At 46.8% G+C, this 141,960-nt stretch overlaps 5 protein-coding genes and 2 pseudogenes across 6 annotated transcripts in view; 3 read left to right on the top strand and 4 right to left on the bottom strand.

Moving 5' to 3' along the window:
• Positions 1–8,490, bottom strand: part of Rhcg (Rh family C glycoprotein) — a 24,041-nt gene extending 15,551 nt beyond the window's left edge. The window contains exon 1 of the mRNA XM_032895987.1: positions 8,256–8,490. Coding sequence (XP_032751878.1) covers positions 8,256–8,442 — 187 coding nt within the window. The 5' untranslated portion in view covers positions 8,443–8,490. The remainder of the gene's footprint in view (positions 1–8,255) is intronic.
• A 16,937-nt stretch (positions 8,491–25,427) lies between these two features.
• LOC116893235 lies at positions 25,428–30,138 on the top strand (annotated as a pseudogene).
• Positions 30,139–50,576: 20,438 nt separating this feature from the next.
• Ticrr (TOPBP1 interacting checkpoint and replication regulator) lies at positions 50,577–91,869 on the top strand. Its single transcript, XM_032893381.1, has 22 exons — positions 50,577–51,354; positions 56,160–56,436; positions 58,377–58,615; positions 60,081–60,315; positions 62,642–62,771; positions 68,374–68,513; positions 69,876–70,094; positions 71,628–71,779; positions 73,531–73,631; positions 74,235–74,328; positions 74,416–74,495; positions 74,670–74,897; positions 75,569–75,665; positions 80,358–80,415; positions 81,941–82,102; positions 82,761–82,848; positions 84,487–84,545; positions 85,455–85,586; positions 86,429–86,586; positions 88,112–90,182; positions 90,296–90,421; positions 91,060–91,869. Exons 1-22 carry the CDS (start codon positions 50,692–50,694, stop codon positions 91,167–91,169), a joined length of 5,619 nt encoding a protein of 1,872 aa, XP_032749272.1. The 5' UTR covers positions 50,577–50,691; the 3' UTR covers positions 91,170–91,869.
• Positions 91,870–92,488: 619 nt separating this feature from the next.
• On the bottom strand, positions 92,489–109,057 carry Kif7 (kinesin family member 7). The gene is made up of 19 exons (XM_032893380.1): positions 108,715–109,057; positions 106,036–106,236; positions 105,302–105,695; positions 104,668–105,187; positions 103,817–103,933; positions 103,073–103,291; positions 102,581–102,589; positions 102,216–102,355; positions 101,699–101,814; positions 101,446–101,598; positions 98,848–99,050; positions 97,116–97,313; positions 96,780–96,905; positions 96,432–96,608; positions 95,307–95,522; positions 94,523–94,729; positions 93,788–93,986; positions 93,554–93,700; positions 92,489–93,301 (listed from the first exon to the last, which is right to left on the bottom strand). Exons 1-19 carry the CDS (start codon positions 109,040–109,042, stop codon positions 92,934–92,936), a joined length of 4,038 nt encoding a protein of 1,345 aa, XP_032749271.1. The 5' UTR covers positions 109,043–109,057; the 3' UTR covers positions 92,489–92,933.
• Positions 99,702–100,008, top strand: LOC116891938 (annotated as a pseudogene).
• Positions 109,058–116,770: 7,713 nt separating the features above from the next.
• Plin1 (perilipin 1) lies at positions 116,771–128,001 on the bottom strand. Its single transcript, XM_032893379.1, has 8 exons — positions 127,950–128,001; positions 125,656–125,860; positions 123,816–123,898; positions 122,078–122,342; positions 121,334–121,503; positions 119,178–119,378; positions 118,359–118,604; positions 116,771–117,549 (listed from the first exon to the last, which is right to left on the bottom strand). The coding sequence occupies exons 1-8, from the start codon at positions 127,992–127,994 to the stop codon at positions 117,211–117,213; spliced, it is 1,554 nt and encodes a 517-aa protein (XP_032749270.1). The 5' UTR covers positions 127,995–128,001; the 3' UTR covers positions 116,771–117,210.
• A 3,692-nt stretch (positions 128,002–131,693) lies between these two features.
• On the bottom strand, positions 131,694–138,563 carry Pex11a (peroxisomal biogenesis factor 11 alpha). Of its 2 annotated transcripts, XM_032893377.1 has the most exons (3): positions 138,372–138,563; positions 135,918–136,033; positions 131,694–133,673 (listed from the first exon to the last, which is right to left on the bottom strand). In XM_032893377.1, exons 1-3 carry the CDS (start codon positions 138,425–138,427, stop codon positions 133,105–133,107), a joined length of 741 nt encoding a protein of 246 aa, XP_032749268.1. In that variant the 5' UTR covers positions 138,428–138,563; the 3' UTR covers positions 131,694–133,104. The 2 variants fall into 2 exon arrangements, with proteins under 2 accessions (XP_032749268.1, XP_032749269.1); XM_032893378.1 differs by lacking the exon at positions 135,918–136,033 and having other exon boundaries at positions 138,372–138,513.
• Between the last annotated feature and the right edge of the window lie 3,397 nt (positions 138,564–141,960).

The following is a 141,960-nucleotide window of genomic DNA, read 5'->3' as shown; positions in this document are numbered from 1 at the left end:
CCAGACAAGTGAAACCCTGATAGAACTAACTATAAGACACAAAGGAACTGTGGACAGCATGGGACACAGAGAAACAGACGGCAGGGCTCCCACTGGCCTCATCTGGGCAATTTAAGCAGCAAAATAATGGTTTCTCATAATAAGGTACAATCATTTAGATACAGGGATTCACGGGTCCACACTGGCAATAAATACGTAAACATGACAGAGAGCAAAGAGGACTCTTGCCCACAGTAGCTCGCTGAGGGTCCTGCCTACGATCTGTTAGGATCAGAAAAGCCATCGCCTTCTCACCGGCTCAGTGAGCGATGCTAAACTCGGAGGGAAATTCCAACGAGAGCAGGGCTTTTTGCACCGTCTTTAAAGATCCTGCCAATGAATGACTCATTGGCCTCAAGGGAGGAACAAACAACTGTAATTGCACAGAGGAAAAATTAGGTTACATATTGACTGGGGGAATAAAAATTAACATGTCCTTCTATGGCAGAAGGGCAGTGTATGCCTCCAGATGGGACAGCCTATAAAGGATGTATCACCTAATATCCCCCATAGGGTGCTCTCCCTGAGATGGCAGGGCCAAAGTTAATAATGAAAGAATTGGAGACAAAACCAGGAGCCTGTTGTTAAAGGGGTTGAGGCTGAGGCAGGGCTCAATGGCACTTGCCTGCTAGCCCAGCCCTTGAGAGACTGGGACAGGAACATTGCAGACCTGAGGCCAGCTTGTGCTGCATGAGACCTTGTCTCAAAAGCAAAACAGAGCAATAGTGCTTAAGCTGTACTCTTGAAAATTGTTGAAGGAAAGCTGTTTGTTTGTTTGTTTGTTTGTTTGTTTTTTAATGTTCCAGATCAAAAGCCATGCCAATTGGATAAACCTGCGTCTGCACTGGGTTTGGAGGAGAGTATACAGGGAAGAGCCAAAAGGTTATTGTATCAGCTGAGAGAATTGGGTGCATTACGGTACCTCACCCATATGCACGTATGAAGTTGAATACGATGTTATGGAAGCGAGTACTCCCCTTCTTAGGAAATATGCTGGAGTGTCCAAGGGAGGCAGGCGATGAGGGATGTAACTGACCCTCCAAGTGACTCATGGGGTAAAATGTGTGTGTGTGTGCATGTGTGTGTGTATGCGTGTTTGTGTGTGTGTGCGTGCGCGTATGTGTGTAACTGGAGACAGAAAGAACAATGCTTGCACCGAGTTAACGTGGACACAGCCTACCGTTGTCTCTCTGTGCTCTATTTTTAGCAGCTTTTGTAAATTTGAAATTATTGCCAAAGAAAAAATTAAAAAAGAGAAAGACCAGGCAGCTATGGGCAGCCACAAGGCCACCCCCGTTCTTTACATTGTCTGTGTTTCCACCCTCCCTTCTGTGTGCCCGCTGCACTCACCCCCCCTTTCCTTCTCAGTCCCCCTGCAGGGGCATTGCTATGGTGGTGCTCCCTTTATCTAAAGGTCTCCCTGCAAATCTCAGCCCAATACCTCCCCTCCCCCCACGGAGAAGCCTGCTGACCACATACCTTTTTTTTTTTTTAACAAGGTCTCAGTGGTAGCTCTGGCTGTCATGGAACTCAACACAGAGATCTACCTGCTTCTGCCTCCCGAGGGCTGACCCAACTGTGAGCACCCTCCTACTTTAAGGCCAGGTGTCCCCTCATGGTCCCCTCATGTCCTTCCCAGTTCCGTTACAACTCAAAGTTGTATGCTTACTTGTTTGTCTAACCCACTAGACTATACAGCTCTAGGAACATGGACCATGTGGGCACCAGGGTATTCTTAGCACCTAGGAGAATGCCAAGGTGGGGCCTCCATGATATTTGCAAGAGTATAGCATAGCAAGGCTGTGGTGGCACGTGTAGTCCCAGCACGTGCATGAGGCAGAGGCAGGCGGATCTCGGAGTTTGAGGTTAGCCTGGTCTACAGCGTGAGTTCTGGGACAGCAGGGTTACACATAGAAACCCTGTCTTGAAGCATCCTCATTTCCTCCCCCATCAAATAAACCTTTGGCGATACATGCCTTTGATCCCAGCACGTGGGAGGAAGAGGCAGGGGGATCTCTTGAGATTGAGGCTGGCCTGGTCTACAAAGTTCCAGAACATCCAGGACGACCTGGAGAAACCCTATCTCAATATCCCGCCCCCAAAAAAGAGCGCAGCTCACTGGCTGCTCTTCCAGGGGTCTGCACCCTGGGCCTCTGTAGACATCATGCATGCCACTGACACATAGACATACATGAGTCAACCCCCTGCCTCATTCCCACACATGCAAATTACATTGTGTTTGTATTTAAAAAAAAAAACCAGTATAATCCTCACTACTTTTATCTTGTAGTTAGCTGGGCACAGTCAAAGAGCATCAGGGCGATTTTACAGTGCGGCAGGCCTGAGGTCCCTCTTTTTCTAACACTCACACACAGGGCTGGCAGGCCCTGGAGCCCCGCGGTCTGACGAGGGAATGGTGAACAGCATCTTTGCTGCATCAACCTTGACCTCTCCTTTCTGTCCTAATCTCTCTCTCTCTCCCCCCTACCACCGTGTCCCAGGCTTCCCTGAGGCCCAAGCCTTGGCCACACAGGCCTCTGGGCCAGCAGGAGCTGAACAGAAATAACAGGCCTCCCAGCCTATCAAAGGGCCGGAGCACAAATGGATTCAGGAAAGCTGACAGGATGTGCTCGGCATCCGCTTCAAGGTTTCGGGCTTACTCTTCTGCTGAGTTCAGCAGGGCAAACACCCTGGCTGGGGTTTCTAAATGTACGGATGGGTAGTCCATGCTTTACCATGGGCCACGCCTTCTCAAGTTGCCAGCTGTTGTGGAGAAAATGGAGGGAATGTACGTGATGTGCCCCCAAGATCTTGTGGTTATTCTGGGAAGAATGGATGAATGACAAACTAGAAGAGTTCTGTGAAGGAGAGGCAGCATGGTCAGATGACAGTCTCTTCCAAGCAGAGGGGCTGGAGAGGCAAGCTGTGGAAGGTTACATGCTGGGCGAGCCTAAGACAGCCTTGGCTGGGCGAGCCTAAGACAGCCTTGGCTGGGCGAGCCTAAGACAGCCTTGGCTGGGCGAGCCTAAGACAGTCAACCAACCACGGAGGAGGCGGGGCCGCCCTCAAGCCAGAGTGTGCAAATGAAGAGAGAAACAGACCAAGTATGAGTGTGCCTTTTGCGAGGGGAACTCCAGGAGAAAATGTCCAGTCAGCACCCAGGCCTTTCAAGAAGGGGGTCCAGATCCCAATGTCACAGAGGAGCCATGCAGACAAGGAGGAGGAGGAGAAGGGCACCAGGGCACACTACACACCCTGAGGCTGCCTTTAGTCTCCCTGTGTCCCAGGCATGAGGAATCCTGGCTTTTCCTGTCCTTCTGCCCCATCTGCCCCCTCTCACCTTGAGTGACCTGGCCTCCTCTGTGCTTCTCTAGAGATTTAGTAACTTCCCTTCCATGGGCACATTCCCTTTCTCTTCCTCTTCCAAGTTGGTCCTGAGTTAGCAGTGAAACCAGCCATTCATCAAACCTGTTTCCTAAGGTTCAGTGCTAGCTGAAGGTTCAGGTGGTAATTATGTGGAAATTTGGTCTGTGTGGCATCTCCAAAGGCATGTCCTCTCAGCTCTACAGAGGGCTAGCCCAGGAGATTCTGTGGGCGCTTTTTTTTTTTCCTTTTCTTTTTTTTTCCGGAACTGGTGACCGAACCCAGGGTCTTGTGCTTCCTAGGCAAGCGCTCTACCACTGAGCTAAATCCCCAACCCCCTGTGGGCGCTTTTAATGAGGGAACCCCATCAAAGACCAGGCACAGGCTGTTGCTCATATATGGGCAGGTCTTTTTCTTTTTCTCTGTCAAGAGTGGTCAGGTGCCGGTGACTTGCTACAGGTAAGTGTCAGTTGGCCCTCTGCCCTTCTTCCCAGCTTGGGGCGACTTTTCCCCAAGGTCTAATAAGGCAGCTCTGCACACTGTCGGCTAACCATGTTACCATCCACCAGAGGGCGCTACTACATAGCTGTTTCCATTCTCCTCCCAGACACTTCTGCCCCTCTGTAACTCCTCAGACGAGAACCCCAGTACTCCCCACCCCCATCCCTCCGTCCTTTCTGTGTGGTGCCCCCTCCCCCAGGCAGAAGGTGTTCAACCAAAGTTCATAGTAAAGTTTCCCACTCGGGTGATTCGCTGAAGCCCCTATCCCCACCTCTACTGTATCAGCAGTGGTGCCTGGAAGGACTGGACCTCTCTCTCCTTCCAGTGCCTAGAGGGCAGCAGCCAAGCCTCTCTTGTTTTGTGGGATGATGATGACAATGACAATAACAATGAAGGTGGTGATTGTGTGTAAGTACCGAGGTCAGGACAGCATTTGGAAGTTGGTTCTCTCTTTCCACCGTGGGTTACGGGAATCAAACTCAAGTTCTTGGGCCTGTGCCCCAAATGCTTTTATTTATTGAGCCATCCCACCTACCCCTTGCTTGCTTTCTTAGACATCCATTGGCAGCTGCCTACTTCTCCCTCCACCAGCACTGCAAAGTGTCTTGATGGGGCAACAGTGCCACAGTCAACTCCAGAAAGCAGAAGACTGTGCGGTAGGAGGGCGGGTTTGGCGTCATCCCTGCCAGTTGTGCTAGGGACAGCGACCTGTGCCACAGCACTGGGGCCCCTAATCCACACTTTCTTCCACTGTAAAATGAAAGGGAGACATTTCCTGCCGGACAGCAGGCAGGCAGCACACAGCAGCTAAGAGCACGAAGGAGCATAAACCAATGGTTCTAACTAGTTCCAGGGACGTGCTTCTCGGCCACATCTCTAGCCAGAGGCTGGGCCTCCATGTAAACACCACAGTGCGGGGTTGGGGATTTAGCTCAGTGGTAGAGCGTTTGCCTAGCAAGCGCAAGGCCCTGGGTTCGGTCCCCAGCTCCGGAAAAAAACAAAAAACAAAAACAAAAAAAAAAAAACAAAAAAAAAAAAAAAAACCACCACAGTGCATTGTCTCCCTTCTGGAGCCCCATGACAGTATTTATTAAGAAGCCACATCCTAAAAAACGTTGAATCCTCTTAGACACTCTATACAGCATAGCCCCACTCTACAGAGGGGCAGACTGAGGCTATGGGTTAGAGCATTGAACGATAGATCTGACCCAGATATTTCACTGCAAGGCTCACTACTAAGCTATTCTTGCCACTTGTTCTGGTTAAACCTATCCCGATGGGATGGAGCAGAGTCTGAGGTACGAGCCCGAGGACCAGGTCACGCTGGAGGCTTGGGCCTCAGGAAACAGACCCTTAGTTGTTTGAAATATGAGCATTCTCTGCTCCAGACCCTCTCCTAAAGCATGTCTGTACCCTCTCTTGGTGTCCCCGGGTAGCTTCTAGTGTCAGGACTTGGTGGCCCTCCTTGGGCGAGCTTCTGCAGCCACAGCCCATGGTTGCTGAAGCTGCTACCCCAGCTAGAAGGAGGCTTTGCACCCAGCAGCTGCTCTGGCACTGCAGTTCTCCAAGGGCATCAGGGCACATCCTGAGCTAGCGCTGTGTCTGTTGTCTATGAGGGGCTGTGGTCAGGGATACTGATTTCAGGCCCTCTTCAGTCCTTGTGCTGGCCTGCTCTGGACACCAGCGATGCCCAGCAGGCTCCTCTAGTCCCTTGGATAGGAATGAGGCCCCACAATTCACCCTGCATAGGTGCTCATGGCTGCAAGCCAAGAACTGGAAGTACCACAGGGGCCTGCCCTGTCCCCCACCCTTGGGAATTAACTGATCGTGCAGAAACCAGGGCCTGGAGACCCATCTCACCAGGAAGCTTCATGCTCTTTGCTTAGCTCCTAACTACAGACACCATGATCAAGGGAACTCAAAGAGTAGTACTGGAGAGAGGTGAAGGATGATGGGTAGTGGGGTCAGGGAGTCACCCGGGAGGATGGGCTCAGACCCCAGGATGGCTTCCTGGGCTCCTGGTTTCTTATTGGGTGACCTGTGTGAGACACGTCTGGTGCATGGGTTTAGTTTTCTCATCTGTGAAATGGGCATGGGGAGTAGCAATGCCTCCCCTTAGGGATGGTAGTGATGATCAAGGAGAGACCCATGCTTGGCTGGAGGCACTCTGGCACCATAGTACTTCCTGTCCTTGCCAAGGAACACTGAGGCCCGAGGTTACCTCCCACTCCTTGCTTCCATGCAAACGCTGCCCCGGATCTCTTGGAGTTAGTGACAAGGGCAACTGGAAGGCATCCTTGTTAGTTAGGGCTCTCAGAGAAGAGAGCGTGCTTTTCCTTCTCTCCTAGAACCCTTCTCTTAGGCCGTTCTGAGCCTCTGACCCCACTTCCCAGGCTTCCCTTTCAGAGATCCCTTGGCTGCCCCGCTCCCTCTACAGCAACCAGTGCTTCCCACTGTCAGAGACTGCCTGCCTGTTCAGAGCACCAGCATCAGCACTCCTGGCCTCAATAAATCTGAGGACCAGAGACCCAGGGTGCACAACTTGTTACTTCAGAGTGATCGGAAACCCTAACTCACTGGGACAGTCAGGGTTTATGTCTTGGTCCTGACTCATTGCTGCCAGCATCTCTTGGTCATGTCGATAACTGCTAATGATCGAAGGGAACAAAGACAGGTGGCTGAGGGTGGAGGGACAGTATAGGACTTGGAGAAGGTTATGTCCCTTCCTGAGGGACATGAGGTTCTGTAGCTTTCCATTGTGGGGTCTTGATGACGATCTACCAGGACAAGAGAAAAGACTCTGCAAACACTCACAGAAGCCTTGCCCTCTCCTGCAGGGCTGGCTCTGGTGCCCAGATGTGAGCAAAACAGCTGGAGACATCAGGGACAAATCTAAGCTTGCCTGCTTCTTCGTTTGCTTGCCAATCCCTCACCCAGAAGAGGAAAGTTTGGCAGCATGAAGAGTGGGTTTTCGGTGTGGATTCTGAAGCTACAGATGTCGAGACCTTGTTTGAAGCATACAGCCCTGAATCGCACCCCTTTATCTCCAGAAAAAGAGAATGTCCTGCATACAAGCTACTGGGGGAGCCAAGGTTGACATAGGCAGCTGTCGGAAAGAAAACCTTCAGGGTTCCCTCAAAGCCATTGGCCCATGACCACATGAGTGCCAATGACTAGAGGAATTGTCATTGGCTGCTAGCAGATAGAGCAGAAACTCAGAAAGCACAAGGACATTGGCAGAGTCCTGGGCTGGGAGTCCAAGGTTAGACTACCTCGAGTGACCTTGGGCTACTTGTAAGCCCTCAGAGATGCCCAGTCTTAAGGTGCCTGTGTTTAGTGATCTTGCGATTGACTGCTATGTTTTTTTGTTTGTTTGTTTGTTTGTTTTTCTTTTTTTTTTCAGGGCTGGGGATCGAACCCAGGACCTTGCACTTCCTAGGCAAGCGCTCTACCACTGAGCCAAATCCCCAACCCCGACTGCTATGTTATAAAGCGAGTATTACTCCCTGCACCGTGCCTCACACCCCTCCTGTGGGGTGGATCCCACCATCACTCCGTAGAGAAAGAAGTTAGGGTTCATTTTGGTTGACATCAGCCTGAGACAACACACCCCAAAACAGCAGAACTACGATAGAAAAGAGGTTTGCCATTTCGGTGTCATAATCTTCTTCGTTTCCTTTTAAAAACATGTCTGAGTGTTTGCCTGAATGTGCGACAGTGCACCACATGTGTGTGGCTGGTGCCCAGGGTGGGCAGAAGAGGTCATCAGATTCCCTGGAGCTGGATTTATAGATAGTTGTGAGCAACCACGTAAGTGCTTGGAATCAAGCCCTGGTCTGGAAAAGTAGCCAGTGCTCCTAACTGTTGAGCCATCTCTCCAGCCCCTACAGCCACATTCTTAGTCAAAGCACCATGGATGCAGAAAAATCCCAGGAAAAGGGAGCGTTGTCCAAATCCTGGGACCTTGTGGCCCAACGCCACCTCTGTATGGGACCTATGGTCTCACATACCAGTCACCAGGGACACCAGTCACACACTAGGGACACAAGAGGCATCTGATGGCTGGGAGAGAGAGGGATCAAAGTTTCAAAACAAAACAAAACAAACTCAACTAACCAAACAACAATAACAAAGACAGCCCATTTGTTTCAGATGAGTGCCTCTGCCAGACTTTCAAAGTGTGAGCACCTCTGACCATTTCTCCAGTGACTGGCTGAGGCAGGTGATCCCTGGTGCAGACCCTACCCTGGGACCAGAGACAGACCTAACGTGGAGCCCAGTCAGGGAACCGCCCAACCAGCTAAGGACCATCTGGAGACTCTTCAGGAGAGCCTGCTGGTCATAGGACTTACTAGGGTAGCGATAGTAAAATTCGTTCTCCACATCGCTGGAGATGTTCTTGCGCTTCTTCTCCAACCACCAGTGAGCATCAGCCTGGATGTCGTAGCGCACGAACACGCCGAAGAGAACCACCATGGTCACCTGCAGGATCAGGCAGGTGATGGGCAGCCGTCCCCGGAGGTTGGTGTTCCAGGCCATGCTCTGCACTGCCGGTCGCTCAGTGCCCTGAGCTCCGAGGACAGGGCGACGCTTATAAGACTGGGACATTGGGCGGGGCGGACGCGCAACACTGACCCTGGTGCCGCCCACGCGCCCAGGGCGCTATCCAACCGGCAAGAGTCCCGCGGGGCCGCCCCGAGCCCAGCGCCCCTGGAAGGGAAGCTCCCGGTACTGGGAGCGGGGCAGAAGGAAGAGAGTAGAATGCCCCAATTTCTGCGCATCCCGTCGATGCCTGGCCTTTTCCTCCCTGTTCCGGAGCATTGAGCGAGAGGACGATCTTCACTGCCTATCTAGATCAGAACGAAGAATTCCCAGACTGGAATCACTACCCCCATCGCCACCACTCCCATCCTTTTTAAGACACTCACCCTCTATAATCTAGGCTGGTTTTGAACACTTGGCAATCCTGCCTCAACCTCCCAAAAGGTGAGATTATCGATTTGAACTACCATGCCTTAAGATCTTTTCCTTTTTCAGTTCACGAACTTTAAAGGAGATGCCTGGATGGAAATAGGAGACATTGTCTCAAACCAGAGAAGCTTGAGGGCAGTACAGAAAAACATAAGGAAGGAAAACCGTCAGTTCTCTGCCATCTATACGTATTTATTCTATCAAGCCTGCCAGAGAGGGCCCAGGCGCAGGAAAGACCATTACGTTCTGCCATATTATTCACATATAGCTGTGTTACTCAACATAAACAGACATCCCCTGACTCTTTACATCTTTATTTTATTTTTACATCTTTATTTTATTTATGTATTTTTGTTTTCCTTCCTTCCTTCATTTATTTATTTATTTATTTATTTATTATTTATTTATTTATTTATTTCACAAGACAGTGGTATCGCATGCTGGCATAGTGGAGTGTCCATAGTTCCCAACACACTGACCAGTGCTCAGCCACACGTGCTATCTATCGGCAAGTGGGGTTGTAAATCCGGTGCCGATGGAAGTAAATGGGAAGGAATTCATGGACACATGGAAAGACCTAGGTATCCCCGTGCTTGCGTCACTGATTCCAGCCACACAACAGTAGGAACTGGCTAGATCAAGCATCATCTATCTTGCTTTTAAAAAGGATGTTGGACCTGGCAAGAAGACTGAACGGGTAAAGACGCCTGCCATCAAGTCCGGAGACTTGAGTTCGATCCCTCAGACCCACATGATCGGAAGAGAGAATCAACTCCCACAAGTTGTTCCTCGGAGCCCTGTGTGCACATGAGTGCAAGCACTTGTGGAGGCCAAAGGCATTTGGTCCTGGAGCAGGAGTTACAGGAGCTGTGAAGCACCAGATGTGTGTGCTGGGTCCTCTGTAAAAGCAGTGTATTTTTTTTTTAAGATGTATTTATTTTTTATATGTGAGTATATTTTTGCTGTTTTCAGACACATCAGACGAGGGCATTGGATCCCATTACAGATGGTTGTGGTTGCTGGGAATTGAACTCAGGACCTCTGGAAGAGCAACCAGGGCAGTATATATTTCTAACCACTCAAGGTCCTAATCCTCAACAGAGGATTGTCGTGTTTGGAAACCACCAGACACCAAAGAAGACTTGCCAGCAAGAGGGAACATTTAGTAAGAGCAAAATTCTCCTGTGTACCTTTAAATTTGCAATGATCTACAAGGTAGATACTATAACCAAATGTTGGAAGTGAAAATTGAGTTTTCTGGTAGGCTAAGGGCCTTAACCAGAGAGAGATTCATACCCCAGCCATCTGCTTTCAAAGGCTGAGACCCTACCATGCTGTTAGTCCTCCATGGTCAGAGATAGGAAGAGGCTTGATGTCAGTCAAGCACAATCTTACTGGGGATGACATCTAGGCCCATGACGATGGGAAGTGAGGTGCACAGACACTTGCAGCATGCAGCTGGATCCCCAGGCCTCTTGGTTCCATGTAGGAACAGACACTGACTAGAAAAGAGCCGGTGGGTGGCACTGTGTCTGAGAACAAGGATATGTGTGAGGCCTGCTCAGCAGGACGACCACCTTAAGGTTAGATAAGGAAGCAGAGACTGCACTCGTGCCAAGCGCGCTGTCCTCGTTCGCTGGCTGACCCATACCTCTAACAGAGTTCCCTAGCATCCCTCTAGGGCTGGAACCTGGACTCTCCTAACTCTTAGGACTCAGAATAGTGTGGCACAGGTCCAGGATGCTGACTGAAGAGCCCTAGAGAACCTCTGTGGGACAAACCTGGAGTGGCAGGCCAGCCTGGTTCCTCAGTGCATAAGCAAGCCCTTTGGCATTGACCTTCAGAGAGGGCCTAGATTTGACAGGCTGGGCAACGAGTGTATTCGGAGCACCAGGAACCCAAGGCAGAAGGAAGACACTGTTATCAGATGGCTTTCCTCCAACCCCTGCCTCGGTCACATTTCTGGGCCATTCAACTCATAGGTCACCATGAATAATATTTTTTTAAAAAATTCATGTCACCTTGTGGATAGCGAGCATGGTTCTGCTGCATTAACTCTCTGGATACCAAAAGCATTCATTTGTTTAAGATGTCAATATAGAACAGTGCTCAAGCATGTGTGGGGTTTTTTTTTTTCAATGCTGGAGGTGGATTCAGGACTTTGGACATAGTAGGCAAGCGCTCTATCCCTGAGTCACCCTCTCTGCCTCAGTTTTTTACTCTCAGACCCGTTAGGTTGATCACAGTGGCACACACCTTTAATCTCAGGGCTCAGGAGACAGAGGCAATTGGATTTCTGTGAGGTGGAGGCCAGCACATTCCAGGCCGATTGGTGCTTCATGGTAAAACCCTACTTAAAACTCAAACTTCGGGCTGGAGAGATGGCTCAGCGGTTAAGAGCACTGACTGCTCTTCCAGAGGTCCTGAGTTCAATTCCCAGCAACCACATGGTGGCTCACAACCATCTGTAATGGGATCCAATGCTCTCTTCCGGTGTGTCTGAAGACAGCTACGGTGTACTCATATGAATAAAATAAATCTTAAAAAACAAACAAACAAAAACACACAAACTTCCTCCCTTTCTTTTTTCGGCAGTATTGGGGATTGAATTTGGGGCTTCTTGCGCACAAGGCAAGTGCTCTACCACTAAGCTACAACCCTCACTTCAACTTAAGCACCGTAGTGCCCCCCAAGCAAGGTATTACTCCCTCCCCACCCCACACACAAATCCTACTCATCTGTAAAATGGGAACAATAATGACCTGGTTTTGAAGACTCAAGGCCCATCAGTGTGGAATGGTAGAAAGATGGTTGAACTTGCATTTGGACCTGGTGTCTGCTTGCCCTTTGTGGGTAACCTGGAGAAAATTCTTAATCCCTCTGGGCTTGAGGACTTAACTGTAAAAAGAATATTAGGAATAGGCCTCTCTGAAGACATTTGTTGGAGCAAAGGGTCCCTGGCTCAAGGGAAGCTGTCCCGACCTAAGTCACCCTCAACCATGGGATGACTTCGATGGACTTCATGGGCCACCCCCTAGGTAGTGTTGTCAGCCTCCTGCTTCTGATTTCTTAATCTCTCCTCCAGCATCTCTCTATTATCATGTGAATGCTCCCACCAAAACTCATGTTGACATCTAGTCCCTGCTGAGAACACCAATACTTGGGACCAGGGGTTGCCTCTCAGAGGAACGACTAGGTCAGGAGGACACCGAATTAGCAGCTTCATGTCAATCTGAAGTGTCTGTTCTGAAGGCCACTTTGACTGTCTCTTGGGTATGTTCATTTCTCACTGTGGGACCCCTCGTACTACACAAGGACCCTGTAGATTGCCCACCAGCTAGAAAGTCCTCACTCCATGGGCTTCCTGGACCTTGGACTTCCTAGTTTCCAAAACCACGAACTGAAGAAAACTGAAGTGTTTTTTAAATTAACCCTGGTTGTGGTGTTCAGTGATAGCCTCAGACTGACAGGACCCTGCCTCTTCCCCACACTCTCTCTTTTTGACACAATCTCTTCCCCTTGTCACACCACTGACGGCACCTATGTCTCCTGTTGAGATGCTTCCTCAGGGACACTCCCTCTCTGCCCTGTACAGTACTCAAGGTGAGGCCACAGACATGAGCTACTGACATTCTGAAGACATGAAGGCCCAGTCACTCTGGGCCTGAGGTTGAGAGTGGGGCATGGGACTTTTAGGATGAGGTGTTTCTGGAGTCACGGTCTCCTTCAGATCTAGATGATGGAGCTGGAGAGTTGTCTCATCACTACTTGCTGTTCTTGCTGTAGATTTGAATCCCAGCACCCACGGCAGCTGAGGAGGGCGCATACCCATGGAGGCCACAAGACAACATCAGATCCCCTGAAGCTAGAGTTATGAGCCACCCAACATGGGTGCTGGGAACTGAACTCACATCCCCTGGAAGAACAGGAAGGGCTCTTAACTGCTGAGCCAGCTCTCCAGAGCCCCTCACCTCCAGAAACGATGCCTTCTTTCAAGTCTCTGCAACACAGAATAGTGACACAGTAAGCACGGTGCCTCCGGAGGATGGCGGAGGAAGGGAGCCATAGTCTCTGAGGAAACAGAAGAGGCAGCAAATGAGAGGCCAAAATGCCTGTTCTTGGGGCCAGCACTCCAAGGACACTGGGGGAAGCTGACAAAACATGACCGTGCGGGTCTCCTCTATCTGTTTATCTATCCCTTTCTGTTTATCTGCATCCAGCTGGGACCCAAAATATTTTGTGAGGAGCTGGAGAGATGACTCTGTGGTTAAGAGTATTTGTGGGGTTGGGGATTTAGCTCAGTGGTAGAGCGCTTGCTCTAGGGAAGTGCAAGGCCCTGGGTTCGGGTCCCCAGCTCCGGGGAGAACAAAAAAAAAGTATTTGTTATTCTTCCAGAAGGATCTAAGCTCAATTCCCAGCTCTCGTGGCTTACAACTGCCTAAAAGTCCAGCTCCAGGGGATCTGATCCCTATGGCTTCCAGAGGTACCTCATACTCCTACACACACACACACACACACACACACACACACACACACACACACAGACACTCACACACACACACATTCACTCACACACAGACTCACACACACTCACAACTAAAAACAAATTAAAATAAAAATAAGCCAAAAATATTCAATGAAAACTTTCAGAAGTAAAGAATTCACAGATTTTGAAATAACTTTTATTACAGTGCATTGTTACACTTACTCTGTTTTTTGTTAGTAACTATTGTTCTTACCTACTGTGCCCAACTAATGAATGAAGCTTTACCACAGTATGGATATATGGGGCTCTCACAGATATGGACAGAGGTGGTAGAAATAGGGCTTGGCACCATCTGTGGTTTCAGACACTGGAGAACGATATGGAACATGCAACAGTGAGTACATGGGGGTGGCTTGACAGGGCAGGAAGGGAAGTGGAATAGAAGACTGAGTGCACTGTGAACAGGGTAGCAGGGAAAGGTCACAGAGTCTTTTTTTCTAAGGTGTGACCCACAGCAGGCTTGGCTGCCAGTACCCAATGCCACCTACAGCATTTCTTTTTTTTTTTCTTTTTTTTCTTTTGGAGCTGAGAACCAAACCCAGGGCCTTGCACTTGCTAGGCAAGCGCTCTACCACTGAGCTAAATCCCCAATCCCCACCTACAGTATTTCTAAGCAATCACCCCTCTCCAAATACCCCAACAGTTGTCCCTTTCCTTGTCTGGCCTCTATGTTTTTGTGAGCCAGACTCTCAGTTGGCTCCCTGGTAGAAGAAAGATGGCCACTGTCTCTTAAGTCTAGGAATGTCATCTCTCTCCAGTTAACATAAAGCCAGGCCTTCAAGCTGCCACCTCAGGTGAGCCCAGGTTCTCTAGAGTCTCCGACTTCACGGAGCTGGAGTTGGAGAACACAGGGAGCAGTAAAGCGGACTTCTCACCCTGACACCAGTTCCATTTTCTCCTACCCCGATCTTCAGATAATTCTGTCTGGGCTTATTTTTGTGTGATTTTCTCCCTGGGGATGGGTATCATCTTGTCTTTGTCTGTCTGTCTAGGTGCTGTCCCCAGCTTTAGAATGTCAGGCCTGAGCTGAAAGGAACCTAGAAGAGGGCCTAGCTTCATGCCAGGTCTGGTAGGTCATACCTATGAAGCCAGGAGGACTGGGGATTCAAGGTCAGCTTGGGACACATGAGACCGAAGAAGGAGTGGAGGGTCCTGGGAAGGAGACTCAGTTGATGAAGTGTTTTCTGTGCAAGCATGGAAACCTGAGCTTTGATCCCCAGGGCACACATCAAAAGCCAGGTGGGATGGTGTACACCCGTAATCTCAGTGCAGGGGAGGGGGAGACGGGAGCCCATCTGGGGCTTGCTACCCAGGCTAACCTTTGCCAAAATCAGTGGACTTCAGGTTCAGTGAGAGAGACTGTCTCAAAAAATAAGATGGAGAATAATCGAAGGTCAATTAATATCGACCTCTTAATGAGCACATACATGAACATATATACATGCATATATCACAGGAGAGGAGGAAGAAGGAGGGAGGGAGAGAAGGAGAGAGCCTGAAGGGGAGAGAGAGCCTAATTCTAGGTAGTTGTTTATAAATCATTTCTCTGAATAAATGAGCGAGTGTATGATTTCAGTGTGTTGGCCTGAGCACCCACTGCACACACAGATCAGTACTGGGCCTAAGCATCTTTAACAAGGATGACACCTCCTACCCCAACTCCAAAGAGGAAGCACAGCTTTGTCCCATCGGACGAAGCAGAACAGGCTTTTCTCCTTCAGTTCCAGAGAGCTTCGGTGAGCCCTTGGGTGCTTCATGGGAGAGGTGAACTTAATGTGGTATTTTCAGGATAGCCAACTGACTTGTCTCATCTCATGCACCCTTGGCAGAGGATTCCAGATCTCCTTCTCCACGCTCCTCTCCAGCCTAGGACGTCTACTGACCACCTGGGCTTGTCCTTAGATGGAAAGGTTCAAGACTCTATTGCTCAGGTCTGTCAGGCAGGTAGGGCTTTACTTAAGGAAGTTCCTCTAAAGGTGGGCACTTCTTGTTGAGCAGTGATGAGCTGTGGGAATAGGAGGGTTTTTGGGGCATTAGCTGTTGAGCAGTGATGAGCTGTGGGATTAGGAGGGTTTTTCCCACAGCCAGGGAGGGGCAGGGTGGAGATCCACACTGGCAGACCACAGGGAAGATGTAGTTAGGGAGCAAAGGCGGTTCCATTGTCTTCTTCCAAGGGTGTGGCTGTGCTGGGGGAGTGGTACAGGCAGGACTGGCCATCCCTGTGACCTTGCCCTCTTGGCAGGTCATTATTGCCACTCTTTTGTTTTTGTTTGTTTGTTTGTTTTTGGTCTGGAATCCCGTAGAGCCTGAGGTTGTACAAGATTACTAGGGTAGAGGTCTGACATTCTCAGACTGTTCAACTGTCCCATCAGTCTGCCTTACACAGCTCCAAGGAGGCCGTGCAGCGTGGCACTTGGTCATTCTGACTCAGAGACTCAAAGTGGCCGGGGTGGGAGCTCTGCCATATCCTCAATGGGTGACCTCTGGCTGAACTTCTCTTTACCTGTTTATACAGCGAGAATGGCAGTAGCAGGGGTTACACTGCATACTTGATGAAGCAGAAACTCGTCCTATGTGCAATACTAAAAATAAATGGGAAGCTCCTTTTGCAAATGGAGGCGTTTCTTGGACATAACTAGGGGTGGCTTCTGTGGTGATGGAGAGCAGTGTTCTCCTTTGGAACTCTTGAAGAGTCATCAAAAGTAAGTGGGCCCCGGAGAGCCAGGCTCATGTCCTCGGGACCACAGAGCAGAGGTTGGGGTTGGGAAGCAACTCTGACCCTGTTCCCATCTCCCAAAGTCCCCTGAGGTAGCAGAGAGTGCCCTCTACCCTCTACTTCCTATTGCAGTGTGATTGGCTTGTGCGGTGAGAACGCAGGCCCCCAAAATGCTCTCTTATGTCTACGAGGGCTCAAAAGTAAAGACTCCAACTCCAGGAAGCTGGATGCGATGTGCTTGTTGACCACTGTTCCAAGGAAAACAGCTTGGCTCTGTGCTCATCATGCCAAAGTGTGTGTCCTAAATGCCATCATGTAGAAGTGAATCTCTGTCTGAGGAACACGACAGAACAACTGGCCTGGATTCATATAACTGCAGGGGTGTGGTTCTCTTGGTAGTGAAGTCGCCACCCAGCATGCTGGAAGCCCTGGGTTGGACCTGCAGTACCACATTAACCAAGCATAGGGCCATAGGTCCATAATCCCAGCACTTGGAAGGTGGGGCAAGAGAATCAGAAGTTCAAGGTCTGGCTACATAGCAAGATCACCAAGAGCCTGGGCCAGATGAGACCCTGTCTCAAAAACAAAACAAAACAAAAACCTACCTGAAGACTGATTTCATCCCCCAAATCCATATGATAGGAGGAGAGAGCAAATCCCTGTGAGTTGTCCTCTGACTTCCACAAACAAACAAATGAACATTTAAATTAGCAATTCAAACTCCAGAAGGGAGCAAACATGATAAAATGAACATTAAAGAAACCAGAACACCGTTAGGGGATGGTATCTGGGCTTCTTCAGTGTCTGTGTATTACAAATGCACATCCGCCAAAGAGCCAGCCACCGACCTTTGGGTAAACAGAAAGTCTGGATAAACGAAGTGTGGTATCTGCATATAATGGACTATTACTCTTTAATAGTGAAGGGAATTCCAACATGCTACAGCTTGGATGAACCTTGAAGCCACTGTCCTCAGTGCAGGAAGCACTTACCAAAGGTCAAGCACAGTATGGTGCTACCCTATGAGGGATGTGGAGTCCTCAGATGCTGGGAGCCAGAAAGCCCAGGAGCTGGGGAAGGAGGAAGTGGGGAGTGGTTGTTTTGATAAGGCAGAGCCTTAGCTTTGCAAGATCAAAGAGCTCTGGAGATGGATGGTGGTGAAGCAAAACAATAATGGGTATTAACTCAGTCCTTTGTTACAGCCTGTCCGGCCTCTGGGTAGAGCGGGGCTGGGGAGCAGCTCCAGGAAAGACAACTTGCTTGGTGTGCTCAGGGAGGCCTTGGCTCCCGTCCCCAGCCTTGAAAAAGAAAAGCAGAGTTTATACCTTTTAAATAAAGTTTAAGAAAAATTATCCCAGTTAAAAATAATACCAAGAGTTGAGTGTGAATGTGGTAATGTGCACCTTTAATCCCAGCCCTGGGAAGGCCTAGGCAGGCAGATCTCTTGAGCTTGAGGCCAGTCCGCATAGGGAGTTCCAGGATAGCCAAGGCTACACAGAGAGGTGGTGAGCAAAATGCTTCATTATGACTGGATTATGTGTGGACAGAAAGGGGTACCATTGGGACCTCTTAAAAGTTCTATTGGCCTACTATGGAGACTGTACATAGTGGGAGACTCTGCAAAGGAGAGATGAGGCGCTCTGAGGGGCCCAGAGAGGAAGAGTCTGGATATTCAAAAACCACAGCATTCCCCAGACATCCCCATCCCCACCCCCGCAGAATATGGGGGTTTATGTATAAATAAATAAATAAATAAATAAATAAATAAATAAATAAATCTCAAAATATCAAAAGGAACATACTGAAGGCACCAAGATCAGTACGGGCAGAGGAGGGTAAAGATCAAAGGCCTAGGTATCCAGGGAACAGAGTGGGAGTGAGACCATCTCAGTGTGTTCCTTTAATATTCTTTCAGTGGCTGCATTGCTTAGTCAAACATTAAAAATGTAATTACAAAATTTAAAAATAGTTCTTTTGGTATTTAGAAAAAGAATCTGTCGGACCCCCATATTCTCCGGGGGGATGGGGATGGGATGTCTGGGGAACGCTGTGGTTTTTGAATATCCAGACTCTTCCTCTCTGGGGCCTCAGAGCGCCTCATCTCTCCTTTGCAGAGTCTCCCACTATGTACAGTCTCCATAGTAGGCCATAATAGAACTTTTAAGAGGTCCCAATGGTACCTTTCTGTCCACACATAATCCAGTCACAATGAAGCATTTTGCTCAACCAATCAGTTTGCTCTTCTTAGGCTCCCCTCTTTAAAAGTGCTGCCCAAAAGTAGGCCCTGGGGTCGTATCTATTGCCTGAGCAGCAGTACCCCCCCCAGTATGGAACTGTGCTGGACAGGACAGTTCGTAAGTTTCTTCTTTATGAGGTACCTGCTGCCCAGTCTTCTGGAGCTCCTCAGTTCTGGGCTAGCTTCCACCCTAGCCTTCCAGTCCCTGTTCATCCTGTGAACCCCAAAGTCTCCCACCGTGGTGTCTTCACTTAAAGCTCACCAGCTTTTTTCCTAGTTGTGCACAAGAATGCTGACAGCGAAAGGCCAGGTTTTCAGAAGACTTAAGAGATATGATGAAGATGGCCCCAATAATTCTCAATCCCACATTCTAGCAATGACAGAACTTTGCCACTCTTTCCAAAGAGGAGTACAGTTCAGGTCCACTGACCTCTCTCTCCCTTCAGTGCTAGGGTTTGAATGAAGGCCCTATAAGAAATCCAATCACCTAAAGACAATTCCCTATAGAGGCCCACATAGGGGTCTGTTGACAATTGCAGATGGAGCTTCAGACAATAACTCACTTCGACTGTCAGCCCTATAAGGTGAGTCATGGCGTACACCCAGCCCAGGTAAGCCTTCAGGTGATGACAGCTAAATGCTGTCTGAAGCTGCATGGAGATCTCGGGCAAGAGCTGGGTTCCTTTTCAAGCTTTGGACTGCTGAAATCATGAGCAAAAGCATGACTTCTCGAAACGCCTACGTTTGGGAGGCTTTTTTGTTGTTTTGAGGCAAGGTTTCAGGTCGCCCATGTGACCCTCAAACTCACTGTGACAAAGGACCACACTGAATCCTCTCCCTCCCATCACTTTTGTTTTTTAATTTTTAAACTGTATTTGGGGGCTGGAGAGATGGCTCAGTGGTTAGGAGCACTGACTGCTCTTCCCAGCAGCCACATGGTGGCTCACAACCATCTATAATGAGATCTGATGCCCTTTTCTGTTGTGCAAGAAGACAGCTACAGTGTATATAATAAATAAATAAATCTTTAGGTTGTATGTGATGCATATGTATGTTTTGCCTGCACGTATGTGTATCGTGTGAGTGCTCAGTGTATGGAGGCCAGAAGATGGCATTGGATCCCCGGGAACTAATTACAAGCACTATTTGAGCAGCTATGTGGGTGCTGGGAATCGAACCCAGGTCCTCCTGAAGAGCAGACAGTGCTCTTAACTACTAAACCCATCTGCCTTTAAGACAGGTAGGTTCCACCATGCCTGGTTTATGCAATGCTAGGAACTGGACTCGGGGCGTCAGATACACCAGGGTAACACTCTGTCAACTAAGCCACAGCTTCAGTCACTCGTGCACAAAAACGAAAAACTCCTGCTTGCTTATCTTGCTGCACAGAAAATTCTATCTTCTTAGCAGCTGGGGAGAGAGCCAAGTAAAAGGCAGGGAAGCAGCATTTGTTGACTCCTATCACAGGACCAAGCCGTTCTACCGACCACTTCATAAATCCCTCCAGGTTCTGAGAATCAGAGACAATTACTCTTTGGTCAGAAAGAGAAGACCAGACCAGGCATGGTGGAGCACACATTTAATCTCAGCAGCACTCGTGAGGAAGAGACAAGCAGATCTGTGTGAGTTTCAGGTCAGCGTGGGCTGCAGAGTGAGTTCCCTGCCTCAAAGATTGGGGAAAAAGATGTCTTGGTTCAGAAGGTGCAAGGCTGCATTCAGTTGGATGTCAGCCTGTGGAGCCGATGTTTTCTGATAGTCTGCTCGAGGCAAAACTCCTAAACGCAGGACTGAATGATTGGGAATTGGGCGAGGAAGTTCAAGGCCAATTTAGCAGCTTGGCCTTGCTAGGATAAAGCTCTTCGGAGCAGCTGTGTGATCATTTTAAAGGGTTCAGGGTGTCCATATTGCTTCACTCTGTACATTAGCCCTGGGAATGGTGAAATAAGGAGTCTGAAGCGGAACTGGCACCAAGCTTTCACAGAAACTGCCAGTGACAAAGAGCTAGAGAAAGGAAACTCCCGAGAGCTTCATGTTCTCAAATGACCCTTGGAGGACCTGAGTTGGGCTCTTCAGATAGTTAATAGTAAGATAAAGTAAGCATCATAATGCCTGGGTGAATCTCATCTCGAGCCAGGCGTTTAATGTAACATCCCTAATCTAGCAAGCCTGACGCTGTCACCTTGTATGATATATAGAGAAAATCTCTGGGGATTTAGTTATTTGTCCCAAACCACACCCAGCTATGAAATGCAGGGTATGGCTGGGACAGTGAAGGGGAGGAGAGGTGGATGGACAGGCATCAGGTCCCATTTGGCCTGGAGCCCTAAGACAGACAGAAACTTGGAGACACGAATGAGCTGCAGCACAGAGAGGTGGGGTGGGAGAGAACTGGTCAATGTGGCGGGTTCCTGGAGGACAGTAAGTCATAGGCTCATCGGCCTATGGGTTGTGGACGCCCCCCCAACCCTGGGTAGCCTCTCACATTCGTCCCAGCTAGAACAGGCTATCTGATAACCCCTCGAGTTAGTCATGAAACCACTGCCACCAGAGAGAAAAATGGAATGCTTTAAGTCCCTCAGTTTGTCAGCACCAGGGCAAGAGAGGCATCCCTGACTCCCATGAGAGCTTTTCCAGTTTTCTCGAAGTCTAGGATGAACATGGGCTTTAACTAGGGGACCCCTGACCTGTAACATCTAAACCAGACAGAGAAAGAGTACTATTAATAATTACACTAGGACAGCAGGTGCAAACAGGACTGCCCCAGGCAAACGGAACACACAGCCACCCTAGCATGACAACTGACCACCACCCACCTCTAGGAAAGCCAATTTGGAGCCATATGCCCAAAGGGACCTGAGACCTAGATATCACCTTCTACACTAGATAAGGAGCCAGAGGATGGAGAAGCCTAAAGCTCCCGCCTTCCCAGGGTCTTCTGCAAGCATAGAACTGGCCACTCCATAGCTGGCCTCTGCCCCCCGCCTGTAACTGTGTATACATAAACAAGTGTCCCCATTTATCCTGTTCCTGCCTATTCGAAGGCAAGCGCTCTGCCAAAGCCCGACACAACTCTAGTTCCAGGTGCCTCTCACTAGTAATATGCTGAGACAAAGCCACCATCACCACAGGGTATGACTATCAGGCCCTTTTATGACCCAAAAAACAACAGGGTAGAGGCGTGGGAAAACCTGTCACTCCTGGCTTGGAAGACAGGTCACTGTGAAAACATCTGGAGTAGCCTGTGCCAGCTCTGCTTCTTCCTTTCCCCCACATCCTTGCTCTGAGTCCAAGAGCCTACAGCTGGCCGGGTGGTAGGAAGGTGGAACACAACCTTGCCCAGTAGGAGACTCTCCAAAGAAGTCCAGTGCTTGGGGAGGCTGGGGAGGTAGTGGTGGGTAGTCCCAGCGGGTTGTTCCTTGGGTTATTATGTCTTTCACACTCACATGCTTCTGGCCATACGGTTTTGGGGTCTACCCATGTGATTTGCTTGGGCCAACAGCACATTAACAAATCTGAAAGCCCTGACCCCCACTCCATTACCCACGCATTCCTTTCTGGGAATCCTACAACCAAGAGAAGCAACCCAGGCCAGTCTGCTGGATGCTCCCATAATAGACAATTTCCTTACCCCTAGGGTAAGGGACCTCAGCATCCAGCCCTGCCACACCGTAAAGCTGACAGCTGATGAAGAGGAGTCTAGAAGAACCCGCAAGCAGAGCCCAGTACAAACTGAAGGCCCACACCGCAGTGAGCTCATCGGATACTATTTGAAGTCCTTAAATTTCAGAAATTCTGTTGTAAGAGATAAGGGGAATGCCGGTTTAATAACTCCATTAGGGTGGAGACAAGGTTCGAACGAGACCTTACAGTGTGTACTTTGAATTCATGAATGAACTAACTTGGATCTGGGTGACTCCTGAAGCCTAAGGGTTTCTGCCCCACCACCCTCTTCCCTAACAAGAAGCTCATTCTGGGTCCACTGGACTTAGGACTTAGAACTCTAGGCCGATCTACACTATCTAGTCAATAGTGATGGGTTAGGAATAAGTGTGTGACCTTAGAGAATCCCGCCAGAGATTCTCACTGAGAATGGTGAGCAAGAAACCAGGCTCTTCCCTGGGGCCTCCAGACTGTAGAATAGCCCCACTCAGTGATGTTAGCCCAGTGAGGCTTATTGGGAACTGTGGAAGGAGAAGAGATTGGTTGTTGTGCCACAGAGTTAGCAGCGGCTCATCAAAGGAGCCATGGGAAATGCATAGGCACCATTCTAGTAAGCGGGAAAGTCCCCATGGGACCCAGCATCCAGCCCTCCTGGGAACTCAGGCACTGAAGAGTGGGCAGCACTGCCCTCAAAGGATGGTTCTCAACCTTCCATGCACGGCAGACTCTTCTGAACCCAGGAACACCAAAGTCCACACCCACCAGGTCCACACCCAGAAGTTCTAACTCAGTTGCTCTGCATAGGGCTCAAGAACACCATTTGTAACATTGACTATTGTAGTGTGTAGCATCCTGGGAAACACGAGACTCCTTCCTCATCCCACCGCCCTTGACTTCTCTTTCCCTCCCGCTAGGGGATGGGTGATAGGATTCTTCCAGAGATGCCAGGGCATGGGTTTGTTAGCATTTCTTTCTTTAAAAAAAAAAAGAAAGCATCATTTGCATGTGTATGTCACGTGGCTGCCGGAAGGGACATCGCACCCTGGGAGCTGGAATACAGGTAGTTTTGAGCAGCCTCATGTACTGGGAAGTGAGCGCTGGTTCTTCAGAAGAGCAGTAAATGCTCTTAACTGCTCCGCCCTTTCTTTTTATGTTGGTACTGGTGATTGAATCAGGGCCTCTCAGCAAATGCTCTACTTTTGAGCTATAGGCATCAAAAATATATTTTATATATATTTTTTTTTTGTTGTTCTTCATGTTTTTGAAACAGAGTCTCGCTAGCCTATAACTAACTCTGTAGCCTTAAATTTTCAATCCTTCTGCTGGAAACTCCCAAGTAGATAGGATGACTGACGTGTGCTACCAGGCCTGATTTTGTATTTCTAATCAAAACAAGCAATTGTGTTTAATTCATAAGTAAATGTGCTGGCTGGTTTTGTATTAACTTGATACAAGCTAGAGTCTTGAAAGGAGGAAGCCTCAACTGAGAGAATGTTTCAATAAAGTTGGGCTGTAGGTGAGCCTGCAGGGCGTTTTCTTAATTAGTGACTGATGGGGGAGGGCCAGGTCTGCCGTGGGTGGGATCACCCCTGGGTGGGTGGTCCTGGGTTGTATAAGAAGCCAAGCCGAGCAAGCTATGGTGAGCAAGCCAGTAAGCAGCACCCCTCCATGGCCTCTGCATCAGCTCCTGCTTCCAGGCTCCAGCCCTGCTCGAGTTCCTGTCCTGGCTTTCTTCAGTGAAGGAAGCCAAATAAACTCTTTCCTCCCATACTTGCTTTTGGTCATGGTGTTTCATCATAGCAATAGAGACCCTAAGATTTTATGTGTGTGTGTGTGTGTGTGTGTGTGTGTGTGTGTGTGTGTGTGTGTGTGTATACATATACATATGTATATATGGCTACTCCCTGAGGACTTGGGTTTGACTCCCAGCACCCACATGGATGATGGCTCTAAATTGTCTGTTTAACTCCAGACCCAGGAGATCTGATGCCCTCTTCTGGCCTCCTTGGGTACCAGGAACCTACATGGTTCTCAGATACTCACACAAACAAAATATCCATACACATAAAATAAATCACATTTTTTTTTCTTTTTTCTTTTTTCTTTTTTTCGGAGCTGGGGACCGAACCCAGGGCCTTGCGCTTGCTAGGCAAGCGCTCTACCACTGAGCTAAATCCCCAACCCAATAAATCACATTTTTAAAATAAATAAAATAAAAATTCTAATTGGAGGAAAATAATATAAGATATATAGTTATATATGCGCAGACTATATAATTGTGCATAATTATATAAACAATATGTAATACATACATATTTATAATTTCTATCTAGATATAATCTCTACATATCACTCTTTTTGTTTGTTTTGTTTTTTTTTTTTTTTTTTTTGAGACAGGATTTCTCTGTAGCCCTGGCTATCTTGAACTGCTCTGTAGACCAAACTGGCCTTGAACTTGGGGGATCCTCCTGCCTGCATGCATGCTTCTGTCTCCTGAGTGCTGGGATTAAAAGCGTGGCCAATACCTCCCAGCGTCATTCACTTTTAAAAAGGATCTCAGAAAGCACTGTTCTACCACAGCCTTCACATTTGGGGAAACTAAGGCCCAACGAGAGGAAAGGACACATCTGAGCTCAACTCGGAGCCTCAAGGAAAGCCTTGGTCCTCTAGAATCAGACTCTTCTAAAAGGACTGTGTCTCTTACTCCTGGCTACACTCAGGCTCTGCTTGTGTGGAGGTTCCCAACTAGAGTGCCGCTCTTTAAACGCCCCCACCCTTCTGCCTTCCAGGTAGCTGGCAAGAATCCTTGCTGGAGGTGACCTTGAGTGGGAGCTCAAGTGGCAGGAAAGATTTTGATGGATCACGATAAGGTAAGACATGTGGGCCCCAGAGGCAGCCACCTGAGACTATCGCATCTATAAAGTAGCCTGCGGGCTCTCTCCTGCCCTGAGCAGGAACAGGGCAGAGAGAGGAGAAGGTGGAGAGGTGAGAGGGGAAGGAGGGCTGGGAAGGCATGTACGATGGGGAGGCATGGGGCAGGGTCAGGAAATGCCCAGTTGTGTTTTAACTGGGTGACCTGGAGTAGCAGAGCCTTTGGGTCAACTTCCCTTCTAGGAATCAATCAGTCAGCCATGGGCATTCAGTCCCAGCTCCCCCGCTACCTTACTTACTACTCCTCATTCTGACACAAGGGATTCAACACATTCTTCCTTCTGACCTCCATGGGCACCGCACCCATGCTGTGCACAGCTACATGAGCAAGCAAACATTCGTACACATAAAATAAAAATAAATACATCGTAGTGGGATGGCGGTGGCACACCGATAAATAAATAAATCCTTAAAACTGTACAGCTCTGAGCAGGCCTCTTGGTCACTCTGACAACCAGGTCTAAATGGGCTCACGGGTGTATGACAGGCAAGGTGCTGTGCTGGCTGGTGGCTGTAGGGACCGCTCGCTCTACACCGCCTGCTTGACTTGCCACTTAGAAATACTGATCAAAGATGTAAAGATAAAGTGGGTTCTTTGCCCAGAGGACCGAGGGGAAGAGATGAAAAAGCTGTAGGTGAAGAGAGAGTGTGCCTGTTACCTGAAGCATGTACAAGGCAGACTCCCAGAGCATCGCTGGACCCCACTCAACCTGTTAAGGGTCCCCGAAGGAACAAGGGTGTTAACTTTGAACACGGCACAGAATTTCTTACCTTTAGGGAATAGGCTGCCTGAGGTGGGAGATAGGTACCTGGCCAGTTCTCTGGGCTACATTTGATGTGTGGCCTTGTTTCACTTGAGGTCAAGAGCCAGGGTCAAGAAGGAGATCCACAGTCAGGGCTACCTAATGAGACCCTGCCTAAAAAAGAAAGTTAGAAAGCCTGGAGCTCCTGGATCCACCCACACACTCCTGGCTGTGACTAGCAGGGCAAAGGTTTCCCACACAAGTCCTATCCTCGTCCAGACATGGGGCAGGCTGGATGCTGAGGACTGGGATATGGGGTCATTTGGCTCAAACAGAGGACCTGCTATGTAAAACACATCCATATATGAAGGCTTTAAAACCAGTGAGGAGTAAGGAGGTCGTTAAGGACAAAGCTCTCATCTGACAGAATTGGTGTCTTTATGAGAGGAGATGACGGAGAACTAGCTGCCTCTCTCCATTGTGGGAGACCAACTACTTCAATGGCACCTGTCCGGAAACCAGGAGGAAAGCCCTCACCAAGGAACTGGACAGGCTGACACCAGCTGTAAGGGATACACGGGCGTTGTTTAAGCTACCCAGTCAGCAGTATTTTACTATGGTCGCTAGAGGAGGCTGAGACAAAACCAGCTGCTCAATGGCCAGAGATGCTGACCAAATGAAGGAAGGAATCTCTTTCTGTGGACTGTTGTTCTGCTCAAACTTCCAGGGCTAGAAGATAACCAGAATAACCATCATCATTACCACCAGAGTTGTGATGACTATTCACTCACAGTAGCCACGGCTACTGGCAACAGTCATAAGACAAAAGCATAATAAAAGATACTTAGACTGGTGGAGCCACCCTGGACCTCACACCCTCAGTCTAAACACCTCATAAGAAGACAGTTGCACAACAGGTACTGTCCGCTAACTTGCACGTACTGGCATGGTGAGTCTGTATTCCTGGGAACATATAATGAATCCCTGGCCCCAAAGCTTAGTCAAGCCCCTGGTAGCTGGTGGTCCATGGCAAATAGGACTATGTGAGAGGCTCTTAATAAAAGTTGACCGTTGGGGCTGAAGAAATAGCTAAGTGGTTAGGAGCACTGAATACAATTCCCAGCACCCACATGGCGGCTTACAACAGCCTGTAACTCTAGTTCCATGGGGTCTAAGGCACCAGGTATGGACTTGGAGCACATGTATGTATATATACATGCAGGCAAAATACCCATACACATAAAATAAGTCTTTAAAAAACACAGAAGCTGAGTGTGTAAACCCAGAGCTAGGGAGGCAGAAGCAGGCAGATCTCTGAGTTCAAGGCCAGCTTGGTCTACAAAGCAAGTTCTAGTACAGCCAAGGCTACATAGAAATCCTGTCTTGAAAACAGAGAGAGAGAGAGAGAGAGGGAGAGAGAGAGAGAGAGAGAGAGAGAGAGAGAGAGAGAGAGAGAGAGAGAGAGACACAGACACAGAGAGAGAGAGAGAGAGAGAGAGAGAGAGAGAGAGAGAGAGACAGAGAGAGACAGAGAGACAGAGACAGAGAGAGAAAGAGAGAGAAGGGAAGGAATGAGGGAGGGAGGGAAGGAGAGGGAGGGAGAGAGAGGGAGAAGAAAGAAAATATTAATTCTTTTATGGCTTCAACAAGTAGTACAAATGGCCTGGCTGAGTCCTCTGCCACAGTCTAGTTGTGCTAAGAGCAACCCTGGCTCTGCTAAAAGTCAGTGACCCAGACCTCTAAAGGCAAGCCTCCAACCATGCTGACGACAGAAGGCAGCAACAGAAGAGGCGGGGGAAGCTGTTTAGTACTTCAACTAAGTACAAATCAGAACTCAACCAGGCTGTAGAAAATCTTTGTTCCCACAAGATTTCTGCAAACTTGTATAGGAAGCTGAGACAGATCTGTGAAGATCACAGCAAAGCAGATTTATCAGTTTACAGGGTATTCGTTGGCCAGGGTTCTTTTTCTGAAAACAACGAACAAATGCTGGGGAAAATAATCATCATAGGCAAGCGATTGTGACTGACTGGGAGCATTTTGTGGTTGTTCCTGATAGAATTTATGTTCTTTAGAATTCAGTGCCACTCTCTATTTGGGACTCAAGATTGGAGTTATTTAAGGCTCATACTCTAAGTGATCAAAAAGTCAAGATGAAAATTGATGGCGTCCTTCTCTTGATTCAGAGACCAGAATGTCAGAACGATTGATGAAAGGTTGCTTCCATGCCTTTTCAGCAAGCTGCCTGATTTACAGATTTGCTAAGACTCATCTGGACAATGGTTTTTGGAACAAACTAACTGGATCTAGGCATCTGAAGGTCAGGAGTGAATACAAGAAAGAGTATCCCAAGTGTCTTCGACCTGTTAACACACACCTAGCAGAAGCAGACACAGACTTCTTACTTAGATCAGACCACCCAGAAGTCACTATGAGCTTCTGTTGAAAAGCAACTTCTAGGTGAACATTTAACAGTGAGTCTTTAGAAGGGGTTAAATAACCTTGACAAAGACAAAATTCAAGCTTCATCTCTCCTCTGTCGGCTTTTCAGTAGAGTTTGAGGGGCGTTCAGGTTCTCTTGCAGCAATGAGTTGAGCATATCAAGGCCTTGGAAGTACTATTGTTATTAATCCTGAAAAAAGGGCTGGAGAGATGGCTCAGTGGTTAAGAGCCCCGACTGCTCTTCCAGAGGTCCTGAGTTCAAATTCCAGCAACCACATGGTGGCTCACAACCATCTGTAAAGAGATCTGATGCCCTCTTCTGGTGTGTCTGAAGACAGTTACAGTGTACTTATATATAATAAATGAATAAATCTTTAAAAAAATCCTGAAAAAAAAAAAAAAACCACGGCTCAAAAATGGTTGGACCTTAAAGACAAAGCTGAGCAGACATGTGGTGGTGGTGCACACCTTTAGTCCCAGCACTCCAGAGGCAGAGGCAAGTGGATCTCTGTGAGTTCGAGGTCAACCTGGTCTACAGAGCAAGTTCCAGGACAGCCAAGGCTATACAGCGAGACCCTGTTTTGTAAAAACAAAACAAAACAGAGACAAAATTGATCATATAATTCATACTTGCTTTCTGAATAATGAAAATGTTATCAAGGTTATGAAAGAAGCATTTGAAAGTTTCACTAGGGGCTGGAGAGATGGCTCAGTGGTTAAGAGCACTGACTGCTCTTCCAGAGGTCCTGAGTTCAATCCCCAGCAACCACATGGTGGCTCACAACCATCTGTAATGGGATCTGATGCCCTTTCTGGTGTGTCTGAAGACAGCTACAGTGTACTCATGTATATAAAATAAATAAATCTGAAAAAAGGAGAAACTTTTACTAGTAAAAGACCAAATAAACAAGCTGAACTGATAGCAAAGTGTGTGGAGTCAAAACCTCATGCAGATAACAAAGAAGTTACAGATGAAAAGCTTGAGATAATGTCAGTCGTATTCAGATATGTCTATAGATAAGACGTTTTTGAGGCAATCTATAAGAAAGATTTAGCCAAATGCCTGTTACTAGACAAGACCCCATCTGTTGACACTGAGAAATCACTGCTGCCTAACAAACAGGGTGTGGGGCTTTCACCAGCACACTTGAGGGGATGTTTAAAGACATGGGGCTTTATAAAGACATCATGATTCAGTTCAATCGGTGATGCGGAGAGCCAGAACATGCCTCGCAATATCAGTTAACATGAATATCCTGACATTGGAATACTGGCCAACATATGTGTCCATTTGCTACCAGAGATAGTAACGCTTCCGGAAAATGTGAAGACGTTTGACTTAGGCAAACATGGCGGCCAGAAACCCAATGGCAGTCAACTTTGGAACGCTGTGTGCTAAAAGCCATATTTAAAGAGGGTAAAAAAGAAGTTCAGGTCTCTCTTTTCAAACCCTGGTCCTTTGATGTTGGATGAAGGGAGGAGTCAGTGTAGAAAAGGTCAAGCAGGCTGGCAGCATAGAGAATGGAGGATTAGGGAGAACCCTGCAGTTGCTAGCCTGCAGCAAAGGTAGAGTTCTCGCTAAAAACCCAAAGGGTAAATATATCAAAGATGGTGACAAATTCGTTTGTAATGACGGTTTCAAACACAGCGTATTCAGGATAGAGATCAACCAAATCCACATGAAAGAAATGGCTGAGGAAGAAGCAAGCAGGACAGAAAGAACATTTCAACATAGTGTCAAATTGAGGATGTGACTGTCCCAATTACAGAGAGGAGAAAATCATTCAGTCTCCTTGTTTCAGAAGTCTACAATTGGCTAAAACTTCCAGTAAGACCTGCCGATCTAAAGAGGAGAACAGGATCCCTGACTGACTGAGACTACATGGAAAGAGAGAAAGAAAACACAACCCAGGACAACTGTACTGCAGAGAGCATTGGTCGTGGAGCATCTATTGTCACATGCTACAGCCAGTGGATAAACGTAACTTGAAGTTCATTTTACTTCATTTCAGCTTTCCAAGACCAAATGAAGCAGTGTAAGGGAAAGAGTTGTGTGGATTTTTGATATATTTGTTTCCAGCTTCCCCATGACTTCCTTATAGGAGCTCTTCTGAGAAGGAAATGTGGCCGCCATGTTTATTGGACCATCAGCATCTGCTCTAACCCATCCCTGTTTGTCTCTGGGACGTGGAAACTATTTCACCCCTCACTGGTTGCTCTTAAGAAATCTTTAGGTAGAGTTGTTCCTACTAGGGGGCTCTTGGTACCATCCTCATTATCTTGAAAGAGAATCCCTTTCCTGAGATCCTTAATTCCTTGAAAACTTGATGCTATTTCAGCTGAAAACTTAGCCACATTATGAAGGGAAGCTTGTTAACAAACTGAAAAGTAACAGCAATCTACCCTGAATAGTTCCAAGTGTTGGTTATTGTGTAAGAGTTGAAGCTCTGAGTTCTTTTCCCTGTGTAGGCAGTGGTTCTACTTCTCTCCTATAAAATGTTTATTTATTAAGAGGCTGGGAGAGATAGATCAGTGGTTAAGAGCATTGACTGCTCTTCCAGAGGTCCTGAGTTCAATTCCCAGCAACCACATGGTGGCTCACAACCATCTGTAATGGGATCTGATGCCCTCTTCTGGTGTGTCTGAAGACAGTGACAGTGTTTTCACATAAACTAAAAGAAAGAAAGAAAGAAAGAAAGAAAGAAAGAAAGAGAAAGAAAGAAAGAAAGGAAAGGAAAAAAAAGGAAGGAAGGAAGGAAGAAGGAAGGAAAAAAGTTTATTAAAAGTAAAAGCTAAATTCTGCATTGCTAAATAAAACATTAAGCAAAGTGTGTGTGTGTGTGTGTGTGTGTGTGTGTGTGTGTATGTGTGTGTGTGCGCGCGCACATGTGTGTGTGTCTATGGTTTATTTTTTAATTTCTCATGTGTATGTGTGTGCATGAACACATGCCATATGTATACAGTTGCCTTGGAGGCCAGAAATTGGATCCTCTAAAGCTGAGTTTCAGAGCCCACTGTCAGTGCTAGGAACCAAGCTCAGGTCCTCTGGCACAGCAGGAAGTGCCCTTAACCTCTGACCCATCTCTACCACTCTGAAATGAGCGTGTGTTCTATGTTAATACTTATTCTTATTTATGTGTATGTGTGTGTAAACGCTACATGTGTGTAGATGCTCTGGAGCTACAGATAGTTGTGAGTCGCTAGTTGTGGGTGCTGGGAATGGAACTCCAGGCCTTTGGAATGGCAGGAAGAGCTCCAACTCCCTGTACAAGCCATCTCTCTAGCCTTGTAGCCCTGGCTGTCCTGGAACTCTCTGTGTGGCCCATGATGGCCTTGAACTCACAGAGTTCCTCCTGCCTCTGCCCCCTGAGTGCTATAAGGTGTGTACCACCACATCCAGATGGAAAGTTGTATTTTTAAATGTCTCTCTGAACTGACACAGAAATACATCATCCCCTGATTTCACAGTTCGGGGCCAAGGAGCCCAATCCAGCTAGTCAACTAAGGATTTGACAGAATACCGGAGACCTTAACCTTACATTTTGATGAATGCCTCAGATGAATGGGTCCACCCATGACATGAGGGGAAAATATGTGCCAATGTAACACAGATATAAAGCCATTGGACATTGCAAATAATACTGATAAAATACATGGAAAATTGATTATTGCAAATATACGTCTATTTACTTATTGCCCAACTCTTGTACCTGCAGCCAACCCTTGCTTATTCATCTTCATTCTCACACAAATATTGGTTGACATTTTTATGTTAAGGAGGAAGAGGAAATAAGACAGCTGGACAGGTTGGAGCTTCATTAGCTATAATGGAAGACACACCTATGCTGAGTCAGAGTCATTTTCGATCAGGAAAGCACTTCACCAGGCACGAATGGCTAGTCATGATGTCATGCTTACAGAACAGCACAATTTTAAATTGAATTTGAGTGATTAATATTTTACCATCACCTAACCCAGCCAATGAAGAAACAAAGAAGCCAAGACTTAATTTATAGCATTTGCTATGAATGCTGCCACCGTGGCTGATGACAAGCTTTCGAGAAGACATCATTGAACGTGGAGCCGGAGAAGGAGGTACACCAGCTATGACTCAGTATGTCCATCTCCACATGGAACAAGAGCCACATCACATAAAAGTAGTGGAGATTAAAAATGGAATGAATGACCATGGTGACCAGATGCCTTATGGAGCAGAGATGAGACCTGGTCTCACTGAAACCCGGCTACGTGGAAGATCTATCAGCAAAACCACTCCTCGGCTCTTCTTGGAGCTGATAAACATTGGGGTGTTTTCTTAAGAAGCAATTAGGTAGCTGGAGCATATTCTGAAACACTTTCTTTCCAGATGAGGTGGGGAAGGGAAGGCACCCCAATGTGCCTGTGAAGAGTGGCAGAGGACACCCTAAGAGATCATGCAGTGAGTATTCAGTGGTGGTGACGATCCGTGGCTTCTGGTCAGGCAGCAGTTAGGGATTTACTAGAATATGCTGGCTGGGTGTTACAGAGCACGCCTCAGATTCTTGCACTTGGTTCTTTGAAGGAGAATTCTGAGTTAGCCACCACCTTTGGTTATACAGGTGTTATATATAGCTTGTGTGTGTGTGTGTGTGTGTGTGTGTGTGTGTGTGTGTGTGTGTGTGTGCGTGTGTGTGTGTGTAATATAGGACAGGTTTCACTCAGTACCTGTGACTCCTCCAGCGCTTCTTGCCCCGCCCCTATCCTAACCTCCCTCTCTCCCTCTCCCAGGGGCTGGGCTTCTGCTTCCCTTCCCCTGTTTTGGAGGTGATGGGTCTCTTGGCCCGGGCCACACCTCTCTTAGTCAGCAGCTCCACTCTTGCCATCCCTCCTCCTCTCTCCTCTCATGGTCCAGTTTAGTCTGATGGCCGTATTCAGCCCGGAGCCTTCCCTCTGTCGGTTTTCTCCCTACTACCTACAACAAAAATCCCCACACGTTAGGAGTAGTCACAGCTTCCTCCCTTTATTCCACTTTTCATTCCTCTGATGCCAGAACCATGGGTTCCTTTCCAAGGGATGATGCCTTTCTGAACCAAGCTGCTGATTTGATTCTTCTAAGGTATCTGTAGGTCATTTGTTTCCTTATTTGATTCTAAATTCTAGAGTCTGCTTCTTCAGTGGCTCCCCTCCGTCTGCTCTAACCATCCTGTTCTCTTTGCCTACTCAGTAAGTGTTCTCTGTCTGGCTCCTGGAACCTACGTCATCCTCCAGGGATAGTAGGTCTTTCGCTTGGCCATTTCTCTGTCTCTCAAGCTCCTAGACCCTGCTATGCCTTCCAGGATGCCCAGCACGTGGGCATTTCTCTACTACACCTCCCTATGACAGAGTTCATTTCATAGCCCATCCCCCCTTTCTCCTCCTTCCCACTGTTGCTGTCCTCAGACACATCAGAAGAGGGTGTCGGGTCCTATTACAGATGGTTGTGAGCCACCATGTGGTTGCTGGGAATTGAACTCAGGACCTCTTATAAACTCCTAAGGGTATAAAGGTCTACTCAAATTAACAAAAGCTGCTTAGAGATGTATATCTAATTACTTATGTCTTTGCCAACTGTGTTCAACACCAGGCTTTAAGAAATTTTAGGTAAGAAACAACGTATGTTTGATAAATAATGTATATTTGATTTTTTTTAAAAAAAAAAGGGTTTATAAATTCCTAAAGTCAAAAGTATAAAAAAAGGGTTTATAAATTCAGGTTAACAGTAACTGACTTGAAGATATATGTCGGGTTGGAGAGATGGCTCAGCGGTTAAGAGCACTGACTGCTCTTCCAGAGGTCCTGAGTTCAATTCCCAGCAACCACATGGTGGCTCACAACCATCTGTAATGGGATCTGATGCCCTCTTCTGGTGTGTCTGAAGACAGCTACAGTGTACTCACATACATAAAGTAAATAAATAAAATCTTAAAAAAAAAAAAAAGAAGAAGATACATGTCTAGCCTCTTCGTCTTTGATAACCTTGTAAATGTTTTCAAGGCTAAGCCTAAATAAAGCAAGTAACTAAAAACAAATAAGTGTTGCTTACAACCTTGCATACTTACTAGATAATGGTCCTCAAACTCTTCCGAGATCTGCTGAATATGTCATTTAACGTGTTTAGTAAAAAAGCTTCACAGAGGGTGATGGCCCATACCTTAATCCCAGCACTTGGGAGGAAGAGGCCAGCCTGGTCTACAGCTCAAGTTCTAGGACAGCCAGGGCTACACAGAGAAACCCTGACTTGCAGGGGCAAGTTGGGGGTGATGGTGAAAGCTTCCCATGATAGACAAGTACTAGCTCTAAGCGGCAACTCTAAGGTCTCCAAAGAAAACAGGTGGAGTACTGACTTCACCTGGATTGTTGTGATGCTAACCACGGGACAAAACTGCCCCATGCCTCGCCTGCCACCAGAGCTCTGCTCATCCTGAGGACATTTTTGGGTTGATTATCCCACCTTGCTTGGCCAAGGTAGCTCAATTTTCCCAAGTTCCTTACAGGAAAGATCTCTGAGATCCTCTGGGTCTGGTAGCCAAAGGCCAATGCTATCCTGTGCAGCAGCTGAAGAAAAAATGCTGACTGGCATGATAGCCAAAGACAGTCTTTCCCCTAACAAAGCCACTCAGACCATCCAGGAGCCTAGAGTAACTGTCCAGTAATGCCAGAATGGTAGTAAGTCTGCCATTCTAACTGATACAGGCCATTTGGATGATACTTCCAGCTATAATTTATCCTCAGATCTCTGATGATATTGACGGCTGACGTAGTTTTATGTTAACAGCGGCAAGCAAACCAGCTCCTTCCCACAAGGCCATGGCCACCTCTTCAGGCCATGTGTAAACTCAGGCCTCAGGCTGCTCTATCCTAGAACCACTAGGTCTTCTGCTGAGATCACAGTTAACTTGCTTGACAAACTTCACTCTGAAAGAGATAGACTCGCTAAACAGGTTTAAAATGTTTCAGGCTTATTTTTCTCTGTGTGCTATGGTTATACCAAGATGTTCAGACTTTCAACATTAATCAAGGGAGTGCTGATAAACCCTTGAGTTCTGGTAAAGCACTGCTTCTATTGTGGAAGTCACAAATTTTGAATTTCCTTTGGTTGTCTTCTAAGTACAGACTTAAAATTGCTTCTCATTGTGCTGAAATGAGCGTTCAGGTTTTCAACCCAGAAACAGTTCTTTGGGTCCCCAAGCTTTTACTGTGACTCAAATGTTTGACTCTTGTTGTTTTTTTTTTTTTTTCCTACAAGGTGGATTTCAGTACAGATTAGAAACAGTGGTAATACTAATCAGTATTTTTTATCTCTTTTTATAAACTTTAAAAAAATCATGTAAGTTTCAGGGAGTCAAACTTGGATCTGCCTTTCCCTGTTCAAATGGATTACAGATAAGTACTTTGAAGTCCCCCCTCCCCCACCCAAGGGTAGCATCTTTCCTGAGGATGGCAACTCTTACTCCTCCCCTGCTCTTGAGTCTCTCTTGGACCATGGGACTAAAAGTGTCAAATGTACACCCAAGATAAAAAAAATTTTCCTAAATTGCTTAACTTTACCTTTTCTCCCTAGTCTCTCTGTCCTGGGTGAAACTGCCGACGGTTCCAAGGCTGCTACAACATGCCAGCACCAGGTGTTCCTTCAGACTCTGGATCCTGGTGACTCCACAGCAGCTAGCCACAGGTGGTCCTGCACCCTAGACTGCTCCAAAGTGGCCTGCGCTTCACTAGCCCCAGGAGGCTCTGCAAAATCTGGGCAGCAAGTAAGCAGATACCCCACAGCCCGTATTCCTCTCTCCCTTCCTGTATTACTTCAGGTTTCATTGCTGTGAAGAGACACCATGAACAAGGCAACTCTTATAAATATTGTCTTATAAAGGACAACATTTGGTTGGGGCTGCCTTACAGTGTCAGAGGTTCAGTCCATTATCATCATAGCAGGAAACATGGCATTATGCAGGCAGAGGTGGTGTTGAAGAGCCAAGAGTTCTAGATCTTGATCTGAAGGCAGCCAGAAGGGGACCTCTCTTCTGCAGGCAGCCAGAAGGAGGGTCTCTCTCTTCTGCTCTATGCAGAGCTTGACCAGTAGGAGGCCTCAAAGCCCACCCACACAGTTCCTCCAGCAAAACCACATCTATTCCAACAGGGCCACACCTCCTAACAGTGCCACTTGCCATGGGCCAAGCATATTCACACCACCACAATTCTCATTTTTGAACATCATTCCAGCTTTTCTGGGGCTTTATAACGATGCCCCAATTTCAGCAGGAAATAGTTACAGAAGAGATTACATCAGCCCTCATCGTCAACAAACCTCTGGACAAGTCTCAGTCACTTCCCATGGCTCCTCCCAGCACTTCTTGCCCCGCCCCTTACCCTGACCTCTCCCTCCCAGGGGCTGGGCTTCTGCTTCCCTTCCCCCAGACTGACCCTATACCTCAGCCATTTGGTCTATGCAGGTCCCTTGGCCCAGGCCCCTCTCTTGGTCGTCAGCTTCTCTCTTGCTCTCCTTCCTTCTCGCTCCTCTCACTGTCCAGTCTGCCCGCCATGTTTAACCTTGACTCTTCCCTATGCCAGCTTTCTCTCCTAAATCTACAATAAAAACCTTCTCCACACTTTAGGAGTAGTCACGTCCTCCTCCTTTTCTTTCTTTCTTTCTTTTTTTTTTTTTTATTCAATAGGGAAGTGGAAGGTAACCTGGGGTACACTAGACTGAGACCCCTGTGATGGTTTACATATGTTTGGCCCAGGGAATGGCACTATTAGAAGGTGTGGCCTTGTTGGAGGAAGTGTGTCATTGTGGGGGGTTGACTTGGAGACCCTCCTCCTAGCTGCTTGAGGATGCACAGTCTGTTCCTGGCTTCCTTCAGGTGGAGATGTAGAACTCAGCTCCTCCTGCACCATGTCTGCCTGGATGCTGCCATGCTCCTGCCTTGATGATAATGAACTGAACCTCTGAACCTGTAAGTCAGCCCAATTAAATGTTGTCCTTATAACACTTGCATTGGTCATGGTGTCTGTTCACAGCAATAAAACCCTAACTGAGACACGCCCCTCTCTCTCAAAAAAGAAAGAAAGAAAAACAACAACAACAACAACAACAACAAAAAGGCAAACTGAAAGAGAAACAATGTTTTCCCTGCTGGCAATGCTGAGGACCGAATGCAGGCCTGAAGCAGCTTCCTTCACATTTCTTCTTCAGGGACCCTCACCAGCGCCCCAGCCCCAACTCTGTCAGTCTCTACTTTAAACCCTATGATTTTGTTTGTATATCTTGGATGTTTTCCCTCCCTCTCCCTCACCCTCCTCCCTCCTATTTTCCAAGTTCTGAGAATCATACCCAGGTGCTCTGCGGCTGAGAAAAACCATCAGCACCATAGTTTTGAAATTTCAATAATATGAAGTTTACACTTTTAATCGTTTGTTTTGTTTTGTTTTTTAATTATCTTTATCTTTTAACAATCCAGTTGTTATCGCCGCCCCCGCCTCCCCCCCTCCACCCTACGACAGTTCCTTATCCTACTCCTCCTCCTCCATCTTCAAGATGATATCCCCACCCACCCCACCCCACCCCACCCAGCCAGACGTCCGCACTCCCAGGCCTCAAGTCTCTCAAGAGTTAAGTGGATCTTCTTTCACTGAGGCCAGGCCAGGCATCCTCTGCTGTTTATGTGTCGGGGGCCTTGGACAGCTCCTGTATGCTGCCTGGTTGATGACTCAGTGTCTGAGAGATCTCCCGGGTCCAGGTTAGTTGAGGCTGCTGGTCTTCCTATAGGGTCACCCTCCCCTTCAGCTTCTTCCAGCCTTTTCCTAGTTCAACCACAGGGGTCACCAGCTTCAGTCCATTGGTTGGGTATTAGTAACTGCATCTGTCTCAGTCAGCCGCTTGTTGGGCTTCTCAGAGGACAGCCATGCTAGGCTTCTGTCAGGAAGTACATCAATCCCAGTGTCAGGCCTTGAAACCACCCCTTGATCTGGATCCCAATTTGGACTTATCACTGGACCTCCTTTCCCTCAGACTCTTCCCCATTTTTGGCCCTGCAGTTCTTTTAGACAGGAATAATTCTGGGTCAGAGTTTTGGACTTCGGGACAGCAACCCCATCCCTCCACTTGATGCCCTGCCTTTCTACTGGAGGTGGACTCTACAAGTTCCCTCTCCCCTCTGTTGGGCATTCACCTAAGGTCCCTCCCTTCGGGTCCTGAGAGTCTCTCACCTCCCAGGTCTCTGGTGCATTCCAGAGGGTCCCCCATCTCCCACCTCCCGAGGTTGCCTGTGTCCATTCATTCTGCTGGCCCTCAGGGCTTCACTCCTTTCCTCCCAGCCCCAATACCTAATCATTTTAAGGGTATCCCAGTTCAGTGGCAATAAATAAATTCACACAGTTGTGCAACCACCATCCCCATCCACAGTCAGAACAGCTCCAGCATTCCTTATCACGGTTTATCTGTGTACGAGCTTGGCTCATGTGTGTGTGCGTGTGAGTGTGTGTGTGGTGTGGTGTGTGTGTGTGTGTGTGTGGTGTGTGGTGTGTGTGTGTGTGTGTATGTGTGTAGAGCACATATTTTCTAAGATGAAACTGATATCAAAGGCTGAAGTAGATGAAAGGAGATTGTACAACAATGTGACTATGTATAGTGTTTTGGGGGTTCATGCTGCCCTTGAACTCACTACACAGCTAAGAATGGCCTTTAGCCCCTTTTCAAGTGCTAGGGTCACAGACTAAATGCAGTTTGTGGGGTACCGGGGTGCTGGAGAGTTCATCAGGAGGAGGGCCAAAGCAGCCCGAACCCAGGGCTTTCTTGCAGGCTAGGCAAGCACTCTACAAACTGAGCTATATCCCCAGTTGGCTTTGTCTATGCTTTTGAAGAATGAATTTGAAAGGGATCTTCCAACCCCTGCTTCCAAACCACCTGGCAGCCATGGGATTCAGACTTGGATGACAATTGGGTCTCAGGGCCCTTGGTACTGATTCAGCCCTCACTGGCTGGGCACACACACACACACACACACACACACACACACACACACACACACGTCCACACAGGGATTTACTCTTGAAAGGGGAGATGTGGATTCCTCTGCACCACACTAGGATTTCCGATTTACTCGGCCCTTCCTCAGGCTCTGGCCATGGTTCATTAATGGAGACTGCAATTCTGTCCAGGCTCCAACTATCTGAGGTATCCGCTCCTTTTCGTTCCTGCACTCTGTACCTGACTCATTCCTCTACTGTAAGGTTGTTCTCTACAGGGAAGGACCAAGCGCCGATGAGAACCAGGCTGGGGAACCTTACAGTACGGTCAGCTTTGGAGGGGTCTGGCCTCACAGAGACTTTCAGTTCTGCTCAGGGGTCCCATGTTGCCCATCTGATCTGGCTTCTCTCGTGATGGGCTCCAAAAGGAGATGCCGCCCCCACTCCACTACCTTTAGTCCTTGAATTTCCACATCTGTAAACCGACACTGTGTTCCAGGCCATGGTTATAGCACCTGATATGAGGGGTTTCTGGGCTCTGTGCCATCCTGATAAAGCAGGACTGGGCCATGCCTCACTGCCTTCAGTCACAGCTTGCTCCTCTGGCCAGAGAAGGGAGGGGTAGGCCCACAGAAGTCTGGGGCCACACCAGCCTGTAGACGACAGGTTGTACAGTGAGTACTGCTGGGGTCTGAGGGGGTGGGGTTGAAAGGAGAGCAGGGTCTTTGGCCTCTAGCTTGCAGGAATGTCCCCCAGGCTGCCCTTCACAGCATCTCTAAATCATACACACACACACACACACACACACACACACACACACACACACACACGGAACCCATTCAATCAGCTATGAGACATTCAGCAATTTATTTAACCTTCTTGAGCTGTACAAATGGGGAGTCAAAAGAAATCACTCTGAAAGCTTTTTGGAGAATTAAGTATGAATGTTCTTGCCCTTGATCCCCCAGAAAGTGTTCATTTTAAAACAGTTCCTCAGCTGGGTGTGATGGTGCACACCTTTAACTCTAGCACCCTAAAGGCAGAGGCTGGTAGATCTCTATGAGCTAGGGGCCAGCCTGGTCTACAGAGCAAGTTCCAGGATGGTCAGGACTTCATAATAGAGAGACCTCCCCAAAACAACAACAACTAAACCAAAATGCTGTTTCTCTTTGCTTTCTTCTCAGGTTTGACAAGTAAGAAGTGGGCCGGAGAAGCCATTGTCGTTTCTTCGTGCCCCTAAATATTACCACAAACAATGGCTTCCCTGACACCAGATACTCAGCACCAGATAATCATACAGTGCAGAGCTGCTAGGCTGGGTGGAACCTTGGACAAGTGAAAGTGTTCCCAGAAGACCTCCCTTTTCCAGAATGTACTAGGACTCATTGTCTGCATCTGCCAGTTGAACATCTCACACGGGAGGCCTCCTCAGAACTCCTTGCTCGGCTGCGTCCCCCATGTAGAAATGACCCCTACCTGGGTGGCTTCTTCAGAAGAGGAGGGCATTTTCATTCATGTCTCACTTGTATAGAAACCAAAGGCTCAGAATGAGGGGTAATGTTCTACCGGAGGTAATGTTCCCAAACCTATGGAGTTGGAATCTGTGGGGGTGGGGCAGCTCTAAACACTCATCTAAACTCCTGGAGGATTTCTAACTTGTAAGCAGGGTTAAGCTCAGGCTGGAGAGATGGCTCAGCCATTAGGAGCACTGACTGCTCTTCTGGAGGTCCTGAGTCCAATTTCCAGCAACCACATGGTGGCTCACAACCATCTGTAATGAGATCAATGCCCTCTTCTGTTGTGTCTGAAGACAGCGACAGTCTGAAAAATGAGCTACAGCATACTCATATAAAATAATAAAATGGGGGTTGGGGATTTAGCTCAGTGGTAGAGCGCTTGCCTAGGAAGCGCAAGGCCCTGGGTTCGGTCCCCAGCTCCGAAAAAAAAAAAAAAAAAAAAAATAATAAAATAAAATTAATAAGTGAATCTTAATAAAAGAACTATTGCTCTAATCCTATTTGTTTGTTTATTGTTTTGTTTTGTTTGGTTGTTGTTTGAGACTAGGTTTCTGTGTAGCCCTCGCTGTCCTGGAACTAGCTCTATAGACCAGGCTGTCCTTGAACTAACGGAGATCTCCCTGCCTCTGCCTCCCCAGTGCTGGGATTAAAAGTTGTGCCACCAACCTTTAGTTTTAGCTTTTGTGTATGTATGGATTTGTGCATGTGAGTGCAGTGTGTTAGAAGACCAGCAGAGGGCATCAGATCCCTTGGGGCTGGAGTCACAGGCATTTATAAGTGACTGGTGGGTGGGTGCCGGGAACAGAGCTCAGATGCTGTCTTAGTCAGGGTTTCTATTCCTGCACAAACATCGTGACCAAGAAGCAAGTTGGGGAGGAAAAGGCTTATTCAGCTTACAGTTCCATGTTGCTATTCCGTCACCAAAGGAAGTCAGGACTGGAACTCAAACCGGTCAGGAATCAGGAGTTGATGCAGAGGCCACGGAGGGATGTTTCTTACTGGCTTGCTCACCATAGCTTGCTCAGCTTGCTTTCTTATAGAACCCAAGACCACCAGCCCAAGAATGGCACCACCCACAATGGCCTGGGTCCTCCCCAGTTGATCACTAGTTGAGAAAATGCCTTACAGCTGGGTCTCATGAGGGCATTTCCACAACTTAGGTTCCTTTCTCTGTGATAACTCCAGCTTGTGTCAAGGTGACACACAAAACCAGCCAGTACAGATGCTCTGTCAGAACTGTGCACTCCACTGAATCACCTCTCCAGCCTGAGACCAATATGCTTAGAAGGAACCAGGGCTTAGTTAAACAGTCCAGTGGCTCCACCTTGAAATGCTCAAGCTTTACTGCATTTGTCGTTGTTATTTTGGGGGTTTTCAGACAGCATCTCGCTCTGTATCCTAGGCTGCCATCAGCCTTCCCAGTGCTGGGATGCTAGGTGTGAATCATAATATACGTGAAATACTTGATTTTATTTTGATTAACTAATGAAGCATTTAAAAATTGCTTTTACATGTATTTGTCTTGTGTGTGTGGGTCTGTGCTTGTGTATGTACATATGTGTACCAAGCTTTGTGTATGGCAGAGGATAACTTTTGGGAGTTGGTTTTCTCCTCCCTCCGTGAAGATCCCAGGGATCAAGTCAGGTAGTCATGTGTGGTGGTAGGTAACTTTACCCACGGAGCCATCATCTATCATATCTGTCTGTCTGTCTATCCATCCATCTATCAACTATCTATTTCATTTGTATGTATGTATGTATCTAACTACCTCCCCATGTATCACCTATCCCCATCCATAGGTCTATCTATCCATCCATCAATCTCTATCTTCCATCTGCCTACCCATGTATCATCATCTGTCTGTCTGTCTAGCTCTCTACCCTTGTATCATCTATTACTATCTATCAATCCATCCATCAATCTCTATCTTATCTATCTTTTTATCTATCTATCATCTGTCTGTCTGTCTCTGTCTCTCTCCTCTCTCTCTCTCTCTCTCTCTCTCTCTCTCTCTCTCTCTCTCTCACTATTTCACTGTACCATATTAACCTGCAGCTCACTCTGTACCACAGCCCATAATGATCTGCCTGCCTCAGCTTTCCAGGCTCAACCAGAATTTACAGGTGTAGAACATGATGTCCAACTGAAATTCTTAATTAAAAAAGTTTAGCCTCATTTTATTTTTATGTGTATGAATATTTTGCCTCCAAGTGTGTATGTGTCTGTGGAGGTTGGAAGAAGCCATCAGATCTCTTGGGACTGTAGTTACAAATGGTTTGAGCCACTAGGTGGATGGTGGGAACCAAATCTGGATCCTCTACAAGAAAGCCACCTCTTTCACTCCACTGTAATAAAATATTTATTTTTATGTGCATGGTGTTTCGCCTGCATGGAAGTCTGTGCACCACATGTGAGTCTGATACATAGGAGGCCAGATAGCCCAGGACTAGAGTTACAGACACTTGAGAGATGGGAATGTAGGGGCTGGGATTCGAACCTGGGTCCTCTGAAAGAGCAGCAAGTACTCTTCAATGGTGAGCCATCTTTTCATGCTCCCCTCCCCACTTTCTTAAAGGGGCTTGGCACTTTATTTTGCACAGGTGTGTGCGAGTTACATAGCTAGTCCTGGCCCCTGACTACCCAGCTGTTAGAGTGGCAGAGTGAATAATCCTCCATTAAGGAAAGGCAGAGATATGTGTATGGTGTAGGTTTCCTGGATGTCTAATCAGGAGGGAGGAGGCACAGTCTCCCTGGCTAGTATCCATGGCCAGCCCCTCCAAGCCTCTGGAGCACCAGTGCGGACTGGGTGGTGGTGGGAGCATAGAGACTGGAGGAGAGGCTGTCCGCATGTTTTGAGGGAAGCAGTGAGGACTTTGGCAGAGACTAGACTCAAGCCTGGGTCTCTCCTGCTAGCTATGGGAATTAAACTGAACTTCAGTTTCCTCATTTGTAGAACAAAGAAAATGATGCCTGCCTTGCAGAATAACCATAAGGCATGCCCAGCTTCCTGACTGTCTGGCTAGTGCTAGAAATACTCCATTTCTCTATTTATGGGAGAGAAAAGGAAGTATCCATCTTTCTCCAAAAGAAGGGGACTCACGTGTCCCAAGTGCACCCAATGTCTTTTGAGGCTGTGTGAGAATGGGTTGGAGGACTTAAATCCTCCCCATCCCACCCCCCCACTGTTTCCGTTTTTCCCAGGCAAACTAAGGACAAGCAATTCTTTGGAAAGCAGAAGTCAGAGCCCTTAGTGGAGGGCTGCCACCGCCCCCTGCTGATACTTTATGGTATTGGCCTTCATTTCTAACCGGAGAAATAAATTCTAGAATATGCATTCTGCTGGGTCCTAAGGATACAGAAAGATGTTGCTTCTTACAGTTTGAAAATGAAGTGTTTACCACAGTCTCATGTATGTGAACACTTAGTCCCCTGTTCAGTGGTGGCTGTACTTAATTTATTTTTTGAGTTGTAGAACAAGGTGGGTCACTAGGGCCCATCTCATTTCTTCCTAAGCACACTGCTTCCTGATTCAGTGAGAGGCAAGTTTCACTCCAGCCCCTGCTGCCAGGCATTGAGCTGCCCTAGCCTCCAAGTCCTCTCCACTGTACAGATGTGTGTGCAGTTGTATCAGGTTTTTTTTTTTTTTTTTTTTGGTTTTTTTTTTTTCGGAGCTGGGGACCAACCCAGGGCCTTACTTTCTAGGCAAGCGCTCTACGAGCTAAATCCCCAACCCCATATCGGGTTTGAGAACAACTGTGGGGTTGGCTCTCTCCTTCCACCTTGTTGTGGATGGGTGTCTCTTGTGTCCACCTTGCTGTGTATTCCAAGCTAGCAGTCGTTCAAGCTTCCAGAGAATTCTCCTGCTCTGCCTCCCATTTTGCTGTGGGAGCACCGGGATTGTAGATAGAGTCACGGCTTCCTGCTGGGAAGGGATTGAACTTTGGTCATCAGGTTTCCCATACACTGAGTCATTTCACCAGATCAGAAAAAAAAAATGAGTATTTCTTTTTATTTATTTATTTTAGATTTTATTGTTCTTAATTTTATTTCAAAACTCAAGTTTACCCTAAAGCATTGTTGCAATAATAGTTTGTCATGCACAGCTGTACCCCATTTCTCAGAGCAGCACTGGGAGGCCAGCAGGCCCAGTTCACCCCACAACCAAGAAAAACTCAATGTAAACCCCCACTGCTGATGGGATGTGCTGTAAGACCCCGACCCTAGGTCAGTGGTACTTACTTCAAGACGTCCCCAAGTGAGAAACTGAGACACAGATCAACACAAAAGCAAGAGATTTATTTTCCAGCAAGTTAGGGTCTACCTTCAATTAGTCCCTCAAGGTGAGTGACTAGAAGGCGACTGCAAACAGCTATTACAAGCAGTGTTTATACTTTTTAGGGACACAGGTTAACTCAGCAGGGTTACAGTTCAAACTTATTGGCTAAGCATTTTGACCTTTAAATCTATGGGCTAGGAAGCATCAGTCAGTACATTCTGAGAATTTCTACTCAAGAATGTTCCTGCGGTTTGGAGAATGGAACCTGAGGCGGGTGGGTGTAAGGCTGGCAACAGCTCTTCTGGTCCTTCAATGCCAGTCTACTTTCTAACAACGAGAAATGGATACGTACCTATCTCACCTTGGTGTTCTGAAGTTGGCCAAGGGAGCTCTTCAGCATAGACCCATGTTACCATGATATACCTTGAAAGGAGGCAGACTGAGGATTCATTGTACTGGTCATCAGAGCCAGCAAGTCTGAGTCAGCCATGGTGGTTGTGCAATCAGCCTTCTTATCTGAGTTATGGAGCCTTCCTTAACTCCCACCGTTAGGTGGAAGCTACCCCTACTCCTTAGCCCTGGCTACCCCTACTCCTCAGCCCTGGCTACCCCCACTCCTCAGCCCTGGCTACCCCCACTCCTCAGCCCTGGCTACCCCCACTCCTCAGCCCTGGTGTGATGGTTTGTATATGCTTGGCCTAGGGAGTGGCACTACTGTGATGTGTAGCCTTGTTGAAATAGGTGTGTCCCTGTGGGCGTGGGTTTAAGTCCTTCACCCTAGCTGCCTGGAAGTCAGTCTTCCACGAGCAACCTTCAGATGAAGATGTAGAACTCTCAGTTCTGCCTGCACCATGCCTGCCTAGATGATGCCCTGTTCCCACCTTGATGATGGTGGACTGAACCTCTGAATCTGTAAGCCAGACCCAATACCCAATTAAACGTTGTCTTTTTTTTTTTTTTCTTTTTTTTTGGAGCTGGGGACCGAACCCAGGGCCTTGCACTTGCTAGGCAAGCGCTCTACCACTGAGCTAAATCCCCAACCCCAAATGTTGTCTTTTTTAAAACTTATACTGGTCATGGTGTCTGTTCACAGTAATAAAAACTCTAACTAAGAGTCTGGGCTACGGGGTTGGGGATTTAGCTCAGTGGTTAGAGCGCTTGCCTCACGGCAGGCCAAGGCCCTGGGTTCGTCCCCAGCTCCGAAAAAAAGAACCAAAAAAAAAAAAAAAAAAAGAGTCTGGGCTACCCCCACTCTTTATCCCTGGCTGCTCCTACCCCTTACCATGGGTTACCTCACCCCTCATTCCTGATTAGCACCCAACCCCTGGGTATCCTCACCTCTCACCCTTGGTTAACCTCATCCCTAGGGTCATCCTTCACCTTGAAGCGGGGGACACTTTTTTTTCTCCTGTTGTTTTCCAAGCTTCTTCCTATCACCCGCAGATCTGGTGGGAGCAGCCTCAATCTGGGGTACTCTAAAGGAGTGGATATGTTTGGTTGGTTTTGGTTTGTTTGTCTGTCTGTCCAGCATGACAACTGCAGCCCCTACAAGACTGGAATGATTTTTTTTTCTTGCTATTCTGGAACTCACTATGTGGACCAAGCTGACCCCAGACTCACAGAGATCCATTTGCTTCTGTTTGAATTAAAGGTGTACACCACATTACACCCTGATAGAAAAAGTATTTTTTTAAGGAAAAGGAGCTTGGTCTGGTGGCTGTAATGAACAGAGTAAATGCCTTTAGACAGGTAAACACAGGTTAGTCAGGATCCCCACTACACCCAAGGCTGGGTTCATAACTAGAATTCGGTGACATCACTCACTCAAGACAACCAGACACAGGCCTAGACCATCATGATGCCCACTGGACAGATATAAGCAGAGATCAAGAAAAATACTTTATACATCTGAAAAGACGCTACCTTGATTTGCTCTGTGGCTGAAAAGACTCCCCCAGGACCATGGCCCTTGAATTGGAGACTTCTGTTAGAGACTAGTCCTGACCTTCAGCTAAGATACATCCAGCCTTAGGGAGATAGGCTTAGGACCATGGTTAGGAACTTACAGCATGAATATTATGTGATGACCCCCCAGCATAATAAAATACAACTTTTGCTATACTGACTACATGTATCTACTTTCTTGCTCACAACAGTGGTGCATACCTTTGATCCCAGCACTTGGGAGGCAGAGGCAGGTGGATCTACATGAGTTCAAGCCCAGCCTGAGAGCGTTTCCAAACAGCCAGGGCAGTTACACAGAGAAACTCTGCCTCGAAAAAAATGACAACAAAAAAAATTATTTGGGGTCATATACATAAATAAATAAATAAATCTGAAAAAAAAAACCCCACAGACTTCTATTTTGTATAAGGTAAGTGCATATAGAGGAGCTGGAGAGATGGGTCAGGGGTTAAGAGCCCTTGCAATTCCCAGCACACTATCCCACAGCTCACAGTAGGCCCAGCTCCAGAGGATCTGAAGCCTCTGGACTCTGTGGCTGCACACACCCACATGTAAGCATACACACCTATTTGTGATTAAACATAATAAAATAGATCTTTAAAAAATACATACAGAAAGGTGTTGAACCTGCACCCCCAACAAATGGATATTTCGCCAGCAAATTATTTATACTTTAAAAAAATATTTATGGACTGGAGAGATGGCTCAGAGGCTAAGAGCACTAACTTGTCCTAAGTTCAATTCCCAGCAACCACATGGTGGCTCACAACCATCTGTAATGAGATCTGATGCCCTCTTCTGGTGTGTCTGAAGACAGCTACAGTGTACTTATATATAATAAATAGATAAATCTTTAAAAATATTTATTTTATGTGTACAAGTGTTCTTCATACATGTATGTATATGCGCCACAGGCATGCCGGGTACTGAGGTCGGAAAATGGCATCAGACTTTCTGAAGTTATAGTTGTGGTTGGTTGTGAGCCACCAATGGATACTGGGTAAGAGGAACAACTGATCTTAGCCACTGAATGGCTACCATCCTACCATCCAGCCCTACCATCCACCTTTTTGAGACAGAGTCTCACTATGTATCCCTGAATGGCCTGGAACTTACTGTATAGAGCTAGTTAGCTTTAAAGGTGAAATGTAACATGCCCAGCTCTTCTATTACCACTGCCACATTTAACCAAGTGAAAAACAGAAACTTAGAAACAACGACATAAACAGGTAGTAAGAAGGTTTTGCATGCTTAATTGTTATCTTTTTTAAGGCACAGTTTTATAATGTAGCCCACCTGTCTCAGACTGACTCATAAGAACATGCCAATGTGACCGGCTTTCATATTATCCCTAAAGCTAATATTTCAAACTACAATAAACATTTAGGTTAAGACCTATGGTTCTTTATCCTTATTTAAAAAAAAAAATCTGTTTCAGATAACCTCCCGTGGCCTGGTGGTACATACTGTAATCCCAACACTTTGAAGTTTGAGACAGGAGGGCCTAGGAGAGTTTAAGGCCAATCTGGGCTACATATTAAATCCTTTTATTAAAAATAAAACAATGACGACAGAAATCTAATAATGCTCATTAATTCCGAGATTTATCCAGGCAACTAAAGTGTAAGATTTGATCAAACTATTCTCTTTTAGGGGGCTGGAGAGATGGCTCAGTGGTTAAGAGCACTGATTGCTTTTCCAGAGATCCTGAGTTCAAATCCCAGCAACCACATGGTGGCTCACAACCATCTGTAATGAGATCTGATGTCCTCTTCTGGGGTGTCTGAAGACAGCCACAGTGTACTTATATATAATAAATACATAAATCTTTAAAAAAAAGACTTGTATTTTTTATTTCAAAATATGGCTGACAAGGTATCATTCTGGAAATGGTGTCATCTTCATTATTTCTATGTGTTATGATTACATTATTAACATTAATAATATGTGGCTTTATTACAGAAGTTTTATTAAGGCTATATGCCTTTTTTAAGTCACTTAAGTTAAAACTCAGATAATCCAAAATCTCCCTAATCTGGTATCAATATAAGAAACGCATATGAGGGGCTGAAGGGATGGCTCAGTGGCCTAAAGAACTTGTTCCACTTGCTGAAGATCTGGGTTCAATTCCCATCATTCAGTGCTGACTCACAGCCAGCTGCGACTCCAGTTCCAGGGATCCTATTCCGATCTCTGAGCACAGGTATGAACATATGGGCAAAGCACTCATATACACAAAATTTAAAAAAAAAAAAGCCACTGGCCAGAGATGGGACTCAAAGGAAGCATGCTTGCCAAGAGCATGCCAGGCTGGGAGTTCCATCCCTAGCAACACTCCCATGATCCCACATACAATAAAGTTAAAAGGAAAGTGGTGGGGTGGAGGGGGGGGCACATATGAGTGTTGGAGATGTTGGTTCAGCGCTTGGCTGTCCAGCATTCAGGAAGCCTTGGGTTTGATCCCCAATACCCCATAAACCAGGTTTGGTGGGGGGCATGTTTACAGTCCCAGTACTGGGAAGGTGGAGCAAGGTGATCAGAAGTTCAAGGTACAGTTTGAGGCCAATTTGGAATATAAGAGAAAGTCACAAAAACAAGCACGCAACAAAAACAAGTAAAAAACAACCCAATATGTCACAAAAATACTAATGTCTATTAATGGATGAGATGTAAGAAGGCAGGTGCTGGGAATCGGACGTTCTAGTGTGATTTTTCAGCACCCATTGAACTGGCTTAGGTACTCTCTGGTGTGTTCACTCCTTAGTTTGTAAAACAGCCTTCCAGGTGCTCTGCAGACTCCTGATTTACCTCACTGCTTCTGTTTTAACTCTTTTAGGTATCTTTAATATTGCATTTCCCCACCTGGGACCCACAGTGCTCTTCTTGAAACATGAGATCTGTTACTTCCCTTTCTTCCTTACAACTCCTCCCTGCCTTCCCGTCCTTTACAATAGAATATTCGAGTGCTAAGTAGCCTTGCTAAGTAGCCGCGCCCCGCTCCCCCGCCCCCGCTGGCCTGGAATCCACGAGTCTCACCTCCGCCTCCTGAGTTTGGGGATTTTTGAAATGTTTTTTTCGTCTTTTTACAGAAAAAAAAAATTTAAGCCCTCGGTTAAAAGATTCTGTTCCCTAAATGGCTTAAGAGTAGTTAGTCTAAAGCGAGTTTGACTCATCCCAAACCCCTTCCTGTGCACATCCCAGGCTTCAGGGTTCTAGTAAACACGCCCCGCCTCCGGCAGGCGACTTATACTCTCACACGCGCGCGCGCACACACACACACACACACACACACACACACACACACACACACCCGGACCAACGCGCACTCACACACGCACACACACACAGACACACACCTCTCCCCACCCCTCCATACACATTCACACACTCACACACCTCTGTGCACAGTAGCCCAAACGCGGGCTTCCGCGCCCACCGCCACGCCCCCGAAGTACCGCCTCTTTAAATTTTAAAACGAAGGCTCAAGCCAATGAGAACTAAATTTCTCCCGGAACTCAGCGCCCCGCCCACCGCCACACCCTCCACCAATCAAGCGGAGGTTTTCCACACGCCTTCCAGTTAGGCTTAAAAATGGAAGTGCTTACGTAACTTACGTTCAGCCGGCAGCCAATAGGAGCCGAGCTTGGAAACCAGCTCCTCCAATAGCAGCAGTTGTCGGAGAGCGCGGGAGCCTTCGGAGCAGGGCCTCAGAGGAGCGGGCAATGGCGCTGGTTCTCTGAAGAGAGTGCTTTACCCCAGGAAGGGCAACGCGGGGCCGGGCGGAGGGAGTCCCGTGGCGGCCGAGATGGCCTGCTGTCACAAAGTGATGCTGCTGGTGGACACTGCGGGCGACGCTGCTCGCCATAGCTCCGCCCGGCGCGCCGCCCTCCGTCTCCTCACTTACCTGAGCTGCCGCTTCGGCCTGGCCAGGGTCCACTGGACCTTCAAGTTCTTCGACTCTCAGGGGGCGCGAAACCGGCCCTCCCGCGTGTCGGACTTCCGCGAACTGGGGAGCCGCTCCTGGGAGGATTTCGAGGAGGAGCTGGAGGCCAGGCTCGGGGATCGCCCTCCCGGAGCTCACCTGCCCGGTCCCACGCCCAGGGCCACCCACACACACGGTGCCCTGATGGAGACGCTGCTCGATTACCAGTGGGACCGGCCGGAGATCACGTCGCCCACTAAGCCGATCCTGCGAAGTAGCGGGAGGAGGTTGCTGGACGCCGACAGCGAGGCCAAGGAGGCCGAGACCGCGCTCGGGGGCTTTGGGAACGCTGTCTTCCTCCTGGCGCCCTGTCCGCACTCACAGAGGGAGCTGCTTCAGTTCGTGTCCGGGTGCGAGGCCCAGGCTCAACGCGTGCCGCTCACCCCCAAGCAGCTGATGGAAAAGGTGTTGCCCAAGAGAGTCCAGGAGGTCATGATCGCCCGAAATATAACCTTGTACTGGGTGGACACCACCCAGCGATCTAAGGTAAGGGGAGAGCAGTCTTGATCCAGTACACAGCTCCTCGACAGCTGAAATTGTCAGGCTCTGTAAAGTGCCATAGACCCAGAATGAACCCTGTGTTCTTTCCGAAGGAAACCCTTGCGGGTCACAAAGGACAGATTTTCCTCCACCCAGATCTCCATGGGTAGATTCTGGGTACCTACTAAATATAAGTGGAAGAGCTTCTGCGCTTTGGTACCAGTGTGCTTTTGCGTACTTAGTTTTACACAGCATTTGTATTCCAGCATGTGGAAGCCTGGTTCAGCCAGGCTACAGGGCTTGACCGATTGTTTTATCTTGTACTGCTGTGTCTTCCTTGACCTCTAATCCTCTCACTCTAAGGCAGTAGAAACTTCTCTTAACGTTTGTTATTGGCTCGCCCTGATGGCCACCCAGCCCCCACCTTTAATCCCAGCACTCAGGATGCAGAGAGAGTCAGGTGTATCTACCCCCTAGGTCTATGCAGACAGACCCTGTCTCTAAAACAAAAACAAAACCCCTTTGTTGTTGTGGCATGCGCTCTTTCTCTATTCTGTTCCAGTTGGACACACCTGTCATTTTCCATTCATTCTAAAAATGCTACCTCAATGGTAGTGGCCCATGGAAAGCTGAAGCAGGTTAGCCACAGTTCAAGCCAGGGCTGCAAGATCTTGTCTCAAAAAAAGCAAACAACAAAAATCTCAAAACCAGCTACCAGGTCTTAACTCCGTTTTGTATTTCCCCACAATTGAACATTGTGAGTGTTAAGTAAATATTTGCTGATTAAATTAATCACTGTTCTACAAACTTAGTCTTAAGACAGCTAATTGTGTGTGCGTGTGTGTGTGTGTGTGTGTGTGTGTGTGTGTGTGTGTGCTTGTTAGTTTTGAAACACTGGTGTAGTGTAGTGGCCTGGAACTCTGTGTAATGGAGGATGACTTTAAACTCTTGGTCTTCTGCCTTCGTATGTATATAAATTTTTCTTTCTGTTACATCATTTGGTAAAGATATATGCACTAATGAGCTACTCCATTAGGTACATCCTACCCTGTTTTAAGTGCTAGAGATATGGTGGATAAATAAAGTGTATTTTCTAGTTCAGAAGATATATTAGGCAGATGAGCAAATCAGTGACGATTTCAAAACTTGTTCCAAAGAAAGGCTGGGTGAGGGGAGGGAGCTGGTTCTCGTACTTAGAGGTGTATATAGGGAAAAGGTCTTTCTTGCATGCTTGGATAGTGAATGAGGAAGAATGTGAGGCTGGGAAAGACTATTCCAGACTTAGAGAAGGTGTGTGTAAGGGTATGAGCTAAGAGTGAGCTTCGTATTACATACAGAAAGGCGAGGAGCCCAGAACCCAGAAAAGCAGTGGGGAGAACGGCGAAGTTAGAAAGAAGTGGCCAGTCCTCCAGGCCAGGCTTGAAACGTTGGTTTTGTTCTGATCAATGAGAAGATTTAGAACGTGGTTTAAATGGGTGAGGAGCTTCCAGTTAATAGAACTGCGTAGTCTAAACCAGGAGTTGGTTAAACAGCAAGATTACAGATGAGAAATTAACAGTAGTCATTCAAAATGTTAAGATTTAGGGCAAGAATTGGGGGTAAGAACATTTCCAAGAATTAATTTAAAACTTTAATTTTATTTTGCATGTGTGGGTGTTTTGTCTGCATGTATGTCTGTGAATTACCTGCAAGGCTGGTACCTATGAGGGCCAGAAAAGGGCCAGATTCTAGGGACTGGAGTTATCTGTGGTTTTGAGCTGCCATGTGGGTGCCAAGAATTAAACCTAGTTCCTCTGAAAGAGCAGACAATACTCTTAACTGCGGAGCCATCCCTCCAGCTGTAATAAAAATATGTTAAAGCAGGTTGTTTGAGCCATGCATTTAATCCCAGCACTTAGGCAGAGGCCAATGGATCTGAGTTCAAGGCCAGCCTGGTCTACATCTTGAGTTCCAGGATAGTAAGACCCTAACTTGAAAAAAAACAAACAAATATTAGGTGTATTAGGACTGGAGATGGCTAAGGTTAGGAGCACTGATTGCTCTTCCAGAAGACCTGAATTCAATTCCCAGCACCAATGTAGTGGCTTACAACCTTTTGTAATCCCCCCTCCCCCCACCCCGGGATTTGACACCCCCTTTTGGCCTCCAAGGACATCAGACAGGCAAGTGGTGCACAGACATACATACAAGAGAAACACCTATATACATATAATAAATTTGTACACATAAACTAAAGATTTCCAATATAAATTGGGTATGGTGGAGTGCTTGGGAGAATTGTGTATAAGTAACACAGGTAAGTGAAAAATCCTCTGTTAACTTTGCCTTTTATCAACAGACAGCCCCTACCCTACCCTTCCAAGCTGCTCTTCTGGCTGAATCAGTTTCAGTAGATTTGTTTCTAGTGACATCTGAGCTAGTTTGCTGTTCTTTCACATAACAGTGAACTACATGGATGATAACAGATTAATCAATTGGTTAATTAATTACTATTTACTGTTTCAGCACTTCGAAACTTCCAAGATTGCTGTGCATGACTGAAAGAAAACTTTGAGAACAATACATCCCTGGTTTTTTGTTTTATTTTGTTTTTAAAGACAAGGCCTGTGGTATATATAGCTCAGGTTGTGATTTAGCCTCCCAAATGCAGTGGCATTTAATTGACCTATCAAGGTTCATGAAAGTGTCATTTTTAAAAACATCAAGTCAGTTTCATTCTTGGTGGATGTCTCTGTCATCGTCTTGCTTGTATTTGTGGTCAAGTCCTGCTCTTCTTTGAACTTGGATATAATGGATGGTTGGGGGCTGAGTGGGATGACCTTGAAGACCCTTCCAGCTTGTATCCTCACATGTCTATGGCAATTATAGTTTAGAGTTACTAACTGTGGTGTAGGGTAGTTGATCTGATTTCATATCCCATAATGGTATTGCATGTTACACGATGCTACCAAGTAGTTTATGTTGCTGCTGTTTAATTCCACCAGTCTGCTTTCCTTCTATTTCCTGTGTAGCCCGCCTGCATCTATGTCTGTGCATTACTTGTGTGCTTGGTGCCTTGGAGGTCAGAAAAGGTGGAACTGAGTTACAGACAGCTGTAAGCCGCCACGGAAGAGCAAACAGTGCTTTTTTTTTTTTTTTGGTTCTTTTTTTCGGAGCTGGGGACCGAACCCAGGGCCTTGCGCTTCCTAGGCAAGCGCTCTACCACTGAGCTAAATCCCCAACCCCGCAAACAGTGCTCTTAAGCATTGAGCCATCATCTCTCCACCCCCAAGTTCACCAGTCTTAAAGGAACTAGAAGGCACTGTGTCTCAACCATTCTTTGTCACACAGAGGCACAATAAAAGTTTGTTGGAAAATGTTGCTTGATTATCAGCATTCTCTGAGTGAAGCAGAGAGGCAATGTTTTGACAAAGCAGGAGTTTCCACTGATAGAGAAGTATAATAAGCACCCAGTTGGTAAAGAGGCACAGGAGGTACAACCGGAAAGACATTTCGATGTTACACATTTCCATAACATAAAATGTGACTTGTTTAAGACACAAAGCTTTATGCACCGATGGTTGATGGAGAAGTTGCTGAGTTTGGTTTTAAAGGGCTTTATGGCAGTGCTAGAGTTACTTTTTCCCCAAAGCAGGAAGCGTAAAGGTTATTAGCATGATGAGATCTCTGATCCGGATGGATACACTTTAAGTCATAGAGGCAGGAGTTAAAGGCAGGACACAGTCTTGGTAATCTGTGTAAGACTTCATCAAGGCCAGGTGTTTTCTTAATTCCAACACTTGGGAAACTGAGGCAAGAGGACTTTAAGTTTAAGCCCTTTTGGAGTATACGGAGAGATCCTGACTCAAATTAGCCTAAATAAATTAATATTAATTATTTTAAAAGATTTAGTTGGGCCTAATGGTATAGACCTGTAGTCTATCTAGACTGTTTTCAAGGCAGATGGAAAGTTCAGATCCTTCCTGCTTTATATAGTGAGTTCAAGTCTAGCCTGGGTAACTTGATGAGACCCTGTTTAAAATGGAAAGTAGTTGGGCTAGAGAAGTGGCTCAGAGGTTAAGAATGTTTGCTGCTCTTCCCTGAGTTCAGGTTCTAGCACCCATGTTAGGCAGTTAATAACTGTATGTAATACTAGCTGGCCTCTGAGGATATCCACACATACTGCATACAGGTATTACATATAAATAAAAAATGAAGTCTTTTTAAAACATGAAAAGCAGTAGAAAGAGGGCTAAGTTGTTTTTTTTTTTTTGGTTCTTTTTTTTCGGAGCTGGGGATCGAACCCAGGGCCTTGCACTTCCTAGGCAAGCACTCTACCACTGAGCTAAATCCCCAACCCCAAGGGCTAAGTTTTGAAAAGCCAAGTTTTTTCTTTATGTGTATGTGCATACTCATTAGTGTATCACGTGCGTGGGAAGGCACAAGACAACAGGGTGTCGTTCTTCAAGTGGAGCTCAGCAAGTAGGTTAGCCAGCCAGAGCATATCAAGGACACATCTGTCTCTGTTTCTCAGTGCTTGTGTCCCTGTGCTTGGCTTTTTTACATGGGTTCTAGGGTTTGAATTCAAGTCCTGTGATTAAAAGCAAGCACTTGATTGATATGTCCCTAGTACTCTAGTTTCTTGAAGGTATATTATGTGGTAATTAAGTTCTTGAGCTATGTAGTAATAGATTATAGGTGTTATTTGTACTTAGGTCAACAGACATATTAATTGTGTAATTTGACCCTTTAATAATATTTCTCTATTTCCTCTAGTTTATTCATAAATTTTTTTCTGTACCTTATCTGTTTCTTTGTCACGTTTATTTTAGTTGTGGGCTTCCCCAGACCACATTGGATACTGGACAGTTTGTGAACTGCTCCACCACGGAGGAGGCACCATCTTGCCTGCTGAAACTTGGAACCTGGGTTTTACTAAAGCCAGGGAAACGGTGCTGCCATGTGGTGGCGAGCTGTCACCTGGACCTCACCTCTCCCCATGGATCTCAGCTCTGCCAATAGATGCCACTGTAAACTGTTTGCTGTATAATTCTGAGTATGAAGCCTCATTTCCACGAGTTGAAGGAACATTATTTCTCCCTGTTAAAGGTAAGCATATAAATTCTTTTTTTTAAATCTTTTTTCTTTGAGGCATACTTACCAATTTCTTTAGTATTTCCTATAGCCTGATACTCAATTAATGGTTATAATTGAAAGGACTAAAAGATCTGTAAGCAAAATCAGACACTACAGGAAGCCTAAACTGTGGTGCGACTGCCAGTGCATGCATTAAAAAAAAATGGGGGTGGGGGCTGGAGAGATGGCTCAGTGGTTAAGAGCACTGACTGCTCTTCCAGAGGTCGTGAGTTCAAATCCTAGCAACTACATGGTGGCTCACAACCATCTGTAATGGAATCTGATAACCTCTTCTGGTGTGTCTGAAGACAACTACAGTATATTTATATACATTAAATAAGTCAATCTTAAAAAAAAAATGGGGGTGAGGGTGATTACAGAGGATTTTTCAGTCTTTCCAAAAGAAGGATAATATTGGTCAGATACCCAAACACATGGGTATTAGGATATCATTGCCTTGTAGAAGAAATTGATAAATTAGAGATCATATGGAAAGAGAATGATTACAGAAGAAAGAAATTATAAAGCCCCCAAATGGTACAGGAAAAGCCAGATCTTCACAGATTTGTTTGCCATGATTGCTGCATGGTGAGGCTCATTTCTGAGTATATCATAGATTCACATGGAAATACTGCATAGAGATGTAGTCTTTAAACTACGTTGTAATTATGGGCACCTTGAGGATTTTTAGGTTTGATGTTTTTTGTTTTGTTTTTAAGGTCTCAAGCTGGTTTTAGATTCACTAGCTTTGAACTTCTGGTCAAATTGCCTCCACCTCCCAAGTGGTGGGCTTACAGGTATATGATCTAAGAGTTGGCCAGTTTAAGAGTATTTTGGGGCCTGGTCTTAACTCTTCCAGAGGTCCTGAGTTCAATTCCCAGCAATGACATGGTGGCTCACAATCATCTATAAAGGGATCTGATGCCCTCTTTTGGGTTGTAGGTATACATGCAGACACAGCACTCATACATTAAAAACAAACAAAAAAACAAAAAACCCCTCCAGTTCCAGGAGATCCAATATCCTCTTCAGACCTTCAAGGGCACTAGGCACTCACGTGGTGCATATACATACACATAACATGCATGAACACTCATATACATAAAGGGGAAAAATTGAAGAGTACTTTTGTTTGAGTAATTTTCCATTCATCTTTAGAATATATCCTTTTCTTTCTTTTTTTTTTTTTCTTAAATAAGATTTATTTATTTTATGTATGTGAGTACACAGTAGCTGTCTTCAGACACACCAGAAGAGGGCATCAGATCCCATTACAGATGGTTGTGAGCCACCATGTGGTTGCTGGGATTTGAACTCAGGACCTCTTTTTCGGGAAGAGCAGTCAGTGCTCTTAACCACTGAGCCATCTCTCCAGCCCCAATATATCCTTTTCATAAAATATAATACACTGTCTTTTAAAGGATTATTTTTCTCATGGATCCCTTGGTTCTTAACTCTGAGCCTACATATTAGACAATTACCCACCACTGAACCATCCCTAATCTTGCCAAAGTAGGTATTATTTCAGTTTTGTTTTTGAGTCTTTTCTGAGACAGGACCTCAGTGTGTAGCCCAGATTGGCCTGGGCCACTCTCCTCTTCCCACCCAGGCACCCGAGAGCCACGATTGTGGACATTTACCACCACACCAATCAGAGGCTCTTGTTTTTTGTTAGTACTACTTGAGCACATATTTCCAAATCATAATTGATAAGTTCTGATACCATACCTATTTGTATAGTCCCTAATGAATCTTCTTTGATAGCTTGCAGACAACAGGCTAAGGGTTGATATGAAAACTGAGTGACAGTACCCATTGTCTGAACTAGAAATCTTGTTTCTTTGATTCTTACTCTGACATCTCTTTTAGAAATTTTCATATGTTAGAATTTTAATACTCTTTATTTCTAACAGGCAAAGAAATTCAAGAAACATGGGCAATCTTCCTGGAGCCTTTAGCTATGCATCAGAGACATTTTCAAAAGCCAGTCAGAATTTTCCTAAAAGGCTCAGTGACACAGTGGTCTCTCCCAATGAGCAGTGCTTTAGGCACTGACAACTGGATGCTACAAAGTCCAGAGGAACACAAGTCAACTCAAAGGCTGCTGTTTCAGGAGCTGGTAAGCAGGCTGACTGCTGAAGAATTCCATCTGGTAGGTGTCCACATGTCAGGGATTCTGTCAATTAGCACACTGGTGAGATGAGATGTACTTGTTCACAAAATGCCAAGGATCGCCTACCTAATACAGTCTCGCTAAAACTGGTGGTGATTTTCAGATAATAGTGTTTTCACGGAAGCATATGACATGAAACCATTGTAAAATTGCATATACCATGAATCCAATTGAGTTAAAGACCCCCTGGGTTGGGGATTTAGCTCAGTGGTAGAGCGCTTGCCTAGCAAGCACAAGGCCCTGGGTTCGGTCCCCAGCTCCAAAAAAAGAAAAGGGGAAAAAAAAAAGTTAAAGACCCCGAATTTACATAGGAGAAAAGGTAGTTGGCCACACAGGATGGTTGTATGAGAATGAAATCATGGGTGCTTTCTCACTATTTAATAAATACTTTGATTTTACTGTATTTAAGAAAAAGCTGCTGCTGGGGCTGGAATGATGTCTCAGTGGTTAAGAACACTGACTGCTCTTCCGAGGTCCTGAGTTCAAATCCCAGCAACCACATGGTGACTCACAACCATCTGTAATGAGATCTGATGCCCTCTTCTGGTGTGTCTGAAGACAGCTACAGTGTACTCATATATAATAAATAAATCTTTTTTTAAAAAAAGCTGCTGTAGTGTAAAAATAAAGAATAGTTACTCAAACTTGGAACTGTTCCGAAAAGGAACAAAGTGCACCCAGCTTTGTCTTTAAAATGATGGCTTGTGTGTTTGAGACAGGGTCTCAGCCCTAGCTGGCCTGGAACTTGCTTTGTAGACAAGGCTGGCCCTGAATTCATAGGCCTGCCTTCCTCTGCCCCACTGGGCTGGGATAAATGATATATAGGCACCAACCCCAGTTGTGATGGCTGTTTTTAAAGATGTATCTAGTAACTTCTTCCTACACCAATAGGTGCTCTTGAACACAGAGCTTTTTCCTCAATCTCAGTCCGTCCTCTGAAGTGGAAGTAACAATCATTTTAAACTGAGAGGTTGTTAAGATTGAACAAATGTGTAATGAGTATATACTGTGCTTACTTGAGTTGCCATGTACAAGATGGGAAAAAGGTGGGCGTGGATCTCTTTATTCTTTTTCCCACTGGAATAAATTTTGTTTTCCTGCTTTTCACTTTAAAACAAATACAGTTGGAAATATGCAGAGACAGAAAGCACGTAGTGGATGGCACCAGCAGTGTAAGCTTTTCTTATAGGCTGAGACTTGGGGACTATATAGTTAGTAAATTTTCTTCTGTCTCTGTCAGACAACTGTTATTTAGTCTGCTCGTAGGCCACATTCTTTTAGGCATTTTTTTTTTTTTTTTTTTGGTTCTTTTTTTCGGAGCTGGGGACCGAACCCAGGGCCTTGCGCTTCCTAGGTAAGCGCTCTACCACTGAGCTAAATCCCAGCCCTCTTTTTTTAGGCATTTTGACCGTAATATTTTCAGCTAATTAGTGTTTCTTTGTAGGTGGCCAGTGTGGATCCTGGTGACGGCTGGCCCCCCATCACGGGAATTATCTCCCCATTCTCTGCCAATGCCATGATTCTCACAGTGCTCCGAGCCAAAGAAGCTGAATTTCAAAGACATTTTCTCCAGACAGCTGTGACTGAAGGTTCCCAGGATGTAACTTCCCTGTTCTCAGATGCCGTGGATAGTGTACTGAATCAGGTTCATAATTCATTTGAAGATCCTGCTTCTTCTGGTACGTTTTTCCACCAGTAATTAGCATAGCAGGGGTAGTTTGCAATCTCTTCTTGCCTTTCCCATCATGTGTTTGGTGGAGTGCCAGCATGTTGTAAGTCAAATAAAAGTGAGCTGTAGGCAGTTCAGGTTGCTAGTTTTAGAGATCCTGGGGGTCTTCGGCTGAAGGCACTATGGAACACTGAAACTGGTGTAAGATGAGGCCGGCTCCCAGTACAGCTTATGACTATAAATGCAGATGAATGGATAGGACATAAAAGGTGAAGGGAGATTTAAAAACCAAACAGGAAAAGAGGTTTAAAGAGAAGGGACATGGATAATAACTGTACTAGGAAAGGATTAAAAGATTCCATATTTCTCTCATGTGGGATCTTTTTCTATATACAAGCATACATAGATGCATACATACATACATGCATGCATATGCACATGTGACGTGAAAGCAGAACTGTTTGAAGGTGGGAAGGGACACAGCAAACAGTTTAAGAAGGGAGTGATAAATATGAACAAAGCTCAGTGATACATATATACAAGTGTCATAATGAAAACATTTTAAAAACTGAAAATACAATGAAACCCATATTTTATACACTGAAGAATGAATTTTCTTTTCAAGATAGGGTTTATTTTTGTATCCCTAGCTGTCCTGGAGCTTGCTCTGTAGACCAGGATGGCCTCAAACTCACAGAGATCCACCTGCCTCTGCCTCTTGAGTGCTTGGACTAAAGATGTGCACCACCACTGCTGGGCTTGAAATTTTAATTTTAAAGCTTGGGGTGGAGAAGACTGCATGAAGACTGGAGTGATATGCTAGTACTTGCTTAATAGCTGCCTGTTCTTCTAGAAGATCTGGGTTTAATTCCCAGCACCCATATGGTGGCTCACAAATATATGTGACTCTAGTTCCAGGGGATGCAACACCTTCTTCTGGCTTTTATAGATACTACACAGAAGTGGTACACAGGCACATGCAGGCAAAAACACCCATACACATAAAATTATAGACACACACACACACACACACACACACACACACACACACGAAACTTTAGACAGGGCTATGGACATCTCAGGGGTTAGGATGGTTTCTGCCAAGCCTGAGAATCTGAGTTTGATCACTGGACCATGTACAGATAGAACTGACTTGACAGCATATGCACATTGTCACATGTGCATGCATACATACACACAGTGATAATAATGAACAGCCTTCTAGAAAGGTATATTAAATTGTTAAGTAAACTGCTTTCTTTTGACTGAAAAGAATCACTTTATCATTCTTAAGAAATGAAAGAAGCTGTAATAGAAGGAAGTGAAAGCAAAGGTTGAGATTGGTTATTATAGAGATATGGGTGAATGACAAGAAAAAGAATGTAGTCAAACAGGCAGGAGTATGGGTAGGAAGAGTGTAGTGGATAATGCTGTGTTCTTTTGTATTTACATTAATTTGATTTAAATGTTACTGTTGCTTTTTGGGTAGGATAAAGTATTGGCATATTTAAAGCAATCACATATTAGTTTATTATCTTATTTGTCAATTGTGTATAGGCTATTTATTTGTAGAGTTTTAGAAACAGGTCAGAAAACTTTTGCAGTACTGTAAAACAGCACTGTGAGGTATTTTGCCAGTGTTCCATGCTCTAGTGTGGCTTGGTTTCTTGGAATATGTAAATCAGTTGATGACTTCATCCATACAGATGAGGTCCTACTGAGCTTATTCTGGTGCTGTAAACACTGTCTAACAGGCCTGTTCTAACAGAGCCTACGAGTCTGTAACTTAAGGTCGCAGCTTCCTGGCTCAGATTTACCCACTTGATGCAGATGTGGCTCTACTCTGTTTTAGGCTGCTATTATGTTATTAGCACATTGTTTAGTCTTATAGTAACTTTCCGAGAAGAGAAAAATAGCATAGATTTAGCCAGGTGATGGTGGTGAATGCTCAATCTCACCGTTCAGGAGGCAGAGGTAGGTGGCTCTTTCTGAGTTCCAGAGCAAGTTGTAGGATATCCAGGGCTACACAGAGAATCCCTGTCTTGAAAGAAAAGAAAAAAGAAAAAGAGAAATAGTATAGTTCTAAATACATTTAGAGGAATATTTCAAAAATAAGATGAAGGGTTATGTTAGTGATCAGAGCAAAGAGCTTCAATTATGTTTACATTCCCACCCTCCACTCCTGCCTCAGACGAGAGAGACCTGGAGGAGTTGGAAATGCAGAATGGCAGATGTTGTAACAATGAGCATTTGAAGAGAGAGTCAGTCCAGGGGAAAGCATGAGCTTGGATTCTCTCCTTGGCTCTGATGTCTTCTTCTGTTTTCTGTTCCTTTAGTCTCCCGTGTTCCAGAATGGGTCCAGCAGGAGCTTAGTCGTACCAGTCCCTGGAGTCCAGCTCTTGTCGAAAAGTGGTTTCCTTTCTCCAACGTCTGTGGTGCCACTTCAGACTTGATGGAATCATTTTTGTAAGACTTTATACATCTCTTTGTAGATTGGTCTTTGAAGTCAATAGTCAGATGTCAACAGGCTTGTTCTAAAGGAGTAAGCACATCCTATAACAGCGTCACTACTTACACTGCAGATTTACCAACTTGGCGCAGTATGATGGGACTCTGCGTCTTTAGACGGCTTTAACATTACTGCTTTATTTCTTTTCTTTTCTTTTTTTTTTTCTTTTTGGAGCTGGGGACTGAACTGAGGGCCTTGTGCTTGCTAGGCAAGCGCTCTACCACTGAGCTAAATCCCCAACCTCTGCTTTATTTCTTCTAAAAGGCACTTTTAAAATGAAGGAGATCTCTGAGAATAGAGAAACAACATAATTTAAATGCATTTAGAGGATTATTTCAGTCAAATGTAAATAAACACTTACATAGTATATAAACACACATCTCTCAGTTACTATTCTGTTGCTGTGAAGAGATACCAGGACCAAGTCAACTTATAAAATAAAGCATTTGCTTAGCGGTTTGTAGTTTCAAGAGTTATTAGTCCACGATCACCATAGTTTGGGAGTATGGTGGCAGGCAGGCAGGCAGGCCTAGTTCAAGAGCAGTAGCTAAGAGCTTACATGTGATCACAACTTGGAGGCAGATCGAGAGAGATGAGACCTGGTGCAGGCTTTTAAAGCCTCAAAGTCTACCCTTAGTGACACATCTCCAACAAAGCCACACTCCTAATCCTTCCTTAAAAGTCTGCTGACTGAGTACCAAGCATTCAAATATATGAGCCTAGGGGGGCCATTCTCATTGAAACCACTGTTGTTGTAAAATATAAAAAATAAACAGTCTTTTTTCCCACTCTAGGTCCGGCACTGCAGTGCCCCAAGATATCTGGTAAATATCTTAACTTCAGTCAGCAAATGGTCTCACCCGCTCTACTCCATTCCATATCACTGCCAAAGGCCTCTTTCTGACCTGGCAACAATCTCTCTACCCATCCAGTTCCCAAGGCAGGTTACCATGCCAGAAGCACACATCCCACCCAATCCGCGGCAGCCCAGACTCTAGCCTCACTCTCTCACAATTAAATCGCTACATGAAAGAACACACAACACGATAACCTTTGATCTAATTGATAAGATATAGTTGCCCGCCTAAAAATACAAAGCCTGATACACATCCATCCCTCAAGAACATTCATAACAACCTGTAAATACACAGAGTGGAATCTTAATGTCAGCTTCCATGTTCTCTCCGCTGTGGCTTCTCTGTGTCTCCTCTTCTCTCCTCCTCTTCCCTTAAACTTCTCCCACCCATACCCTCACCTGAATTTTACAAATTAAATGGGGAGAAGGTTCTGGAAGTCACCTGAATCCTGAGTATGTGACTAGGCAGCTGTCCTTGGGGCAATGGAATTAGCATCAAAATACAGATAGCTCCAGGGCAAACCACAACAAACCACACTATTTATCTCTCTATATAAATTATATAAGACTCAGGAAACATTTAGAACTAAGAATCAATTACAGCAGAAATTCAGCAAACTTGGATTGGTGAGATGGCTCAACGGGTAAAGTTATCAGCTGCCAAGCCTGATGATTTGAATTTGATCTTTTGTATCTACATGGTTGAAGAAATGGATAATTTCTACAAGTTATCCTCTGACCTTCATATGTGTGCTTTGGCACATGTACACACACACACACACACACACACACACACACACACACACACACACACAAATAAATGCAAAGAAAATAAATATCAAACTGTAAAATAGGTGTGGTAGTTTGACTAAAAATGGCCCCTGTAGATTCATATATTTGAATCCTGGGTCATCAGGGAAGGGTACTACTTGAGAGGAATGAGGAGGTTGTCCTTGTTGGAGGAATTGTGTCCCTGGAGAGGGTGGGCTTTGGGGTTTCAAAAGCTCAAGCCAGTACCAGTGTCTTTCTCTTCCTATGGATCTGGAGCACTCAGCTGCCATGTCTGCCTGTGTGTGGTCATGTTTCTCACATAATGGAAACCTCTCAGCTGTAAGCAAGCCCCGCCCCGATTAATTGCTGTCTTTTATAAGAGCTGCCATGCTCATAGTGTCTCTTCACAGCAAGAGAACATTGAGTAAGGCAATAGAATAATTTAAGAAATATTTATAAATTCACTGGTTATTTCTCTAGAGAGAAAACTAAGAACTAATTGATAAGAATCAAGTACAAGCAGGGAGAAGAACCAGGTGGTGCTTTCCTGTAATCGCAGCACTTGGTGAGATGGAGCGTTAGAGGCCAGTCTGGGCTGCCTAGCAGGGCTTGTCCAAAAGCAAAGAAAAAGGTTAAAACTACCTCCCACCTCAGATGTAGGAAGAGAATAATAGGGATGAGAACAGGTATGGATTACATAGAGAATAAATGACAACAAAAGGTGGTCAACAGGGGTGGGGGATTTAGCTAAGTGGTAGGGCGCTTGCCAGAGAAGCGAAAGGCCCTGGGTTCGGTCCCCAACCCCAAAAAAAAAAACCAAAAAAAAAAAAAAAAAAAAAGGTGGTCAACAGAGTAAAGTTGGGTTTTTTGTTTGTTTGTTTGTTTTCATTTTTGTTTTTTTTTTCCTTTTTTTGGAGCTGGGGACCGAACCCAGGGCCTTGCACTTCAGAGGCAAGCACTCTACCACTGAGCTAAATCCCCAACCCATAAAGTTGGTTTTTAAAAACGTCAGGCAAGGGCCTGCAAGGTGGAGGTGCTTGCTGCATAGACCTTGTATTTGAGGTCACTTCTTGGAACCTGTGGAAAGGTAGAAAGATGGAACTGACTCCACAAAGCTGTCATCTGTCATCTGACCTACACACATCATGCACCCATGTCTGCATACACACACTCAGAAGTAAACAAAAGAGAAAGAAAAGTCAAAGTAGGCCTTAATAATCTTTAGTAATGTAGAAGATACAGTAGAAATTCAGATTATTATTAAAAGGTAAAGTTGAGGTATTTTTGCTTTTCCATATAGTTATCCATTTGTTCCGAAGTCATTTGCTAGAAGAATTCTCTTCCAATTGAATTCTTTCAGTCAGTTGACCACCATTGTTCAGATACCTTTTTAGATTGAAAGTCGAGAAACTGTTTATACCACATTGTCTAAAACATTGTGCCAAGATACCTACCATATACTGTAGCTTTTTAGCTCCAGTCTCTAAATCAGATAGGTTAGGTAGTCTCAACTTTATTTTATTTTCTACTTACTTTGATTCCAGATTTCTTGATGTCTTTATGAACTTTAGAATCTGTCTATTGGGGCTGGGAAAATGGCTCAGTGGGTAAGAGCACTTGCTATGAGAGTAGGAAGACTAGAGATCAAATCCCCAGCACCACATAAAAGCCACGCATGGCCACACATGACACTGTCTTACATACAGTAAGGTGTAGAGCAATAGATAAAGGCACCAAGCTTTGTCCTCTGGTTCCTGCATGCATGCACACATGTGTATACATTCCATCACACACACTCTCAAATACTCTCAAAATACTAAAAGGCAAAGAATCTGCTTATTAATTTTTCTCAATAAAAAAAAACTGTTGGAATTTTGGTGGAGTATGTATAGACTCATAGCTAAATTTGGGGAAGAACTGGAATGTTTAGTCTTTGATCTATAAACTTAGTACATCTATCTGTTTAGACTTAATTTTCCACGGTATTTTGTATTTTTCAGTGTACAAATTTACTCTGCATTATTTCTGAAAAGTATCTAAGTATTGAATGTACAGGTATTGTCATAGGCTAAAAGATTTTACAGGTATATAATGAAACAAGAGAACACAGCCATGTTGCTGCATACAGAATCAATGTATAAAGTTAATAGTATGCCCATCACAAACAGAAACTATCATTTATGAACTATAGACTTAATCCCTTGAGACTGTAGTCTTAAAGAATGGATACAGAAAATGTGGTACATCTACATGATGGAGTACTACTCAGCTATTAAAAACAATGACTTCATAAAATTCATAGGCAAATGGATGTAACTAGAAAATATCATCCTGAGTGAGGTGACCCAATCACAAAAGAACACACATGGTATGCACTCACTGACAAGTGGATATTAGCCCAAAAGCTCGAATTACCCAAGATACAATCCACAGACCACATGTAGCTCAAGAAGAACGACCAATATGCAGATGTTTTAGTCCTTCTTAAAAGGGGGAATAAAAATATTCATAGGAGGAAATATGGAGACAAAGTTTGGAGCAGAGACTGAAGGAATGGCCATTCAGAGCCTGCCCTACCTGGGGATCCAGTCCATATACATACAGCCACTAAACCCAGACAGTATTGATGATGCCAAGAAGTACATGCTGACAGGAGCCTGATATAGCTGTCTCCTGAGAGGCTCAGCCAGAGCATGACAAATACAGATGCTAGCAGCCAACCGTTGAACTGAGAACAGGGTCTCCATTAGAGGAGTTAGAGAAAGGATTGAAGGAGCTGAAGGGGCTTGCAACTCCATAAGAATAATACCAACCAACCAGAGCTCCCAGGGACTAAACCACTACCTAAAGAGTACACATGGATTCCATGGCTCTAGCTGCATATGTAGCAGAGGATGGCCTTGGGCACCAATGGGAGGAGAAGCCCTTGGTCCGTGGACCTGCAGGTTTTCTGTAAAGCTGCAGTGCATAAGGCAGTGTGGCATAGTGCACAGGTAATCCAAATCAGTGGGAGAATGTAGAGAGCCTACAAAATGACTCCTGCACTTACGGGGATGTGCCATATAATGGACAGGGGGTACCGTGTAAGCCCCCAGGGAAGACAGATTCAGTTTAATAAGTAATGTGATAGTTGGCTATTCAAAAGATAAAAATTTATATTTTAATCTTTCAGAAAACACAATAAGAAATTTCTAGAAGATTAAAAAATTGAGAAAAGCATTTTAAAATTATTAGAAAGATATAACCCAGTGTGTGTGCTTGCATGGCTATGTCACATGAATGCAAATGCCCTAGGCAGTAGGACTTGTCCCCTGAAACTGGAGGTAGAGATGGTTTGAGCTACCTTGTGGGAATCAAACTTGGGTCCTCTGAAAGAACGGTAAGTGCTCTTAACTGAGCCATCTCTCCAACCCTCATATACTTCTGTTAAAACTAGTACAGATGAGTAAAGTAAAGCTATTTACATACAAGTGAAAAATATGCTGAGTGTGAGCAATTGTAAGAGGTAAAATTGTAATATCATTTATATAAAATTTACAACGTGGGACATAGAAATTGTGTTTGTGTTTATACATAAAAGGCAAATGTAAGTCTAGAATACTTGTGAGGGTGGATGGGAAAAGATGGAGCGGGGCTTTAGCTGTGTCTGCAATGTCTGATTTCTAAAAATGTCAAAGCAGCTATAACTGTTAACAAGAATTTAATCTTGATGATTTTCTAGTTGAAAAGTTCATATTTTCAAATTAATAGCAAAACTTTAGAAAGAACAAAAGGGGAGAGGGGACGACAAGCCTTCTCTACCATCCGACTCCCATGGCATAAGGTATCTGCTGAAGTCTAGACTGTGTGACATTGATAGCCCTGCACATGTTCTGACTCTCAGGGTTTGCAGAGTTGGAATTTGGCCTTATACTGTGTATCTTGTCTTACAGGTTGTTGCATGCTGCCTCCCCTGATAATAATGAATCCTCCAGAACTGAAAGTGAGCTAACACGCTGCCTCTCTGAGCTCTACCAGAGAAGATCTCACGAAGAGTCTACTGTAGTTAATCAAGAACGCAGCAGAAAGAAACGTATGCACATAGAAGGCCTGTTTCTTAAGGCAGTCTTCTTTTCCTTTAGAGACTATACATTTTATTTAATTATTTTATCTTGCTTTTGTTTTTCAAGACAGGGTTTCTTGGTAAGAGCTTGATTCATGCTATAGACCAGGCTGGCTTTGGGCTCAAAGAGATCCACCTGCCTCTGCCTCCTGAGTGCCAGGATTAAGACAATGCGTCACCAAACCTGGCCAAGATTGTATATTTTAAAAGACTTATTCTTTCTAAAAAAGAAACAAAAGCTTGAAATGGAAACTAAAGGCAGATTTTTATATTTCATATTTTAAAATAATTGTATTAGTTCAATATTGATTAAATCACTGATGTTCTTCCTTCCTAATGAATTGACATCCTCATTTTAATTATAATATAAATATCAATACAAACTTTTAAAAAAACAATTTAAAAATATTTGCTAATCAGTTTCTTTGCCTCCCTGACCCTTGTGCTGGGAGCTAAACCCAGGGTATCAGACATGTTATGCAATGCTTTACCCTGAACAACATCTGCCTGACTATAATCATCCTGCTTCACTCATGTTGTCCAACATGTAGAGTGTTTTCAATTTCTGTCACTATAATATTGCAGTATGTATCATGAGTAAACTCTGAGAGATTTCCTTCATAGAGGTTTCTAAGAATGAGCTACTGTGTTAAAGAGTGAAAATTGGCTTATAATGTAGATTGCTAAATTGTTTCAGAAAAGGCATGTGCTTGCCTAGTGTGCATGAGCTATGAGCTCTATCGCTAGCTCTGCAAAGGAGAAAAGTCTCCTCAGCACTCTTGACTGTTGGGCAACACAAAATTGAAGTGTGTGTATTGACTTTGTATAAAAATCATTGAGATGGGACTGGAGAGACAGCTCAGCAGTTAAGAACACTTGTTGCTTTTGCAGAGGACCCAGGATTAGTTCCCAGCACCCACATGGCAGCACATAGCCGTCTGTAATTCTAGTTCGAAGGAATCCAGTGCCTTCTTCTCATCTCCCTGGGTATCTTTAAAATAAGAAAATGATTGTTGAGGTAATTTAGTTATAAACTTCAGGAAAAGGAACCTGTTTACTCTGTATTGTAGGTAGAAGTAGATAAAAGAACTACCTGGTTTAGATCATTTCTGAAGGAAGATATTTCTTTTTTTTTTTTTTTTCTATTCTTTTTTTTTCGGAGCTGGGGACCGAACCAGGGCCTCGCTTCCTAGGTAAGCGCTCACCACTGAGCTAAATCCCAGCCCAGGAAGATATTTCTGTTCAGCATTCTTTCATAGTATTTGGAGACTATAGTTCTCAATTCCATAGATGTAAAACTTGACTTTTCTTTTCATGCTGATGTTTTGGTAGGTGGCATCCCTCGAACTCCGGTGAGACAGAAGATGAATACCATGTCCCGCTCCTTGAAGATGCTGAATGTGGCGAGGCTAAATGTAAAGGCTCAGAAGTTACATCCAGATGGGAGTCCAGACATGGCTGTGGAGAAGGGGCTCCCAAAGACTGTCATTGGCAGAACAGCAGACAAATTGGAAGATAGAGGAAGAGTATTAAGAAGTTCTAAACTTAAAGGTATTCATTCATCCTCGAGCATTTGGTGTCTGTGCTATTATATAAGACGGGTGGAGGCTGGGGAATCTAGCCCAGTTGATAGAGTGCTTACCTAGCATTCATGACATCCTTGGGTTGATTCCCCAGAACCGCAGAAAACCTAACGTATAATCTCAACACCAGGAGACAGAGGCAGGAGGATCAGAATTTTTGGTGTCATTGCATCTATGTAATAAGTTTGAGGCCAGCTGGGCTATATAAAGCCTCATGTAAATAAATATACAAATAAATAAAATGGAATGGGGGAGGGGAGAAGAGAAATAGATTGAAATGTTTTGGGGGAATTGAAGACTAGATTACAACCTGAGTTGTTATTATTCTTTAGAAGCCATCCACCTATAAAAAAATTTTACCTAATTAATTTATTTTATTGAAATAAAGTCTGATGTAGTCCAGGCTATAGTCCAGTTCAAACTCTCTATATAGCTGGTCTTCAACTCCTGATCCTCCTGCTTCCACCTCCCCAATGCTAGGATTTCAGGCATGTGCTACTATGCCCAGTAGAATCTTTCCTTGAACTGGAGCTTGCTGAGAGAGTAGGCTGGCTAGCTAGTGAGCCCTAAGGATCCACCCGTCTCCACTCCCCCAGCATTGGGATTATAAGTGTGGTCCACCACATCTGTCTTTTTAAAATGCTGGTACTGGGAGATGAGGTCCCCATAGCTTGCAACTGAGCCATACTATTGAGTTTTAAATAATTTTTTACACTACTTTAATTTTTATTTATATGTGCACGTATGCAGGTATGCGTTATGGCGTACACATGGAGGCTGGAGACAGCTCATGGGAGCTTGTCCTCTCTCCACCTTGTGGGTCCTAGAGCTCAAACTCAGGCTGTCAGGCTTGGCAGCCGGCACACTTAGCTGTGAATCCCCTTACTAGATTGCTACTGAGTTAAGAGGGCTTTGTATGTTTTGGATAATGGGCCTTTATCTGATGTCCATTGTAAATATTTTCTCCAAATCTATGACTTACCTTTTACACTCTTGTCAGTATATTTGTAGAACATTAGTATTTAATTTATTTTTAGTTGGTTAGGTGTTTGGAGTTTTGTTTGTTTATTTTAAATCTCATGTAGCCCAGGCTAATCTCAAGCCTACTGTGTGACTGAGTCTTGTCATGAACATCCTTCCTTTCTCCAGATCACCTAGATTTCTTTGTTATATTGTAGGAGTCCGAGACCTTTTCTTTTCAAATTGTGACTGATTCACTTCGATTAATCTGGAGCATAACAGGTTGTATCTGAACCTAATATTTCCATTTGGATGTTCAATTGTTCCAGCACTGTTTGTTGCTCTTTTATTCAGTGTGTCACCTTTGTTCTTTGTTAAAGGGCAGTGACTGCTAGGCCCTGTGGAATGTTCACATCATCCTGGCATGTTCACACTACATGCCTAGTGTCAGTCATGGCCATCCACACATAATTAGATTTCTCCTTACATAATGCACAGAGTTGCTCTGAATATGATAACCAAATGTTCTTTTTCCCCACAGAATTTAAAACTGAAGAGGAGCTTCTGGCTTACATACATGACAACTACCAAAAGACTGTGGCTACAGGAGAAATTACATTACATTCATGTGCTCAAAATACAGTCTCAACCATTAAAATTTTCCTGAAGTCCAAGGACGTCAAGGAATTAGAAGTAAGAAAGTCTGGATAATAGCACCATAGATCTAGTGTTTGATGGTTGGTTGGTTTAGTGCACATACCTTAAAGAATTTCTGTTTCACTGCACATGATTGAAAAATGATGTATAGACTAGAGAGATGGCTCAGTGGTTAGAAGCACTGCTTTCCAGAGGACCCAGGTTCAACTCCCAGCTACATGGTTCAAAGCCTTTAGTAACTCCAGTTTCAAGCCATCTGATGCCCTCTTCTGCCCTCTTTGGACACTGCATGCATATGGTGCACAGGTGTACATGCAGTCAGAATACCTATATATGTAAAATAAAATAAAGATTTGTGAATATTTAAAAAGAGAAAAGTGCTGAGTAGAGGATTGGGTATAATTCCAGGTTTTAGAATGTGAACCTGATAAACTGGAGGCCAAAAATTAGTGTGGACCTCTGTCCTAATGAGACTGCTATAATCTGTGTTGTATGTTAGCTGTATGAATTAAACTAATGGTTTTAACCCCAGTTGCTCTTCAGAATGACTTTGTTGTTAACTATCTTATGATTTATCTGTTTATTTATTTTTTGCATTTATGAGTATTTTGTCTGCATATCATGTGCACCGAGTCCCCTGGAACTAGAGTTACAGGCGTTTGTTAATTACTATGTGATTGCTGGGAATCAAACCGAGCAGACAGTGCTCTTAATTGCTGAGCCATCTCTCCAGGCCTGTTGGATTTTATTTTATTTATGTAAGTACACTGTAGCTGTCTTCAGACACCAGAAGAGGGCATCAGATCCCATTACAGATGGTTGGGAGTCACCATGTGGTTGCTGGGGATTGAACTCAGGACCTCTAGAAGAACAGTCAGTGCTCTAAACTGCTGAGCCATCTCTCCAGGCCCCTGTTGTTTTGTTTCTAATGTTAATGTCTGGTCCTTCTACAAAGACGGACTAACTAACTCCAAGTCTGTTTGTGTTGGGACTTGGACATATATTTGTTTTTAAAACTTCCTACATAACTCTAACTCTATTGCAAACCGCTGTTTTAGAATAGTCTGTTGCCATTATTCATATGTAATGGCAAAAGCAGGGCTCTTTATAGTGGACAAGAGCTGTTTACGGTTACCACTTCTTTGTGGACCTTCTATTTTAAAAGTAAATGTATATAGCTGGGTGTGGTAGCACACGCCTTTAATTCCTGCACTTGGGAGGCAGAGGTGGGGGTCTTTGTGAGTTCAAGGCCAGCGCCATCTACATGTTAAGTTCCAGGACATCCAGCATGAGAGAGGGACAGAGACAGAGACAGAGAGAGAGAGAATCTTAACTACATGGTTTCAAGCCTGGCTGTGAGCAGTGTAACATTGGTGTTAGCTAGCAATCTGCAAGAGCAATATCTGCACTTAACCCTAACCACTGAGCCATCTGTACAGCCCAAGGAACCTTCCTTTAACAGGTCAAATCTATAGGCTTGCTGTGTCTACTTTTTTTTTTTTTTTTTTAAACTACATTCTCTTTAAGATATCAAAGGAAGGGCTGGAGAGATGGCTCAGCGGTTAAGAGCACCCGACTACTCTTCCAGAGGTCCTGAGTTCAATTCCCAGCAACCACATGGTGGCTCACAACCATCTGTAAAGAGATCTGATGCCCTCTTCTGGTGTATCTGAAGACAGCTACAGTGTACTTATATATAATAAATAAATAAATCTTTTAAAAAAAAAAAAGATATCAAAGGAAAACATAAGTAACAGTTTTCTCCTACATAATTATTTTGTGCGCAGATGACTTGCATGAATCATATGAACAGTAACCTCTTAAAAACCAGCAAGACCCTCCGACAGAACCTAGGGGGAAAGACGGATAAAGAAGACAAAGTCAGAGAGTAAGAAACCACTTTGTACCATTACTCCAGAACAGCTGTGAGTTTGTCATGGTCTTTATGATGTTCTGAGGGGCAGACCGAGTCACCTGATTGCCTAAGGAACACACCAGTAGTTAGAGAAAGCGCTGGATTCTACTGGACATTTCCCTCCATCCCTTCCTTCCTTCTTTTTTTTTTAAAAAAAAAAAATTTTTTTTTAAAAGACTGTATTATGGAGCCCAACTAGCCTCAGATTTGCTATTTAACTGAGGCTGGCCTTGAACTCCTGGTCTTCATCCACCTCGTCAGTATTGAGATTCAGACACGTATCACCATTCCCAGTTTATCTAGTGCTGGGAACCAAATGCATGGCCTCAAGTGCTAGGCAAGCACTTCCCCACATTTCCTCTACCCACGCACTGCTTTGTGTATTTTTTATTTTTTCCCTCTTTTTCAGTCCTGGAGATTGAATCCAGGGCTTTGTATATGGTAGGCATATGCTTTAGCACTGAGTTACCTTCCCATTCCTGGTCATTGTTTCTTATATTAATAGATCTTTGCTCTAAGAAAGAGTTTCACTACACACTAAAGGAATGTGTGTGACCAGAACTCTGTGTCCTCCAGGTGCCAGCTCCAGGTATTTCTTCGTCTGGAGATGTGTCAGCAGTGCCCCTCAGTCCTGGACCATACGGAGGAGGTAGAACACGTAGTGGAGGAGGTGAGCCCACGGCTGCTGCCCTGAGCATGCACTCCTGCTCTCAGCTTCCCAGCAGAGCCTGTGGCAACTTTGTGCCATCTCTTTCAGGTGACAGATTTGCTGCGTGTGGTGTGTCTCACTAAGGACTCAGCATACCTGTCAGAGTTTCTGGAGGAGATTTTGAGATTGTAAGTTCAACGAGTACTGGCTTAGTTTAAAAAAATGTGTGTTGTTTTTTTAACAATGACTGCACATGGTGTTGTGTTAGAATTCTATGTTTACAAGGGTGTTTTTTCATGCTGGGTGCAGGGATAGAGAGATGAGATGGAAACTCAGTTCTGTCTAACTAGTATATTCCACAGGTATATTGACTCCATCCCGGGGACAATTGGACAACTTTACCACAGCCTGGGGTTAAAGATTCCTCAGAAGCTGGCTGGAGTCCTTCCTACAGACTTTTTCAGTGATGATTCTATGACTCAAGAGAGCATGTCACCACCTCCCTCATCAAGCACTCACAGATCAGTGTCGGCCATTACTGAGTCTGAGCAGCTGGAGGAGCTTCGGACCAGATCAGCCAAGAAGAGAAGGTAGGAGGCGAGCAGCAATCACTTGCACTATAGTTAAGTTTAGCGTAGCAAGTCTGAAGACAGTCTTGCCTTTGTCCATCTAATGTACAAGTTGCCCTTGTATCAGAATCAAGACAAAAAACTCTCTGGAGTTCCCTCCAAGTAGCATCATATAATTTATATTTTTTTCCTCAGGGAATATGTGGTATTTACTTTGGTTTACAAAACCCTGTACTATCTACAAGGGTTGTCTAAGAACTAGGAACCTGTTGTGAGATAAGATTAGGGTTTCAGGGGCTGGAGGGATGGCTCAGTGGTTAAGAGCACTGGGTCCTGAGTTCAAGTCCCAGCAACCACGTGGTGGCTCACAACCATCTGTAATGGGATCTGATGCCCTCTTCTGGTGTGTCTGAAGACAGCTATAGTGTACTTATATATAAAGTAAATAAATCTTTTTTTTAAAAAAAGATTAAGGTTTCAGTTACTTAGAACATTTCCTTGCTGCCTTTTATTGCTGTTAACTAGCTCAATCTGTATTAGCCATTTTTTGTAACTCAGGACTTGTTATAAATATAGGCCAAGCTCAAGATAACTAACTGGCACTTATTTAAACAATGTATTTTAGATGCTGTTTTCACTCAAACCTAACTGTATATTTATTTGGTGTATTCTCTATTTTCTATTTTTAAAAGGAAAAATGCACTAATAAGACATAAAAGTATTGCAGAGATTTCCCAGGCTCTTCGACAAATTGAAGTTCCCAAAGTGTCCAAGAGAGCTACAAGGAGTGTAAGTCACTAATAGATCGGGGTTAACTTACTGCTGTTAGCTGGGGTTGACAGTGCAGAGGGACAGTGGTGTTTGTTTCTCCTGTTAGAAAGTCACCTAATGGGGGCTGGAGAGATGGCTCAGCAGTTAAGAGCACTGACTGCTCTTCCAGAGGTCCTGAGTTCAATTCCCAGCAACCACATGGTGGCTTACAACCATCTGTAATGGGATCTCTTGCCCTCTTCTGGTGTGTCTGAAGATAGTGACAGTGTCATATATGTTAAATAAATAAATCTTTTTTTAAAAAAGAAGGGGTTGGGATTTAGCTCAGTGGTAGGCGCTTGCCTAGGAAGCGCAAGGCCCTGGGTTCATCCCCAGCTCCAAAAAAAAAAAAAAAGAAAGTCACCTAATTTGAAATGACATTTCAGAGATTTTTGGATTTTAGAGTGTTTAGAGTATTGACAGTTAAAACAAGAACAACAAAAATCTTTGGGGTTGGAGAGATGGCTCAATGGTTAAGAGCACACTGGCTGCTCTTCCGGAGGTCCTGAGTTCAATTCGCAGCATCCACATGGGGCTCAAGACCATCTATAAAAGGATCTGAGGCCCTTTTTGGCTTGTAGGAATACATGAAGACTGAATACTCCAACATTTTAAAAAAATACATAATTTTTTTTAAAGTGTCCAATGAGACTGTTGAGCTGGCTCCTATCAGCTGCTCTTTCAAAGGATCCAGATGGAATGCTCAACACCTTCACACAGACAAAGCACCAATGCACATAAAAGAAATCATTTTTTAAAAAAAAGCTGGTCTTGATGGTACACACCTTTAATCCCGGCACTTAGGGGACAGAGACAGGAAGATCACTGCATCTGAGGCTAGCCTAGTCTGCAGAATAAGTTCTAGGATAGTAGCCAGGACTATACAGGCTAATCCCTTATCCAAAAAAAAAAAAAAAAAAAAAAAAGCCCAGGGATTGGGGACATGTTTAGTGAAACTGTTTGTTGCCATGCAACATAAAGACCTGAACCCATGCATAAAACACCTAGCGTGGAAGTACATACTTGTAATCTACCACTGGGGAGACAGAGAGTCCTTCCTTCCTGGGTTTGCTGGACAGCTATTTCAGTACAGTAAGAGACCCTATCTCAAAAACAAAATGTCACCAGGTCCTGGTGGTGCACACCTTTAATCCCAGTACTTAGGCAGGCAGATCTCTGTTTGAGGTCAGCCTGGTGTACAGAGCAAGTCCCAGAACAGCCAGGGCTACGGAGAAAACAAAAATGTGGATGGTACCTAAAGGAATGCTACCTTAGGTTATTCTCTGGCTCGCACACATACATGTGGACCTGTCCCTACACAGATCCACACATCTGTGAGCAAACAAACATAAAGACTGTAATATTTATAGTAATAGGAAGAAAACAAGTAAAAGCTAGGACTGGGGGCTGGAGGGATGGCTCAGAGGTAAGAGCACTTGCTTCCCTTTCAGTGGCTCTGGTGTTTGGTGTTCACAACCACACTTTGACACTGGGAAAGCTCACAGCCACCTGTAACTCCAGCACCAGTCCTTGTGTAAGTCCTTGTGTGTGCTATCTCCCCAACAATACTTGTCAAAATATTACACCTCATTTCAACAGCCAGCTGGGGAAGAGGCTGGCCATTGACATGAAGCCTAGTGGTAATTGGTTTTCTGTGGCAGCACGTGATTTTCCCGTGCGGGGAAACAAAACAGTGTACTTAGAGTCTGTTAACTAAGTGTAAGTAACGTCCTGCTAAGGAAAGGACGGGAGACTAGAGATGCAGCGACACTTTGGAACATGGACTGTTTGAGCAGAGGTCAAGTCTGACCTGGAGCTGGCTTCAGAAGCATCCTCACTGTGGCGGTGGCTGCTCCTGTCTAGACTGCACTTAGCATGGGAGGCGGCTTTCTTTTAGAGGTCACAGTATTTACTTTCATACCACACCTTGCCTGTGGATAAGATGCCAGTCTTACAGACCTTGCAGTCATGACTAAAGGGCAGGAAATCCAAAAGCAGAGGAACAGAAGGTAGAAGAACTCTGTTATCACCAGGTTTTATAGTGATTTATACTTTCTAGCTGTCTTTGATATTTATTTATTTATTTATTTATTTATTTATTTATTTATTTATTATTTTAGATTTTCCAAGGCAGCTATGGCTTGGCATAGTGACATATTCATTTAGACCCAGCACTCAGGAGACAGAGGATCTCTGAGTTTGAGGATGGCCTGGCCCACATTGTAAGTTCCAGGCCAGCCAAGGCTACATAGTGTGACCCTGTTTTAGAAATTCAACAACAACAACAACAAAACCAGAGCAGACTTATGGAGATGAGGATTTGATTTTGATTAAAGAATGAATTTCATGCCAGTTGGTAGCATAAATAATGACAGATAATAATAATAATAATAATAAGAAGAAGAAGAAGAAGAAGAAGAAGAAGAAGAAGAAGAAGAAGAAGAAGAAGAAGAAGAAGAGTCAGATTCTAAGTTTGTGTGTATGAAATTTGAGAGTTTTTGTTTTTCAGACAGTTTCTCTTTATAGCACTTGCTGTCCTGTGGCTTTTTAGACCAGTTTTGGTTTTTCAAAGCAAGTTTTCTCTGTATATCCTTGGCTGTCCTCTAACTTGATTTGTAGGACATGTCCTGCCTCTGCCTCCCAAGTGCTATGATTAAAGACAATTGTGACTGCCACTAGGCTGAAATTTTTGAAAGGCCAATATAGTTAAGTAAGGAAGTAAAGAACTTGTAGTGTAAATGTAGCATTTGTTAATTATATAAATCATATTAGTGTATATTAATTTCTTTGCATATATTAATTCCTAAAGATTAGAATGATTGGGGAACAATCATTCTAGTACATTCTAGTACATCCTACATACAATCTCTTAGAGTTTTTTCCTTGTTTCTTTTTCTTTTTTTAAGTTTTTTTTTTCATTTTATTTTATGTATATGGGTGTTATGCCTGTGTGTATGGAAGTGTACCATGTCAATGCCTAGTGCCTATAAAGACCAGAAGAGGATATCAGATACTCTGGCACTAGAGAAAAGTTGATAATATGTGTTGGTACAGAAAAAGCAGGTCATGTTTTATTTCCTTGCCTGTTTGATTGTTACTTAATATGTATGGGTGTTCTGCCTGCATGTCTGTCTGCACAGTCATTCTTGGTGCCCAGAGAGGACATTTGGTCTGCTAGGACTGGAGTTAAAAATAGTTGTAAGTTGCTATGTATCCAGGTGCTGGGAGTCAAACTCAGGACCTCTGGAAGAACAGTCTGTGCTCTTAACCAATGAGCTGTCTCTCAGCCCATTTTGTTTTTTAAACAGGAGTTGGTCCGAATTTTTTTTTGTGTGTTTTAGTTTCCTCATTAGGGACTCTTGTTGAACTCATTTTCATAGTTGTGATCTAGATCATTATAGAAGACATTACTAACCAATATAACTAGCGACTACCATATGTAGTCTTTCCAGAAAGACCCTGACTATGATCCTGAGATCATTTATCACGTTTTTCTCTGATGCAGGCCTCTAATCCCAGGACATGGAGCACCGAGGCAGGTGGAATGCAAATTCAAAGCTTTCAGAACCTGGGCAACCAAGAGAGACTCAGTCTCAAAATAAAACCCAACAGGGCTGGGGTGTAACTCACTAGAGGAGTCCTTGCCTACCATGTTTCAGGACCCTGGGTTCAAGTCCCAGTGCTGCTTATTAAAAAAAAAAAAAAAAAGCTATTATGAGAAATGGCATAACTGTAATGCTGACAGACAGGCGGAGAGACAGCTCAGTAGTTAAAAGAGTACTGACTGTTATGCAGGACCTGGGTTCAATTCCCAGCACCCACATGGTGACTCAGAGCCATTCATAATTCCAGTTCAATGGGCATTCAGTGCCCTCTTCTGACCTCTGTGAGCGTGTACCTGGTACATATACAAACATGCAGGCAAAAGACTCATATACACAAAATAAAATAAATAAATCTTAAGAAAGAGCAAATTGAAAAAAATCTTGAAAAATGATTCCCTTATTTATATGCACCTGGAATTTAGTCTCTTGATTCCTTTACGAGGCTAAACGAGTGGTTTGATACAGAAGCATTAAAAAGGCCAGTATCCTAATCAATCTGTCCCTTTCTATAGGTATAGAATGTATGTGTGATCATCACCAAAAAGTTAACGTGTAACTCGGACAGTATCTCTTCTCTATCCACTCTTCAAAATGTGTAACACCAGTTATATGTACTCTGCTGTTTATAATCCTAGACCCTGTTCTGTATATTCCTAAAATAGACATAGGCAGTTTATGTTTGTTTATACTGTACCCTCCTCCATGTATGTAGCCAGCCTGGACTACATAGAGAGGTTCTTGTTTTTAATGAAACCAAGAAACAAGAAAGAAAACAAAAGACTACTGTGCTTACTTTTCAGAATCTCACACATACACACACACACACACACACACACACACACACACACACACACTACACATCCCCTTTGGTTGGTAAGCTCCCTGTGTCACTCTTTATGTGCATCCCCTGGATTACTAGTGTGTAGAGGAGTCTTTGGAACCTGGCCTTCAGTGCATTTTCCTGTGTGCGTGTGCATCTCTGAATTGGCTCAGAGGGTTTTGGGTAGAACTGTTAGCTTTTATCTTGGATGAATCCCTGTTGATCACCCTTGTTTCTCATCTCCAGGAGAGCGCCCACCCTGCTTCCGTACAGCTATCACTCCCGAGAAAAGACACAGTACAGGGTATGTTTTGTTTTTTCAAAACCTAGTCACTGGATTGACAAATTTATTATGATTGGATGTATTTAATGTAAGTTACAGCTCTGTATCATCATTGGTTAAAAAAAATAACAAATTCCATGTTTTAGGGACAAGATAGTTCATAGAGCCTCAAAATACTACATCTAGTAAATTACTGACCTAAAATATTTCAAAGTGTCATTAGCATGGAATCTACAATTAGAAAAAAAAAGACAAGAAAGAAAAAAAAGAGAGAGGCAGTGAGCTAATTTAGACAAAAGGAGCTTAAGTATGTTGGCCAAAGTATATTTCTTAAGTTAACTTTTTTCTCTCTATTTTACAAATAAAATATAATTTCATCACCTTTCTCCTTCTTTTTCCACCCTCTAGTCCTGCTCATGAGCCCTCCTATCCCTTTGGAAGCCGTGGTCTCTTTGTCTTTGTTATTGTTATATTTGTGTGTGTGCAGCACAAACCTAAACATACAAATACACAGTGTGTTTAGCTTGGCTTGTGTGCATGATTTCAGGACTGGCCACCTGGTGTTAGATAACCAATTAGGGGCTCATACCTGTGGAAGACTATTTCTCTTGAGCTCATAACATATTTTCTGTTTGTGGTTTGTATTGTTTTAAGAAAAGCTCTCACTATTTAGGTCTGGCAGCCTGGCACTCATTATGTAAACCAGGAAGGCCCTGGAGTCACAGAAATCTGTGTACCTCTGCTCTGCTCTGCTCTGCTCTGCTCTGCTCTGCTCTGCTCTGCTCTGCTCTGCTCTGCTCTGCTCTGCTCTGCTCTCTCTGTTCTCTCTGCTCTGCTCTGCTCTGCTCTGCTCTGTTCTCTCTGCTATGCTATGCTCTGCTCTCTCTGCTCTGCTCTATTCTAGGATTAACAAATAGAAACATTTAATAAATTTCTAAGAGAAAATATTAAATTCATTATTAGAGAAAATACTTCCTACAAAGAAGTGTCAAAGATTAGATGATGGCTTCACTGCTGAAGTCTACCCAGCATTTAAGAATAAGCACACCAGCTTGGATTATTTCAGGTGATAACTCTGGACAGTTCACTGAGGAATGAATTACCTTGAACAGTGATGCTGAGATAACTATATGCACGAGGAAAAGAATAATAGTGAGGGGGCTGGAGAGATGGCTCAGCACTGACTGCTCTTGCACAGGTCCCGAATCCAATTCCCTGCAACCACATGGTAGCTCACAACCATCTGTAATGGGACCTGATGCCCTCTTCTGGTGTGTCTGAAGACAGCTGCAGTGTACTAATAGATAAATCTTTAGAAGAATAATATTGGGCCTCTACCTCATTCTAAAGTCTATGTAAAAACTTTTGAAACCTGTAAGATCAGTAGTTTTGAGGTCCCCCAGGAGTGTGCTACCCAAAGGAATCATTTTAATGCATATGGCTACAGAGTGGCTTCCCCAAGCAGCTCTCTCTCTTTGGATCTGGCATGCTCAGTTAATTGATACCAACATAAGATTTTTACCTCCTATCTCTCCTCTGATTTTAGAAGTGACAAAAGTTCGAAGAAACCTCTTCAACCAGGGAATGCTTTCTCCTTCAAAGAGGGGGCTGAAGAAAGGGCTGCCTCGGAGCCGTTCTGTTTCAACTTTGGAATGTCTACAGCATAAGCAGGACAAGTTGAAGAAAACCAAAAGCAGTTCATTCCAGGGTAACTAGGGAAAAGCGTTTATAACAAATCTGTTGGGAGCATTGTCCCCGTTTCTATTCCCAAATTAGTAATTGCATCTTTCTGGTTTAAAGCACTTCTGCTTTTCCAGAGGGCCTGTACCCATGTTGTGTAGCTTACTACCATCTTTTACCCCAGCTCCTGGGAGATCTGATGCTTCTAGACACCAGCAGCAGCAGTACTCACATGCACACAAGCACTTAAAAATTAACAATCAATCTACTGGATAGGTGCTGTGAAACAAAGCCATTGATGTTTAAGAGGGTTGGAACTGATCCAGTGTCTGTAGCCATCCCACAGGGATCTTTAAAATATTTTACGTTGGCTTATGTCTTTTTGAGACAGGGTCTCACTGTAGCCTTGGTCAGCCGGGCCTGGAGCTTGCTTAGCAGACCAGGCCTCAGCTCAGAGATCCTCCTTTGTCTAAGACATTGGTCAGGCAGGCTTGTGTCTTTTAATCAGGCTGATTAACTGCTGCTGTATTCTGTTGAGCCCTGGAGGCTTAGGATCTAGTTTAGAGTTTAGCATCCTCTCTAGCCGGGTAATAAAGCCTCATATAAGTTTAGACAGCACCCTTTCACTTGCTGCTGCTGAAGAAGGTTAAGTGAGATTTATAGTCAATACTGTTTTTGCATCTTAGGTTATAAACTGCTGACTAAGAGTGTGGCCGAGACCCCAGTCCACAAGCAAATCTCCAGGAGGCTGCTCCACAGACAAATCAAGGGCAGGTGAGTAACAGTCCTATCCAGATCCCTGCAGACTCCCAGGCTACCTTCAGCACCATCTCACAGGCATCTCTGTGCCGTCTCTTGAATTTCATGGCTATTTCTTTTTTTTTTTTCCAAAGCTGGGGACCAAACCGAGGGCCTTGTGCTTGCTAGGCAAGCGCTCTACCACTGAACTAAATCCCCAACCCCTCATGGCTAATTCTTAACCCTGTTGCTTATATTTTATTGACAGTCAAACAATATCCACTATTTCACTCTTTCATTAGGCATAATTAAGACTTATGCACGTTGCCTATATCAATCCATTTCTTTTTATTATTGATCAGTATGTCATTAAATCGGTCTTCTGCATTCTCCTGTTGACAGGAAAGGTGAGCCCTTTTTCCTGACAGGGAAAGCTGGAGACCCAGCTTACCTGATAGAGGTACAGCTGTGGTTTATTTTCTGTAGTCACTAGTTGGACTAGGGTGATTTCTGTTCCCTCCCCCAACCCTTACCCCCCCAAAAAAGCCTACCTCTCATGGGAGTAAATTTTGTCTTAACCTTTTGGTATCTGCGGTATCTGCGTCTCCAGCACCCAATCTAAGATATAAGCAGCAAAAATAAAACCCAGGGAGCTCACTGACCCTCCTTCAGGTCCCCAGTTGAACTGCCTTTCTTTCCACATCACAATACAAATGGTGGGGAGGGGGGGGGTGACTCAACTACTATATATTGTCACAAGTCCACTTAGACATGTGCAGATTTTACACACTATGAACGTTACAGGATAATTGTGAGAAGTGAGAGTGACAGTCAGAAGTCCTTGACAGCTGACAGACATCGTAGCTCTTTGGCAGAGGTGTAACCATTGCTGCTAGGACGGTACAATGTTTAGCTGTACTTTTTTTTTAATGCAATAATGGACAAAAATAAACCCTCTTCTATTTTTAAGCTAATACTTTCTACAGTAAAAACATTCTAGGGTGGTTAAGAGCATAGTCTATTACAGAGGACCTGAGCTCAGTTTCCACCATCCAGCACCCATGTAGAGTAATTCACACCAGCCTGTAATTCTAGCTCCAGGGGATCCAATACCTCTGGTTTCTGTGGGCACCTGCACACATGTGTATGTAAGCATACACACACACACACACACACACACACAGATGTGCAAGCACTTTTTTTTTTTAATTTTAACCATCTCACACTCTATAATTCTATATATTTGGAGCATAGCTTGGTGATGGTGTAGATTCTTAGCTTGTGCAAGATTTGTGGTTCAGTCTCCATCTTTCACACACAAAGTCACAGTAATCATGGATGTGAGGGCTTACCAATTGGCATTGGTAAAATATTGTCAAACACAGAGACTTTTAATCTTGTTAGTTCAGATATTTTCTATCTTTAATGTGTTTTGTTGTTGCTTTTTATATTTTAAGAGAGAGGAAGAGAAGGGGGGTTGTGTGTGTGTGTGTGTGTACTTGCACAACAGTGCATGTGGAGGTCGAGGATAGTTTTTAGAATTGGTTCTGTCCTTCTGTCGTTTGGGTTCTGGAGATATAACTCTGGTTGTTGGGCTTGGCACAAACACCTTTACTTCCTGAGCCGGCCTGCCCAGTCATGAGTGCATTGACTCTGTGCTGGTTGCTCTTTAAGGTCTTCTGATCCTGGTCCTGATATTCATGTAGTTGAAGAGTCTCCTGAAAAAGAGGATGGTGAGTGTGTCCTTTTGCTATATTCTATCCAGTTTCTCCAAAAGCGTTTCTGTGTTTGTCACTCAGCATATTCTCAAATGGTTTTCAGAAATTGGCACCCCAATTCTGGATCAAGCTTACACATGGCTAAATGTCGTTGTACAGAAAATGTACTAAGTTTCTGTGGAAGAAACACTTTTACATGATAGAAGTAGAGCTTAGTGTAAGGATTCAACTTCCATGTTATACAAAGTGCTAAGACTTACTTTAAAATGTGTCTCATTAAAGGGCAGTTTTTTAAAAACTGTCTTAAATTGTTTGAGTATCTCATGTTTTTGTCAGAAAAATTAGAATCTAGAAACACATCTTTTTAATGACTTGATAATCTCAGCACTCAAACACGTTTAACATTTTACCATGTATTCTTCCTAGACAAAATATACGTATTGTGCATATAGAAAACCTAGTTGAACTGTTCATGGTGGCACTTGCCTTTATTTAATCACAGCTCCAGCACTTGGAAGGCAGGGGCAGGTGGATCTCTGTGAGTCCAAGGCAAGTCTGGTCTGCACAGAGAGTTTCAGAGCAAGCATAGGTAGAGAGGGGAGAGAACCTGTCTCAAAAAGCAAGCAAACGAACCTAGTGTTTTGTTTTGTTTTGTTGAAAATCACACTATTTGTACTTTTTTGTTCTTTCTGCCATGCTTAGAAATGGCCATTTATGAAACTTGTAAAACAAGCAAGCTCTTGGGTTGGTGGTCTCTAGTGTCCTGGTGGGACTGATGTCTCTTTGATTGTTCAGAAACACTTCAGATGCCTCCTAAAGCCATTGTTGAATCTGGTGGCACAAAATAATGCCTGCTTACACACCATGGAAAGATGCTAAGTCTGAAGGTCCTCCTATTTACCAGCTCTGCTTCCGGTTTTTCAGAGATGATTTTGAGAAGAAGTCCTCGAATCAAGCAGCTGTCATTTAGCAGAACAAATTCTGGCTCCTTCTATTCTGTATCTCAGCCAAAGTCTCGAAGTGTGCAAAGAATCCACTCCTCCCAGCAGAAGTCAGGTAATGAGGCCTGGCTGTCAAGTGTAGGTCTGTTGACTTGGTGGAATGTTTTTGGGGAAAAGAAGTATACAATTTGACAGTTACCCACTAGAAGCCAATAATCCAGGTGATAATAGATAACAGTCCTCGGCCTATAACCTTGGTCTCTGTCATTAACTTTCTGTCATTAGCTTGACTAATATGTGTTTTTACATTTATACTTAAAAAAAACACAGTATACTTACACTAAAATAAGTTACTTCAATTGCCTACATCCCCTAAAATAAGAGTAAAATCCAAGAAGACAGGGCCTAGAAAGACAGCTTAGTAATTAAGAACACTGGCTACTCTTACAGAGGACTGAGATTCAGTTCCCAGCACCTACATATGGCTGACAACACTCTAGCTCCAGCTCTGGAGGGTCTAGTACTCTCTTCCGGCTTCCTCAGGCACTGCATGTATGTGGTGCATACTTGTCAATTATATAGGCAAAGGCCTATGCACATAATAAAAATAAGATCTTTTAAAAAATTTTAATTCATCAGTTGTATATTTTTGCACATTGTCAGTTGGGATTTTCCACCCCAACGGCTCTAAAACATTGTCTTTTCTTGTTTTCATAATGTTGGGACTGCTAGTGCATGCCTTAAATATGCACTGGGATGGCAGAGGCAGGTGGATCTCTGTAAAGTTGAGGCCAGCCTGGTCTACATAATGAATTCCAGGACAGCCAGGGCTATACAAAGAGACCCTGTCTCATCCCCCATCCCTCCATCCTCCATCCCCCATCCCCACCTCCCAAAAAAAAGTATATTGGGAGGGCAAGTCTTGAGGAAGAATTAAATGTTGTTTTTGATTTGCAGACCAAAGAGAAAATTTTCCAGTTCAAAGTATTCGGTCTCCTAAAACGCTTCTTTTTGGGGCATTGTCTGAGACACCTAGCTCCTCCAAGAAAGGTTCACCCGGAATTAAGAGATCCTCAAGAAGCATGTTGGATTCTGAGATCTCTACAGCTTACGAGGTATAAAAGTCTTTAATGTTTAAAATAGCGTAGTCTTGGGGAACATAGAAACATGGCTGAGGAAGCAAGTGTCTAGTAGAAGATGAAAGCCAGGGTCTGCAGAGAATAGAAGACCAGGATACAGTGGCCTGGGGCATGCTTTTAAGCCTAGCACTTGAGGCAGAGGCAGGCAGATCTGAGTGTGAACCCAGCCTGGCCTATAGAGTGAGTTCCACGACAGCCAGGCTACACAGAAATTTTGTCTCGAAACCAAAATAATCTGGGTGGCCACATGAGGGGTTACCGGGAACATGGGAGCGTAAAGCAGCAGGCTTGGCTGAGGTCAAGGTAGCAAGGAAGAGAAAGAGGTGTTCCTGACTTTGGTGGCTGCATCTACCATGTGTGTGATTACTACAGAGGCTTTTCTAGCTTGGACCTTCTTTCATCCAGTCCATTTGACTGCCCATCACTGTTCAAAACCTGGCAGTTACTCTTCATTTCTCTTTCAGGACAGAGCCACTGAGTTAATTCCTGCCTGTCATATTTACAGACTTTTGTGCTCACCAACTCTCCTCCATTCCCATAGTTCTACCTGGAATATTTTATCAGCCATCTTTAATTTCTTTCTGAAAGGTCCATCTGCCATCTGGCCTTGCTAAAGCAAAAAGAACCCTTGTGTTCAGAAATGATCATCTTGGTCTGAAAAGCATTGAAACTGCTTCATTGTTAGAGGATACCACAGAGCTACTTGACCAAAGCCAATCTCCCTAGGGCAGATAGTCTCCCATGTTCTCAGGGGACCACCATGCCCACATACTGGCCTGAGCCTTCCATATTTGATATAATCCTCTCTGTCCCACTCTTCTAGTCTCTTCCTTTACTGCAGATGCCCATTCTTTTTTTTCTATTAGTACTTATTAATTCGTGTGTGTGTGTGTGTGTGTGTGTGTGTGTGTGTGTGTGTGTGTGTGTGTGTGAAACCCCTTTGCCTACTGAGCTATCCTAATGGCCCCAGGCATCCATTCTTTAATACCTGATTCATAAGCCTTTTTTCCTTGTCCCTCAGTTGGGTTCATAGCCTTCTTTGTGCTCCTGTGTGCTGTATCTCACTGAACACAAAACCTGTTAAATTGGGCTTCCCTTGAGACAGTCTAGTAGTGTTATAGAAAGATAGGTGTTTGACTTCCCCACTTTGTTAATAAAAAGGAAGGAAATTTTTGGTTTGGAAGAAGCCTAAGTTGTTGTTGTGGTGGTGGTGGTGGTGGTGGTGGTGATGATGATGGTAATGCCTGTGTATTTGTATATTCTGTTCTTCCCTCCCCACCCCACCCCTTTTTGATCCTAGGAAAAGTGTACCAGTAAAATCTGAGTATGTTTGGGAGAGGGAACAGGTCACTATTCTAGTTTCCAACTTAAGATCATTCTTTCAGCTGACTTTAAATTTCCGGCTTGGTTTTCTAATGGTCTTAGTCTTTACTAAGGCAATCTTTAGAGAATATAAATTATAATATTCAAGTTCTGAAATAGGCATTTTTTTTCCTTTCAGACTCCCAAAAAGAATAACCAAAAATCTCCAAGCTTTTCTAAAACTACACCAAGAAGCTTCCCTCATACAGCACAAACCTTACTGTACACTCCAGAAAGACTACAGAACTCCTCTACAGAAATAACATCAGCTGAGGGGACCATTTCTGAAGTAGCCATAAAAACCCCCTCTTCCCACGGTTACAACTCACCATCTGCATCAAAAGTCACTCCTCAGAAGAGAGCCTCCCCAGCAAAAGAGGAGACTTCTCCCCTCACAGAGCTACCCAGCATACCCAGAGAGTCTGATGTCCAACCACCTCAGTGCTTGTCAGACTCCGTGAACTCCAGTCCAGAAGGTCCCTATTGTCCAGCATCCCCACCTCCTTTGGCTGGCCAGGCCAGGGGTCAGTGTCTAACCCCTGTAAGATACTCCTTCAGAACTCCTCCACGTACAGCCCTTGCTGTCACATCTACGTATCAGGAGCACCAAGAGCTCCCTCTCTGCAGGGCCTCTCAGGCACGAGAACCTCCACAGAGACTGGAGGAGAAAGCTCTGAAAATCCCAAAGAAACCAACAGACACAAGTACTTCACCTCTTTCTCCAAAGGAACATTTTACTTCTCCTGGATGTAATGTCTCCCCACATCAACCTAGCACCTCTTCTTTGTCAGCCTCCCCGTCTGGAGAACTGAGTTGGAAAGAACACCAGACATCACCTAGTATAACTACATCTGTCTCTTGTCCTGTTCCTTCAACTCCTCCCAGAACGCCACAGAGAATGACCTGCCCTATACCCCCTTCTCCACCATCTAAGCTTCGGAGACTACGTAGAAAGAAGTCCTGCCTTCCCCAGGACTTCCCAGAGTGCCAGCCTGGACCCTCTGCTGTTCCAGTGCTTGGCACAGCCACCAGCCCAGGGGCTGTCACAGGCTCTAGAGAGGAGCAGTCTCAACCTTCTGAAGGGCAGAGTTACCTGGGCACTGGCTTCGGGAGTGACACGGAGTGCCTTCCTCTGATTGATGAAGCCCAACTCCATAGGCTTGAAAACCAAGAGGTAAAAAGTGGCGTCTTGCCAGGGGAAGAAGGTGAGGAAGCAGAGACCACCACTGCTGAGCCTCCCTCTGTGTCTGACCTTGGGATTCTTGTACCTGCTCCTTCCTCTGTGTCTAACTCCCCTGAGCTGCTGTCCTACACCCTGTGCTGCATAGCAGACGGAAGGCAGAGTCACGATGCTGCTCAGCAGGAGAGTCCACCAGCCTCCGAGGCCACTGACAGCCCTCAGACCTATGACGTTGAGCTGGAGATGCAAGCTTCTGGCCTTCCCAAGCTCCGAATTAAAAAAATAGACCCCGGAGTTCTTTTGGAAGCTGAGGCCCTAGGAAGGGAAACCCTCCTGGGAGAGGAGGGCACCCTCCCTGCTCTCTCCATGCCCAAGGCCAGTAAGTCCTCTGGTAGAAGTGAGCACACTTACTTGTCACCCCCTTGTCTCCTCCCCTCACACAGCACGCCTGGCAAGAGTGGGGGTCAAACCTTCATCTGCCAATCTTGTACTCCCTCCCGCTGCCCACCCAGTACCCCCTCTCCATTTCAAGCAGATGTTGGGGTTTCTTGGACACCATCCCCTAAGCAAAGTGGGAAGACCACTCCTGAAATCATCAAAGACTGGCCCCGAAGGAAGAGGGCAGTGGACTGCAGTGCTGGACCCTCAGCTGGAAGAGGCGAGGCCAGTATGGACCTTCCTGGGTCCTTGTCACTACTTGAGCCTGAGCCGGAGGGAAAAGAGCAAAGCCTTGAACAAGACCTCTGTAAGGTTCTCATCTTGGAGGATTTTGAACTAGAGGGTGTGTGTCAATTGCCAGACCAGTCACCTCCCAAACACAGTGTGTCTATGGCTGAGGAAACCTCCTGGGAACAATTTGGCTTAGGCAGAAAGAGACTCTTGTCTGCCAAGGAAGAATCTGAATATAACATCAAAAGGGTCTGTGATTCCCTGAGCAAGGATCCCCAAGCTTGTGAGCATAAAGAGTGCTCTCCATGTTGGAGTGCACCACCAGTCCCTTCTGTAGGGGATGATGAGGTGTTTGTTTCTGGTGAGTTTATTTTTCAAACCAACATGGCATGATTTTTGTCAGATGAGGTGTTTGGAGCTCTGGGTGGCTTGGGAGTCTTGTGGGACTACACTTACCTCATGGCATCTTTTTAGGCTCCACTCCACCCTCTGGCTACATGGTTCGGAGCTGCCTCTCTGCGAGTGGTCTGCAGGCCCTGACCCAGTCTCCACTGCTGTTCCAGGGAAGAACGCCCTCCTCTCATAGCAAAGACACCAGAGGTAATCTGCCTGTTACCAGGCTGAGCTCTCCCGTGCATGCCGTGCAGAATTCTCTTTAGAGTACAGAATGTGGGAAGATGTTTTTGACCCTGCAGTGTTGTGTGCTCTTCCCAGAAAGGTTTCATGGTAGAACTTGAAGAGAAAATTCTGCAAAATCTCACCTAAGTAATTCAGATGATGGAACTGGTGTGCATGCCATGAGACTGGCAGCTCGAGTGGATACTCAGAGCCAGTCACCTCCTAACAGCAGGTTTACATCCACATTTATCACAAAGGTTCTGTCATCTCTGCCATCAGACCCTAGGCTTCCCCATCCATCTTCTGGCCTTCCCATAAAAGCCCAGGATCTGGCTGCTCATGACACTGGTTAGAAACATTTAAGGTGAGGGACTTGGGTCACTCTCTTATCACAAAATCATTTCAGCCATGCAGGGTAACAAACCTCATTCATCCGAGACCCAAAAGAAAGGCTGTACAGACACCCATGCAGGTCCTTTGCATTTTCAGTTGCTTGTCACTGCCAGCGCAGGCATAACCCTTATAACAAGTGGAGGTGACATGCCCGAGTCTACTCTTGTGTGACCCTCTGTGGCCATGCTGTCCTTTATTCAGACCTCACTGATTCTGCTTTTTCCTAGATGAGGATGTGGATGTGTTTCCCTCCACTGCTGAAGAATCTCCGTTCAGCCAAACCCTGTCTCGGAAACGGCCTTTCAGAACTTACACAAGGAAGAAGCTTATTAGCTAGCTCTGGTAGAACATCGCCGGAGGACTCAAAACAAGGGACACTGTGAGCCTGGCCAGACTCATCGCATCAATCCAGCAATGCGCCCAGAACAAGAGTAGCCAGGACTTCATGGGACCGAGAAAGTTCACAAGTAAAGGTTGACAGAAGCTCAGTTCCTGTGGACTTAAAGAAACTGGAGACTATGCAGGGTATGGTAGTAAGCCTATAGTCCTAGCACTTGGGAGATGGAGACCGAAGCATCAGAAGATTCTGACTACGTAGCATGTACAGCCTGGGCTATATGAGACCCTGTCTCAAAAACAACAAAAGACATTAAGGGCCTTAAGCCTTTTCCCCATAGCCACTGTTCAGATTACCACTGGAATGTCTCATGGTCTTCAAATCTTTCTTGTGGTCTTCATATGAGGCCAGGCCCTGACCCTTTTGGGGGAAGGTTGGAAATCTGGTGGGCAGCTGATACTATATATAACTCAGACAGCCCAGGAGTCTGATCCCAATCAAAGATCCCATTCCAGGCCTTGGTGGTTCAGACGACCACTGCCACACTGTGAAATGGACAAAAGAAACCCTTGACATAGTCTCTTGAGGTGTTAACCAAAGCTTGAGTTCTTTGACACAAGCGGTCCTTCATAAAGTAAGACCCCTAAATGAAAGACTACAGCAAGAAGCGAGGTAACAATAAAGTCATCCTGGTAACTTAGTATTTGGCATTTTTGCCTGGGAGTAACTGGCCATAGTCCAGAGTGTCATGCTGCAGGGTCTGCCCTGAGAGCCAGCCACCTCATTACAGTCTTACCCGGAATGTGCTCCACACCTGTGCTGCCCTGTAATCAACTAAACCAACTTGCTATGGAGTGTTGGCCGGAGCCTCATTTGCAGTGAGGCTGATTTGGTACCTTCTCAGTCTCCCCAGAAGATTCAACCCTGTTGTGGTCTCAGAGATATTCCTGTTGTCAGATTCCAACTGAAAACTCCCATTTCTCCTCTCAGAGATGTGTTCACTTTGAGGTAAACAACTAAAAAGGAAGAAAAGGCAGCCCTGGAGTGCTTGCATGGGTTCGATTCCCAATACCACTGATGAGTAAAGAAGCAAGGGAAGGGCTTCAAGTTGGCTCTTCTATTGTCTTAAGTGGGAGCCTGTGTGCAGGCAGTGGGACAGCCAGGAAGTAGAGAGGGGCAGAACTCCAATATGCCCTTCAAGGATGCTCTCTAATAAACTAACCTCCACCAGACCCCAACTCTGATAGGCTCCACTGCCTCTCAGCTGAGGACCAGCCTTCAGGAATCCCTGGGGGACACATTTAAGATGTAAGCCATAATGAGATTATTCCTGTTTATTATTAAATGATATTTTTTAAAATCTAAAAATGCTAATAACTTTCCCAGCTCTCCCACCTGTGTAATTGAAGCTGTAACCCCATTGCCACTGACTGTTTTGTGACAAGCATTGGACTATCTCCAGAACTCTGGGCACACAGGCTTAAAGCCAGAAATGTCCCATGAATGAAAAGGTAGCAGTCAGGTAGTACAGCTTAAAGGAAGTGGGTAGAAGGAATTTGCATATATTAAAAAAAAAAAAGACTGCTAAGTACCGTAATAGGAAAAGGCTAATTCTTTTGGGTGTGGCCCATATTTGCTGACTCCAATTGATGTAAAGATGAGACTGTATATACAGTGTGAGGTAAGGACTGTCCTTCATAGAAGCAAAACAGGCAGTCTCTCCTCTCAGCAGGACTGGAATCTGAGGCAAGGTCTGATCAAGGCCTACAAGGGGTTTTTCCTGACGTCGATCATCCCTGGGCTGGTTCTTCGGGGTTCCCACCGAGGCTTAGGCAAGGGTCCAAAGTTCCAGGAGAGGCCCACTTCACCCATGGGTAGCACCCGCCCTACTGGGGGTTCTGTTGTTTCCCGTGCCCTAGGCTCCTCAGAAGAGCCCTGTTCATTGCACAAGCTTGAGCGTTTCCATGTCAGAGGTAGTGGGGCGTGGACCAAGTCCCGGGACTCATCCCACACACGGGGTGCCCCTTCCAGAAGGGAAGATGGCCAGAGAGGTTCCTGAGCTGCTACATGGGGCCCATCTTCATTTCCAAGGCCTTGTCTATTTTCCAGGCAGTGGCTTCTCCTCTCACAACCTGTCACAACAGCATCTTTGTCAGACATAGAGGCAGAGAGAGGTGTTCCCAAACCCAGCTTCCCAAAGCCCCTGAACAGTAAGCAACTTGAAACAAGCTAATAGAAGCACACGCGAGGCACCTGGGTGTGGCAGCACAGGCCTATAAGCCCAGAACCAGGAACTCAAGATCATCTTTGGCTAAGTAGGACTTTGAGGCTATCTTCCTCCGACTTCCCAGTAGTGCAGACCCAAATTGGACACCAGTGTTTACCCCGGCTCTGGCCTGCAGTGTTTCCTGCACTGAGCTTTTGTTTGAGCTCCTGGTTTATCCACATGAGTCGACCTAGTTCCTTCTCCAGAGCTTGAATCCGGGCCTCATATTGCCTCTTGCTGTCTGCTAACCCCTCGCCAAGGTGGTCTGGTACGGAAAGACAGGTTGGTAAGAGTCTGTGAGCAGGGCAGATAGCACCTTGGGCTTGGGGCAACCAGCACCTCCAGCCCTCACCTCGACTCTGCTGAAGGAGCAGCTGCACGTTCTGCTCGTGCTCCTTCTGCTGCAGCGTCAGCTGGCGGTCCATCTCCAGGCGCTGCCGCTCCAGGGCCACCTCCAGCCAATACACCAGCCGCTGCTGCTCCTCCAGCTGCATCTCCAGCTCCGAGAAGGCAATCTGTTGCTGGTGTTGCTCCTCTCTGAGTGTCACCACCTGTCCCAAGATTGCCAGCTGGTAAACATGGTGGCAGGGAAGTCACATCTGGTCTTTCCTGCCTCTGACACAGGGCTAGACAGTGAGTGAGGTCCCAACAACCAGCTGGTTCTCCAGGTGGAACCTACAGTGGAACTGGAATTGCACTCAGACCAGGATTTCTCAACCAAAGAATAAGGTATTTGGCAGTGGGGTGATTCCTGGTTGTGGGACCTGTCTATTGTATGACATCTGGCAACATCCCTGGCCACTACCCCTCTTACCATACCATGGCAAACAAAAATACCTCCAGACATGTCCCAAGGGGCAAAACCATCCCCTCGAGAATTCCCCAATGTAGGTGAGGGCCTTCAGACCATAAGCTGAGGGAGACTGAATCTTAGCTTCCCCTAGATGGCTTCAAAGAGACTGGAGAGTAGAGCTGACCCTGATCCTGTCCCCTCTCTGGGAGAAAGGGACACACTTCTTGGAGATGCCAGCAGACCCTCCAGCCAGCTAAAGGAAGTGAAGGCAAGGAGTTTGTGCTGGTAATCCACCTTGTCAAAATACTTGCACAGCAGGGCTCTGGTCTCTGAGGAGGAAAGGTAGCTGAGCTTGGCCATGAGATTCATCTCACACTGGGACAGCAAGGAGGCCGAGGCCCGCAGCACCCGCTGGCGGCATGTAATAGCCTCATTCTTGTACTCGATGGCAGCATCCAGGGCCTCTATGGCTTCATCCAGCTGGAACAGTGTCCTCTCCTCCTGCAAGAACAGGCTCTCATGGAGAAGGGGTATCAGACTTACTGAACCAGAGTCCTCCAATACACATACATACAACCAAGCCTTCAGTGTCCCCTCAGCCTGAGAATGTCTTGACATATCAAAAGTGCCCTTACGGCAGCAGGAACAGGGATACTCGGTCACAGCCTGACGCGGTATGAAGACAATGCTGTGAGGCTAGGACCTCAGGTGCTTATCCACTTCAGGGTAAGCTTGGGGAGCTCCAGAAAGCCTAGGGTCCCAGGCAACCAGGGGTAAGTTTCTGTAATGCAGGCTTTCTGTTCAGAGGAAGAGCGCTTCATATGCAGCCTGGGTGTCTAGTTCCAGTGGAAAGGAGCTGAGAAGTCCACACAGTCCCACATGCGTCAAGGGGGCCAAAGGAGCAATCTCACTCTACCTTGCAAGGCTTAACACCCATCGGGTATGTACCCTAAAGCAGCAAGGCCAGCACTGATGGAGCCAGGGCAAGGGGCAAAGGGGAGCAGAAGGACAGGTGGATGAGGGGTGGGTCAGAGAGCTGAGGTATAGAGAGACAGCTGGTGGCCCCCAGTGGGCCTACCTCAGGTGACAGCAGGCTTCCCTGCCTCAGCTTGCTATCGATCTCCAGGCGTTGCTTCAGCAGCGAGTCCTTCTCCTGGCGCAGGGTGTCTATCTCCCCTCGGATCTGCTGTTGGTTCAGGGCGCTGCCTTGCCGCAGCTGACCACTCTTCTCAGATAGCTCCTTCTCCAGGTGTTCTAGACGGCTGGACACGCGCACGATGTCTTCATTTAGGGCCTGAGGCAGACAGCCAAGGTGTCAGAGAAGGAGCAGGTACTGTCCTCAAGAGAGGACACAAAAAGGGCCTATACTGCTCACTGCATGCTAAGGAGAATGTGGGTCTTTCTCTTGCCTACATGTAACTCTGATGTTTGTTCAGGGATCAGGAAGTGTAGACCCAAATTGGACACCCTTTAAGGGACCAAAATATCTATGGAGGAGACAGCCAAGAGGAGGATCATGCAAGCAGAAAGGCTCTAATGTTAAGGGATGATGACAAGACAGCTGGTGTGTGGCACGCTATCAGTACAGATACTTAGCTGGAGAGTAATTGAACTATGTATGGGGATGTCTGGCCCTTCCTGCAAGCCAATGTGGAAGGAAGCAAGAGTTCCCGTGTCCAAGGGATATTATACAACTAGTGACTCAGAGCCCTTGTGCTCCAGGATGGCAGTGACAGGGATCCTGGTCTGCGTGTTCACAACCCATCAGGAATCTGGCTCAAGCACCTGGATTAGAGCAGTCCTGGGTGTGGGTGTGGGCACATTCTAATCCCATCTGGAGAAGAATGAAGTGGTTCAGTAGCTGGCCTTCCTATGAAAGAGGGGGTGCCATACCAGGTGCAGATGGATCCACAGCCTACCTCTCCAGAGGGAATCTAGTTGGCCAGACCACTTACACATATGTCCCTCAATTTGCTTATGTAAGCTCCAAAGAAGTGTTGACAAGTGTGAAGTGGACTATGGGATGAGTGCCCATGCCCCCGACATTAGTTCTTGTGTCATAAACAGCCTTAGAGTTCTTGGAAATCCAGAGGACAAAGTTTCCTGTCTTACCCGGCAAGAACATCACTTCAGAGAACCTCAGCTATCTATACCCTGCCGTGCAGGGCCTCACTTGGCCAGGAATCTTCTGTTGGGTGCTCACCTGGCTAGACCTCAGGCGCTTGCTCTCTAGTCCGGTCTTCTCCTGCATCAGGGCCTCCTTCTTAGCTAGAATGACCTCCCGCTTGCGGAGCTCCTCTCCCAACTCCTCCAGTGCCCGCCGCTGCTGTAGCACCTTTTCCATCTCCTGGTCCAGCCACTTCTTCTGCTCCTCAATCTTCTAAGGGACAGTGGAAGCGGCAGGAACCTCAGTACCTGCCTCTAGTGGGAACCACTACCCGAGGGCCCAGGGAGAGCAGCAGATCCCCCCGGACATCCTCAGTAGACCTTGGCAATGAACAGGTCACCCAGCTGCCAATAACACTGGGACATAGGCTCAGCCTAGCCGCACCTGCTGCTGCTCCAGGCTCACCACAGAGCCATTGCTGCCACTGCGCCTCTTCCTCTGGAAGGCTGCAATCTCTTCTGTCTTGATTTTCAGGATCTTCTGCTGTTGCTCATGCTTCAGCTCCAGCTCCTGGGGGAAGAGGCCCAGTGAGGAGGGAAGGAAGCAGAGTAGGGACAAGGCCACGGCATTCATCCACAGCCTCAAGCTTCCTATAAGTTCTTGATAGTAAGAAGATAAACCACTCTCAGAGAACCTACAGGAACCTGGTTCCAAGATCATGTAGTTTATATGAGCAGTGGGAACAGGACAGACCCTTCACCAGGCCAGCCAGAGCCTGACCTTGACACGATGCTGCCTCTTGTTCATCTCCGTCTCTAGACGCCGCTTCTGCTCTGTCTCCTCTCGGAGCCGCCTCTGCAGCTGCCCCTGCTGTCGCCGCATGAGCTGCACATTCCTCTCCAGCTCCTGTAGCCGAGTCTCACTTTGAGCCGACAGTGACACCAGCCGCTCTGTTGCCTGCTTCTTCTCCCTCAGTACCTGGGGTGCACACAGCAGCCACAGGGTAATGCACAGGGGTTATGGAGCCTGGCACAGTGCTTGGCACTTATCAAGGGTGGGTAGGGCCAACAGACGGGTGAATGGAGGGACACAGGAGAGGGGAGTGGGTAGGTGGGTATAGGCTAATAACAGAACATCAACAGTAGCTACGCAACTCTTATATTCACGAGGGAATTATGCTACATGCTTTCTCTATAGTAAATGATCCAACAAGCCCATGTGTAAAGGTGCTTGCTGACTGACTTGAGTTTGATCCCTGGGACCCACATGGTAGAAGGAGAGAACCAAAAGGTATCCTCTGACCGACACACACACAGGCACACACACGTACGCACGCACGCACGCACGAACGCACACTGGCACCTTACACATAGGACACACACAAAATAAGGAAAGTGTAAAGAAAACAATTAAGGTGGCTGCTATTATTCGCACGTTACAGATTAGGAAATTAGGCTAGGCAGGTTGGCTAAGAACCCACAGCTAGAGGCTGGAGAGATGGCCCCATGGCTAAGAGCACTTGCTGTCCTTGCAGAGGACTTGGGTTGAGTTCCTAGCATCTTCCTGGGTTCACAATTGTCAGTAACTTCAGTTCCAGAGGATCCAATGCCCTCTTCTGGCTTCCACAGGCACAAGCACACATGTGTCCAAGCAAAACACTCATACACATAAAAATAAATGTCTTAAGAAAAAACTGGGTTTTCCAATCAGACTGCACAGCTTCTCTTAACCATTCTGCCAGCTCATCTCAGACTAGAACTGAGGAAGGAAGGAAGGAAGGAAAGAGGAACATGGCTGGAAGGACAGATAGGCAGGTGCAGAGGCGGCTGGGGTCATCTGAGGTAAAAGCCAGGCTACGGGCAGAACTGTCTCTCCCCACACTCCTAACCCTGCACCCGAATGTGACTTCGTTTAGAGATGGAGCGGCCTTTGAGCTGCTGTGAGGTCCTTGATGGTGACCCTGACCTAGGATAAAGGCATCCTGTAAACACCAAGAACGCAGGTGCACAGGAAAGGCGGACATGGAGGCGCTGCTGTGCCGCCGCCCCTCCCACCTGCCGAGTCCTGCTCCAGCAGCACTAGCAGACTAATGAGAGCTACTCAAGGGGATGGAAGGTGGGCACACACAGGCACACGAACACTCATGTCAGAAAGCTAAACCAGGCCTTGGGGACCGCGCTCAGTGTTTCTTCCAGAACCAAAAAGAAAGCAAGCTAAATGAATGAGGGTCAGGTGGACAGCTACACTGTCAAATAGAGAAGGGTGGGATGGAAAGTGAGGGAAGAGCAGCTGGGACTGTGGGTGTGTGCGTGGAGTGGAGGTGCTGTAGGCTGAAGGAGTTTCTTTAGCTGTCCACCCTCCCTTGGTTGGTGGGCAGCAACCACCTCTATTCCTGCCGTGTTGAAAGCTAAGCTGATTCTAACATCCCTATGAAGCCGGCCTAGATAGAGGTTAGGAGGAGTGACCCATAATCCTGTTCCCAGGGACCCCAGCTGGGAACCCCAACACTGACCTGCACCTGGCTTTGGGCTGCAGCCACTCTCTTACGGAATTCCTGAAGCCTGGACCTCTCGCTGGCATCCTGAGGCTCCCTGCCCTCCAGCTCACGAAGCTGCCTCTGCCCTTCACACAGCTCCGCCCGCACTCGCTCGGCCTCCTGCTCCAGCTCCCGGATGCGTTGGCTGTGCTGGCGGTTCAGGGCCTGGGCCGCCTTCCCTGGAAGAAAGTGGAGCCACAGTGTCACAGGCAGATCTCCTCCCAGATGAAGGCCACTGTCCCTCCCCTCGGAATTCTGTTTCCCAGGCCCTATCAGTCTGGGACACTACACGGGTTGGTCAAGCTCACACCATCATCTTAAGTCCACTCTATCACCCCCACCCCATCTTGCTTCTGGTCCTGGCTAGCCAGAACTCAGAGTAGACCAGGCTGGCTTTGAACTCAGAGATCTCCCTGCCTCTGCCTCCTGAGTGCTGGGATTAAATGCCTGCACCACAACTCCCAGCCCCCTACCTGTTTTACCCACAGGAGTGACCTGAGTTATCAAATTTTATCTTTACCTTGCACATGACATGACAAAAATCTGTACACTGAGCCTGCATATATTACTAGCTTCAATCTGCAAGAACACACAAAGGGGAAGAGTTCAACCGTAAGCTTAAGAGATGCTACTGAGGGGTTGGGGATTTAGCTCAGTGGTAGAGCACTTGCCTAGGAAGTGCAAGGCCCTGGGTTCGGTCCCCAGCTCCGAAAAAAAACCAAAAAAAAAAAAAAAAGAGAGATGCTACTGAAGAGGAAAAGTGGTTCTGGAAAGGGAGGGAAAGGAGGTGCAGCTTCTGGGAGTGACCGTGCTGACAAGAAGTCTCAGGGTCCTAAAGGTGGTGGCAATTCAGTAAAGGTCAGACACATTCTATGTGGAAAAACATGGGACAATCATGGAAGGCATGGAAAAGTTAAAGTCTGGGATGAGACGCAGTGAAGTGGCCACACAATCTAGTGAAGAAAAAGCAAGACAAGGGGGTGACTTGGGTTGGATGACCAGAGGATCCATGGTGGGGCCATTTTAAGAAGCAGCATTTGCTTGCCTGTAAGTGGGATGGGTAAGCCTGTGTTTACAGACCCACCAGGTAAGACAACATTTGGATGTCATATTATTATGGTTGAAGGGAGAAAATAAAATCACATGGAAAAAAATACAAAGGGCAGAGGGAGTAAACAGACAATCCTGGCAGAAGGACTCAAGAGCTGAGAGACGAGAGATCTCTCAGAGGCCTATGGAACCAACTGAGTGCCCAGGGCCCAGGTACGAAGGCTGGCTCAAGCCTAAGAGGCTAAACAGGATCGCAGATCTGGAATCACGGGCGGCAGTCATTCCCAGCTTCTCTCGAGGCCGGGGTCATGGGTCTCCTGGAACCAGCTTAGCTTTCAACCACACAGGAATAGAGAGGTGGCTGCCTGGCTGCTGACCAAGGGAGAACGGGTCATCCAGGGACAGTGCCTGGGCTCTGGGTACTCAGAGCACAGGAGGAGAGTCTGCAGTTTCACCCCCAGCACTGATGAATAGAACAAGCCAGTACGTGTGCCTGCAATCCCAGTACTTGGACAGTGGAGGCAGGAGGATCAGGAGTTCGAGGCCAGAGTTGCCTACACAGCACCTTTAAGGCCAGCCTGGGCTACATGAAACCATCTCAAATGAACACGTTGAGAACACACCCAGGGTAAGGCATGGTGGATAGCCGGAAAGGGTCCAAGTTGTGTGTTTGCTTTTTGAGAAGTTATTACAAGGGAAAGGATACGGTAGCTGGAATTTGCTTCAAAATATAGCAGTGAAGAAAAATGGGCACAGAGATCAAGGTGGGACTCTCAGTGATTGCGAAGTCTGGTTAATGACCTCTGTACTAGTCTTTCCCTTTAGCCAACTACTTCAAAGTCTGAAAAATGAACTGGTAATAAATTCACAACTGTTAAAGACATGCAAACAGGCAAGCAATATGGCTTAGTGGGTAAAGACACCTGCGGCCAAGACTAATGACCTAAGTTCAATCCCCAGGCCCCATGGAAGAGAAAACTGACTCCTCTAAGTTACTTTCTGATCTCTACATATGCACTGTGTCATGCGTGTCATGTACAAACACACAACACACACACACACACACACACACACGAAGGAGGGGGGAATGTATTTTAAAAATGTTTTTGAAAAACCATCGAATGGCCACCACTTACAGTTGTCCCCAGCTCCCCTGCTAATCACCAGTATCAGATGTGACACAATCTGGGAAAACTGCTTTCTCATTTACACTGTGACAAGGACTGGGTGTTACCGGTCCCCAACACGATACCTCCAATGTAACAGAGTTGGTAGATAAGCTCTGTTTACTGAGGAATATTCAAAGCATGCCACCAGAATTGACTCATTTTCCCTTCCCAGCCATCCTATGGAGTAGGTGCAAGTCCCTTCAGACAAGAGGAAACAAACAGGCAGAAGAGGCCGGAGCTGGGGCTCAGCCCTCAGCCCTGAGGCCTGTGCCACTACGCAGTACACTGCTGAGCCCTCTGCAAAGCCACACAGGAAGAAGGCTGAGCGGGAGACCCACCTGATGCCCCTACTGACCTGTACGGACCAGCTCACCAATGAGCTCCTCCTTCATGCGGATGTTGATGGCCAGTTCCCGGATCTTCTGCTGGGCCTGGGCCAGTCGCCACTCGGAGGCCATGGCAGCTGGGGCCTGGCGGGTCTGACCCGGGGCCTTGCTACCACCGACTGCTACGACATGCAGATTGTCAGGATCAGCACCCCGACTGAGCATGAAGGAGGCAGAGGAGTGGGGTAGAGAGGTTCCCTCAGTGCTCCCCACCCAGCCTACCTTGTGGTGCTGGGATGGCAGCAGCTGGCTCTTCTGGGCAGACCTCTGGGCCCTTCCTGTCAGGTGGGCTCCCAGGACACACCCCTGCCCTCTGACTCCAGTTGCTGATTCCATTCCTAGGAAGCAGCAGCAAGAGCTAATACTATTCCCCACCCCTGACCTAGCCCAGTCACCTCTTAGCCTGGAGGGAAGAAGAGAGGCTGTGGGACCCTCCAACCCGCCCGATCAACGTTACCCAAGATAGAGATGGGGCAGAGCTTAGATGACTGGAAGCGCAGGTACCAAGGGTCATCTTGGAAACTGAGCATCAGGAAGGAAGTCTGGGCATTTCCTATCACAACCACCCACTGAAATCTTCCCACCCAGAGCCTCCCAGGGATGGTGAGCATGAGACAGGCAAGAGCATCTCGAGCTGAGAGAGGCCTCCATACGACCGCTGAGAGAATGACCAGGTCTCTGACAGCCTGGAGCAACCCAGAGCTGACCCTGCAAGTCCAACACATTGGTTCTTCCTCACCTGCGCAGGTGTAAGGTCCTCCTGGGTGGCTCTTCCTCCTCTTCCTCCTCTTCCTCCTCTGATGTAGTGAAGGAGGCACTGCCCAGCTTGTCCACCTGAGCCAACAACTCCGCCTTGGCTTCCTTGCCATTCGTCACCTGCTAAGGGAGCATCGGGGCTCACGATGAGAACATGAATGCCCACAGGGCATCCTCTGAGCCATTTCCCACGGCTGTTGCTGAACTGTGCCTTGGCCAGCATACTGTCCTCTCCTCAACTTCCTCCACCCCATCTTCACCCTCAAGCTCTGTCAAGGGACACACTGGGAAGGGACTCACCCTCATCCCTCGGGGAAGGATGGGATCTGGTTCTCCTCAGGTGACAACCTGCCCGTTCTAGTAGGCAGCTCGTGTGCACCCAAGCCCTTTTTTCCCTGCCAGAATGACCCAACCCAAGCCCTCAGCAACTGCACAGCTGAGATGACCCAGGGTCCTGAAGCAGCACAGCACGCAACTTTGTCCAAGCTGCAGAACCTGTAGGCAGGGGAGCAAGGCTTGGGGAGATGGAGCAGAGCTCGTGGAAGAGTGAGTCTGCAGAGAGCCACCCCCAGAACCTGTGTAAGGGGCTCCATCCTTCGGTGTGCCAGTGTCACCTCGCCATCACTGATATCCTTATTCCAAGCAGTCTCCAGCTGCCTCAAGATGCTCACTGGTCCTGATCACTTCTGAGAGGCCCCACAGTCCCTCATACTTGGTCCCTTTCTCTAGGGACACCTGAAATAGGAATCTTCTATCTCGCAGTTGGTGCCACAGAGACACGAACAAGCGACATGTACCCCAGTGCCGCCCTGACCTACCAAGCCTCGCTAACCTCCTCACCTGCTCAGAACTAACTTCTTCTCCAGGGAGACATGTCCGGGGCATCATGCCCATCATGTGAGTGTGGGCACCCCCTAGGGGGGCTGTGTGAGGCCGGGGTACGAAGGATCCAGGTGACAGGCCCTGCAGGAGCCCCGGTGCTCCCCAGCCAGGCTGTGCCAGCTCTAGGCGTAGCCGAAGTTCCACCATCTCTTCCTGCTGCTCCCGCAGGCGGTCGCTCTGCAAGACAGCCCAGGAGCTGATGGCGACAGGGATGCCAAGGGTGGCACTGTCTGCTGAGCAGCGTGAGCGTAAGAGACTGAAGAAGAAACCTGAGGGCATCCCACCTGGGATGAAACTGAAAGGTTTGAGTACCCCCGACCCCTTTCTGTCTGAATAACACACACCAGCTGGTTCCCACCCAAGCGCTCACCCTGTCCTGCCCAACGTTCACCGCATTCCCACACGCCTGCATGCCACCCCCTACCCCCGACACCAGCCGGGCAGAGTGCTCAACTTGTCAGCTGGCTCCCACGTGCATCCTGCTGCCCCCAGATGCCAGCTCCAGTCAAAAGTGCCAGGCATGGCTGTCAGAGCACTTCCTTCACTGTTCTGTCCCTCGCCACGGTGAGGCACCGCACATCTCTGCAGAGCCCTCCACCATCTGCCCTTGGCCCAATTCTCCATTCACACTCTTCCTTCCATTCTGGGGAAAGCCTCCCTCCTCCAGAAAGCCTTCCTGGGTCTGCAGAAGGGGAATCCTACCTGCAGTTTGTACTGCTCCATGGCGTCCTCCAAAGCCGCCAGGAAGTCTCGGTTCTCCTCCTCTAGCCGGGCCACTTGGCTCTGCAGGATCAACAGCTGCTGGGCCCCCTCATCTCCCTATGGGACAAGGAGAAAGGGTTTAGGGGTGGTGCCTGGCAAGGTGCTGTGATACCCTAACTTTCTCTGTCTTGACCCCGGCTCACCCAGTCTTACACTTTCTTCTAAGATCTGCTCTGCAACCTTGGTGCTCCTGCCCCCGACTAGTCTTCGGTTCCTTCTGCAAGGAACCATCTGGGTCATCTCCCGCCACCATGATACCTTTTAATACAGCTTATCACTAATATTACTTTTGTTTTGAGTTAGGGTATTGCCATGTAGCCCAGGCTAGCTTAGAACTGATGATCCTCATGCTTCCACCTCACCGAGTTGGAATTATGGATGTGGCCACAATTCCCACAGATCACGGTTGTGTCCTTGCTGATTTAGGTTCTTCAAGACAGGGCTTCCATGTAGCCCTGGCTGTCCTGGAACTCTCCCTCTTTAGACCCTGACCTTAAACTCAAAGATCCACCTACTTCTGCCTCCCTAGTGCTGGGATTAAAGGCGTGCCCTACCATGCCTGACATGTTTTTATTAATGTTACTATTATCAAGAACGCCTCCGTCTTTGCCAGTGTGCTTGACATCCATTACTGCTTCTGATCTAACAAAATCCTTATTTAACAGACCCAGAGGCTAAGCAAAGTTAAGTTAGTGACATTAGTCACTAGAAGTGACAATGAACCCCAGCATGACTGCCTGGATTAAAACCCTCTTCCCTTGATCCCTACCGGGAGCCCGCCCCAGGGCCACCTTTCTCCCGCTGGTCCCCTGTGCCGCCTGGTCATCAGCTGGAGCGCTTTCGATGCCGCTGTCGGGCCCAGAGGCAGAGCTCAGGGCGCTGCGCTCACCCTCCACCGCGCACAGCCAGTCCCGCACTTTGCGGGCAGCAGCGCCCGGTAGCCCAGGCTCGGCCTGCAGCTCTCGCAGGAGGCTGTAGGCGGCGCTGGTGCGGGCCCGGCAGCGCGCGCATTCAGCGCCCAGTCCCGGAGCGACTGCCGCGGAGCCCACCCCTGGGCAGAGCACGCGCCGGCCACGGTGGATGATGCGCGTCTCCGAGCGGTGTCGCGGCGGCCCGCGCGCACCCGCCGCCTGTTCCTCAGGGACACGCTCGGCTTCTGGACGCCAGTTGACTGTGGCACGATTGCGGATGTTCTGGGCACGGCTGGCGTAGTTTAGGGTGTTAAGGGTTTCATCGAAGTCGGAGGAGGAGGGGCTGACGCAGGCGATCATCACCGTCTTGGCATTCCCTCCCAGAGAGTCTTTGAGGATCCTGCGAGCGCGAGGATTATACTCTTTTGAGTACTGACCTAGGTTCAAAGCTACCTTTCCTGGGGGTGGGGGAGTCCATGATCCCACCCAAGCCCAGAGAGATGGACCATCTCACCGGGTGATCTTGGAGTCACGGTAAGGGATGTGGCTGCCTCTGCGCTGGGGGTCTCCCAGAGCGCTAATGACATTTCCCAGGGCCAGCAGGGTACTGTTAATCTGGATGCTCTCTTTGAGCCGTTCGCCGGTGCTGCCGGTCTTCAGAACCCTCTCAGAGCCTGCCAGGTCCACGAAGTGGAATTTAGAGACCAGCAGGTGGCCAGCGGCAGGTCGAGGCAAGCGGCTAGGAGCCCGTCCTCTCTGCTCCAGGGTCACAGTGAAGACTGTGTGCGACCGGCTGGAGAGGCGGTTGAAGTGTGTGGCTCCTGTGTGCCGCGCAGCGTTGCCCATCTCCAGGAGGCTCAGCACCTCGTCCAGGCCTTCCACGTCCACTTCTTTCACCCCACAGAGCACTGTGGAAACAGAAGACTGTGAGTAGCTCCCTACAGACAGCCAGAAGACAAGCAAAAACAGTCTAGGATTCCTACCTGTCCTTCCTGGCCCAGAGCACTGACTCATGCCCGGAGTCCCCAGATCTCCCGCAATTACCTTAATGTTTCACTCTGGACACAGATGAATATACTGAACTCACTGGAGATGGCAAACAAACCCATCATCCAGGGCCTGCATTTCCCTTGAGGAAGTGTCTTTTCCAGACAGGTTAAGCCAGCCCACCCTCAGAGCAGAAAGACAGGCTTTCCTGGCCAAAAAGGCCTCACTTCCAGTCCTTGGAGGATTCCCAAGACTTCTCACCAACATTTCCCCGATCATCTTCCCGAAGCTGGATGTCCCGGCTGGCAGTGCCCACTTCAAGCAGATCTCGGAACTCTTCCTTGTACAGTTCCAGGTAGGATACGTGTACCAGGCAGTCCAGCAGGTCATTCTCATCGATGAGCTTGAAGGCCTCAGCCATGGCCCTTGGGATGATACCTTGCTCATCTTCATGCAGGGAGGCTGGGGAGATACCATGGAGTCTCCTGCAGCCATAACCCTCACCCCTCCACCACCACCCCTGCGCCCTGCTGGCTCAAGTATCCAACACCAGCAGCAGCAGCAGCAGCAGCAGCAACAGCTAGAGAGTGGGGCTGTAGTGTAGAGAAGAGAATGGCAGAGGCCAAGGAGAGACAGCCTCTGCTAGGCCGTGCTTCAGGCTAGTGAAGCAGAATTAGAGGATCCAAGCAACCTCTCATGGTTTAATCAACTGCTTTCAGGGTGCACCCTCCTTACACCTTTCCCAACAGATTATCAGATACCCTAGACTTGATTACTCCCTGGGACAGGGAAGTCACTACCACGGCCCATACACAGCTATCTAATGGGCCCCTTAATTTGCTTCAAGGAAGTAGAGTGTCCATCCTAAGATCCCGTAGGAAGTTTGCTTAAAATATATTTGCAACAGAATGCCAGGAACTTATCAAATAAAAAGAAGACTGAAAGACTAGGGGTGTAACTTTATGGCAGAGCACTTGCCTAACATATGAGCCCTGAGTTCAGTACACAGCAACACACACACACACACACACACACACACACACACACACACATACACACACGACTGAAGAATACTTAATGATAACTGTCCCTCGTACATATACATGGTCTTTATCACCCAATTCAAAATAGATGACGCCACATATTAGGTCAAGAATTAAAATAACATTTCATGGCCAGTAAATTCAGATGCTGCCAGGTGTGGTGGCACATAGACCATGAACATTTATAATTAAATACCGTTCATTTGTGTCTGTGTGTGCATGTGTGTTGGGGGGGGTTTGTTGAGGATCAAACTCATGGCCTTAAGTGAGATGGCAACTCTACCTGTGAGCTATGCACAACCTCCTGTTGCCCCTTGTCATATTATTGAAAAAACAAAGCAGGATGGAAAAGAGTGGATATCAAATAATGCCACGTCTAACCAGGCATGGTGGCACACGCACACCTCTGGTCCCAGAAGACAGAAGGCACAGGCAGGCAGATCAGACACCAGCCTGGTCTACAGAGTGAGTTGCAGGACAGCCGGGGCTATACCGGGAAATTATGTCTCAAAAGATGAAGGCAAAAAAAAAAAAAAAAGTCGGGTTGGGGATTTAGCTCAGTGGTAGAGCACTTGCCTAGCAAGCTCAAGGCCCTGGGTTCGGCCCCCAGCTCCGGAAAAAAAAAAAAAAAAAAAAAAAAAAAAAAAAAGGAAAAAGTCATGCTTGAAGTATAAAGTATAATCATTTTCACAGCAAAACTGGACTGCTCACGAAGGTGATCACCAAGCCTGCTGTTCTATGCGTGTATTCTCCTGCATTTTCTTAATTTTCTACAACAATTATGCCTCTGTAATTGCTATGGTCTGCGAATGTCTCCCCAAAACTCATGCATTAAAATCCTCACCCACCCATACTGTGATGATAATATTAGGAAACAGGGTGACTAACTCATGACTCGGAGCCCTCATGAATGAAATGAGTGTACGGGAGGAGACAAAAAAAACCAAAGCACCTCTGTGAAGTTGGAAAGGTTGCTGAGGGGTTAAGGCCACTTACTTCCAAATTAAAGGCTTGAGTCGGGTATGGAAGTGCATGTCGATAACCCTAGCACTCAGGAAAACTGAAAGAGACAAAGTTTGAGGTCCCCCTGGACTACACAGTGGATTTCAGGCCAGCCTCAGGCAAGACCTAGCCACAAAAGACAAGAGGCTACCTTGTAAGGTTATATGGAAACTATTGTCCTTAGTTGTTGACAAAACAAAACTAAGGCCATGTTTCAGGCTAGTGAAGCAGAATTAGAGGTTCCAAGCAACCTCTCACGGTTTAATCAACTGCTTTCATGATGCACCCTCCTTACACTTTTCCCAACAGATTATCAGATACCCTAGACTTGATTACTCCCTGGGACAGGGAAATCACTACCACGGCCCATGCACAGCGGTGAGGGTTATGGTTGTAGGAGACTCCATGGACACTTAGTTTTCTTGGCCTTGTCTTTGGAAGCCCCCAGAACCAATTTCTGTTTACAATCCACCAGCATAGCGTTGTTAGATGCATTAAAACAGTAGCTAAGAGAAAATAGTTAATGTTGCTTAAAAGAGGACAATTCCTGCCATTGAACTGGCCAAAAGAGTCTTCCCCAGATGCAGAAGCTCCGATCTCAACTGCTCCAATTGGAACACAGATTCCGAGCCCTTGGTGACATCCTAAGACACACTTGGTCTTCCTCGGCTATGATTCCAAAAGCCATCTTGAAAAAGCCTTTCACCCCCAGACCCTACTTCCTGAACTTCCCAGCCAGCTGACATGGCTGGGCCCATCATAGAGTCTGGTCTCTGCCTAGGAAATCCCAGCTCCCTCCTCGGCATCTTTGCTTTGGAGTGGGGGATGGGTTGCAGAAATTCAGGAAGGCCTTGAGGCCTCTTAAAGTGGTCAAAGGAACATAAGGATCACTCACCCACGCTGGCCTCCCCCATGGTATACGTCTTCCCAGAGCCTGTTTGACCATAGGCAAAGACGGTGGCATTGAAGCCCTCAAAAAAAGCCTCGAGGAGGGGCTGCACGCAAGCCTGGTACACAGCCTCTTGCCCGGCGTCCTCTCCCAGTACCACATGGAATCCAAAATGGCGGTCACGACCCAGGGTGATTCGACCACGCTCAGGCTCCACCTGCAGGCAACTCTGGTGACCATGAAGCAGCTCCTTGGGCAGCAAGGGGCGAACTCGAAGGGCCACCCTCACTGGGGCCTCCTCAGCCCCCGACAGCTTCTGGGCCTCCAGCCCCATGTTTACGGAGAGCGGCTCCGGGATCTGCAGAGAAATGGGAAGGCCCTTGCCATTGACCTGCACTACGTGTGTGTGGTGGTGGTGGTGGGGTACCACATAGCTCTAGACTTTGGGGGAGACTAAGGGAGGGATAGTCAAAGTTTAGAGCATTTGCCCAAACAGGTACCTAACTGACAAACCATAAAACCATAAAACCACAGTAACTTCTCTTGACTTCCTCCCCTACCCCCGCCCCAAAGCGCCCCAGCACTTGATATCCCAGGTTTTGTGTTCCAGCTGGCCCCTTTCCTGTGACCTCATCGAAAACAACACACAGGAGCTCTTTCCCCTCATAGCCCCTAGGCTTCTCAGTCGCTACCATTGCCTATCCCTGAAACTGCTTAACACCTGCCCATCTTCTTCAAAGAAACCAACAGCAACCAAGTTCCCATCGCTAAACTCTGCCAGTTCTAGTTCCTAAATAGCTCTCAAGACTATCAGCTACACTCCTCATCCTGTTGCCAAAATCAGTCTTGCTCCTGACATCCTGAAGGGATAACTTCTGCCAGCCGCCATTCCGAGTCACAATCTCCCTGCCCTCTCCAACCCCGCAGTCTGGAAGTTTTCTTTCAAACACTGTGACATTCTCCTTTTTTCACCCCAACAAGAAGAAAGGGAACTTAGAAAAGACACCCCTCCTTCCCCATCGCCGTGCCTTTCCTCCCCTCTCAGGTCATCAACTGTGGTGTTACCATCTTCCTCCACCCACGCTTGGGCTGGTCCCACCTTCCCCACAGGGAAGCTGCTCTGCTCTGTCCCATCACCACTACAGGCAGCCCTTTGTGCTGCCCACATCAGACACTGACCACACAGATGCCACAGCCAGATTCTCTCACCCGATGTCTATTTCGAACTCTCTCATCAGCACCCAGCACAGGGTACAACACTATCTAGTAATCCATGATGACCCCATCCCCACCACGTCCCCAATCTCCTACCTCACCACATTCCTTAACCCCAGTATCCCACGCCACACTTCAGTGTTTTAGTATTTACTGTTTAGCATCTCTGCAAGTATAACTGCTCATTCATTCGGTTCTGGTTAGGTGCCGGGGCCTGGGTACATAGAGGTAACAGTGCCTGGCAGCACTCCAATCCCCAGGTAGACTCTGGAGCTGTGTGTGGTCCCGGCTTCTCTTTCCCCACAATCAATGCTCCGAGCCTCAAAGGCGCCCTGACAACTCCACCCGCGCGATCGGACGCTGGGAACGGGCCCTCCCGGAAAGTTTGCAGAAGTGATTACAAACGTGGACCCTCGCAGGCTGCTGCTCCTGGCCTAGCGCGTGCAGTGAGGGAGCTCCGGGTAGGCTGAGGGGTACCGATGTGGGGCTACTCAGACGCCTCCCGGGTGAGCCCCGACTCGCCCTCCATCCCCTCCTGACCCACACCCACCTGCCAGGGTGCGAGCGCAGTCCCGGGACGCGTAGACCAGGTCCGCGCCCCGACGCGGCGCGCTCCGATGCCGTCATCGGGACCCCCGCCCCCCAAACATCCCTCCCTTCACCCGCAACTCCGCCTGCCCCGGCGCTCGGGGGCGGAGGCGCAGTCAGGGCGCCTCCAAGTCGGTCCGCAGAGGGGCGGGGCGGGACGGGCCCTCCTATGGGGGGGCGGGCCTCTGCGGGGGGAGGGGGCGGGGGACGGGGGAGGGCGTGGAGGAGCAGGCCTGGAGAAGCAGCCAGGGGCGTCTCTTCAGGTCTTATAAGTCTGCAAACTCCACACCAGACATCTGTCCTCTCATAGACCCACTTCTTTCTTTCTGCCCCCAGGGTTAAGCCATAATCCTCATTAAAAACAAAACATAACAACAAAACCACCTTCCCTCAATTCAAAAACTATCACATTTTAGAATTTCTGAGATTAAATTGCATTTTAGAGTCACTGTCAAGAGACTGTCACTGTCAGAGAGGCGATGCGGACAGTCCATCTCTTTGATCTCAAAGGGCTTGTTCCCTCTGGAAACACCACGCACTGTTGAATTTTTATTTCAAATCTGGAACCCAAACTGGGATGAGTGGTCCATGCCGGTAATCCCAGAGCTCAGTAGAATCCTTGCGCAGAGGGACAATGAGGAGTTCAGCATCATCTTGAGACCAGATGAAAAGTAGACACAGGCAGGTTTATTAGGAGGCAGCTCTTGGGTGGGTTCATCCATCTCATAGGTGGAGGTCAGTGACGTCACACATCCAGGCTAAAAGCAAGGGGATTGTATATAGAGTTTAGGCGAGAAGTGATGGCATGCCAGCTAGGAGCTGGGATGGGGTCCACACATGGTCAAAAACTGAGCCCCCAGATGGACACTCTTGTGTGGGTTGCTGGAAACGGGAAGCCAAGGAGAGATAGCATGTTAGCCTGGGATTTTCTCTGAGGGCAGGGCTGGGGGAAGGAGGGAGGACAGCTTCCCAGCTTGTTGCAGGGCATGAGCAGGAGTTCCAGCCTAACAGTCCCCAGCAGGTTGAGGCAGGGGCGACAGTAACTGCTCTTCCACATGTATGATCTGTCATCTACAGACACTAAGCACCCAGAGGAATAAAGGAGCATCAGGTGGTGTGGAGTGCTCTTGGGATCTGTGTTCTTTCCTTCACTTCCTGTATGCCACACAGTTAGGTCTGTTCATCCCTGAGCTAAGCACTGGCAAGGAGATAGCCCTACAGGGCCTCAAGGAGATGACACGTAGACTGAGAAGCCATCCAGGAGCATAGCCTAGACTTTTCAAATAGGAGCGGGTGGCCAGCTGACTCCCATATGAGGAAGTGGCACCAGGAGAACACCAGGCAACTCTCCCTTAGATGCCCAGGAGCTAATGCATGGGAGCTGCCAGAAGCAGTGGCACTCCTATAAAGCACATTGCAGTGAAGGAGACAAAGCTGTGGAATTGCACTGTGGGTCCCAAATACTTTCAGCCAGTTGGAGGACTGAGCAGGGATAACGCAAAATGCAAAGCAGCCAGCCACAGAGACAAGCAAAGAGGTTCATTTAGGCTGTGAATGTGAAGAAGCCAGCCACTGGAGCTGCATACACATCACAGAAGGCGATGGATGGAGCAGCACGTTTTCCAGAGGACCTATAATTATAATAGCAATTACAGTAATTAAGCTACCGAGAAGGTAACACTAAAGTTACAGTAAAATCATGGAGTTCTGCGGCGTTAGACGTCATTGGAACTGTCTGTACAAATCCATGACTTTACAAAGAAGTAACCTTTTCCTAACCCTTACCAGTGGGCAGGAGATGGTGTCCACCAACACCCACGTGGAACAATTCAACACTCCCATCCCAGGGCTCAAACTGTGGTCTTTATCACCATCCCCAGTTCAAAACAGATAGTTCCACGTATTAGGTCAAGAACTGGAGTGTGTGTGTGTGTGTGTGTGTGTGTGTGTGTGTGTGTGTGTGTTCAGAACACTGAGGTGTTGTTAGGTGTGGTAACGTGCATGTAATTCTAGAACTGGGAAGATGAAGGCAAAAGAAGAATCAGGAATAGGTGCTTCAGCTGCCCAGCAGGTTAGAGGTCAGCCTAAGCTACATGAGAACCAAGAAAGAAGGGGATGGGGAAGAAGGAGTGATGAGGGGGAAGGGAAGGGAAGGGAGGGTAAAGAGGATGGTGTGGAGGGAGGTTAGGGGGAGGAAAAAAACATCCAGATGCTTTGAAAGTGGTAGACCTAAAAGTCCAAAGGAGTCTGGCAAGCTGGTTTCATCACTGTGGTGGTTTGAATATACTTGGCCCAGGGAGTGGCACTATTTGGAGGTATGGCATTGTTGGAGTAAACATGACCTTGCCATAGGAAATGTCACTGTGGGCATGGGCCTTAAGACCCTCATCCTAGCTGTCTGGAAACCAGTCTTCTCCTGTTTGCCTTCGGAACAAGGGGTAGAACTCTCAGCTCTTCTGCACCATGCCTGCCTGGACACTGCTATGCTCCTGCCTTGATGATAATGGACTGAACCTCTGGACCTATGAGCGGGCCCCAGTTAAATGTTGTCCTTCTAAGAGTTGCCTTAGGGGGCTGAAGAGGTGGCTCAGCAGTTAAGAGCACTGACTGCTCTTCCAGAGGTCCTGAGTTTAATTTCCAGCAACCACATGGTGGCTCACAACCATCTGTAATGGGATCTGATGCCCTCTTCTGGTGTGTGTGAAGACAGCTACAGTGTACTCACATATAATAAATAAATAAATCTAAAAAAAAAAAAAAAAGAGTCACCTTGGTCATGATGTCTGTTCACAGCAACAAAACCCTAACTAAGACAATTACTTACATGAAAAAGCAAAGTGCAGGGTGTAGCAAGGACACTCTTGCCAATGGGCAGTGTGTGGATGCCTACGCAGGTGTAAAAGCTGAACCATTGTGAGCCAGATACTCTGTCAGTCCTACAGAAATAAAATCCACTAGAAGCTAGACTTGTATAACAGGACACTGATCAATGGCTGCCCAAGACATCAAACAGACCTCAGTCTATTGATTCCAACCAGGCGCCAGACAGCAGTAGGTCAGACATTTCCAGATGACCTCCAAGAAACTGAGAAGCAGTTGAGAAGCATGTAGCTCTCCAGTCGGTTCTGCACATGGATGGAAAAACTGAATCTCCACTTAAAAGAGTATTTTAAAAAACAATCAAATGGGGTTGGGTATTTAGCTCAGTGGTAGAGCGCAAGCGCAAGGTCCTGGGTTTGGTCCTCAGCTCCGGGAAAAAAAAAAAAAACAATCAAATGTAGAAAACAACATTGTGAAAATATTTGGAGAAATACATGTGACACTCCTGTGAGATCTCCACCAGTGAAGACGCAGGTTTAAGTCCATAGACAGTCTTTATTAGGAACCTGCTGACTACACAGGGTGTTCCGGACCTGGGTGAAGTCCTGAGCCCTTCTCAGGGTGGTCTTTTAAGTGCATGCACACACGTGCAAGCACATGTGCACACACACACACACACACACACACACACACACACACACCCTGGATTAACACAACTTATTTATCAATAACAGCCAGACGTGGAACTACAGAAGCCAAAAAGCAAGGTTAGTACCTTAGGCTCTTCCCCAGAACTGCAGGATTTGATGGATTAGATCTTTATTCTCATTCTGGATGATGGTGCTGTCTACATGGGGGTTACAAGGCCCATGATGGAGTGGTACTTCCTTCATGGTGCCAGTCCTGCTAAGGGCCTCCTAAGGTCTGGAACCCTGTTACAATATCACAATGACTTTGTATTAAGGAATATTCTGAAAGTCATAACTAAGAATTAAAAGCTACAAAAGAAGAAAAACAATCAATAGACTAAATTTAAACAGATCATATTGAATCGATTTAAGTCAATTCAAACAGTGCCTAAGAGCACATGTTGCCTTTGCAGAGGACCCTAGTTCGGTTCCTAATACCCACATCACTTAGCTCACAGTCAGTGTGACTCCAGACCCACAGAATCACATACCATCCTCTGGCCTCCTGGGGCACTGCACTCACGTGCACAAGCCCACACAGACACACACACTTACACACATAATTCAAAATAAAACCTTTTCGAAAAGAACTCCTTCACATTTAAGAAAAAACTCATGCAGAAACCATGAGGCAGAAGTTGAGGGCTGGAGAAAGATACAGAACTTGCAAGCAAGTAAGTTACCGAGGAAAAAAATACTTAAATGTTCTGACTGCCACTCACAGAAGGGGAAATACAGACAGTCAATAAACACAGCAGGACTTCTGTGGTTTGTTTTGCTTTGTTGCTGTGTTGTAGATAGAATCTCGGAGTGAGTAAGAGGTTCAACTGGGCTAGGAGGTATCCAGGGTAGATGGAGGAGGTCCAGGGTGGGTGGGGATGCCCAGCACAGAATAGGAGACCCAGGATGAGTCTGCATTCCTGTCTGCACATCCAGCTGCTGTCCATGGAGTCCTACCAGAGATAGGCTGCTTCTGGGTACCAGTGTCTAAGGACCTCTCTTGCCAGGTCCACTACAGTCCAGAGCCCACGTGAGTGTGGTGTCTACTTGGGAGCAGTATACTAGTCACATTCACATGTGCATACCCCTGTCCACTCCCTGTCCCTATTCTTGGCATCCTTGAACCCCAAAACCAAGGATTAAGGTATAAAACTCATTACAACAAAGATCTGCCAAAACCCAGGGGTCAACCATAGTGTTCTGCATATCAGGGGCCAAGAAGGTACTCATGGGCCTGAGGGTCTGCTGTATACCTGGATATCTAAATGACAGGTGCGTCCTGATGGTTTATGGACATTTCTGTGACAGCAGATGACAATAACCGAATAAAATAGACTGTCCTTTAAAAGCTACCTGGAACCATCAGTATTGCAAATTATATATTATTTCATCAAGAATGCTATAGTTCCCGGGGTTGGGGATTTAGCTCAGTGGTAGAGCGCTTACCTAGCAAGCGCAAGGCCCTGGGTTCAGTCCCCAGCTCCGGAAAAAAAAAAAAAAAAGAATGTCATAGTTACAAGTTATAATCTGTACACACACGCGCGCGCGTGCACACACACACACACACACACACATACACACATACACACGAATGAGATTTTGCGTGTGTGTTGCTGGGGATCAAACCCAGGGCTTTGCACATGTTAAGCCAATGTTCTACCAATGAGCTACTTCCCAGCTTTACTCTTTATAGGGGGTGGGGGTGGGGCAACCTAAAATTTCATCCTTAGGAAGGTAGCTACACCAAATTATCCATATTAAATTCACAATACGGATTACCATTCAAAAGAGCAAGTAGGGCTTCTGATACCGAAACCAAAAGATGGGTGAGATGTATAGTTGAGGGGCTGGAGAGATGGCCCGGAGGTTAAGGGCGCTCGTTGCTCTTGCAGAGAACCAGGGCTTGACTCCCAGCATCCATAATAAACATTTTTTTTAAATGACGAATTGGACAGAGTGAAAAAAGTCAGGGAGGCCACCACTCACAGCTTGAGTTAGTAAAGATAAGGATTTATACACATGGACTGGCTGAAGCACAATGTATAGCTCGAAGGATACACTGAACTGAGGCTGTTTTTATGGAAGAGAACTGAGAAATCCATAAAGGAAAACACACACACTTTGTAATGTTCGGACGTTACAAGCATATATTATGAATTTTCTAGATTGACAAAGTGTTGGTATTTCCAGGAATGGGATGTGCTCTATGTGATATACACCGTTTAAGCAAAAGGGGATCACTGCGGGTTCCCAGCATCTGGGGTATCAACCTTCCAGGGTGACCACACAGGCAGTAGTGATGCCATGGAAAAGTGGTTGTGAAAAAGTTGGCGCTAGAGAGGACGGGCCTGATGCTCCACCTGTGCAGAGGAGAGAAACTCGGGAACTGGAGATGTTATCTAAATAAACACACAAAGGCTTTGGCAACTCCGTTGCTCTTTTCAAAGCACTATGCTGAGAGCTAGGTAATCAGAGGGTCTCCCAACTCAGTGCTAAAAATGCACTGAGAATTCCTGACATTCAAACGGCCAGAGAGGGGATCACCTAGCACTGGAAATGGAACCAGTCTAGACTATGTAGGGAGACATGATTGAAAAAAAGGAGGAGGAGGAGGAAGAGGAGGAGGGGACGGGGAGGGGAGGGGAAGGAGGGGGAGGAGCAGGAGGAGGAGCAGGAGGAGGAGTCAGGTGGGAGAGGAGGAGGAAAGGAAGAGGAGGGGAGAAGGAGGAGGAGGAAAGAGGAATGGAGGGAGGAGAAAGACAAGAGAAAAGAAAGAAGAGAAAACAGTCAACTGACGCACTACTTTTTGGCAATAAATACGTGTCCACAGAGAAGGGATCTACATTTTTAGAACTAGTCAGGCCAAGTTTTGTTAAAGAAGTGAGAAATCCAATTAAGCAATTGCTTTTATAGTTAAAAAAAAAAAAAAAAGCCATGAGAGATTCAGCCCACGAGAGAGGAAAGAGTCGACAGCCGCTCGGGTGCCCCTTAAAACCTGACTGTGATGGTCAAGCCCCAAGGATGCCTTAGAAATGATGTGTGTCTCGAGAACATCGTGGGGTTGTGACTCGGGCTCCCAAGAGGCCACCCTGAAGGAGAGGCCCACTTGGAAGTGTGGTTTCTGTTTTCTTGGGGAGAGAAGCGACCTTCCGGTGAGGGTGGTGCCGGGGCGGTTAGGGACGCAGGCTACTCAGCTCTTCTTGCGCAGCTGGCTGTACTGCGTGCGGCCCAGGATGGGCTCCATGACGCTGGGCCGGAAGAAGCTGTCGCTGACCCTGCGCGCAGGCTTCTCTCTGGGCATAGCCAGGAAGCCAGGACGCGCTGATGTCTCGGTTTTGTCATCCAGGCCGGGGCAAGAGGGCGCGCTGAGACCCCGCACGCTGCGCAAGCTGCCGCGGGGCTGGCCCGGGCGCGCCGTGGACTCTGGGCTGGCGGGCCGCGACCCCGACCCTTTGCGCTCCACCTCTGCTGGAGGATTATCGATGTCTTGGAATTCGCTCTCGGGCTCCATCAGGGACAGCCTGGGAAGCTGACAGCCGGGCACCCTTGTTAGGGATCCCTCTTTTAGGAGTCACCGCCCTTTTTGTGGCCTTTGACCTAGTTCTCCTGGGGCTGCCATCATGGACACAAACTGGGGTGTAGGCCATTAGGATGGGGAGCGGGGGAGGGGGCAATCTGGGAGACTCCTGTGGTTCTAAGGGCCTCTGATCACCTCTGGTGGAGGGAGTAGTCCCCTTTCTTGAAGGGTGCCACCTCTCCCAGTTTCCATATAATTGGGACCAAATACGAATTAGCTTGACTACCAAGCTCTTGTTACCAATGATTGAGTAACCTTTCCCCTGGCCAGACTAGGGTCACCTGTTGCACCAAGCTCTCTTTCAGCCTGCTCAACCTGTAACAGAGGGTCTCAAGTACTCCCGAAAGGACAGCATTAGCGTCCTTTGGCTTTTCTTTCTTTTTTCTTTCCCTGTTGGTGACATAGGGCCAGCTGCTGTCCCCAGATGTATAGCCTGCTGTTCAAGGAGCCATGAAAGCCTATTGAACAGTGGCATGTAAATTTACCAGGCCCTTCCTCCAGGATCTGAGGCGGGAGGTCTGAGCCACTAGAGACTCACAAATGATTCTATCATCAAGTGGGAGGCACAAGTCGGAGGGTGGGGGCTACGGGGTAGGAGAGGGGAGGTCTGAGGTCAGGGCTGTGAACATTTGCACTTTGGGCTGGGAAAGATCAGTGTATAAGAAGGTTCTGGGCCCAGGGACTGGATAAAGGGGGGGTCTATATCTCCTTCAGTCAAATCTACCTTGGGAGTCAGAAGGTGGCCCTGGGGCAGGACTCACCGGGACATAGTGTACCACAGTGTCTACCACGTTATCCGTAACACCCTTCAGGGCATCGGATAGGGACATGGCCCTCCCTTTGGTGGAGGAGACAGCCTGGGCTGGTGTGAGGTGCAGGATCCTTCCCACCGTGCCCAGCACAGCCGAAGGTGCCCATGTCACTGCTGAGATGGTGTTCTGCAGAGTCTTCTGCATGGTGTGTACCACACCACCCAGGAAGCCGAGAGGGTTGGGCAGGGCTGTTACCTGTGGGCCAGAGAACTGTTAGCCCCTGCCCTACATCAGCTCCTCTGACCCTTTCTCTAACCACCAGCCCCAGCTACAGAAGAAATGTGGACATGGAAGGAGGAAGGAAGGAAGGAAGGAAGGAAGGAAGGAAGGAAGGAAGGAAGGAAGGAAGGAAGGAAGGAAGGAAGGAAGAAAGGAAGGAAGGAAGGAAGGAAGGAAGGAAGGAAGGAAGGAAGGAAGAAAGGAAGGAAGGAAGGAAGGAAGAAAGGAAGGAAGGAAGGGAGGGTGGGAAAAAGGGAGGGAAGAAAGGAGGGAGAGAGGGAGGGAGGGAGGGAGGGAGGAAGGAGGGAGACAAAAATCTAGGACTGGGTTTGTACCTAGTCGTGGGGGTAGCCTTGGTCATGTCACTTGGAGCAACATCCCTGCCCTGACTACTCTTATGGATATGTGACACCCACTGAGTGGCGTAGTGACACTTTGTTGGCTGTGGGTTTGGGGGTGACCCGAGGACAGAGACCTTTATTCTCCCCCATTTCCCTCCTTCTCACCCCCCACCATGGGCTGCGAGGCCTTGTGCTCTCTCTTCGTCACCTCTCTGAGCACGTTCTCCTCGGCCTCTGACTCTTCTTCTTCTTCCTCCTCATCTGTCTCCTCTCCCTCTGTGTCCGTCTGGTCTTCATGGTTCTCATCCTGGGAGGCTGCCAGGTTGTGCAACCAGGGCACCCGTACCTCACTCTGCCGCCGGGACACCACCTGCATGGCTGCCGATGCACCCCACTGGGCCAGGCTGCTCTGAGGGGGGCGGCAACAGACAGCTGCTCAGCAGACCCCTCTGGGTGAAAAGCCCTAGTCACAGGGGCAGGATGGAGTGGTGGGCAGAGGGAAATCCTGGCCTCGAAAAGGGATTTAAAATTTTTTTCTTTATTTCATTTTATGCGTATGCATGTGCACCACATGTGTGCCTGGTGCCCAAGAAAGTCAGAAGAGGGCCTCAGATTCCCTTGAACTGGGGTTATGGGTGGTTGTGAGCCACCATGTCTGTGCTGGGAACTGAACCTGGGTCCTCTGGGAGAGCAACAAGTGTTCTTAACCACTGAGCCACTCCCCCAGCATTTTAATTAGTAAACGCTTATCACTGAAGGCACACCTCATTAGCACAGAGCTCTGTGAATTCTTGTAAGCACACTCTATGTAACCATAGTTTCAGATCAAGATGGGCTGGAGAGACCATTTCTTCACAGCAATTCAAACCCATGACTCTCAACCATCTGTAAAGTGTTGTCAGCCCTGTATCTGAAGACAGCTACAGTGTACTTATATGTAATAAATAAATAAATCTTTAAAAAAAAAAAAAAAAAAAAAAAGTGTTGTCCGCCTGTATTCCCCCCTCTGTGACCTCTGTCTGACTTCTACAGCCCCATATTCTTTCCGGCTACTTCCTTCCCTTTTTCAGGTTGGGACGGAATCCAGGGCCCTTCTATACAAAGCTGGAGCTACACCCCCAACCTCTGTGCCCGTTTATTTATTTACTTATCTTTATTTTTACCTATGGAAACAAGGTCTCACTGGCTGGCTGGAACTTATTATGCAGACCAGGCTGGACCCTGAACTTGCAGTGTTCCTCCTTGCTTCTCCAGAGAACCAACTCCTGAGAGTTGCTTTTGACCTTGGCACTAGTGCCACCGTGACACACAGCCACCCCTATCTCAGAAAGGGTGGAGGAGATGACACACGGGGTAATGATAACTAAAACAAAACTTGAAAAAGAGAACTCACACCCACGTGTGATGGGAAACACTTGTAATCCCAACACTTGGAAGGCTGAGGCAAATTCATGGCCACACATTCAAGGCTAACCTGGGCTACAGAATGAGACCAGAATGAGATCTCAAAAAACCAAATCAATCAATAGAGGCTTTCTTACGACTGAAAAGAAGTCATCGTTTCCTGCTAACTTCCAGGTTTTCTCTCCTTGAAGTGCTGTGGATATGTGGTTTCACGTATGCCCAGGCTAGACCCACCTCTGTGTTCTAATTTTGTTATTTGTTTCTGGTTTTCTGTTTGTTGTTTGTGGATCTTCTGTTGTCTTTTGAAAAGACATCTTACCATACAGCTCTGTGTGGTCTGGAACTTGCTCTATAGACAAGACTGGTCTCAAACTTGAAATCCTCCTGTCTCTGCCTCCCAAGTGTGGAGATTATTAGTATGTCCTAACACATCTGACTTTAATGTTGCCTTTTTCCCCTTTGTTCCCCCCCCCCTTTTTTTTTAATTTAGTTTCTCACTAAGTTCCTTATTATTTTTTTTTTTAAAAGATCATCTTAACTGTATCAAGATGAACAGGGAAGCATCTTTGCCTGGCTGTGCTGGGGCAGCCAAAAACCCTAGAAATTTCCTAGACTGTAATCTGCACAGTCGGGATGACAGCTAGTGGGACTCTCATCCACTGAACAGGTTTTATGGGTTGGTTTGTTTGTTTGTGGGTGACACTTCTACTGTTTTAATAGCGAATGGGGGTGGGGGAGGACCACATGGGGTCCTGAAGGCTGGGGGTCTGAGAGACTCCGAGGGAGGCTGGTGGGGCAGGACCACCTCTCCGTTGGCGCCATGTTCTTCCATGGCCTGGACAACTAGCCCACCAGCCTCTTAGGTCCCCTGGCTTTATGTCTAATGTCCCAGTCCAGCTTGAAGGATGTTTCCAAGACAGAAGGGACCAGAGCCAAGCAGAACTCAGAGCAGACACTCACCAGGGGTGCCACACCCGGGATCCACATGGCCAGAGAGTGACCCTGCTTCAGGGCCCGTGCTGTGGTCTGCATGGTGTGTCGAGAAAGAGTGTTGGCCAGGGTGCTGACCCTCCTCAAAAGGCTTGGTTTGGCCTTGGGAGCCTTCTGCGTCTTTTGCCGTCCAGAAGGGGCTAGATAAAGATATGGGAGGAAACAGATCAAAGAGGGACTGAGGAGCCTGGAGAGAGACTGCTCAGCACTTGTCAATCCTGTAGAGGACTCGAGCTCAGCTCTCAGCACCAATATGGTGGCCCTCAACCATCTGTAGCTCCAGTTCCAGGGGATACAATGCCCTTCTCTTGCTTTTGCAGACAGCAGTCACACACACACACACACACACACACACACACACACACACACACAGAGAGAGAGAGAGAGAGAGAGAGAGAGAGAGAGAGAGAATACACAGATACATGCAGTCAAAACACTCATACACATGACCACATGACATTGAAAAAAAGACAAAATCGGAAATGGACCTAGGGCTGGAAAACAGTTACCTAACTTCTGCTATGACCCCACTGGTGATAGCCAATGCTCACTCTCTCTTACATTTGGGGTGGGGGAACTAAAGGCCTGGAAATCCTCTGAAGATTTTGAGGGACATTCCCTATCCCAGAGCAGGGCCAATAAGACCTGTAGCCTCCCAGCTCGGTGCTGAGCGGCCAGCTGGCTCCCAGGGTAAGCAGTCTGAACGGCAGCTACCTGACTCCACCTTGTCTGGCGGCAGGAAGTATTCTACCACCTTCTCGATGCTTCCCAGAGCCAGATCAGCCCCTCCAGAGGCCAGTCGGCCAACTCGGGTGTTGGCAGCATATTCCGCTGTCTCCTTGGCCATCCCCAAGGCGAGCTCACAGCCGGCCAGAGTGGCCCCCAGCACCTTGTCAGAAGTGCTTGCAATGGGCACGCTGATGCTGTTCCTGGCGCTTCGGAGGCGGGTAGAGATGGTGCCCTTCAGTTCAGAGGCGATCTGAGGAGTGTTGGGAGATGGTCAACTATGTGGGATCCCTCACAGGCCCTGAGCCCAGAAGCTCCCCCCTCAGGGGCCCCCTTCAAAGGCCCCAGGCCAGGCATGGCAGCACACGCCTGTAATGTAAGGACTGGAGGCTGGTACAGAAGGGTCACCAAGAGTTAGTGCTACCTCTGGCTACGCAGTGAGCTCCAGACCGGCCTGGGCTACATAATGAGGCCCTGTCTCAAAATGCCAAAATAAATATACAATAACTTTTTTAAAAAAGGACTGAACTGAGGGACCAGCAATAATATGTGTATGTGTGGGGGGAAGACCCACCTTTGCTGTCACAGCAACCTGGGTCACCTGGCTTCTCCACTCTACCTAAAGATCTGGACTTAGAGGATAGCCCCAAAGCCTTGCCTGTTGTCACCTGTCCTGATACCTTCACACAAGGCACCCCCTCTTCTGAAGCCCTCCCCTCACTCCTCTGTCTTTCCCTCACTCACTGTTCACACTGATTGATTGGTAGATATGGCTGGCCCTCCTCCAAGTTTTATAGTGGCGTGGTTAGCCTCCTTCCTCCTGAGACAAGTTGACCGTCTGGAGCACTAGAGAGGGGGTGACCAGCAGGCCTGCTCCCATGGTCTATACCTCAGGCTGTTCACTCATCTGCACAACAGGGTCACAAAGTCCGGTACTGTTACCAAGGACAACCCAAGGGCGCCACGAAGCCTGTGCTGTGGCTGTTGGCAAGGGCAGGGCACAGGTGGGATTTGTAAGAAAGATGGGTGGTTGCTTTGGGGCTATCCTCTAAGTCCAGCTCTTTAGGTAGAGTGGAGAAGCCAGGTGACCCAGGTCGCCACGACAGCAAAGGTGGGTCTTCCCCCCCAGACACACGAGGTCGGGGTTGGGGATTTGCTCAGTGGTAGAGCGCTTGCCTAGCAAGCGCAAGGCCCTGGTTGGTCCCCAGCTCCAAAAAAAAAAAAAAAAAAAACACACGAGGTCACAGGCCTTACTGAAGCCAGCACTGAGTAAAGGTAGATAAAGGTGTGGCCAGGGGGATGTAACTTCTTTAGTCTCGTGGTATATAAAAGGTTGGACCTCAAGGCCACGTGCGTAATCCTGAGATCTCGTTGAGTGGGACCCAAGATCTTAGGTAGCTGTTGTCAACAACTGTGAAAGCCCACAGAATCCCAGGTTTAGAGCCACGGTGTCAGAAAGCTGTGCAGTGATGGGAGGGCCATGCCGGGGTGAGCCCTTCCTTCCCTTTGAGGATCATAAAAGTGTCTATCTGAGCTTGTTGGAGGCAAATACCTGCTATCCCAGACACCCCAACTCTACCTGGCCCCACAGGGAGAAGAGGAGTCTCTTCTTGCCTCTAAGGATGCTCACCCCATGAACACAGAAGGCTGCACAGTGGGCTGCTCTCCTTCATGAGAAGAGGTCCCGACAGAGTACAGGGAGCACCGAGGAAGAGGGAGGACTCACCTTTTCCGGAGGGTATTGAAGAGCCGGGATCTTTTCCTCCAGGTGGTCCAGGCCTCTGCAGGCCAACTCATTAGCAGCTGTGACTGAAAGGGAAGGGCCATGTTGGGGTGATCCCTGCCCGCTCCTGAGGAGCTAAGAGTGGTCTCCGTCTCGAAGAAAGTACATCGGGGCCCACAGATTTCAGCCCTGCTGCTTCCAGGGCATTTGGGGACCAGAGAGTCTTTGCTATATTTAGTCGTCATGTACTTATGATTCCTTGAGAGCAGAGTCATTTTGGAGTCAGTGGGACCTGCACTCAAGCCCTCGCACCTCCATCTGCACAGCATGTGGCTTTAGTAAATCCCATCTGCCTGGTAAGACTCATATTACCCCTATCCTTTAGCTCTAGGGTCCTGGGCAGGAGCTCTCTGCTGCCCCCTCCTGTCAGGAATCAGAACCACCAGCTTCTGAGGTTCTGCGGTCGGATGAGCAAGCCTGTAGTGATGGCAGCCCTGTGAATCATGTGGAAGCGAGGGAGGTGGCACCGGGGCCTTTGCATTGACCTCAGTGAGACCAGGCTTGCTTAGTCCTGGAAATGATGAATTCAAAGCCACAGCCAGAGACGCTCCAGATGGTCCCTAGATCCAGCTTTAACCCCCAACTATCAAGATGGCAGAAAGCTGACAGGAGCCACTGGGAGGAGAAAAACGTTGTCCCTGGGGAGTGGGACAAACCACAGAGGATGCAGACGTGTCAGGGGAGACTGCCCACGGTCTGCTGAGGATGGAGGCTCTGTGGTCAAGGCCATGGAAGGCACAGATTCAAAGGGTATTTATAGATACTCTTTCATATTTCTTTCAAGTAACAAAAAACCCAGAGGACTTGGCTGTCTTCTGATTGAACAGAATGAAGGCTTTCGGGAGGGCTAGCGTAGGGCCTGAGACACTTTTATTATCTTATCAGTAATTGAATGTATTTTTTTTCTTGGACAACCATATTCACGCATGTGGTGCATTTTCTACTCTTATCCCTGCGTCTTCTCAATCCCCCTCCCACTTTTGTCAACCCCTATGTTCGTGTCTCATGTTCTTATCATTTCATTTTGTTTTATCGCTCACAGAATTCAACCAGGGCCATCTATGTGACCACAGATTTTAAGTGGAGCCTTAAAGTCTTCTTTATCTGGTTGCTGGGTAGAATCCTCACATTACCCTCAAGCCTCTATCAGGAAGGTAGAAGGTGCTAGATTTCTCGGTGCTGCTGAGAGTTCCCTCAGCCCTGCCAAAAGCTAAGTCTTAGAAACCATACTTTCAGATGGAGGCAGAATGACGGAGATGGGGCGAGCCTGGTGAGGCGAGCCTGGATGGACCCTTGTTTCTGCCGCCAGTCGCTCTCTGCTGCCCCCACTTGTCGGGAACCAGTATCAGCAGAAGCTGGATGAGTGGGCCTTCTCTCTCCCTGAACCTTCAGCGCTGCTAGGCCAGTTTTCGCGCGAGATTCTGCTGGTTCGGGATACTGCTGCTTTTGTTGCATATGGAGTTGGGGTGGCTAAATGTCCTGCCACTGGCCCTATTCTCACCGCTGCTCACAGATCATTGCTCACCTTCCCCCTCTTTTACCCCCTCAACCCCTTAGCATTTTTTGGCTGTCTTAGCCTAGGCTGGGCTATGACTGAGGCAAATATAGACACATGTCTGTAGCGGAGAAGACCAGGAAGTTGGATATAGATAAGCAAGGGAAGCAGTCAGGGAGGTGGACAAACGAGTTGTGAGATGATCAGACAGACTGACAAGCAGACAGGCAGACATGCGGGGAGTATCAGTGGACGGGCAGGATGCCACGGAGTTCTCTGAGGACTCACACTGGGTGGAGAGCCGGCGGACCACCGGCTCCATGCTCCAGGCAGCCAGGTTGCTGGCACCCTGTACACCCTTCTCATAGGCATTGCACACAGAAGCCACCAGGGGGTGGGCTTCTTTGGTGCTGTTGTAGGTCTTCTGGAAGCACTCACAGGTCCCGCTCACCACAGGCAGCTGCAGGACTCTCTGGAGCACATTCTCCTGCTCCTGTCAGCAAAGAAAGAGTCAGATACTCCCACCCCCACTCTACCTCCCAGAGAGCTGACCCTTGCTAGAATCATGCAAGGGTCACGTTATCGAGGCCAGCCCAAGTCTAAAGGAAGCAAGGCATCTCCAAATGGCCTGCTCATGAGAGCACGAGGAAGCCCACAGAGAACATGGGACCCAGCCTGCTATGCCTTCCTGGACTCTGGAGAAATTCTCAAGCAATCCGTGTTCTCTGGGAACCAAGCCAAATCCCATCTCCTCCCAACTCATCCCTCTTAGACTGACTACAGAGAGAAAGATAACGCTTGGGAAGTTTAGTCCACCTTCAACTCATATCTTCATCTAAACATTTTCAAGGTCCTTCTGAGATGCTGGACCTGCATCTGGATGCTGGACCACTGCCAAATAGGCTCTCCTCCCCTCCCCCATCCCTTTTGCTGTAATAGAATATTATTCTCTTCTATGACCTCCTCTGTGAGACAGGTGGTGCACATCTCTAGTAACCCTGGATAGCCTTGAACTCTCTATATATAATTGAGGATGACCTTGAACTCCCAGTGATGGGATTATGTGTCGTGTGCCGCTAGGACCAACTTTTGGCTCTCTGCCTTTATGATTATGTCTGTCCTTGGGCTGTCTTCCTCTGCCACCCTGCTCTGGTTACGTGTATATGTCTCCTTTCTCCCAGTAGAATGTCTCCCTCTAGTCCCCAGTACCTGTTTTGATACAGGGTCTCACTGTGTAGCTCTGGCTGTCCTGGAATTCACTGTATAGACCAGGCTGGCCTCGAACTCACAGAGATCTTTCTGCCTTTGCCTTCCAAGTGTTGGGACTAAAGGCATGCACCACCGCCTGGCCAGTTCCTGTCTTAGTTTATAAATGGGTCACTGGACCGACCTGCGATCCTTTCCTCTTGATACTCTAAAATTTGGCATGGCCTTCCTTAAAATACAACACTCCATGTTTAAGCTGATAGTCCGGTGAGCCTGGTCCTGTGGGGCGTGGTGTGGATATCTCTTCTTATTTGGATGCTATCTTATCAAAACATTTTGCTTTGTCACCACTTGCATGATTAGATTTTAGAAAGGCCCAATCTGTGAGTGAGAGAGTGATTCTCGTCATGGGGTAGGAAACAAAATTCAGTGGAGGCTATAATGCTCTAGGATACTGCCTTGAGCTCTCTTAATCTTTACTGTAGTTTGCCGTGGATGCTATCCTACTTGCAGGAGGAGTTAACAGAGCCATCAGGGAAGCCTGCCTGGGCTCCTGAACAAAGCAGGCCACACGATTTTAGCTTTTCATCCTGCAAGCGAGTCAGATATCAGAGGGAGAAAGGGATTCTGACTACAAAAGGAAACACCCTCTTGAACGTTTTTGGGCAGAGCATTCAAGGCTCGTTTCAGACAAAGCTAAAGGAGAAACGAGAGGGAAATGGAAGAAACCACTAATCGTTAGTTAGAAGGGTTAAGGTTTCTTGTGACCCACTGACACCTCTCTCATGATTCAGTACAAAACAAGGCAGTCGCCCCTAGTGCGGAGCTTAGTTAGATCCTAGTTTGGACTGAGTTTCATCTCCTCCAGGGTCACATGCCTGAATTTCACTATCTGAACTCAGCCCAAAGCAAAGAGGCAAAAGATATCAAGAACACATGAAAGTATCAGAATTACTCAAAACCATGGTGAAAACAGGGCTAGAGATAAAAACTGGACGCACTAAACTTCCAATTCATTCCCACGCACGGTCGCACAGGCTTCGTGCTGCAGATGAGGGTCACGGGCTCAAGCTGAAGCCACAGAACAATGGACTCTCTAGGGCATGCACACTCCTCTGGGTTTAGGACCAGGAGGTTTCTTCCCCTTGTCTCTCCTGAGGCCCTAGCCGGCATTCCTATTCTTTTCTCCACAGTTCTTAGACCTCTATAGCCACCTCTTCTCCCCTCCGTTCTCCCAAACACCCGTGAAAGGTGTGGCAAAGACAGGAATAACACAGACACTGAGTTCGGAACCTAAGGTAGACAGACATCTTACTTGTTTATCCCTCCCCCTTTGGTGGCCCATTCCCCACCTCACAGGAGTCCAGGTCACTTACAGGGAGGTCTCCATCCAGCAGGGTCGGGCCCTTGTTCATGGACATCCTTACTCTTCACGCTGCAAAGCAGAATCCCAGATCCATCAGAAGCCGGCAGGCTTGTATTCCACGGGTTCCCTCCCTACCTCTCACGACTGCCCTCCAACCATCCTGAACTCAGCTGGCCTAGGTTGGAGGCAAATGTCACCTAGGAAAGGCTGCTCCTTGGAGTCCCAACACGAGTCTCCTAGTCTGCCCAAAATGAGCTCAAAAGTGATCTTTTTTTAAAGGGCTCAAGGTAGATGAAAATGGAGGCAATTAGACAAAGAGAATGAGATGGGAGAAACAGTTTAGAACAAAATCTGGGACTCTTAAAAAGAGACACTGAAAGAGACTAAAGAATGAGTGTTGGGTAGAGTTTAGTCTTTTCTTCAGAACAAAATTCTAGTTAACCCCTGTTTCCCTCTATTGCCAGCTAGGTTAAGCCTTCTCTCAAAGAGCTGTCTTCTGGGTAAGCCAATGGTCCCCCTGTGCCCCTGGTCTTTCATTCTTTTCCTCAGGGCTCTCCCTGCAGATCTCTGCATCCCTTGGTAATTTCCCCAGATGCTCTCTCTCCCAGCTCCTTGCCTTTAACACTGAGAAAGCAGCCAGGTAAGGCAGGCACCCAAGGACCCTACACTCACTGCAGCTGACGGCCACCTCAATCTCAGACAACCCAGCTGTGGATGGTCTCCTCCCCAGAAACACTTCCAGCCACTCCAGGGAATCTTGGGCAATGCCTCTCAGACCTCCCAGCTGGAGGAGGGCAAAGAGGAAGAGAAAGCTGGGCCAGCCCGTCACCATAGCTCTCTGAGCCAGGGTGTCCCCTGGGCTCACCCTAACTTCTATGGGGGATACTTAGCCAATAAAGAGGTGGTTCTCAGAGCTGAAGGACTCATTTGTCAGAGCCCAGAGATGGTAGTTCCAGAATATTTCTGGCTCTCAATTGAGAAAAAAAAATTGCTTTCCATAAAGAAGCCACTGCAATGTGACTCGTTAAACTCCTAAACTCAAAGTTCCATGTAATTCTATAATCTTTGGTCCCTTTCCCGAGAAGTTTCTATGGGACAATATTCAATCATTACCCCATCCTTTCTTGTTTGCTAGCAAGGATGACTATTGAACAGCATGATTCAAACCCACACAGGGATAGGGTTCACCTTAATGTTTAGTCTACCGCTATCAAGATTAATTTCCTGCCAAAAAAGAGACAAGATAGAGCAGTGAGAGTTGACTTCTTAGCAACCTGGTCTCTGAGGAGTAGTTTCATCCTCTGTAAACCTCCAAAGCTAGAGAAAACCTCTTGAAGCTGGATACCATGGCACGAGGCACAGAACAACTCCCAGAACGCAGGAGGCTGAGGTGGAACTGACAGTCTGAGGGTAGCCTGAGCTGAACAGCAAGCTTGTGTCTCAGAGGCTAGGGGGTGGAGCACCATGGCAGAGGGCTTGCTTGTCTAGTGTGTGGAGGGCTCTGGTTTTGATCTTCAGCACCGAGGAAAGGAAAGGGGGAAGGAGGAACAGAGAGAGGGAGAGAGGGAAAGAGGGACGAAACTATTTGGTTTTGTTCACCTAAGTCTGGACAAGTAAAGGTGTTGACAAGCTGGGTTTGTTTGTTTGCTGTTTGGTTGCTTGTTTTTGCCAACCAATAGCACCTAGGCAGCCAAGAACTATCTGCTGCCATTCCTTCCTCAACAGGGACTTGGGGGTTGGGGATTTAGCTCAGTGGTAGAGCACTCGCCTAGCAAGTGCAAGGCCCGGGTTTGGTCCTCAGCTCCGGAAAAAAAAACAAAACAAAACAAAACAAAACAAAAAAAAAACAGGACTCAAGCCAAGCTCAAATCTTAGTTCCTGATTAAAGTTGATGGAACACTGTGGTGCCAACCAGTGTCTTTACACCTCTTAATCACAGTGAATGAGAGCACAGCATTAATGTTAGTCCCTACTTAGCAGATTTGCATGTTGTTGAGTCTACTAAGTTGTTAGTGTGGGCAACAGGATAGAAAGGCACTGGGCAGGGTCACCAAAATGGCTCAGCAGGTCAAGGTGATTGCCACCAAGCCTGACCGCCTGAGTTCAATCCCTGGGTCCCCCAAAGTTGAAGGACAGAAGTGACCCTGGCAAGATGTCCTCTGACCTCTATATGCATGTTGTGACGTTTGAGCACGTGTATAAGTGTGTGTGTGTGTGTGTGTGTGTGTGTGTAAGTCAGAGTACATGCCACACACATAATCCAAACACATGCATAAATGTAATAATAAGGATCTGAGAAACAGCTACAGATAGATCCTTGGTGGTAAATTTTATCTTTAGTATATAATAAAACAGGGAACAAGATGCCAGGAAAGGGAGGGCTGTGGAGCAAGGAGCTTCCAAAAGAGGTAATGGATGTGTGAAGCTTTTGATACTTTTTAATCTTGGTCTGAGCTGCTGCTGTCTTCTTACGGCAGTGGAGGAGGCGGCAAGTGAGTAAAGTGGCCTCTCCCTTTGCTTCAAGGTTCAGGACGGGTGATCTGGAGGCTCACATCTGGGCACAGCCCAGGCTAAAGGGCAGTCTGTCTTCCCGGGCAGTGGCTCTGGGCCAGAGAGGATACAGGGCGCTGTGCCTAAAAGCTCTGCTGACAAAGCTGGTCCTTTGGCTGCTTCGGTACAGATTCTAGAATGTGGGTAAAAGGTGACCAGGGAAAGAACCAGGCAAATCCTGAGGGGGAGGGGGAGAGGCAGCTCTCCAACTATAGGGGGATGGGCGGAGATGAGCTATCTCAGGATGCTCCCCTCCCTCCACTACAGGAGAGCAGGGCTCTTGGCCATTCTGTGCACAGGCGGGCCCCCAAGCCAAGCAGGGTCCCCATTGCTGAGTCAGTGCTCGGCAGCAATGCTCAACTGTCAGTGTGCTGCCCTGTGCAGTCTTGTCGACAGTGTTGGCTTCTTTAAAAACCACAGGAATAGTACGGGAATGTTTTCATTTTAATCCCAGGTTTGGGGATTTGGGGCTGCTTCAGAGCTGGTGACTATGATTTACCTCATGCCTGGATGCTGCTGGTTGCGGTTGGGAATGGTTGGTTGCGGTTTGTCAAGTAGTTGTGTGCAAAGAGACGAAAAGAAGAAGTTAGATATCCTGGGTGAAGATCGAACACACCCTGAGGAACTCAATGCCCCTAATCGGCAGGGAGCAGTCTAATAATATGGTTGCCCTTCTTCCTACCTGAGTTTATTCAGGGATTTCTTTCTCTCTTACCCAGTGTTAGGGGGTTGAAGGGGAAGAAGAGAGGTGGAAAAGAAAAGAACTCTCGAATTAGCCGCAAGTCCAGTTACACAGCCCCTCTGGGCTTTTCAGTGTTTGAAACCTCTCATAAATGTGGACCCGGGTAGAGCAGGTTGAGGAGAGACATATGATATGAAGTAGCGAGGCCCACTGAGGTTTACAGACTCTAGAAGATGGCAGTCCTCCACCCTCCCAACACCTTCTCTAATGTGTAGGATCCACAGTACCAGAACAGATACCTGTGAAACACTGCCGTGCACTCAAGGCAGGCCTCTCCAGGAAGAAGCTAGCCAGCCACTGCCAGGCTGCTGCAGAGCTCCTTAGCAGGAATGGTTTGGACAGATTGTAAGGGAACCTCTCAACCCAGAGCCTCGACACAGTCCCTGTGCCTTCCTCCCAGCCTGTGCCTTGTCATTCCTGAGCCCACAGACTCCGAAGCAGACACACTCACAGATGCATGAGTCAATTTTATCTAGAAATTTATTAGACATAATTAATGTTACAGTAAAAATAGGCATTTACTCATATTTGTCTTGTTTTAGCCACTTTAATTTCTTTCACCCCCCTCCCCCCAAGGTTTTCTCAAAGCACATTGTCATTTTACAAATACAGTGCCAAGGTCCTGAGTCCACTTTGCAAGAATCTTCTTCACATTCACGGAAAGCAGTTACTTAGTGCAGAGTTCTCATTTCCACTTAACTGTACACGGCTTTATCGGTGCTGAGACACTGGCCCACCTGCTGGCCAGTGTCTCCCACTTCACACACCTAAACCAAGCTCAAGACAGGAAGGCTGAGCCGTGAAGAGCGTCCCCACGCCCTCTCCACTGGCCCATAGCTCTTTCCCGCCCCTCCCAGTTGTCCTGAGAAAAATCAGATTTGTCACAGAAAACTGACATTCCTACATTCATAGGCAGAAGAATTTTAATTCTTTTATTTTGATGAAAAATACTGTGGAATTGCCCAAACTGTTATGTAGCTTTAAATAAAACCAGCCTGGGTGAGTCTACATTGCTTTGCACTTTATAGACTAGAACAGAGACCGTGGATGGACGATCCAGGCCAGCAGGGGGAGGGGCATGTTAAGGGTCTAAGGGCTTTGAACCTGGAAATGCTGCTGAGGGTCATGAGATCACGGGAATCATCTTGGGAAGAATCAGAATGAACCTGTGCTAGCGGCTTTGTTTTGTGTTGTCAACTTCCTTATCTGTGATGGATTATGTAATGGGCAGTGGTGACCTCCCACCTACTTTCACCTCTGGTCCCTCCCGCTGCTTTCTTGCTTACTCACAGCATTACCTGTGGACACCGCTTCCAGCACAAAGGTACTGATGTTTTTCTGAGTCTACTTCTGAACATGGTCAGGACACAACTACAGCAATGACCAGGGCCAACAGGTTACCAGGCTCTGAGCGCAGCTCCCCTCCATCCCACTACTGACATCTGTGGGGCTGGGGGATAAAAACCACAGATGGGAGAAAAGGGAAGCCTTAACCAGAGCCAGGAGTGCTGTGCCGGGCCCTGATGTGCTTGTGTGAAATCAAAGACCCATGCGACCCGATCCGTAATTCCAGTTTCTTTGGGTCTTTGATGACTTCGTTCCTTTCTATCTTTATTCGTTCAGCATACACTGAGCTCTTACTATGTACAGAAAAGATGCTCAGCGATGTTCGCTGAAGGGGAAATGTGCAGAAGTTACTGCCGCGTTTACAAAAACGTCATCAGTCTTCAGGCTCCGTTGTGGGTCCTACCTCTGCTCACATCACCGGTTGGTAAGATGCTCACATGATTAAAAAAAAATTAAGTACAGTAGACATCATGACAAAAGCAAATGTTTGCTCCACTGAACGTCAGCCTTAAAGTTTCCAAACACCCTAGCGGGCCTTCAGTTTCAGCTGAGGATACACCACAGTGATGAGGCCAGCCACAGAGGACACGAGACCTCCAAATCCTACCACGCCAAGGTTGGACTTGTAGATCCCGAGCTGGTTCAAAGGGATCAGGATGTCACAGAAGTTCTTCACGGTGTCCAGGAATAAGGGCGGATTTCGCTTTAGGGACTGGAAGAGGAGGAGGAGGAAGGACTGGAACCATTCACTTTCTTCATCAGCGACGCTGTACTTAGGAGGGTCCCCGGAGGACTTCTCTCTCTTTGCTCTGTCACGTGCAACTTGTCCCATATGCAGCAAGACCTCATACAGATCCCGGACCAGGCTCAGCAAGAGGAAATAGTAGTAGTGGCGGGCCGCCCGCACTTGCCACTTCTCTCTGTTGATTCCAGATGTCAGACCCACACTCTTCGCCCAGAGGACAGTGTCACAGATGTAATAAACCACGCGGTTCAGGTTGGCTAACGTCAGGCATAAGCGGGGCACAAGGTCAGCGGCTTGGATGCTCTGCTCAGTGGCCTGGATGGCATGGAGCACGTTGCCTAGTCTGAACCCTGTAAAAAGAACCACAGATTCAAGATTTACTTAATGGGTGGCAGAAGTCCTGTGACAAGTTAAGGACTAAGAACACAGCAGCTGATGTCAGTTGAGGCTCAGTCTTACCGGAGGAAAGGAGCCCTACAGTGATCCTGCAAAGCCCAAAAGACAGTGACCGTGACAACCTATCATTCCGTTCCAAAGAGTGCCTTAGCATTCATTTCCAGTATATTCCAGGCAAGACTAATCATGGATGTGTAGTAACCTCTATACTTCAGAAGGAAAAGAGCAGTTAACATGACCTCCAGGTTCAACACTCTTTACATTTGATTTCCTATTTATGGTGGTTTAAGTAAAAATGACGCCCCACACCCCCAAATACACCCCCAAATAGGCCATTAGTCACCAGGGAGTAGAACTCTTTGATAGGATTAGAAGGACTAAGAGGTGTGGCCTTACTGGAAGAAGTGTGTCACTAGGGAGTGGGGTGGTGAGGTTTCAAAAGCCCAAGCCCAGGTCCAGTTGTCCACTCCCCATACCCCCCCCATTCTTCTTTTTCCCCTGCCCTCCCATCCAGCAGCACACCTGCCTGCCACCGTGTTCCCTGCTGCCATGCTCCCAGCCATGATTATAACAGACTAAGTCCCCAAAACTGTGACAAGCCTCCAGTGAAATGCTTTCCTATACAAGAGTTGGCTTGATCATGTTTCTACACAGCAATTAAACAGTGACCCAGGCGTCATCAAAACGGTGCTGTCTGACTATCACCTAGCCCACCTATGGAAGAGGGATGAAGAGAAATGGCAGAATTGAGTGGCTATGGTGATCGATAGTCACGTGGTGCTCCTAAAAGAACTAATCAATCACTGTAATGTGTCCTTATGTAAGCATACAATTAGTCACTTAGTGGTCATCCATGCATAGGTGTTTCCTGGACACCCAGAGAGGGGTCATTTGGCTTAGTAACCGCCCAGAAGCAGCTATTCTCCAAACACAGTCCCAGAAGAGTACTTGACATTATTTTGCCATGAACTAATCCAGAGCAGTATATGAAATGGCTGTTTCAAAACTGGAGTTTCTGGTTCTCTTGCACCACTTGGCTGGATGACAAGGGGTTAAGTACTTTCTGCACTTTCAATACGAGTGAAACTCTAAAGGACACCTCAGCAATGACATTCTAGAGAATTTATGACAGAATTTCAAATCTTGGCCTTCAAAGCCATCCAGAAATCTTACCCACCCTTTCTAACCCTTTTGCTGACTAAGTCTCTCTCTACTAAACTAGTTTTCCGGTTTGACCCTGATCCTCCATGAGATGTTATAAGGTCAACTTTGCTTCTAACAGTCCTGAGCCTCTGCTGGGAGAAACCTCCCTTTCAGAATATTTGTTTCTCTAGCCACAACTTAGATCCTACCTCCTTTAAAATATTTTTTCCTTTGCCCCAGCCATCATATTTGGCACTGAATTTATAACATGTGATTTTATCTGTCCCATAAAGTTGAGGAATGCACCTTTATGAAAGAGGTATTCAACACAACCCATCAATATGGGCTGACCTACACCTCATCCCAATGTGTCGTTAATCTACTGTGGAAACATGTTTTCATCAAACAATGGAGTCAGGCAGGAACCACTCTGAGAAGCATGGGGTTTCCTAGGATAGTGAGGATGAAAGTGTATTCCTCGGCGAAAACCCCTGCCTTCACTCTTTGCCTTTCACATGAAGCTCCTGACAAACTGTCTAGGAAAATGTACTCACTTAGATCCTCCAATAATCCTCAAGAGATGAGGAGGAAAAGGCACGTGTTCGAGGATAAGACTATCCTGCTCCATAGAACTTAAGGGCTGATGCTAGACCAAAGCTCATGTTAGGCATTGTCAATACATTCTGAGAACCAATGTGAACTGGCATACTGTGTACCCCACGGGCTATGACTATGTGATGGGAACTGGCATACTGTGTGCCCCACGGGCTATGACTATGTGATGGGAACTGGCATACTGTGTGCCCCACGGGCTATGACTATGTGATGGGAACTGGCATACTGTGTGCCCCACGGGCTATGATTATGCAGGAGAATATGGTACAGCATCAAATTCAAACAGAGGGAGACATCTATGAATGGTCTACAGCAAACCATTCAACCTTCTTGGGGTCTCCAGACAGGGCTGCTGTCAGCTTCATTGAAGACGTGGGTGAGTGAAAGCATGTTGTAAACTCCAGGGTCTGAGGACTGTCCCTCGAGAGATGGGTACTTACATTTACGGCCAGTGCTCACACTAGTCTCCAGATTCTTGAGCTTCGTTACCACCGCCTCTTTGCCAGCCTTAGACTCTAACAAATATCTAAGCAACATGCATGCGTGTTGAGTGGCTCTGAAATGGAAAAAATAAATGAGGAAAGTGGTTTACAAACCAAATAAAGTTTGATTCATGAAGGGAAGGAGAAACCTATTGAAAAGCAAGGAGAAGCGTCGTGCTGAGGTAGAACTTCTGGGAAGGTTTCTCATGCTTGAAGTGCTTGCAAAAGTAGCATTCTGCAATAGTCCTTGCACAGGAGGGCCAAAGGGTGAGCATGCAGTGGAAATGGGACACAAAGGTTAAGGAAGAGGACGCCACAGTTAGGCAGGGTGCAGCTCCCCCAAAGCCCTCTGCTGGCACAGAAAAAATGGATGAGAAGATGCACGGAGATGCCTCTCAGCCCTACATAAGTCCACATTTGCTATGCGCCCCAACATAGAATGCCTTTCAGATTTCCTAAACGAACGAAAGCCTGCCACATTAAACTGACATACACACCGGTGCAGTAACACATCTGGCAAAATGGTTGTTATCATGCCAGCTACAATAACAAGGACATGGTGATAAATATAATAAAATAAATTAGAATCGCAGACACCCAAATGCATCTGTGGCCTACTTAGTAAAAGTAGGTGCTGGGCGGGGCGCAGTGGTGGAGACATACACCTTTGTCCCCAGCACTCAGGAGACAAAGGAAGGCAGATCTCTGTTGAGGTCAAGGCCAGCCTGGTCTAAATAGAGAATTCTGGGTCAGCCAAGGTTATCTAGTGAGACCCTGTTCAAGCAAACAAAAATCAGTAGGTGTTGGTCCTTACTGTCTTAGAACTGCAAACTGCACTGGCATCCCAGCACGGTTTAAATATTCTTCTCAGTAAAACAGTGGCAGAGCTGGTGGCTCATGTCTACAACTCCAGCACTCAGAAGACTGGGAGAATTATGGTGCAGTCTGGGCTACACAGTAAGACTTTCTCAAAATACATGAATAAATCCTCCCCAAAGTGGTTCATTTTCCACCATGATAAGTGAGTTTTGTAATAAAGTAAAAAAAGAGGGAGGAGACAGAATTCACTCTCTGGCCAGAGGCTCAAACGGCTCGTGTCATACATCTTCCTCTCTCAGGTTTGGTCCAATAGTGGGTCTGAATACAGGGCATTATTTTAGGAATGATAGTTTGTTCATGGTTATACAGATTTTTTAAAGGGTTGGGAAATAAAATTTTGCTGAATACGTATATTCTAAATTAAACACAGTGTATTTAGGGTACATTCTGGGCACACTGAAATTTTTTAATGAACCATGGGTATTATTCAACCATCCTGAGAATCTATGAGTTAGACAGAAAGGCAGCATGCCTATGTTAAGAGGCGAGCACTGGACTCAACAGTGTGCACTTGCATCTTTTGGCTTTGTCACATTAGTTCTTCCTACCCTCCTGGTTTAGTTTTCCTATCTGTGAAACTAGAATATTAAAGTATCCCCTCCACAGGGCTGCAGTGGAGGCTCCGTACAGCTGGCCTCCTCAAGTCTCACCATTAAGACTTTTCTTACTTGTATGTTTAGTTTATATTAGCAGTTGAACACTTAAACATCTGGAAGAGAAGAGTTGTTAAATAAAACTCCTATGTGCCCCCTCTTCCTTTTCTTTTAAATGATCATCGAGCACCATTCAAATTTCTCTTTAAAAAATGAAGTACGATTGGTTTTAAACACGCACGCACTGGTGACTTCAAAAGTACACCATGTACTTTGGAGGTATTGTTGGAACACTTTGTCCATTGTCCATTTTACGTGTCACAAAGCAGCTATTTAACAGTTGACATCTCCAAGGCGCAGACTGGACCAAAATGAAGATAAAGAAGATAAAGAAGATAAATCTGTCTTTCCGGGAGTAAGACTTCACCGGTGCTCCAAATTACAGGTGTTCCGTTTCCTTAGGTACAAAAAAAGAAAAGAAAAGGGAAAAGAAAAGGGAAAAGGGGAAAGGGAAAAGGGAAAAGGGAAAAGGGAAAAGGGAAAAGGGAAAAGGAAGAAAGAAAGAAAGAGAAAGAAAGAAAGAAAGAAAGAATGAATGAAAGAAAGAAAGAATGAAAGAATGAAAGAATGAAAGACAGACACTAAAGTTTCTCTGGAAAAGAATGTCTGGAAAAGACATTGAGCGGCGAGCGCTCAGTCTCCCTCTCCCGGGGAAAGTTAGGAGATACGAACTCCTGGGCGGCTGTCACAGCCAGAGACACCGAGGTGGCTGGCACGCACAGCCACTCTGGAGTTACAGGAAGGAGGGGCTCGGGTCTCAGTTCCTCAGTGGAAGCTGCCCGTGTCCTCGTGCCTCGATTTACCAGGCTGTTACTTCTTTCTCCGAGAAGAAATACTGGGTCCTGAAGGGATGGGGTGGAGCCGACCGCACCTGACTCACCTGAAAAGTCGGTCCCGACCTTGGCTTTGGTTGGCGACTCGGATGAAGGCGTCCATGGCTCCCACCCACAGCCACGCGTTGCGCCCGCTCCCTCGTGGGTCTTCTGGGACCTCGCTGGTCCCAGGGGACAGCCGGGATCAGATTAGTCTCCGGGTGGGTGGGACCGCCTATCTCCGCCCACACGGGGGTGGGTGGGCACACCTTCGGAAGCGCGGCTTTTTAGAGTTCCGGTTGGGACCGGAAGTGATAGTTACTAAGGCGACGCCAAGCCACAAGACGGTGTGAGCAAAGCTGAGTTTCACAAGGTCGGCTCTCGTGGCCTTCTCCAGTCTCGGTTTCCAGGTAGAGGCACTGAGTGGGTCATTCCCCTGCCTCAGGCGTCCAGGTGTCCCCAGGTACCCACGAACCCCATCAGGAATGCTAAATGGTCTTCTCAGGCGGAGAACCCCAAAGTTTTCTTTGGAGACTTCGGGCCTCATCCTTTCCCAGTGTCAGGCCTTATGATGCCGGCAACAGAGCTAAGTCAGCTCCTGGAGTGTGTTTCTAGCAGGAGAGTGGGAATAAAGTGGGAGGTTTTTCTATTAGGATTTTTGAAAACCAAAATGATTCCTGAGGGAATCCTAAAAGTCCACATGAACAAAGTACAGGCAAAGGAGATCATTGCACTGCTGATCGTGGGTTCTGCGGAACTTGAAGCTGGAGCCCCACTTATTTAGTAATTTTCTTCTTTTCACCGTTGCTCCCCCTTTTCTCCCTCATTACCCCTCCCCTGTCTTTCTGTTTGCTTCTCTCATCTTCCATCATTTACCCCCATCCCTTAAAATGTTATTCCAGCAATGACCCTAATGGCTGCAGTTGGAGTATCCTGCTGAAACACAGCCTCAGTCCCGTCGCCCTACTTTCTTAGGGATCCCCCAGAGGTGCTTTTCTAAGGATGGGGTAATATGTGAATTCCCAGTCTTTTCTGAAAGCCTCTCGGCCAGGACCCCTCAGTGAGGTCTCTTTAGCCAGCTGAGCTATGCTCACTGATCCCTGCAGGGACCCAGGCTACATCAACTGTACAATGATACACAGTACACTGCCCTCCCTCGTCTGGCACCGTTTCCTAACGCTCTAACGTATTACTGGGGATATCAAGGCTCCATATTGTGGGTTAGAAAAAGAACAGACAGAGATTGAAGCTAGAGGGCAATTTTACTGAGCGTTTGAAAAAAAAAAAAAACAATAGGGCAGACAACGTGTAAATCTCAGTAGTTTCCAGGTACAGAGATGAAGAAGAGGAGAAGAGAAAGCCATGCTTTTTACAATGGAGGAGGCCAAGCAGCAGCATGGTGAAAAGGGTGGGACCAGAGCTTCAGAAAGCAAGTGAAAAGGCCCAGAGCCCCTGACAGAAGCTCTGCAAGGGGCTCCTTAAACGTAAGTGTATAAGCTTGCTCTGTGTGGCCGTGAAATGAGGTCTTCCACTTTTTTAAAAAAATTTATTTATTATATATAAGTACACTGTAGCTGTTCAGACACACCAGAAGAGGGCATCACATCTCATATCAAATGGTTGTGAGCCACCATGTGGGTGCTGGGATTTGAACTCAGGACCTCTGGAAGAACAGTCATTGCTCTTATCCACTGAGCCATCTCTCCAGCCCTCCACTTTTCTTTATTCCCTGCATCGGACCTGCCCGTAACACTTGCAGGCCTGCAGTAAAAGTACACACCAGACCTACTTGAAAGTTATTATTATTATTATTATTATTATTATTATTATTATCATCTATTTGAAAGTTATACAACAAGTAACAAACTGTGAAATATGTTCTGTTTCCTGGGTTGACACGCACTCTCACAGTAACAGAAAGCCAGGCTGACTTTTAGATTCTAAGGCTCCTTGTAACATCTGCAGACACAGCTGGGTTATATAGTAGTATAGAGAGAAATGACACCCAGACCTTCCCCACTTCTCTTCTGATTTCTTGCTCCCCCCTACATTGAAGAAAGCGGGAGTGGGGGTCGTGGATACTCCAAGCTACATTCAGAATCTGTCCTGTATCTCTGCAGAGAGCTGTGCTGCAGGCAGCTTTAGGTCTACCTGCGCTCATGTTAGCATCTGCTCCCCCCCCCCCTCTAGGAGAAACTGGGAAAAGCTTGTGCAGATCCTGGTATCATTTGGGCATAGACTTGAGTAGAAGAGGGAAGTAAGGTTTTAGTTAAGGATATGCTTTGGGCTTCATGATTGTGTAATTCTTTCCAGAAGAAAGAGCCACCAAGAGAATGGGAAGTCCTGCTTGGCTCACCATGTAGAAGCCACGGTAAATAGAGGAACACAGTTGATCTGTGTGATGATAGAGATGAGCACAGTTGCTTTTCTTTCTACTGAAGTGCAAGAGTTACATCACTTGTTTTCAATGTATCCCTGCATTTTAAACAATAGCATAGAAATGTAATCATATTGTGTGAGTTTTTCTTTTGATTTCTCCCACCATAATGTACTTGAGCTTCATTCATGTTGTAAATATCAGTAGTTGGTAATTTATTTTTTTATTTTTTTAGAATTATTTACTATGTATACAGCATTCTGCTGGCCTGTATATCTGCAGGCCAGAAGAGGGCACCAAATCTCATTACAGATGGTTGTAAGCAATTATGTCATTGCTGGGAATTGAACTCAGGACTGCTGGAAGAGCAGTCAGTGCTCTTTTTTTTTTTTTTTTTTTAGATTTATTTATTTATTTTGTATATGAGTACACTGTACCTGTCTTCAGACACACTAGAAGAGGGCATCGGATCCCATTACAGATGGTTGTGAGCCACCATGTGGTTGCTGGGATTTGAACTCAGGACCTCTGGAAGAGCAGTCAGTGCTCTTAACCACTGAGCCATCTCTCCAGCCCTAATTTCTTTTAAACTTTTTTTTTTTTTTTTTTTTTTTTTTTTTGGAGCTGGGGACCAACCCAGGGCCTTGTGCTTGCTAGGCAAGCGCTCTACCACTGAGCTAAATCCCAACCCCCTGCAGTCAGTGCTCTTAACCTCTGAGCCATCTCTCAGCCCAAGTACTTGGGGTAATTTTATAGTTATCCATTGACCCACTGAAGTGCACTCTGATTTGGGGCAATGACAAATAAGATGGCTGTATATGAGTACAGATTTTCACATGAAACTTAAGGGCTGTTTGTTTGAATCCATAGGAATGTAATTGCTGAACCATACTGAGGGTTTCACTTTGTAAGAAACTACCAACCATGCTCCATCCTGGCTGCGTTATTTTATTTTCCTACTGGGAGTGTACTGGGAGTGTGAGAGTTTATCTGCTTACCTAGTGGTCAAACATCTAATCATTTCCCCTTTGGTGCTCCTAGAAATAAGCAGTCATTGTGCATAAGGTTTGCAAGTATTTTTATTTCCGCTCCTAGAATTGGAATGACTAGACTGTTATCCTACGTGTAGGTGTAATTTTGTTTCTTTGGTTGATTGATTTGGTTTGGCTTTCTGAGGCACGGTTTCTTTCTCTGTGTAGCCTGGAACTCTTTCTGCAGACTAGCCTGGCCTTGAGGTCTGCCTCCCAAGAGCTGGGATTAAGGGTGTGCAACAGCACTGC

This window comes from Rattus rattus, chromosome 2, assembly GCF_011064425.1.
Source record: "Rattus rattus isolate New Zealand chromosome 2, Rrattus_CSIRO_v1, whole genome shotgun sequence".
NCBI lineage: Eukaryota > Metazoa > Chordata > Mammalia > Rodentia > Muridae > Rattus > Rattus rattus.
This window is presented reverse-complemented; position numbering and strand designations above follow the sequence as displayed.

Coding starts and splice junctions, on each gene's coding strand:
- Kif7 (XM_032893380.1), bottom strand. CDS start 109,042: ATGGGGCTGGAGGCCCAGAAGCTGTCGGGGGCTGAGGAGGCCCCAGTG. Junction 101,815..102,215: donor AGGACCTTACACCTGCGCAG/GTGAGGAAGAAC, acceptor GCTGCTTCCTAG/GAATGGAATCAGCAACTGGA. Junction 94,730..95,306: donor GAAGCCTGCTGTCACCTGAG/GTAGGCCCACTG, acceptor CTGTTCTTGCAG/GAGGAGAGGACACTGTTCCA.
- Pex11a (XM_032893377.1), bottom strand. CDS start 138,427: ATGGACGCCTTCATCCGAGTCGCCAACCAAAGCCAAGGTCGGGACCGA. Junction 136,034..138,371: donor GGTCGGGACCGACTTTTCAG/GTGAGTCAGGTG, acceptor TTTCCATTTCAG/AGCCACTCAACACGCATGCA. Junction 133,674..135,917: donor TGTGAGCACTGGCCGTAAAT/GTAAGTACCCAT, acceptor TTCTTTTTACAG/GGTTCAGACTAGGCAACGTG.
- Ticrr (XM_032893381.1), top strand. CDS start 50,692: ATGGCCTGCTGTCACAAAGTGATGCTGCTGGTGGACACTGCGGGCGAC. Junction 56,437..58,376: donor ATTATTTCTCCCTGTTAAAG/GTAAGCATATAA, acceptor TATTTCTAACAG/GCAAAGAAATTCAAGAAACA. Junction 58,616..60,080: donor CTGCTGAAGAATTCCATCTG/GTAGGTGTCCAC, acceptor GTTTCTTTGTAG/GTGGCCAGTGTGGATCCTGG.
- Plin1 (XM_032893379.1), bottom strand. CDS start 127,994: ATGTCCATGAACAAGGGCCCGACCCTGCTGGATGGAGACCTCCCT. Junction 123,899..125,655: donor CCGCCGGCTCTCCACCCAGT/GTGAGTCCTCAG, acceptor CTTCCCTTTCAG/TCACAGCTGCTAATGAGTTG. Junction 121,504..122,077: donor GCCAGACAAGGTGGAGTCAG/GTAGCTGCCGTT, acceptor ATCTTTATCTAG/CCCCTTCTGGACGGCAAAAG.